Raw genomic sequence first — 144,179 nt, forward strand, 5'->3', positions numbered from 1 at the left:
GGGGGGGGGGCGGGGAGGATGGGCGTCCCGATTTAGAGCAAGCAGCTGTTGTGCACTTCGCCTGGCTACACATCTGCCAAGTCACTGTGGGCAGGGCGCCGAGGTGACTTCCCGAACTCCACCAGTCGGCCTCTGCCTCTTCCTCACATGAACTCCTGAGTCACTCTGTTGATATATCAGGGTTTTCCTGCCCAGACGAACAACAAACATACTTGTAGAGTTTACATAGAATGTTTTTGATTCACAGGTCTGGAGGGCAGCAGTGGAAATCTACAGAATCCTCCGTCCACATTCAGCTTTGCAGGAAACTGCTGACTCTGTGGCTGCTTGGTGCCATGAGGTGACTTTACTCTGTGTAGGTGAGTGTTACATTACACAAGATCAGGCAGTTGTCAGGGTCGAACTGTGTTTAACCTTTGGTCTGTTTTAAGCCTTGTTTTGCTGATTGTGTTATTTTCATCAAGGATAAATCTGTATTTTATTGTAATATTGTTATTATTATTATTGTAGTATTATTATTAGTTATTTATTTTTACTCAGAATTGTTTCTAGAAAGCAATTTATTAGAAAATAGTCAAAAAAAATTGTTTTAAAAAGCAACAGTCCAGAAGCAGATGTTACTCATTTCAAAGTTTAGATGAGAAGATGCTTTAATGCAATAATTTCTAGGTCATTAAATAAATAAATAAAGTCCCTCCGTCCATCCATTCATCATGTATCAATAGAGTTTACCCACCCTACTCATGTGGAATGTACATGTTGATATTTGACTTGAACCTTTGACCTCGTCCTTCGCTCTCAGCCTACACCACACCCAACGCATAAAAAGATGGAGGACAAATGACACATGAACAAACTATTATAACTCAAAAGCAAAGAATAAAAACATCAGGATCATAGTGCCAAAAAGTCATTAAGGAAAAAAACACAGCCAGCTTAAGAAAATCCGAATGAGTAAAACACAAATAACATGACATCACCATGTAAGAGAAACAGAAGACATCCCAACATCAACCACAGCAAGTGACACCACCTCCATAACATCCACCCATGAGATGTGGGTCTGCACAACTGAAACCAAGCAGTGAAGCGGCTCCAGCTGCACTGAGCAAAGACAAACTTCAACATCTGGACCTGGACGACACGTGGAAAGACCAAAAGGACCAAAAGGTCGACACGTAGATTCACGGAACATAATGACATCAGATTTCAGAACCACGCCCAACGGCCGTTCCCTCCACGGAGCCGCCCTGGAGCTCGGTGGAAGTTTCTGCAGGTGAACTTACTCGAGACGTGTTTTATGAGCGGCACAGTAAAAGCGTTGGAACTGGCGATTCAGCTGAGTTAGCAAACGAGTGGAGCCGAGCGAGAGAGTGGGCAGAGGGCTGACAGTTTAAACACCTTATTACAAAAGGTGCACTGGATTTAAGAGCGTGTCATGTGGGAGGTCTGTGGAGTCCCCCCCCCCCCGGACTGGCTCCCAGGCTTCACCTCAAGTTACAGCAGTTAATTAAGGCGGGCACCACACCACACCACACGCAGCTCCTTCTTCTTCTTGAGATCATTTCATTTCAAAAGTAATTATCGGATGTCCGAGGTGTCCCAGTCTGGAAGGGACTCCAGTTACAGTGGAGATCTACTGTACATGTGCTTGTTGGAGGGGAAAGTGATTGCAGGGCTGACATTTTTATTTGACCAGTACAAGGCTACGTGGACGTGCGAGTAATTACTTGCTTAATGTTCTGTGATTAATATATCGCTCCTTGGAATACCTGGCTATTAAAAAAGGGGTTGGCCTCCTTTTGTCCATGCATCAGTGCAGAGAAGCAAAACATTATTCCACAGCACTCTCACATTTTGGTTAATAAATCGTTTTTTTTCTGTGGCTCACAAGGTCGAGCGGGTCGCCCACGAACCAGAGAGTAAACGGTTGGTTCTATGGCTCTAAGCATTTCACGTGCCGAAGTGTCCTTGGGCAAGATACAGAACCTCTGTGTATGAGTGAGGGATGATAGAGAGATGCACTGTATAGATGTGAGTGTGAATGGCAAAGAGCTTTGAGTCAAGACTAGAATATCTTTCATATAAATACAGATATAAGGACATTTACCATTTTATAGTTTCCAAGAACATACAAGCCACACTGAGGTAGAGCTGTTTCGTTTACGGTATTAAAAAGTTATGCAGTGGAATCAGTTTGTAAATGACTCCAGTCCAGACACATCACTCTGAATCCTAATTCCCAGAACACCTTGAGGGCAAAGGAAATATCCGGCTGCAGTAATTCAACTTTGACTTTGAGATAAAATCCGGTCTTGAATAATAGGAGTACTCTGGAAATCCCTGCAGAGATTTGTACGCGATAATGAGAAATATAGGTGCAGGCCCGACTCATTCGGGCTCCTCTCCGCTGGGTGCAGCTTGTAATTACTCCTGTGGAGCTTTGGGGAGGCTGGCAGATTAAAAAAAGGAGCTGCCCCCAGGCGGGTTGTCCAGTTAGTTATTCAGGCCGCCGCTGAGCCTCTGCTGATGTGACACCGACTCCCCGGCTGACAGGAATGTCAATGGACCTCTCAAGGTGAAGCCTCACTGGACAGTTTCTACAGTCTGCACTGCTAAGATCACTCAAGGAATATGGTATCATCACATAGTGGCCAGCTCGTTTGGAAGAAACTAAGCTTTTAGTATTAGCTCACAACCTACAGCAAGTTGCATTTTCACACGATCAGTGTCAGAAACCTATGAAACACATCATTTACCCAAAAGTCACAGCGGCTATATTAGCCTTAAAAATACAACTTAACTTATCCTTAAAACATAAACACATAACAAGAATATAAGTAAGTACACTAAAACATTACTAGAATGATGACAAAAACAGTTATATTTAAATAGGACACCTGACAATCCCATGAGCCTATGTGCTCATACTGTCCAATCAGATCGACCGGCTCACAGATCGCCACAATATTATTTGTCACCCACTCTAGTGTTGATGTTAATGATGCATGTGAAAAACAATATCGTTAGGTGAGTCTAAATTAAAAGTTTTTTCATTTTTCTTTAATTAGACACAATTTATTTAGGACTTAACGTTGGTGGTCACTTTGCAAACCAAGATTTTTAAATAGAAAACTGATAAATACAGGTATAAACGATTATTTATAAAATATTTAACTACCTACAGCATATAAAGCAAATTATAGACAAAACTACAGTCAGTCAATCAGTAGTAGTAATTAATTCAATATATGTCTATTATTAGAGAGACCATGAATAATACTTATTTTCTAAGAACATATTTTACTGAAAACACTTGTGTACTTTGAATTGAGCAACATTTTTTATGTGGGGGTTTTAAATATGAAGAAGTACTGAGATAAATTTCAGTTCCTCAAAGTTATATTTACCTCGACATTCATGTTGTGATAATTTGTTTGTTCTCTACTGGATCATTATGTTTATCTTTGTTGTCGGTCCTTATTATTTAAAGTAATAACACAATTTACGCAACACCCAGGATATTGTACAGGACAAGCTCTGATTTACTCTTTGCCGAATTGATACATTCTCAAACGTATTGAACGTTTACCTCCAGACTCGATATGTTGTTCTCCGTCTGCAGGTTGGGAACGTGTTCGATGCTCCCTCTGTGCCACTGTAACTCAGGTCCCTGTCAAAACGTTCACTGCACCAATTACTGGGATTGATCCACTCTCAATCCGCCCTTAAGTCACGCCTTCAACCTGCAATCAATGTAAACATTACAACAAAAATTATTGATAACTGGTTGTGCTGATCAATGCACCACTGGGCAGTAAAGCAGAGCGCTGATAGGTGTTTACACAAAGCTAGTGCTCCCTCCAGTGGTTTTGCTGAATCCAAATTGGAAGGATTCCTTGTACACATTGAACGTGAAAAACAAATACACAAATAATCACTTAGTAATGGACAGACTTGGAGCCACTGTTCTGCCGGAGCAGGGACGGAGAGGTGGGGGGGGGGGGGGTGGGGGGGGGGAGCTGAGCGATTAGAGGCGGGTTTCAGAAGCGAGGGGTAATTCTCAGGAGCTGGCAGTGTGAGTGATGGCAGCGGAGTCCTGCACAGAGGCTTTTATGAGGTGCTTACCTCTCGCTCTGCAGCTCCAAATGCTATAGATCACATATATATATCAGCACTGCTTCACGCTTACTACCATTCTGCTTGCCAGATTGGTCCACATCATTAACCGGGAGAATAAAATACAATTAAGAGGTGGCAAGGGGAGGAGAGGATAACCCAGATGTTTGGATAAGGTTCATTTCTGGTCATTTGACTCAGATACAGTACATGCACCAGCTCCTCCCTCCTTCCACTGGGACTGGTGCCAACGCTCGATGTCTTTTATGGAACTGAGTTCACAAAAATGTAATATCTGTTATCTGTTATTGGTTTTATGTTCCCAATTGTCTCCGTTTATGGTCTTGTTGTTTACTGGGTATTGTTTATGTGCTGTTATGTTTAACAAAATGTGAATAAGCCTATCGTAATCATGGATATAAATATGAATTCATGGTGGGTATAAATATGAAATAAAACTGTCTTGTCTGCATGTAAAACAAATCTGGCTTGGTACTCCTCCAAAGCCAGTTTCTCCTTAGAAGGAAACTGGTTTTGAGCACAAAGGCCAGTTTACTCGTCACGGTGGGAACGGCTCAGTCTGTACAAACACTTTCCTACCGTCCTCCGTGGCTGGAGATGAGCTGTGTGAAGTCTGAGAAGCCTCGAAACAACAACAGGGTTATCACAGCTTGGGTTTGAAAAGTATAAATATTTAATGGAAGCCTCCAGTGCATTTGAAAGATGTGGGTCTTTACCATGTACCATGACAAAAAAAAGATAAAAAAGATACTGCAGTGTGGATTTGGATTAAGGGAATTGGAGAACCCAGCAGTTTGGGGGCTGTATAATATGACCTATATGGCAAAGTAATAGTTCAATCACTTTTGCTACACCATCAATATTGTAAAATCTAATTATAAAGGATCTTTCACAGACTAACAGCTCAAAGATGTATTGGAGAAAGGTGTTAAATGTAAAATGACAGCATTGTAGATATTATGTTTATTCCTTTTCATAATAAAACCTTTTTGACTACATAGGATTTATAATACTATGAAGCTACAAGGTATTATTGACAATTAACAATCAGAAATCAGAGTTTTGTGGTCAAAACCCCCATTGTCACCTCTTAATAGACTATTTATGTAACATTTTATATAATTAGTTATTGTGTAGTCATATTTTATTCCAAATTGACATTACCACAAGCTCCAATAATGTGTCATGTCTTGTGCAGGGTCGTCTGTTTTTGAATCACACCACATGAGGGCAGTATGTACCTGAACTACGAGAGCGAGAGAGTCTACGAAAGAGAGAGATATGGAAAGAGAGGAAGGGAGAGAGATGAAGAGAGAGAGATTTGTGTTTCCATGACTTCTGAGGACATTGCATTGACTTACTCATCTCATTCATTAACCTACTCTAACCTCTGGCACCCTTAACCTTTACCTACGCCTATAAGCTTATATCTTAATCTTAAAACATATCTTTACATTCCAGACAAGGCACAGGTAATTTTAATGATGTAAAGTTAATAAGTAAACAGCGAATCAATTGCATAAAAGTAGTAATTTTAAATGCAAATATTTGTCCCTCAACTTCATACTGTTGCTTTGCATCTCTTTCCTCTGTAGTAAGAACACAGTTATACAGTATTTTAATGTTACCAAAACCTTTAGTTGACCACAGAGACAAAGAAAATGTGACATGGTTTTTATCATCACATTTTTCAAAGGGAACTGATGTAGAAATACAGAAATACGACAATAACACATTACCCAATAAACACACTTCTGATTCCATTGTTTGATGGAAGTGCTAAAGATGGTTTTAATTTAAAAAAAAAGGTCACTGCATATTAAATTCATTTTTATGTCTTTTTTTATTAAAACAATAAACATCCAAAGTGTTAGAGAGAGGAATAAAAGCACACAAAGAGTTAGGCAACTGGAACGTTTCATTATGAACTCAACAGTGCTCTGCAAGATAAAGGTTGTCTGTGTATAGTAACATCATGAATTATAAAATTCAAATTATATAAAAAAAGAATCAAATACATTGTTGAGGGTGATATCTTGCCAGTGAGGAAGCCGAAGGTACAGGCAAGTGTGACGCCGGCACAGAAAAATAAACTATTAAACACTGCTGCTGCTGCTGCTGCTATTTGGGACAGTTAGTCCTTTATCTATCAGTACAAACATCATTATTATGAATATTATTCAATCCAAATTATACAGAAAGCACAAGAGATGACTAACAGATGTTTAAAGTGGAAATACAGCCAGGAGTAATTTCAAAACGCCCCATGTTTATGGGACGTCTTAGCTCTACGGACACTGAGATAATAGTACGAGAAGAATCACATGTTTTAGCTTTTTATAACGCAGAAGCTGGTTTACTGAAATCCCCTCACTTAACTTAAATTATCATAATGTAAAAAGCTTAATCAGAAAATTAGTTCTTCAAGTACACTTCCAAAAATGTTGGCGATCGGTATTCCATGTTGTTTTGGTTGTTTTTTTTGTGAACAGAGACCCACACATTTCAATCCTGTTCTATATTATGTCATCAGAAACACCTCATTCAGCGTCGTGTGCAGTTTGTGAAAAGCTTGAAAACATTTGGACGAATACTGTTGTAATAGAATTTGAAATCATTGACATTAAAAAAACGACCAGAAGAGTGAAAATTAAACACTTTTGGATTTGGTGAAACAGACGGACGTGTTTCTCTTATGAATGTTTTAAACAATAATTATCTGGGTGCAAAGTAAACATCAGATCAGAAAATGTCGGCCATTGTCTGGTATGTGTTGTGTCAGCACACACTCCTGAATCACAAAGCTACTGCTCAAACACGGCAGGGCTCATAAATAACTGTTAACATTGGATAATCTGCAAAGACAAAGCTATTGTTCGTTGGATAATGACTTGGCACGTGAACACACATCAGTGTCTGAGCACATGAAAACTGGTGTGTGTGTGGGGGGGGGGGGTTGGACGACAGTAGTTATCAAATAAAGTTTGAACCAAAGCATTAAGCGTTCTGTTGACAGACTGAAGGAGCATTGTACACGTCTCGTCCCGCCCTCCGATCGATGCATGGTCCCCAGAGGACACACCGGAGCACAATAACCCCCCAAAACATTCAAATGTTAACATTGTTAACAAATACTAATAATATTAAAGATTTTTAAAAAGAATAAAATTTGGAATCCTTCTTCTGTACAGCGACTGGCGATAGGTGAAACCCCACCCAGCCCAGTTGGATTTGGCAGTGGTCTAACACTTGTGCTTCATGGCAAGCTGTAGAAAGATTGGGATGGGATGGGATGGGGGGGGGGGGGGGGGGGGGGTTACAGGATAATACCGTGAGTAATACAAGAAGACAGTTTTCAAGTGGAGTAAAAAGCTTGAGATGATGAGCAGATACAACAAGAATATGAACGAATAAAATGAGGTAATGTGTTTTCAATTCAGATTAGATTACTTTATAACTCATCCACAGAATAATTCAAAGCTGTTAGCAGAGGTTTAATACACAGGTGCTGGGAGGCAGGCAGGGGTCCTGGTGTTTTTGTATTCAGGCAATGACGAGGCAGGCTCATTTATCTCATTAACAAGGGTTCTAATGGGTCCTGGCTGAAGGGTCTTTAGAGAGAGGACCGGGGACACCAAACTCATACAGAGCTACAGAAGACATTAAGGATGGAACACACACACACGGCCGTGTCTCTAACTTAAACCTTAAAACGCTTTCCCTTAAAATGTACATTATGAGTAATAGCAGGGCCACACACATGCACACACACATACACACACATAGTATGGGGTATGCTTTAGTAGAATGAGGAGAATTGAATTCTACATACTGAACAAGTGGGGGCAGCAGAGCAGCGTGCAGAAATGTTGATTAAACCTGAGCAGCTAAATCGCCTGCTGTCATGCAGTGAGGCGCAGTGAGGGAATTACAGGAGTGAACAAAGATAGAAGAAGCAAGGTGACCCCCTGTCACAGCACTTCAGATGCACTTGGCATTGATTTAAAGTTACGGTATGTGCAGAGGTCCACTTTAAACACATGCAGATGACGCGAGTAGCAGAGAAACTCAAATCCTTCGTAAAACATCCTGTCAAGCCAATGTCGTTCTCAAACAGAATCATGAGGAAGTGCAGGAGTTAGTTTGATGATTCCCGCAGGATTGACCTCTTTCCCCATTTATATTGCCTTAAACAGAAGGCGTCAGACAAGCAGCAGTATGAGTTTGATATTAATATGCAGGATAAATGATAAGCTATTAAAGAAATGATAAAAAAAAAAGAATCTAATGGCAGCGAGTGAAATGAGACACGCAGACAATCGAGTGATTCTCCGTGGGGGGTCCTGCTGTCGTCTTCTCCAGAAACCTCCGCAGCCGAGACATATTTCTCTGCTTATCACAGCTTTTGTAATTCATCACAGTGGGGAAGCTCATCTGTGAACAGTAAGAGCCGCGCAAGGCTCCTCAAATGTCTTTCAATTATCCCTCCATTACTGGTGCGGCGTTATGCATCATTCAAAACAGTCATTTCAGTGGGTAGTGAATGGGTTTACTATTGAAGACAGTGACACCATTTCAGTGGGCTCATGTCAGGCAGCAAAACTAGGTGTGGGTGTTATACTGTGTGCTATTAGAGTAGAGCTGGTCATAATCATTACAAAGCAATAGACGTTTTGAAGTAAAATAATCATATTATCCTTATAACCTCATTAAACAGCTTGCTGGTGCTTTTCCTGACAAACAGGAGATCCGGGACAGATGGAGCATGAGGCGAGACGAGACGAGAAAAGAGAGTAAACGAGAGGAGAGGATGAAACGTATCTTCCCTCAGCAGAGAGCTACACTGCTGAAAGGTCGGAGTTTCAAAGAAGCAACTTTTTGTTTAACCCATAAAGACCAGATGTGTGTGTTTATGTCTTTAAGACCGGGTGCGATGTCTCTGTGCTTCTAAGCCGCATGAGACGTCTGCGTCTTATCCACGATGTCATTGTTTTTTCAGACTGATGAAACACGTCGTGATTCGCTGAAATACTCAAGGAAAAGGTGAAATGTATGATGGGAGTTTGTTTCAGAGGATGGACGAGGATCTTAGCGACAGGGGAGATACTGAAGCAGAGCACACCAGTGATTCATCGAAGAAAACAACAACGAAAACAACAATGAAGAAGATTCAGATGTTCAGACGATTCAGATGCTCGCTGATCGAGTCGGGAAAACAATGTTTGAGGGGGAAGGAGGGGGGGGATCTCTCTCTCTCTTTCTTTCTTATTTTGAAGTTCTTGAAGTTTAGGGAAACATCAGTGATTTAAAACGCAAACTAAATGTTTAAGCTCTCTTATCTTTATCTGCTTCAGAGGCTGAGATGTAAACATTTGGTATTCTGTCAGCTCTCCAAAGAACCTTCAGGTTTGAGGGGGTCGTTTTCAAACAACGCTCAGGCTGTAGAGGGCAATTTAATGTGCACCTTAGGTCTTAGTGGATTAAATTAAATGTTAAATAGAATAAGTCTGGACTCGAAGTCAACATTTCAAAGCTTTGTGTTAAAACACCCTGAGGCCATGCATTGGAATGCATCTATTCTTACACAGGCACTCACCTTGTGTGCAGTGACAGAAAACTGTTCGGCACTGTTCATCATGTCCGCGGTCCTCTCCTCGGTCCGGCCCAATCGCTCACCGCGCTCATTCAGGGCCTGGCTGGCTTTCTGCACAGCACTCGTCACGGTGTCCGCGGCTGAGTGGAGTATACTGTTACCTGCAGATAACAGGGGGGGGGAGCAGGGAGAAGAGCACATGGGCAAAGAGAATCAGGAAAGTGAAAGAGAAAAGACAGAAAGGAAGGAGATCATCAGTCCTTTGGTCAGTAAAGGGGAGCGCCTGTGAAAAATGAGTGTGTGACATTAGACTGGTGTCGTCCAATCGGTGACCCGGGGTATTACTGGTAATGGTGGAGGACTGAAACATGAAAAAGTAAATGGCTTTCCATCAGGGCCAATGAGGGAAGGTGGCTAATGACTTTTCTTCAAAGCCGATTTACTTCAAGGAAAGAGCAAGTGAAATTAACCTTTTCAATCTTAAAGGAAGATAACGGCCACACATGCAACGCCGGATTTAGAGTCTCTTTAAATGGGAGGAAGTGCTTTCTGTTGACGTTCAACCAGCTCTGTGATTGTTCTTCTCTGTTCCAACCTGAAGTGCAACACAGAGAGGACGTGTGGGCTCTGCCTCCCTGGCAGCCCTGGAGAGGAATCAGCAGTGGCTGTAAGACGGAACACATCTTCAGAGAGCTGTGGCAGCCCCGCGGATGTGTCTCCTGACAAGCCATTAATCCACCGCGTGTCGGGGGGGGGGCTGCTGTTATGCACTACGCTAACAACTCAGCTAGGAACAGCAATCTTCCTGCTGCTTTCTCTTTGTTGACGATACAGTAGCATTCTTCCAGTGGGGTTTAATCTGTCAATAACATAAATATATATATATATATATATATATAAATGTACCCGAGGAAAGGATGCCAGTGTGAGAAAATATCTGCATTGTTTTTAAAGTTCTCACCTACTACTGATGGGATCTGCTATTTAGTTTGACGGAAAGAGACATCTTGAAATGTCATTTTTAAATTACAGCATAGTTCTCAATGATTAAAAATGAGAGCAACACATAATAAATTCAAGACTTCTTTATTTGACAATGGCTGTCGCTGGATGGAAGATACTAATAGGGTAAATTTACAAAAGTGAATAAAAAACTTGATTGTGAGACTAAATTACTTTCAGCACGTCTTAAAACATGTGTTTCTGGTAATGGCTATTTATCCGCTGCTGGAAAAACACCAAATGGCATTTGTTATTAAGAGTGTGGATACCGCGCCCGGTCCAGCTGAGTTCTAAGGCCTTTCTACTTGATTTTCTACAGTGCACATGTCTCTAATCATGGAAAACATCCGACTAAGGTCTCGTTGCTTTAGCCCAAACTGAATTGTTAGCAAGAGTTAGCTGAAATGCCAAATATATAACTATGTTGTCTGAAAAGTTTTCAAAATAATAAAGAAACTCACAAACACCGGTTGATGCAATAAGCCGGAGGAAACGTTATTCCCAGATAAACAGTAAATGAGTTTGAGGAGAAGAACTAGACAGAGCAACAGCTTGAAGGTACTGACTGTATTAAGACCCGACAATCTTTTCCCACAGGAAACTACAATATAGTGAGTCTTTGTCCCGTAGCATCGATGCAGGTAGTGTGTGACAGGTAATTGGGACAGTTCCACTGCAGTGGGTTATAACACAGCCCCAAAAGCAGACGGCGAGGCCAGCTGCTTTTCTTTCACAGGAAAGTTAACTTGATAAAGTCAAAGCAATTTGGTGTAGACACTGAAATGTGCCGCAGACACACACAGATGGACACACTGCTCTTCATACCCACGCACCAGAGGAAATGGAAACTCTTACATCAGCTCGTTTTCCAGAGATTACAACAAATGAGCCACAGGTGCGAGAACACATCTGGACTAATGGTGAACTAAGCCTCATCTGATTAATAAATTTAAAACTAAACACCATAGTTAACTGTAAAAGGACACCGTTACAACGTGGATGTAGTGTTTAATCTATCAATCCAATTTTATCTGCATAGCCCATATTTACAAATCACAATGTGTCTCATAGGACTCATCACGGCCTGTGCTTTCTTAGCTTTTGAACTATGACACCAAAGTTATGTAACCACAATACCTTGAAAACGAGGACTCCAGATCACACACAACACATTCCTGCTCCGCTTCTGTCTGAGGGGGGGGGGGGGGGGGGGAGAAGAAATATTTTCTCACAGTGGCTTTAGGTCTTCACTAGAAAGGAGACCTTTCCACCTTCGGACAGATTCCTCTTAATCCTCTCCTCCTGGAGAGTAACCCTGGGAGTAATACTCCCATCATCCCTCAATATCACACACCCCACCCTCGCAGCCTCTCCACACCCTTCACCCACATGTCTGCGCACCACTTTCCTTCTCTCTTTAGATCAGTGGTGGGCGGCAGCGTGGGCTCCCCCAGTGGAGAATGTAATTACAGAAGAAAAAAAAAGTGTGTGGGAGTGGTTTATGCTACGCGGTGCCACCGCTGTGATCGACTTTAGTGTGTCTCAACTTAAAATGGTAAAAGATCAGCAAGCACTGTTATTAGTGGGGAGAACAGCAGGTCTTTTGTTTCACTTTGGGGATTCGCTGGTATTAATTCAGTCTTAGCTTTAATGAGGCAGCGGCTCACAGTTTGTCCCAGTATGACCCTTCTGCTGCACTGGTGAATCTAAAAGAGGAGCCCTTTCATCCACATACATTGTTGATCCGTGACACACCTCTCTCAGAAATGCACAAGGAATTTTGTTGCCATACCCCATGATGTCCTCATAATAAACCAGGGTTTCTTCAACAATGGAGAATCAAGAAAAAAGGGGGAAGTTGTTTCTCCATCGACAAAATAATGTAGAAAATAGGAGCCGGGGCCAAAGAAACATAACAAGGAAGAGGGAAAATCATTCAACGTCAACTTCTCTCCTTTCCCAGTTCAGCTGTAGGCACGAGATTACAGAATACACTGCTGATGGAAATCAACAGGAACGTGTTGGAAAATAAACACAATCCATATTCACTCCAGAGGCAAACAGGATTGTTAATTTCACGAAGAAACACCTACACAAAACAGATTCATGCAGATGATACAAGATGATGAAGTGCCTTTCATACTTTCACTCTGCCAGCATACATGCTCATATCAACCCCAGTGCAGGGATACTGCTGTGGGGTGCAACGTGTGGGTGTTTGAAGAGATAGAGTGTGTGTCTGTGTGTGTGTCTTACAATCATTTCCTTACATACTTATCTGCACTCCGACAAGTTCCATCAAAACGTCTCCTTATTACCCAGAGATCACCAGAGGGCTTTGAGGCTGCTGTTATTCACTCACAAGAAACACTGAGCGCTCCGTCAAGGATTTCTTTAAGTGATCGCAACCGCACTCAATCGCATCCAGGGTCCTTTGACTTTATAGTGTAGGTGTAAATGCTATTATTTTAAATCAGGGCGTTCTCTTCCCCAGGTTTCTGCTCTTATGAGATCACTTGTTTTACTGCAGGTTTGTGTAATATCAGTTCACAGAGAGGACATAGAGCATGATTACATTAATCCTCATGTTAAGTTGATGATCTGACTAATAAAGTTGAGTGCACCCGCAACAATCTAATTCTAACCAAGTTGATGGTGACCTTTTAAACTCATATTTACATTCAGCTCAACTGTGTGTGATCCATTAAAATGATCTCTGTCTGATGTTCATCTCATCGGCTTCACACTTGAAACATGTGTATTGTTAAAGGAAGTGCAGTGACGGATTTGGTGCAATTGTGACATTTGATGCGTTCAATATTAACAAACTTTTAATAAACAGGCGAGCGGCGCTCTGTAGCAGCAGCGGCTGGGACGCATCAACTTAATTGTGATGCTGTTGATAACGACGACAACGCGTTCACATCAACAACAACGACAACTGATTCCCCAGGGTTCTGCAAGCAGGGGAGTCTCGCTGATCTTTGAATAAACAGGTGAACGGCAGCGATGCAGTGGGGTTCAGGGCCCTGCAGCAGGTCTTTACTGGCCGGCTCAATTACTGCAGGTCAGGTTCAGCCTCACCACGGGCTAAGCAAACCACAGACCCATTCCAAACAGACACGCTTACAACGGGCAGCAGTGCACTGGTTTAAAAATCAATGAAAGAATCACAAGGTACAGGACAAGTACTGAAACTGAAAAAATACCGTAACAATATCAAACTTATTTTGGCGGATGAGTGCATGAGGATCCAAACCGCAGCCTTAGTTGGATTTTGAGTGTTATTGTGATAAAAGAAAATCTTTCAATATATTTTGGATGAAGCTGACAGTAAATGAAATGATCATGGATGCATCAAGGTTATTTTAATGCTTTTTTAGACTGATATTTAACACCATTTCTTATATGACGACATTAAAAATCGTATAAAACATAATTTCAATCTGATTTACGTACAGTTAATTTATCATGCGTAAACTGTTTCCTATGTCTTTAAATACAATAAAGTCAAGTTCAAGTATCATATTTTCAGATGGACTATGTATAAAAGAAGAAAAAAACAGAACAGGCTATTTAATGCTGCTGCAAGAAAACCCCCCGGCTGCACTTGAGTTCATGCAAATCCTGACATTACATTACCTCCATCAGCATATGATAAAACTATAGCAGAGGTTCCAGGGAGGTCACCTCCCTCTGGCAATCCTGATACACACCTAGTATTTCTCCCTAGTCTCTTATCCAATCACTTTCCTTCACATTGTTCCTGCAGTTATTCCCCATACAGTTAATTCACTCTTTCAATGGTCACCCCCTAAACACCTTTCAAAGAGTGCAGTTCTCTCTATATTTCCAATAACACCTTTCTTCCACCATGAAGTATATTATATCCGTAAGTACAGCTTACTGTATATGTCTCATATACATTCAATCAGAGTCTACTAGGCAGCACAATGCTGCACTTTTCATTCCCACCTCCGCAGGCGTAGGACCTCGACTAGTTGAACATTCGTCATCGGCATATAAACCCGGTTGTTAATATAAAATGTGTGAATCAATGCTGAGCTTCAGACAAATGATCCTATAATAACCGGTAAGAAAGCCGTTAGCGTGGAGGCCCCATTACCTTTCTGGCCCCTCTGGCATGATCCACATCTGATTCACTTCTAGTATACTTGTTATTGCATTGTTATTTTGGACGTGTAGCAACTGAATGAAACCTTCAATCTCGTCAAACTGGGAGAAAAGCAAAGAGATCAATCCCCTGAAACTTCTCTGTTAGACGGAAGGTTCAGGCTTTCTTCCTCTAGACCTTTTGTTTAGTCAGGCTTGTTAAAAGGCATCAGCCAGGCACTGATGGAACAAACATGGAACACTCTGTCTTTAATGCACCTCAGCACTGACAGAACAGCAGCTACTAGGTATTAATGAAGAGAAAACTCGGTTCACAGAGCAGATAACATCTGCATCATACAATACACTGCTATCCATCATTAGAGTCTTAACTGAAATTCAATGTTATATATTTTTAATTATATCAGGAAGTATAGAGAAGTAAGAAATCACTCAATCAACCTTCTATCAAAGTGTGAATTACCTCTGCACATTCAGTGAGGAAGGAGGACAGTGATCACAACTCACAATCCCTTCCAGCGTGAACTGAACCACCACAGTGCTCACACACACACTCTCACACACACAGGGGAAATGCTGACCCTTTGCTCACTGGGAGCACACAGAGAGAATCTGTTTGTGTGTGTGTGTGTGTGTAAATTGTAACTACAGCACAACTCTGTAGAATTACCGACACGGGTCGGTTAAGTCCCTAAGAGCCAGGAGCCAAGCCTAAGTTCAGACGTTTGGAAAACTGGAGTCATTTAAAACTTTTAGAAATCAAACTTTGAAGAATGACCCAATTTATTTATAATAAGACTTTCAAATGTTTCTTATAGTACTACTTAACAAATTGCTGCTGCTAATCTCAGTTGGAAATCTGGTGCCCCTTGTACATATCTCCCATTTCCTCAACTTGCTCTCCATAGATCACAATAGTTAAAATTATGTATTTCTAAAAGGTGGCACGGTCTCTTCTCAAACTTAGGAATCATCACTTGATATAAGGACATTTTATTGGTTTAATTTGAATAATTCATCATGTTTTAGTAAGGAATCATTGAGTCCAAGTTGTTTTGCAAACCCTTGTCTTACCTTGTCTTAGCAGGTGCCCGTTGCGGGAAACAAATTCTTTCCTCTTTCTGTTCAAATAGACCTTGCAACGGAAAATGACTGAATCTACAGCTCGGTCTTCTGCGGTGAGAAAATATTAACAGTCATGGTCAGATTGGATGTTTACAACAGGATATGGTTTTTGAAATTAGTGCAGACGGGTTATTGTTTTGGGATATAAAACCACAAGTTAAAGGGTTCAGTTCTTTGTAATTGTCATGCAATTATCAAACTGGTTACTGTTATATAATTCATCTGTTGGGTTAAATGTTTATTTTACAGTGAAACGTATATAAATGGTTATTTTATGTTCAGGAACTATAACTAGTGATTCAATCCTAGTTATATCAATCAATTTTGTTCACAACACACTGAAGTAGTCTTAAACCAAACACTCTCCAAGAATGTCATTGACAAGTTTGCCTCAATTGTAGATTTGAAAGGATCCACTTATCTTAGTGAATTAAATTTCAACCTTGAATCTAACATGTTTTATTGAAATTGCTTTGCCTATCCAAATCAAATGCTTTATTGTTCTAATATATATGTTCACATTTTGATATTTCAATGATTTTTTTTACATGATATGCTAATAGAATATTCTGTTCGTATTACCAATCTACATATTACAGCACAAACCCTGATTATGACATCAATGTGTCATTAAATCCTCTAATGTCCATTTTTGCAAAAGCTGCAACTTTATTTTTCCCTCTTGTTTACATCAAGATCATGTGTCACAAAGCAGCTGACCATGTCAATGTCGCAAACTGTTTGAAAACTATAGGATGCTATACTCCGAATCAGACATACATCTACATCATACCGGTCAGGTCGGAATACTCCAAAGATCGTAATCTGATCATTACTTATTCAGAGTATGACCTTATCTGGGTTAAGTTTCGGAATATTGGTGTCAAACTGTAAAAAATCAGTGATGAATCACATTGACTACATGGCCGTTGCTTGCAGTCAACTTTCATTTTCAACTGAAGATGGACAGGATCTTGTGGAGGCAGCCTGGGAAAACAGATCGAGATGAGGCGTGTGAAGAGCCGAGCTGCTGGCACTGAGGACATCGTCAAGTTTTAACATCCCCAGTTCAGACATGTATGAGCCGTGTCCCGTCCTGAGAGATCTGTCACTTGGCAGTAACATCCGCTACATTAATCATGTGCTTGTAAACTTGAATGACAACACATGTTTGTCTTCCAGGGACTTTGCACTGATTTGCACATCTTAATTTCTCTCTCCTGAATTAACCATGTATGTTGTTATCTTTTCATGCGACGGCCATCCTGGGATGTTTTCTCTGCAGGTAGAGTCTCCCACAGTTATGGTCCCACACCTGAGCAGCGGCATGAGTTTTGTTTTGCACTGGTGTGAGACTTAAACTGGAGTAGACACAGATGGCTTCGGGCCAGAATCCTCACTGTTCCTCTTGTCACAAAGTGCGGGGGGGGGGGACTGTCAACTTTTTCATCCGTCTCACGCACAGCTTCCTCCACACACACACTGGGAGCCAGGAGATTATTATCAGATCATCACCCTGAAGGATTTCCAGCATGGTGTCAATAGCTAGATCAGTAGATGATGCTACAAACCCTGTTTCATGGACCTTAAACGTGTATTTTAAAAAGGACATTTTCGTGCGTAAATTCATCGATATATTACGGGGCTGTGCTATGTGCCTGATAATCATCTATGACCTGTGAAGTTGAAATAACAGTGTAAGTGTAATTTTCAGATCTACCGGAGGCGTTTGGATGATGTGGAACATTTACACTGAATAATCCCTCCCACTCCAAAGACCCCTGGGTTCCGTGCTCTCCCCGACTCCACTTCCTTCCCACCTACACACTAACAGGCCACATTGTGCACCAGGGGTACGTAGTCCCACATGGTCGGGGTCTGTGGAGTAGGAGGGAGGTCAAGGCAACGTAACAGGATAAGAAGGAGAGGCAACATCTCTATCATGAATGGTCAGATAGTGGGATCCCACACACAGGCTAAGGAAAAGAGCGAAAGCCGATTTGACGGTAATTATAGTACCACACACACTCTACTACTTTATAGACCATACAGTGTATTTTCCAGATTTACTCTATATTACAGGTTACTTTTTCCTCATTACTTTTTAGACATATATCTTAGCTGTCGTAAATACTGTATTAGATGTATTTTAAATACTTTAGTTTACATTTATTTCGAAATATATTGTAGTATAATGCACATTTTTACATCTTATTTTTCACATCGCTATGTATATTTCTTTTGTTTTTGTATCATAATTCTCTAGATCTGTACATATTTCCAGTCTATTATAACAAACAAAACACAATTATCCTGGAGATAAATTAAATATTTCTCATTCGAATGATAAAAAATACTTTCCAAAGCTGAGGCATCACCAAGAAATCCCTAAAAATATTTATTTTGCCTAAAGAGTGACAGCTTTATCAAAAGCGCACATTTTCAATATCAATTATTATTAATTCTACGCATTTCTCACAGTGAAATGTAATTTTTTAGTGATACAGTCCAAAGTTTTTTTAATCTTGTAAAGCAAACATTTTCTTTTCTATTTCCACTAATTGATTCCTGTCTGTCGGGCAGATGGACAACCTGCAGGCGGTTATGGGTTTTCCATAAATAATTCCATGAACAATACAACAGGTTGACTGGTGCTCATAGATGAGGGCTGTGGGGGGGTAAACAGATCAATATCTGATCAAGCCACGCAGCAGGCTGCCGTCTCTACTGGGTTGCACTGCAGCAAAAAACAAGACAACTCTTCACCTACCAGGTAAACAAATCCTTTGCAGCCAGGATATCACCAATTATGTGGTTTTACATTTCACTCGTCCGACCAGTTTGGGAATCGGTTTTGTTTGGACATGTTTGCTCAGCGTGTCTCCACTTACTCGTCGAGGTTAGCTTTGGACTGGCTGCTTCTCCTCAGTCTCACAGATTTAATATCAGTGTCAAACAATGATTAAAGGACAGCACTCCAATGTTAATCAAAAGGGTGGAAACCAATCAAAACAAATGAGTCTCACACTTCAGACACACACGGCAAAATATTAAAGTCACATATATTAGAGGATAATTATTGCTTAGTGTTGTAATTTCTCTGTGCTGTAAAACCAGTCGATCTGGGTCAACCTGGGTTTTGAGTCACCGCTGATGCATTTTGTTGGGCATCCTCGTCGACCTCACTTCGACAGAGCGCTCAACAGATGCTGTGTACGAGCGAGTCAGCATTTTAATATGCATTTTCATACGCAGCAGCAGGTGCCGGTTGTCATCGTGCATAATCAGATTCGGGCTGGCTTACAGCACAGTGTGACAGCAGCGAGTCACTGCAGAGCCACCGTGTTATCAACAGGGATATCAACCCAGAGCAGTGGAGTGGAGGGGAGGGGAGGGGGGGGGGGGGGGGGGGGGGGCTGTTTAAACGGTCTTACCCCCCAGCAGTTTGGACTGACAGTTGATGAACTCTGGTTTCCCTGCCGAGCAGTAGCGCTGGCAGGTGTGGTGGAGGATCTGGATGAAGGTGCACTTCTCTCCCGCTGAGCCGGCCACCCACTGGTCGAAGGCATTTTCAAACATCATGTCAAACTCAGGACAGTCCTAGGAGAGAAACACAGTGAGAGGGTGGGGAAAGTTATTTAGTCTCCATGGATCATCGAGGCAACTAATCAGCAAAATAAATACCAGTGGCTGAGAGGAAGTCAAAGGGACGTACTTTGTTGGGGTCGATGCCGTTGACCTGCCGTAGCTGGTCAATCGTCCACTGTGACCTTTTTATGAACGCAGAGGATCCTTGAAACTGCTTCACCTTGGTGATGGATAAGTGGGAAGGTTTCTTATTCGTCACTGTGGAAACAAAAGCAAGAAAACACACACCATGAGAATGCTGCAGCAAGAAAACACACCTACATTGAATTCCAGAGAACGAGGTCTTTGTGTAACTGCTTCAGATAACATGCAGACGTGTAAATTAGGATGAATGTGATAGTTTGAGTCACGAGATGAGGAATATTAAGAGACACGCAAAAAGGAATAAGCTTCTTTCTGTGGGCGGCAGAAACAAAGGGATCCATTAACAAAGGACAATTCAGTTTTGGTGCCAATATCAACAAAGACCCTGACACCATTCCTCATGAGAAGACAAAACCCTTACACATGGATTTGGCTTTTGCTGTCAAACTGCTATAATCGTATATATGTTGTGTGATGAATATCTGTTGTATTTCAGCTAAGTAAAGTAAATATTTCTACACAACAGGTTTGAAGAACACAAACACTTGTATTGCTCCTGTCTAAGTACAAACAGCAGAGTGGTTTTATACAGTGCTGAGCACAACTCATTAATCTCCACAGAAGTGATGTATTTCCTCCGCTGCACTGCTGACTGGATCTTAAGTGGCAAACAAATTACACATTCAAGCATCGAGGAACTGGCTTTAAACAGCTCACTAATAATGACAACAACAAACTGGGGTGAAACATTGTGTTTCCATTGAAAGGATTAGGTATTGCATAGGTTATCAGTTGGTGCGTTCACAGGTTGTACAAACATAATGGTGAGTATTTTGTGCGTTTCAGGAAAAAAAGTGCAGCAAAAAAGTTAATATTCTTACTATGAATGGAATGCTTTGCAGACAGATAAGAAAATATGTACGTTTATATCTACTAAATCAGAGAAAGTAAATTGTTGTTCCTTGTTCCTTGAGAAACCATCTAATGGAAATTGCTGTTTTTGTTACATGTCATACAAGTGTTTTTTGATATGACATTGGTTTTTACTTCTTATTCTTAAATATCAGAAGACAAAAACGGGTTTAGAGAGGTCCCTGTGACCTTGACCTTTGACCATCAATCACCAAAATGTAATCAGTTCATCTCAGAGTCCAAGTGAACATTTGTACCGAATATGAAGAAATACCATCACGGTGTTCCTGGGATGTCGCGTTCACAAAGCCAAAAATAAATAGGCGCATAAAGTCAAATATTCATGAATAACTAACAAGGCTCTTTTTCAGCTGCCAATAACTTTCCTTGGATTTTTCACCTTCTGTCCACTGAACTCATCACTTTGTCCTCAACTTGACCACTTGTTTCCTGGAACTGAATATCCATTCTCGACTCTTCCTATATAGATATGACCCCCGACCACGTATTTACAGATCATCGCGGCTCGCAGCTGGATGTGTGTGCATCTGGACACTGAACCCTTTTGTCTTGCTCAGGGGCAACGTGCTCCTGTGTTGCTTTTTTAACCCCGGCAGCGAACCTCTGCTTCCGCTCTCTCAACTCTCTCTCTCTCCTATATTTGCCGTTGAGTCATCTCAGACAGAAAAGGGAAGTGTCCGGGTCACTTTCACTGCTGCTGCCCCACACTCGGCCTCTCATCTCTCCGAAAAACACGGCCATCCTGCCAGCTGTCATGTTTTATTAGGGCCTTTTGTTCAGGGTCGCTTTGTGAAGGCTCCACCACACCCGTGATTGGATTTAAAAAAAATATAGATAGGGGGCTGAGTGTTACATCAGGTGATGCTTTCAGTAAGTGAACTCCCCTGAGAGGAGGAATGTTTGGATTTCTTTTGTGTATCCATTTAGACAGCTGCAGTTAATGCTCGAGGTGCTGCGCCCAGGTTGCAGGGTGGAACAGACAAAGGCAGACAGATACAGTACAGGCAGACTGGCAGATATACTTCCTTTTCTTTTTTGATTCCCTTCTTTGAGGATTTATTTTTATTCAAGCCGACAGCCACAGCCATGACAAACAGATGAAGTGAGTGATCAGAGCTGTCTCGGGTCACACAGTAGGCTAATAGAAGAAAGACCATGACAGCTGCATCTAATGAACCGGTGTGTTGAAGGAAAGACGTCCCGAAACTGAGGTCAAGGAATTCACAGCAAGAATAACTTGTCTTTAAGCCACATTCACGGCAGATGATTGACTAATGCACAGATCTACACTCTCTGAAATGATCTGGTAGAAAGTGGTTGGTAGCTGAGAGGTAAAAGACACGAGAGAGTAGGAATTCATCAAGTAACCATCTCTCTCTTAGATGTGAGCCTCACCACCAACTTATCCTTCCAGAATCATCCCAGTACCAAACTGTACAGCGCCGAGAATCTGGGGAAAATCGTACACAATTAATTTACGTTTGTTTCAAACAAAAACTGCTGCAGCCAAAATTACAAATAGTGAATGTTCTGTATTTTTGTATAATTAATCTACCAATTGTTTCAGCCCAGCACGATGTCAGCTATGTGATAATGATGTGATCTCCCATCCAAGCCAAATATGCCAGGCTGCATACTGAACCTAGAATTACTGCTACCAACAAGTTAAATCTGCATATACTTCCTTTCTGGACTGATATCAGGTTAACGTTACCTTTGAACACTTACACTAATCAATACATTTTTGATTCTGAAGAGGCTCCCAAAGGCCAGTTTTGAATTATCATGTTCAAGACAAAAAAAAGTTTATACAAAATCTGAAAGGAAACCGAACTGAAATTATGTAACAAATTTGAAGATTCTTTCGGGAAAACGTTAAACACCCCAGCACGGAGGCATGAATACAGAAACAGTGATTTTACGATAAGCTGTACTCATGGTTTATTGGTTGTAATTTTTACTTTCAACCTGGAGCATATTGTAGAACATAATAGATGAAAAAATAAATTCAGGATAATAAATGAGTGCAAGTGAGAGAGGCTTAGAGAGAGACGTCGCTGCATTAGCATATTCATCACAGGCTCCGTGGTGAGCCTGCCTTTTGAAACAATCACAGCAACTCCAGGATTAGAACAGTGGAGAACTGGCATGAAACACGAGAAACTCATCACTGCTCACATGGGGAGAAACATTCACTGCACCAAACTTTAACATTTCTCTACTATATATGTGACTATATCTCTGTGGAAGTGACATGGCGGCTCAAGGACAGAGCTTAATTGTCAACACATCATCGCTGAGGTCTTAATCAAAGTGCCAGACGCCCTCCAGAGCCTCGGAAATCTATTTCATATTCAGAAGTTAACTCCCACCTTGTCTGAGTAGCTTCCCCCGACATGTTGATCAATTACTGAAAGTTAGGAGAGCTCGCCTTATTGAAACAGCAATCAGAGATGTGCCCTGAAATTAAACCTCATGCTGCTTTCACAATTAATAGAATCACCGAGTGACAGTGAGTGCAGAGGAAGAACCCGTACTATTTAGGCACACATCTAATCTAGATATAGTGGTCCTGGTTTTTTGTTATATTTTTTTCTTTTCAAGGGAATGATGCTTCGATTTAAAAAAAAAAAAAAAACGTATTCATCCGCAATGGGGATTATAATTTGATGATTTGCATTGTTTTATTATGAGCGGTCACAATCCTTATAAAAAAAAGTCACATTGAGAGTCGGATTCACCGAACAAAGTTTGAACTCTTCTAAAAAATAAAGAAGTATTTTCTCTTTTTGTTCGTTAACTGAAATGGATATAATATGATTACTTCTACACTGAGGATACAACTCAAACAATTTGACTTCACAATCCGAAAACGTAATAAACTCGAGAATGATCACACACGAGTTATCACTACATCATGTATGAAACAAGCCAAAGACCAGGACCACTGAGAGGCTGCCAGGGGCCATTGTTTCCACGAGGGCCGGCTGTCAGAGGAAGGCCACGCTGGGGTTCCTGTCCTGCTCCTTTCTCATGCTCCGATGGTGACATGCTCTCACTTCCTCCAGTGGATCGGTCGCTTGTTGTGCTTGGCGGTGAGAGAGCTCTGCTCCCTGAAGGAAAAACGCAAACTGTACCATTCACATACTGGGGCCGCCACACATGAAAAAACATTCTCAGGGTCAGCTTTGCCCCGAGGGAAGTTTCTAATACTTGTGGAAGTTACGAGAGAAATGTGAGCACCGGGGGGATTTCTGGCAAAAACAGTACTGACACAAATGATCATGTGAGAAGCGTGCAGGGTGTCGATTTTTAATGCATACAAGAATTTGTGGAAATGTTGAATTAAACACTGTGAAAACATGGATCATCTGGAACAACTGTGGAATGTATGGAGAAGTATCTGAGCTTGCCAGAGACACCGTGAATGGCTAATAAAATCTGAAGAGGGACCACCCACGAGGGCAAAACATTAATAACTTCCTTTCCCTCGTATGATACAACTTAATCCTCATAGTCAACACTGTCGCTTATCAAAAAATCTACTTACGCGAGCTATAAATATGATATGCATCAACATTGTCGGGCCATCCGAGCAGAGATATGAAAATCCCCTACCAGGGAATAACAATAGATCACATCAGATATGGAAGATGACGTGTCACTGCGCTGGTGGGGAAGTACACTGGTGCTCTTGGAATCACTGGTTGTTTCAAGTTTTTATCAATTTAAAAAACCTAGCAGATCTTCTATTTGTATCACATGTTCTGATCAAGCTTAAAATATAAAAGTATGTTTACCCATCTGCCCTACTTCATTTTACAGCCTCTATCTCAACCATGTGGGTTAATGATCTCTCGACAAATCAGACCTCTTCAGTCACTGGGCCCCTTTGCTCTGACATCAAGTAGACACCTGAGAAGCAGAGGCTGAAACCGAGTCACTCTCATACAGGAAGAGAGAGAGAGAGAGAGAGAGAGGACGGTTCACATGCGGCTCCGGGTCGCCGCCTGTTCACCATTAACAGGCTTTTGAAGCCATTTGGATATTGTTAAGATAGTAGGAAATGTTAACGGACAAAGCGCTTGGCCACCAGATCTGTTGTACTGTAGTCTGTTTGGCTTGGCCGACGCTCTCCCTCCATTGTAAAATGGGAATGCTCTCGAGGGATAGATCATACGTGGTTGCACAAACTGAACAGATGAGGCCACATCAGTGAGTTTAGTGCAGAGTTCACGTGAGGAAAAGAGTTCGCACAAGACTTTCATCTCAGGCAAAGAATGTGTTTCGCACTTTGTGGAATCACTGGAGTGGTTATCAGTGGAGATGAGGCTCTTAGGAAGATGTATTCTGCACATTTCATGTCCCCATCTCTTGAGGCAACAGCCTGAAAAGATCACCTGCATGTGGGCAACAGAATTTAAAACCCCTATCTTGCAAGGTAAACATCCAAACAGTTTCCCTTCCAGGTTGAGTTCTGCAGCTTGTTATTAGCGCTGTCGTGTGAGAGCATGTCTAACCCTTTTCTCCGTCTGGGCCTATGATTACAGGTCTATTTTAAAGCTGCCCCCACTCTGATGGAGCAGGAACACACTGTTATCTCCAGAAAGAAGCTGTCACTGGGATGAACCACAGCACTGGCTAGACTGGCAACAAGAACAAAGGCCTCCACAGTCTATTCACTGGTTGGAGAACACAGTGGCTGCTGTGTACACGGCCTCGCGAGGCAGGATGGTGCAGAGGCAAGGCACCACAAGTCAAAAGGGAGTGTATATAGCCTGGTGGATAATAGCTACAGACACCATTAGCTGAACACAACAGCAGAGTTACAATGGAGCAATGCACAGCTGCACAATACAACAATAAATTCTGTTCCAAGATAATAACACAATGCAATAAATCTGAGTTAGACAAGCACTATTGTGTGGTATATATATATATATATTTATTGATTTATCTTTATTAACTTTTAGTTGGACCGTCATAAAGTTCAAATGAATCCCAGATGCCTAAATATATTTTATCCATGAAATAGATTTTAGTCAGCGAGAAGCAGACGGTAAATATCTGACTTTCACTTTAATCAAGATCAAACTGCTTTTAGATTTGAAATGACATGTTTGATAAACTCTTAACAGAAACCAAAAAAAAAATATTCTTTAAGAACTGAGCAAGACATTAAAAAGAAAAGTTCATGTTTTTGGGGTTATGCCACCAATGAGTGTATTTGAACTTTTGAAGTAAAAACAACAATCATGCACCACTGAGGTTACTGCTAATGGTTATTAAAATGACTATAAGACCAGGAGACTAGATATTATGGTTGAAATCTTAATCTACCAATAAAACAAAACTTATCTTGTGCATTTATATTTGAATTAACTTGTGGATGAAGCAGCATTGATAATCTCATGTTTAAGCTTTACACTCAGAATGAAAACTAGTTTAGACTCATTGAGGATCTAGTGAAAGTCAGTTCCTTTATCCGACCGCATTCAAACAGTCAGAATTCAAAACCCCAAAATGATTTTGAGAGCATAGCTGCCTTTTTGCCTCGGGTCACATCTGTTATCCATCCAATTATAACACTCACCCAAGGACAACACATTAAAAGGATTCTGGAGGCTTGACAAATCGTGGGGGCGTCAGACATCCAAAAACGAAAACTCTCATTTGACACAACAGAGCTTTTTTAAGTGGAGTTCAAACCAAAGGAAGTCAGATATGGTTAAATTAAAAACTGTGTCTGCAGTGAAATATTCATCAGAGTTCATGTTTTGGGTTTTAAACATGTACTTTACAGAGTCTATACTGTGGGACATGAACCAAATGTAAGCGATCATGTTAAATATGTGGTAATTCTTTAAGTCAATTCCTACTATAGGCACAGTATCGTATATCATTTGTGGTGATGTATTAAAAACGTTTTTTTACCATTTAATTATTAAACCTTTTTTTGGCTTTAATTGAATCATAAACTTTCTTCTCAGCTACTAAACTGTATCACTGTGAGACTATCTCAGCTACAATTCGGTTATGGGGACGATAAGATGCTCTGTTGACAGTTTATGCTCAAATACAAACACGCGACGGATCACTCTGACATTTTGACATCCATGTCTGTCCACACTCATAATATACTGTATGTAGGGGCTATAGGAAGGAATTTAATAAAAAGGTATTAAGCCTGCAGCAACGGATGTTTCCTGTGGTTGTGTAATAATCAGAACGGTAGTTTGTGAGAAGAAGAAAAAAGAGGAGGAGAAGGTTAAGAGGGAGAGGAGCCTTTTAAACAGCTGTGGCACAGAGGTAAGATGGAGAGAATCTGTTGAGCAAGTTTGCTAGTTGAAATCTTCGACATCCCCAGGAGTTGTGAATGATAACCCCCCACACCCCCCCACCCCTCTAAAAGATAGAGCAATGTTGTGAAATAGAGAAAAAAAATCAAAAATTCAACCAAATACAAAAATAAAGGGTAGATTTAGTCTTATAGCAAGTGATAAACAAGTTCAGACCCACAAGCACAGAGAACATGTAATCACTATGAAAGAGGAGCAATCAATCTTCCACGAAGAGAAGCAGAAGAAAAAACTTCATCACCAGACGCGGAGGGAGAAAAACAATCCCACTGTTCACGGAGTGAAGTTTCTCTGTCTCATCTTGCCTCCTGCTCCTGTGCACAACCGAGGAGGAAACACAGGCTCTATTGTGACGCCTGTATTCCACATGATGACCCGCTGGGCTCGTCCATCAGCCGGTGCCTGGTGAACTATTCAGGCTGGGCCCGAGTGCACATAGTAGACATTCCTCTGGAGCCGGAGTCCTTGGATACGGGGAAATATTTAATTTCACTGGGGCACTGACCTGAGGCTTCTCCCCTACTGGGAAACTATGGGATGGAGTTAATACCTTACTGCCTGTCTAGGCTCCCAAAGGGCCAAGTACACTCTGAACCGATTGTGTTTTTTCACGACTTCCTCATTTACATAACGTCTTTATTGCTCATTGATCGGCATCACTAAACTTCTATATTCCACTTTGCAGGGCAAAAGTGAGCAATAAAAAAAAAGGAAAGGTAAATATATGTATGTAAACTATCATCAGGTCATTCAATTCCATAGTACTAACTCAAGTTGGTGCGGAAAAAGATAAACAGCATACAAAGCGTGTTGTATGTACGTGTGAATACAAGAGAACCTGATAACATCCCAATCTGGATATCATCACGCAACAGCTTAGGCCTGTATTTCAAACAGTCCAAACAAGGTGCATTCCTCAACACTTACTTCTTCAGCATGATCTAAACTGATGAGCCCGGACCAGAAATCCTCCAACCGCAAACAACCTCCGTGTCAAAGCCGGGTCACATGGAGTTTGACAGAACTTGTTAGTAATGTGCAGGTTTGGGTGGAGAGATGGATTTTGCATTCAGAAACACGCCCTCCCTGTTTTACCGTAATCCAGAGACATCTCTTTAGAAAGTACCTCAAAAACAACTCGTTCATTATGTCATTCTTCCGCTAGCCTCGAACCCAACTGGGTGTAATACATCCCAACGCTCCATTATACACGGTCAGTTTAGAAACACAAGAGTACTCATCTATCGACTGGGTGGTCCTTGATGTTTGCAATCGAGGAAATGCAACCGACTCATCGACCGTGGCCCTAATTTAATCCATTACCCCCTCTACTTTAAACTGTTCATTGCAATTGCCGAAACGTCTGGCGGGGTTGGAATGAATACCGGTGAGTCATCCGAGTTAATTCTACCTTAAGCTTTCAAAAGTGAAATCAAATGATGAATCAAAGCGTTGCATCTCAGGCGTGTTTCCAGATCGCATTTCCTGAGCCCATCTGTTCTGTTTTACACAAGGTTTAGTGAAGCGCTGTCTGTTTGCAATATCGAAGGCGAGAGACACGGATTAATATTGCACGGCCCTCTGCTAACGCTCAAGAATACATATCGCTCTTCGGTTTGAAACAAGCCTTAAGAAAGGAAGACAAGTTTTCAACGTAATGGTCGTGAGAGGTAAAGTCAGAGAACGATATCATATTTTCAGGGACGAAGGTGGCAGAAGACAGTTTCTGAATAGCAAAGAAAAGGATTCCATGTAGAACTCTGTTATATGGGGGTTTGTTCTTCCAGCTTTCTATGCACTGTTTACTTTTTACAGGATTAGGCCAAAACAAAAACATTGCTATTGCTATTTTTTATTTATTGCTGCCATTTCAAGGGACTTGCAGCAGTCAAGAGGAAAACTCCTATAAAAAAGCACAATAACATCTAATAGTTGCTTTTGTGTGTGTGTAGATATTTGTGTGTGTGTGTGTGTCAGGGATTGAGCGAGGGTCACATTCACAATTCTCATCACGTACTGTATAAACACACTTTCTCTGTATTGCAAGGAGATGTCAATATTTCATGTGGCGTATATAGAAGTTTCGCTCAGTAAAAAGGAATTAAGTCAAACTCCTGCAGTCTACAGCTCTAATCCGCCTGAGAACTAACCTTTAAGTCATACTTACAAGCACCATGCACTCAGAAAACATGAGAAATAATCTTCAAGGTTGATTAAAGATTGAACCTTCACTGCTACAGCTGCCATGAAAACTTTCTTTGAGCAACATTCGTGAAACAGCAGAAACTGCTTGGGGATTACGACGTATGCATAATGTCAGGGTGCGTGGTAGATGTGGCATGTGACCCATGAGGGACGGTAAGGTGAGTGAGGACTCCTCAGCAAGGCCCTCCTCCAGAAATTAGACGCCAGCTCTGATCAGGCTTTCTGCTTTAGCGATCGAAGTCTCCTTTCGTGGACTATATCGATTGGAATTACACGTTGTTCCCACAAAATGCTTTTTTCAATTCAGTTAAAGTGCATCAGGGAGGTTTTTCCTTTGCAGGGTGCACAGTGTGATCAAGGTCTTGAAGCTAAATCAACTGAGCCACACATGACATTGAACAAAAGATGCATTTGTGCGCAGGACATTTCAACGAGGGATTGGAGAAGCAAGCGAGTGAATTAGTTTTGCCGTGAACAAATTCGGTGCTACCTCTGGTGATGCCAATATTCTGTCATGGATAAAATGAGCCTGGCCCGACTAAAGACCAGTTTCCTCCAGTTGTGATTAATAAACTGCTGTTTTCACTGTCTGAGCCTCGTAGAGTGAGCGGCCTGGACTTTGATGAGCAGTCGTCACTCGTGGAAAGCACTGGTACAGAACAGAAGGCTCAATTAAGTGTGCTTCTTAGGGGACAACACCAAAGCCCAGGAGTTATTACAATATCATTTTGAATTGGTTCCTCTGCACCAATTGCAATTATATAAATAACAAAACACTAACTATAATAATAGGTACCTAGGGCCTAATTATTTTATGCCTCTGCTGGATATATTTCCCCCCCTTCATAGCAGCCGCTTATGTACAGATGACATAACCTGATCTCAAAGATGACTCAGTGGTGACAGATGTGTGCAATTAGAGGCCTTGTTAAAGCACATGTGCAGTATATTAAACTGGAAGATGATGATTAACTAAGGGATAGGTCCCAAAATGATGTGTATAGTAGTAAAAGGCTAGTGGATAGTGGAAGATTATCCAAGACGTGAGGGTCACACTCATTTCATTTAGACTGTTTAAATCCATTAGAGCTCAGGAACATTTGATGAAAGCAGGAGAAGGAGAGGAGCTGAAATAATTCATTGCATTACAAAGGAGTCACGGGAAAGAACATATATGGGGTAGGCCTGACCACATAGGTGTATACATTTGTATGTAGAAAACATATTCATGCAGTTAAACAAACATTCTGCACAACCTGGATTTCTCTAGTGAAGTTAAGGATTACTCCAAATGTAGTCTAGGCTTTGGGGGGTGTTACACTTTATCTGTACCCTGATGAATGCATGTTGGGTTAGGAAACTTGTGTAATGTAGTGAGAGGGTTTGGAATTAGAAGTAAGCAGTGAGTTGCTGCGCCAAGTGCATTAAGGGGATAAAAGAGTGAAATATCGGAAAGGTTTGCCGATGTCAACATGAACAAACCTGAAATCCAGATCAATACTTTCTTCAAGTATTCAGTAAGGCCTCCAGGCTCACTCACTGGGTGTTTATATTGGTTCTCAGCCACTCTCCACATTGGGGACACCTGAGTGGCTTCTTTACCAAACTTACTCTTCATCTTTAGGAACTTTTGCAGAGGAAGAGAGTTATGCATTCTTGCTGATCGAGGTCCAGGAACAGCAGAAAAGATGACAATGCAAGAGTGAGGTACAGTTCAAACCTTGCTCACTGACAAAACACTACTTATAGGAAACTTTACACAGAGAGAGTTAAGTCTATTTATTTTTCTCCTAATGAAAACGCTAGACAGTTTTGGATATAAACTTTGCTGCCAAGACAAGTTGGCAAAGCTTTGCTCAAGGACTGGAAGAGTAGTGAGCTTAATGCCTTCTGCCAAAAACAAGAAAACCCATGTTACTCTTGGAAGTACTGGTAACTTACTTCATCTCTTATCTTGTTTTTGTAGCTTAAAGTCAAATCATTTACAGTTTTGGAAAGTTTTCCAAAATTTTGAAATGTCAGCTGTTTACTCCTGGTCAGGCTCGTTCAAATAATCTATTGTAAACACAGCCCGGACCAGTCTCTGTAATCTCAGCAGATTTCAAACTTTCGATCTGAGTGAGGGTTTGTGGGTGAGCAAGCAAAACTTCCCCAAAAAGTCGAGTTTCCTGAGCTGAAAGTTCATCTCTGGCGGATCGGAGGGAGTTACAGTGCAACCAAAGTGTGACCAGAGCACAGAGAGGAACGATAACAGCCCCTTGAGATCTGTCACAAAAACAAACACATACGCTGAAGGGGCACAGATTGCTATTCTGCCAGGATGGATCACCAACAGGCAGGAAAGGTTTCATCTGCTCCCTCAGTCAATGAGAGTCCATCTGGTCTTTCCATTAATCATGTAGCAGGAAGCGGGCGGGGGGGGGCTGGGGGTGCGAGAACAATATTAAACCGTGGTATCATTCTTCCTTTCCTTCTTTAGCAGGAAGTGTTCAGCGTCATTCTTTTGTCGTCCATTCATCTTCAAAGTCGGAATTATTTTATCCAAGCTAAAGAGCAAAATATTTAAATAACACCTTATTTGTTCTGATATCATCTCCCACTGATGCAAAAATAGATTTTCATCAATGTGCATGCTTTGTGTGTGTTTGGCATCCCACTAGCACTCAGTGTGTATCGATACAGTGCTGTCAGTGAGCCGGCAGGAGAGCTGAGACGTGCCCTTCATGTGAAATACCAGAGCGGAGCCCACCCAGGGCCTGACAGCGGAGGTCTCAACGGTAGACCACGAGAGCTCCTGCAGTCGGCTGTCACCAGGCCGGCCTCAGCCTCACAGCCGCCTGGAGAGACTGAGATGCCACGGTGCCAGTCCACATCCCGTCTGACCTTTAAATCCTAAATAACGCTAAACATCAAGTTGTGCGACACCTGCTAAGAACAAGTCATGTATGGAAGAGGTGATCTTTATCTATCAACTGCAAAGTTTTATAAAACTTTACAACTCCATCTTATCTATCTTGGCTATATGACTTATTTCAATATTTATCGATACAATGATTATGCACTGTCTGGCTGTTTAAAAGTCGAAAAAAAGTCTTTAAACTTAAAGAAAGAATAATGTGACATTTATCACATTAATTATCAATATCAGCTAATATGAACATTCTTATATTGATATCAGTTTCTACTCTCTTCTGGAGCTGTTGGTCTTGTAGTATACAGAGTACGCCTTTATATTACATTACTATTTAACAGTATTTAATTTGGTTACCTATTGTACTACATGTGCTATTACTCTGAATCTTTAAAACAAAGTTAAGGTGATACATGTGCACTGAATTTGACCTCAAAGCAAACTATGTGCTCAATCCAGGCAGCATTAGGGGATGAGCAGGAGTGAGGAGGTGATGGAGCCAAAAAATATCATTTTATGACAGCTATATTTTGTATTCCCAGCAACAAAGCTGCTGTGATAAAAATTATCATTTAGAAAACATTTCCCCCGGCTGTTATCCTTTGGCCGTGTTCCCACACTCTGCTGCAGAACTCTGCTCCCCAGTAAATCCATGCATCTGAGACTTTCATGATTGTTGCATTTTCAGATAAATAGAGGGATTTAATGTTCTGTCCAAATTCTAAAGCTCACGAAGGTGATTCACATTCCACCAGATGTTTTGCACTGCATTGTCACCTTGCTCAAATAAAGATTCTTCCTTCAACTTTGTGAAAAATTGGCGTTAGGAAGACATGGTTTCAACTTTATATAAACACAAGGGAACTGATGGAGTGATAACAGACGTACAACACGCATGGCTGCAGCCGTGTGGTCTGAGAGGGCAGATTGACATAAAGGTCACATTGAAATGAGAAATAGCGGGATAAGGTGTCGGCCTTCTGGTGATAACTGAGAGATGTACAATTTATAAAAACAGAGATTCTACGAGCAACCAAAAACAAAATGTGTCAAAATATTCACAAATGACAACAAGATGCTTAAAAGAAAAGTCGATGTTTTCGAACACACAGTAGAAACACTTATTCGATTATGAGGATTATGTAATTATGGCAAGAATGCAAAAAGGTCAGAGTCTGTACTGAGTTCAACCAGCTACAATATTATTTTCTCATTTGTGAAAATCTGTCTGTAATTTAATATAACGGCCAAAAAATTGAACCTATTAGCACCAGATGGATGAAAACAACAAGCAAGTTTCTGTAGTGGTGAAAGCATGGTTAATGTTCGCCGTTATTAATTTAGTCATGTAGTCATGTAAATGAAACTACAATAAAATACTTCAGTAATCAGTAGGGTCACCATGTTACCAGTGTTAATAGGCATTAGGCAAACTATAAACTACTAGTTATCGATACTCAGTCTACACTACAGGTATCAACAAGTGACAGGAGCAGAGTTGACCGACAAAGTGGAGGATTTGGTTTCACGGCAAAAGCTTTATTTGGCTTGAATTTCAGATTTAACCGTAGAGCCAATAGGTGACCTCATCACATAAATGAGGCAATCTGCAAACTTAAATGAAGGCGGCAGTATTTAAAAACTGTCACGTTCACCTGGAAGACAACTGGGCATCACAGGTGTTATGTCAAGGTCACATGTCTTCCCTTGTAAAATATCCACTATAATTGATTACACCAGTTTTTTACACTGTAGCGTCTCTAGTATTCAGTAATTGTGACATTCATCAGGAGGCCATGAACTCCACTAGGATGTTTAGGTTGCTGTGTTGGCTTGATTGCAGTTAATCACTATAATTATCCATACCTGCTTAATAATAACCTGATCAACCCAGGGTTCATTTGGCATATTTCTATTTCCTGTTTCCTGTCAATGCAGCTTCTTGAGTTCATTTCAGTCCAGAAAGTTCTGTCTGACTTGCTCAAAGTGTGGATGGCGGACCTCATAGCATCTCACTTCTTGCGAGGCTCTGAGCTCTCTCATTGAATTTCTCAGTGGCAGTCCCTGAGAAAGGTGTGAGGCGGCGGGTGGGCAGCATATGGTGTTTCTTGGTGTCCTGGTGAGGTTCACGCCAGGCAGGAGCTACCCTGCAGGGAGTGTTGTCCATACAGAGAGGGACTCCAGCTGCTCCTCTAGGTGACCTTCATTACCACAATTAACATGCATGCCACTCACAGGCAAACAGAGCTGCACTGTAAGCATGGGCTGAGAGGAGAGGATGGACGAGGGACATGTCACAAATAAGTTGGGGGGAAATTTGATAATATATGCAAATTAAAATAATCACAACAATAAAGAGTTATTCATAAACGATGATTATTTTCATTAACGGTAAATACCAGGTCAATAACCCTGTTTTATTCAATTTAGGTCATGAAGGAATCACAAACATTACAGAATAACAATTTATCATTAGCTACTAGTTTATTCCATCGACCCTTTTTCACACCTAAAAGTTCGGCGCAGGGTTCAAAACAAGGTTAATGTCTTTCATGCCCATTTAGTTTTGGTTTCACATTGTAATTTATGGAGCAGACTTAAGTCTTCTGTTTGATAAACATACGTCCTGTCATCATCACCCACGTGGGCTGTGTCTACTGATACTTGACATTGATTGGTCTGACATCAGCGTGTTGTCAATATGGCTCTTATGTTCATCAGGTTTTATTTGGTTTTCACTATCCAAAAAAGTGTTCTCACATTGCAAATGATCCGAATTCCTGCCAAGTCCACTTCTTTTTGTCGGACTAAGTTTAGGTTGGCAGCTATCACACATATTATTGTAGTTTGGACTGAACAAAAAGTCCAAAAGTCCAGTCAACAGGTCTTAAATGTCAGGTCTTGTGCTGAAAAAATGAAATATGAGGCACAGTGCAATTTACTGGTTAGCACCACTTACTGTCTGCGTCAGTCAATACAATAAACGAATGTACACACTATGTACTTTACAGAAATGAGATGGGCTGTGCTTATGGAGCTGATGAGCCACTGCACAAATCAGTCAACAGGCAATGCCAGATTTAAAGTTGGACGGTTGGTTTAGATTATCTAAAAGATCCACAGTCTTAGTTACAAACACTGTGCTCTGTGTCACCGAGAATAAAAACATCAATAAGGAGAACGGCTTTTTGTACAACAGCTAATGGGCACTTTATTCAGGAACTTCTGTTTGTTATTCTCAAGCTAATCAATCAAAGACCACAGAGGCCAGACGAGGTGAACCCAGAGACTGTTACCTCCTCCCTCCCTCGGCTCCTCAACACAGACCCATTCATTTAGATGCCTGACCGGGTCCCTTGATACTGAGGCAGGCCAAACCAAACCAATGCTTAATTGGTCAGTGAGCAGTTGTGATATGTGAACACAGAGGAGCAGAATGGCCTCCAACAGTTCTTACCGATCGGGCGCCTGATGGTTAAAGATTATCGAGGGAGCTAATAACGGCGAGTTCATCTGTGGATGTGCTCCAGTAATTCAAGCCGACACATCAGGAAAGAATTGCCTATATTTGAGGGTACATAAAAAAAAACTAGAAAACAGCCATAAATTATCATAACTTATAACAGATATCAAATAAAATCTATGTTTGAATAATAACTACTTCATTATTCATAGCAAATGCACATTTGAGGGTCACAGAAAACACATATGCACATTACAATCAATTTTTTAATTGACCACAATATGCAAATCGTGACCCGAGGTCATATGACACACTTTTTAAAGCCTACTGTGTATGTTCTACTGTCCACTGATCTCAATCCACAGACCGTATTGACATGTTAATAGAAGCCGAGCCAATGTGAAACTGCATGGGTGTTATTCGCTGACGAGAGCTTTGGCTTCCTGTCAACGAGACGCCTCAAAGTCTTACGCCATGCGGTTCCTCCATGAAGCTGTAAGTGACCACATGAACTAACACCTCAGGTCCAACCATTACAAAGGCAACCTTCACCCAATGATCAATAGAGCTAAACAAAATCTGTTTAAGACTTTTCTGTTAAATTAAATATAAATATGTAGATTTCGTCAAAGGGAATTCAAAGTAACAAACCAGCAGAGAACATGCACAGACGTTTACGTTAGGTTAGTATTTGTCTTCCTTCGGTTAGGATCTTGAGAAAGCTCGTCATTATGATAGATGAGAACCAATCTGAGGGAGTCCGGTTTAAAGGAGTAAGGAGATAGAGACCAGACAGATGTTGAATATAAGGTAAAAGTTCAAAGACGTTAAAGTGAAGAACTCAAGACAGGGAAAGATGAACAGATAATAGTTATGGGTGGGATTTATTTTTATCTGTTTAGCCCCCACGTGTTTGATCAGAATCATAGATTGCCTGGAAGGAAATACAGTAAACTTCATATGAACTTTTTATCAATTTAGAAAACGTATTGTAACAACAGCTGGGTCCAGGGTGAAGCTGAAGTCAACTCCATCTCAAGATCCCTTCAGGAAAAAGTTCCTCAAATTCATATGTCATATAAAACCAGAAAATCAGCATGATGTCATCAGCTTGTTGATTAAAGACATTTGCGCGGCAGTATTGTTTTTGTGAGTAGATGCATATCTGATACAGAACTGTGTTTTTGTCAGTTCTTCTAGGTTTATAATCAAATAGCCACATTTTTCTTTATCTGTAAATTCTTATCAGAAAATGCCAAATTCAATTTGGTGTGCTTTTCTATTTTTGGCACCACTTTCAGCCTGTTTGTTCATTTTATGTCCATCGTGAAATTCCACGATTGAAAAACATGTTGAAAAAATGTTTCGCATTCCAAATAATTGTGCAAGATGATGACTCACACTTCAAATGTGATTAAAGAAACTTTTCAAAGGGGGTATTCCGCTTTCAAGCTTTCAAAATGTATTAAACTACACCAATGAAAAACCGGGATCATGTTCCAAACTCCCCCCCCCCCCCTTAGCAACTTACATTATTTGGTTAGAAGAAACAATAAGAGGCCAGGACTAGGATTCAGAGTCAATAGAAATGTCTCATCTGTGACAAATGGGTAAACAAATGGGTCAGGAACAGGGATTTTCATCATTAACGTTTAATCGTTAACCGACATTAAGAAAATTGACCAATTTTGAACTCTTGGTTAATCTGTTAAAAAATCATTGGACATTAGAACCACCTGAGGATGGATTCTCCGCCGTGGGTCTCACATTTGACCTCACACGACTAAGTGGGCCTGGCCTGTGAATGCCCACTGAACTTGTATACATTCTACTTATATCCTCGAAGCTGTATGTACTTAAGGTTCTCTTGCTCGGATTCAAAAACAATAACTCAAACAAAAAACAATAAGTCCGTCCTGTGAGAGACCAAGTTTACCTCGGGGCTCCAAAAGACTTACAGATGTCCTATTTTGAGCTATAAGTCAGTTTAGAGATTTTGTAACATCTGACATGTCCCTGTGAAATGTTTCACTGGGGTGAAAGTCAGCAGTTGCACACTCTCACCCAAGCCAGATGTTGTTTCCCCTTACTGTGAAAGTAAAGCACTCCCTAGTTGGACTGTGACTTATCCAATCAATCTCTTTCTGACTACCTGACTTGACCCTGACGCCGCTCAAGATTTTTTACTGGCAAAGACTAAAATCTTTAGCCAGAAAGCCATTTGTTCTAATCTCACAATGGGCCGGCGTTCATCTGATAACTATCAAAGGGCGGTATTATGGGAAGCTGCGTGAGGAAGAGTGTGTGTTTGAGGGCAAGTGTTATCACGAGTGTGTGCATTTACCAGAAGTGGGTCTGTCGTTCCCCACAAGGTCCAATTACTCAAGCTCAGTAGATTCAGGGCTGTCTCCTTGTATCAAAGCTGATCCACATCTAATGGCCTGATGGACTGAACACGCATTCATCAACAGGCAAACAAACACATTCATACCAGCCAAATAAAACGCTGACCAGTAATGGACCAGTACAGTCTGCACCAGTGGGTGAACTAAGGTGGTCAACCTGACAAACGAGAAAACAAAAGTACACCGGATCAGTATCCTACACTTCAAATGAGTGTTTTGTGGAGCAAGACAAAAATTGGCTGATATGAGCCTTTCCTCAGACGTATCGGTATCTGTGTTTATGTTTGCAACCTACGGGGAGAACAAGCAAACTCCACACGGAAAGACCATGCATGATCTGGGATTCTGACTGGGAACCTCCAGGCTTTTAGAGAATAAACAATGCAGCAAACATGAGCATGTTTATTCTCAAAATTTTACATAAAAAAGTTCATTGTAATTCTACACATCTTAGAATTTAGTGCCACCTTTTTTCTAATGTCTTTAATTGGCTGCTATATCCTTATTGGAATATTTTACAAACGTCCATATCATTCAGGCCTCAAACATCGAATACAAAAACACAACCATAGAAAGATCAATATACATACACATATACATATATCGACTGGTATATTAGAAACAAAACTTTATAATATTGGTATCGGCCCCCAGAAATTCTTATGTATGGTGCTGCCTCACACAGCGCTTTGTGATGCCTCAGGCAGCTCTTTGCTGTCACCACTGTCTATTAATTTCACATTCAGTCACTAGTTTGTTAGTGGCCTCTGAGGGAAAAGGATTAGAAACAGACTAAGTCGGGGATGTGGGGGACTGTTTTGGAACCTGTCCCAATCACTAGCATAAGCACCTCGAACTGTTAAGCACTAAAGCTCCCTCATGTAGACTAAGCCTTGAGTGCGTGTTTCTCAGGGAGCACCAATCATTCACTGTGTTAACTTCCCCACTAAGGTAAGTGTAAAACTGAAGTTGTTATGGATCTGTTGATTGAAGCAGTTGTTTCCTACTTCTCATTCCGAGAACTGCAGCAGCACCTTGTCTTTAACAGCAGACAAATACCATGCTAAAAAGATAAAGTGTAAAATCTGACTCGTCTTGTGAGACTGCGGCTTGACTCAGATCTGCTTGGAAGGCAGAATTCCTTCCTTGGTTTCGGAGCAGTAGATAAATCCACCCTCCCTTTAAAGCGACTGGTGGAGTTAACTCCAGATGTACTGGCTCAGCAAATCCATGGGCCTCACTTCAAAATCAATACCACCGGCTTTAAAGTGATATAAGAATCATCAGGCTCAGTGAACATATGACCGAGGACTACGGCTCCGAATTCATTACATCTGATGGTATCAACCTGCTCTACCATATTAGAAGCCTGCCTAGAGAAGCTTTTCTTACTTTACTTTTAAATCTTCCTTTCTCCCCCTCTTTGACAGCTGTAGTCTGACAGCAACCTGAACAAAGATAAAGAGCATTTCTGCAGAGTAAAAAAAAAAAAAAAAAAAACTTCCAGAACAATGAAAGCAGTTTCCCCTGCTTAGGAAAATCTAATCTATTAAATAATTTCTTTATGCCTTCAACTTCGCTTTCAATGCCGGCAAGAACAGAACAGACTAAATATATTCTTTTATAACCCATGACCTCATAAAAAGAAGGCTTGTGACATTGTCTAGTCTACAGCTGTGTTATTTCAATGTGTCAGATAAACTCAATATGTATGTACTGTAAATTAAGTGTGGGATCCAATTCTGAATCAGCTGATACCCGATATTAAAGACCTGGATTGGGACCCCTTGATCCCGATTCAATCCAAAATGTAATAGCTTCTTTCTTGGTCCGTCTCACATCCTTCCACCAAGCTTCCTTGTAATCCATACCATAGTTTAATCCTTTTAACTAACAAACAGACGCTATCAATGAAAACATGAACTCCTTGGTGGAGGTAATACGTTTTATTGGGTCCAACACTAAGGTCACATGACTACATGTAACCCCTAAAATAATAAATGACTGATAAATAAATGCATAGATGCAAATGAATGAGCACTTTGACTGAGTCTCTTTATCTATGAGTACATGGGCGGAGCACTTTAAGTTACACGTTTGCTTTTTGCAAAGTATAATTCCTCATGCGCTGTGTGCATTTCTGTCAGACAACTCACGTTTGATCATGTAATATATTTATTACAACAGATTTAGTGTTTGGCGTCTAGGCTCCAACTTAAATCACTCCCCCATATGATTACACAGGAATGACGGGAGTGATGAGCAAATACTTGTAACCCCCCGTTGGAGCCTACAGGTGGATGCTGGGCCTACAGGTGGATGCTGGGGTGGTGGAGGGACTGTAGCAACAGGTAGCCATACTGCAGCAGCAGTGCGAGCAAGAGGGGTTGATGGGAAATGTCTCTCTGGTTAAATAGACCACCTGATAAGGTGGGTGTGTATTATAGATGGTTGTGGAGATTGAGGTATATCACATGATGTATGTCACATGATGTATGTCACGTGATTGGCGCAGCGCAGCTCGAGTTGCCTGCCAGAACTAGCTCGCAGGCGTCGCCATATTTGTTCTCGAACCTCCGGGCCAAACAAATATTTACTGTGTGAGCTGCAGGGCTTTTATTCTGCAGTACACTCTTATCGATTCTTCTCAGTCTGTGCCTCGATCACCACGAGGCAGTTCAATTCCAGCTCCACTCCTTGAGCAATGGAAATGTTATAGCACAGGATTAAAGAAATTATATAAAAAAAAGGATAATGTAATTAGTTCTATTTCTTAGCAGCAGGAACATAAACTCACCAGGTTTCCCGACAGGATACTGTGAAGCAGAGGTGGCAACTTACCCAGACTTTGATAGATTCCATCTTGAGATAATTTTAATTATTAGATAAAAGCCTAAACAGACTAAACTGAACTACTAAACAGTATTAGCTGTGGTTTGGGCCTAAAATGTTAAATATCCGCCTTTGCCACATTTTAATAGAGCAGAACCCTGCACTGTATGACGAAAGGGATGTTAGATCAGGCCAGATTTAAAATGTTCACTTGGCAAAACTTAAATGATAATGTGCCGTGGATAAGCCATGTTCATTTATGTTCCGAAATCCTGAACACAGCCAATATCTCAGCCAGAGGGACAGTGACAGGATCATGAAACACACTCTCTCTCACTAACAACCGTACATTAAAGATATACAGACAAAAGATAATTGGACAACGAGAGACAGAAGGGGGGGGAGGCAGCTGGAGCAGAAAACAAAAGCATGTTTCTCCTTAAAGTTCTCCAACCAGGCAGATGAGTCCCCAAGGTTAATGCAAAGAGATTTTAGTTTTCTTTGTGTGTGTTTGGCTGTGGTGCATCCTCAGAGACAGTATGCTTTCAGCTTTATTAGCCCCAGGATACAGGTTAAGGTTGAGCACATGAGAGACATCTCGATGCCAAAAAGAATAAAGAAAGTTGCTTTGAGAAATCATATTAAAGTGCAGTACATCAAACTTTCTTTTAATGCTTTTGATAAAGTTTAAGAAAAGGAAGGAAACGGCACTGAAGAATTTGCATATGTTAAATTTTGTGTGCAGACGCTGACACTTTTTTTAAAGGACATGCATAAATTGATCAGCTCGGGCAGATATTTTATTTAGGAATTATACACCTTTCTGGCCATCAAAGGAATTGTACATCAATGCACGAGCAGACTGTAAAAGAAAATATGTGTCTCTTAAACTTAACAAAGATAAGACTCGAGAGATATGTGGAGACAGAAGATAGAGGACACTTTCATTGTGGTGCACTGCTCATAAATGTTAACCCCATAAAATTTCAATTTCGAGGCAGAGGAATAAAGTGACTAAGACATTAACTCATGCTGGAAGGATTGGGAAATACAGTACATCATCAAACTGGAATGGCACGAGGGGAGCGGATACTCCGGGAACGTAAATTCAATCAAGCCCCACCAAATTGCAGGCGCAGAGAAATTAGTCCCCTCAACATCCCTGATTTATTTAATCAAGATCCAGGAAAAAAATCAATCTGAATCACAACAAATTTCAAAGGGTTCTTCCCCTGACACATGCATTGCATCATTCCACCAACATTCTTGGAAATCCATCCTGTAGTTTTTGCGTAATCTTGCATAAAAACAAACAAAAGGACAGGGGTGAAAACGTAACCTCCTTGATAGAACTAATCCTACTGCATCATAGTTCCTCAGTTCATACAAAGCCCATTGTGGTGTTGTGAGTCATAAACAAAGCCACTTATTTGTGTTTTCATTCTACATCACACCAAAAACAATTTGAGTCATGTTACATTTAAAAGTTACCATGTGTCTGCGATAGTTTCTAATGATCAGATAGGTCTTTAATAACAAGTAGAGTCACAGAGGGACTCATGAAATGATAGATTTCCACATAGATCTTACATTTCTAGGTGTAATAAAGAACAGAAAAGGCTTATGATTATAATAAATAAAACATTCTCATATACTTGCATATAATCCAGTAATAGGTATTTCAATTATAATCGATGTGCATATCACAGTGAAGCAGAATTTAACACCGACTCTTTTTGTATTTTTCAAAATATGTCGAGAAATAAAAAAAAAACCTATATGCAAAGTTGTAAAATATGACATCTGGCAACCATTTGTCCATATGATTTCATAAAGCTAAATACTTTTTACAGATGGACCAAACTTTTGTCAGCCAAGACGATGATAAATTGTACCGGAGGCATCAGGCCAGGATGATTATGTCGTGTCAATACTCCAGCCAACAGACACTTTGGTAAGTCCCTGTTTGCTGAGGCTTATCCAACAAAGAGCAGGTTGAGCGACAGTCAAAACAACGTGAACTTACATTTAACAACAAAAACACACAAATTCGTAGTGAGCCTGATAGGGTGATAGCCTGATAGCTTTTACTGTCTATCCATACACTGCAGGACTTCACCACTTGTCTGGTTCTTCCACCTCTAACCCATTTCCTCTTTCTCCAGAAGAAACCTTGGACATGTTTAATAGAGTGACGTGGAGAAGCCCGAGACTCCAATGAAGTTCATCCCATCAATCTACTTACTCTATACATGCAAACAAACAATATGTATATTAATGACTTCAACACCCAGAGCATTTCCCAACACCAAGTTCCCTTTTTTAAGTGTTTTCATCGAGGAGGGTTGTAGCTTGTGAGATTAAATGTTCCCTCTGAACCTTGTTCAATAAATGTTTGGCAAATGCAGTCGATTAAGCCTGAAATTGAACCAGCTCACAGATTGTAAGTAAACTAGATATCTCAGAGGTCCTACTCCAACACTAGACTTTTCCGATTTAAGTAAGTAACAAAATAAATGTGGCTAAGCTGAAGATTTTTCAATTGGTTAAACTCTCAAACTCTATTTCATCCGTTCTCTGACGGTTCCCCAAGTTGGCAGAATGCATATGAGAGAAAAACAAGTCCTGTTTGTTAAATTACTGCTTGAAGAAAAACACCACTGCCCAGAGATTACCCAGAAAAACAAACTGTAGAAAGGAGATTAGGTGATCGAGACATATTTATCGGCAGGGAGGCGGCGTCTTGCAAGCGGACTGCAGAGAGCTGTTAGAGAGCAGGCAGTCCACAGCGTTGACTCGGACCTCCTTGTTGTGAGAGCAACATAAAAAAGTTTTCCTCTCCAAGTCAAATGCACTTGTTGGCAGAGGGCCAGGTGCAGTAAAAAAGGATCCAGACAACATCGAGGGCTTGAATTAATGGAGTTGAGTAAAAGTCTCAACCGTGTCCGGGACAAACACAGGAGAACGACATTACATTAAAAAAAAAGAACAAATCGGTCAGTCACGCCCTGATCCCCAAAGGATAAACAAGTGATTTATCTCTGCTTGACCTCGACAGGCTACATCCTACTAATATGTTTTAGTTTAAACACTGTCCCATGGTTTTTTAATACCTTAAAACAGAAACTTTTGATTTCGCACCTAATTGGATCTTATCAGTCATGATCCAAGCAACACTTTTCTGGGGCCTACTGTCAGTAACAGCTCCATATTGTTGTCAGATCAAGTAAATAAATACCGGGGCGGACTTCTCAGCCGATCTGCTTCATGTTGACTACAGGACATTCATGACCAGTGTGTGTGACTGGTCCTGAATGTGTGACATTTTCAGCTGCACTTTCAACCAACAGTAGGAGGCAACTTTTTCCACTTCTCTGTCAACACCTCGATCTAAGGGACAGCTGTTATTACGCTGAAATTCCTGTGCTGGGACTCGATGGGAGAGACTAAGATAGCGTCTTTATAAAATGCCTGATTAAAATGCACTGGCAGAACATTTTGTAATAATCATCAATGAGAGAGAACATCTGCTGATATAAAGTTGATTCCAGACAGGTCATAAAAGCATTTGTCTTCAAATGAACCACTTGGATATTTTTTAACACAGACAAATGAAATGTGTTGGAAGATGAGCTGGATTGAGTAATTACAGTTGATTATTAAATGCTCAGTCGTGAAGGCTTTGTTTGACAAAAACGGAGCATCAGCTAATTTTATGGATCACTGACTTTGAGAAGCCGGGGTCTTTGCTCTGTCATTTTTAGCTCCATCTTGTCTTCTCTCCTCTCCTTCTCTTTTTCTCTTCATTTCACACAGATGAGAGGAAGGATCCGGGTTACGAACTTTGTTTACACAGAAGAAACGCTGAGAACACATGAAGATGACTTTTTTCTCCAGGTACACAGGGGATTGTTTAAGTGAGCTCTATCAGTGAGCTAATGCATATGGTCAGAGTACACAGGATCAAAACCATGTGTGGTGTGGTCCTCTTCTTTGAATAATTATGTCCTCAGTGATTCTTATGTGGCCACATCACCTCGCGGCCCGGCGCCACTCCCTGCTGTTCTGTGCCATCAGCGCGTCCATGACAGTCGGCGTAAACAGGGTTGACCCCAGCAAGGAGGCCAGGGACAGAACCTCTCCACACAAACAACTGGGAGCAGCCATGAAGTCTTCTAAGATTGAGAACCGTACCTTATTCTGTTGTGGTAACGACCGGCTGAGACTGTGTGTGGATGCCGAAGTGAGAATCCACTCTTTATGCATCAACTGTGACGAAGACAGTGAGAAGTCTTTCTTCACATTCTTTATGAATTTAACTGTCTCTTAACATTTCTTTCGAAAGTAATGATTGGTACGTACTAGAGTGTGGATACCCGACCTTTCTCTTCAGGTCCCAACAGGTCGGGGCGGGTTTGGACAAAAAACTGTATATTCAGATTCAGGTCAGTCACATTCACTTGATTTTCTACTTTGCACATGTCTGTAATCAGGGGAAACCATAACTGTGTGTCAGGGACAGGTTAACAAACTCAGTGCAGCTTACGTTATCGGCATCAGGACACAAATGACAGAATGCCTGTCGGGCACTGAGAGTTTTCCCTCAGGCTTGGACAGTCTCGGAAAAAATGTGGTCTGAGCTGCACTTGAGTACAATTAACAACCAGACCACTGGATTTCCCTATAAACATCCTAACTGTAGGGATGTATACGCTTGAGAAATCCTTCTCTACACCACAACAACTATAAACTACTGTAAACAAACTGAAACGATCGGCTCCAAATCACAGCCAACCACAAGTTATTCCCTGATGTCAAATACATTCTCTAGGCAGGCCAGGCACAGGAAAAGACAAGCCCCAGTCCCATCATTTCCATCTCTTCTAACTCTACAGCGTTTCCAGTGTAAGCATGAACCCTGCTGAGTCCTAAAGAAGGTGTGGGACCAACGGCAGCCGAGGAGTGAATGAAAAGTTACAGGGAGCTGAGCAGAGTGTTCCAGACTAACAACTGTGCACTGCCTCCACAACCCCAATTAACATATCTCTGCTGCAGAAAAGCCCCCCACAGATACTGCTGGGGAAAAAGAGACACAAACACATATACACACACAGGACAAAAGCGGTTGCAGCTAAACAGCACACATGGCTGATTTGTGGAGGGAGTCATGAAGAGAAGAGGTGTTCTGTGAACCAAAGGGCTGTTTGTTTTGACAGAGGGCGAGCAGACTGAGCTGGACAGTCAAGTACAGAGGAGGAGCTGATGATAGACAGTTTGGCTTGGGGAGAGGAATGCGCTGCGATGGGATCTGTCAGAACCACTGGGGCATGCACTGATTTCCCACCATACACTGTGGACTGGATGAAACACACTGGCCGACTCCGAAGAGGTTTCTACCTCAGTCCACCTGCAGAGCACTTCAGCCTTTCTTCTCTCCGACTCCACCTGCTGTGAGCGTGTGAGCGTGTGTGTGTGGATGTGTGTGCGTGCGTGTGTGTGAGTGTGTGTGTGTGATGGCGCTGGGTGAGTGAGCGTGTGAAAGACACATCTGAGACCGTGGATCCTTATTATGCAACTGCCAGCCGCCGCTTCTTTTATTCCATTGGTCCATTTCCACAAACGTTTTTTATTTTAAATTAAAAAAATGATTGGATCAACTGAATCAGTGACGAATAAAACATCTGACTAAAGAAGTAGGCCGATGGCTAACGTGTTACTAACCGTGTTCAAAAGTTTATGAATCACATACGACCCCACGAATATAAACCAATAATAAAAAGGTCTGTCTGCTATCAGGACTCGTGTAACAGCCACAGGACGAGACAAACAAACTACCATAAAAGGATGAGTGCACTGATTCCATAATTGTAGATTTGAGTGCTACCCAACAATGACAGGAACCAGACATCTGCAGCCATTCAGGCGTCAAGGTCAGGCCTGCTGGACTAATCCCAAAATGTCAAATGTTTTTTGTGAACTATGTTTCTCAAGAATGTTATTTAATGCCATCCTCTATCGAACATCAAAAAGATAACTTGGTGTGATTCAAGGGCTCTGTTTTCTTTTTCATCTACATTTGAATTTCAGCTATTAGTTTACTTTATATTGCAAATTTAAACATTGAGAAAACGTTGTCCAAAATCACCTTTTTCTTCAGTTTTGCATCAGCCACATGTTAGAACCCAGACACTAACCTGCTCTATTCTCACATGGGTTCACGTGGAGATTCTCGGGGGTCTTTACTAGGGGGCTTGTAGAAAAAACTCAACATTTGCATTCTCATACACAGGTTCTCCTCTAATTTCGGGAAATGTTCCAGAGTTCAATGTGTTTCTGCTTTAGAGCGTGGTCTGAACTCGTCCTAGACCGTGATAAAACTAAACAAGCCCGAATCCAACCTGACAAGCACTGAGTTTGTTGTGTCTATTCCTGACCCGGGCCCGATGTTTTCCCCAATTACAGGCACGTGCCCAGCAAAAGTATATATCTCAGCGAAAGTGACCAAACCTGACCTGAACCCGAATATAATTTCACATTTTCTGTTCGAACCCCGGCCTGAGTCAAGTATCACTCTCTAGTATACCCAAGAGGCCTTTTGGCTTGCTATATACCCAAACTTTCAAAAGATTGTCATTTCACCACTTTTATCTTTTCACTTTGCTATTTTCCATCACTTCTCTACCCTTTATCTTCCATCTCAGCCAACTCTCTGAGGCTCAAAATCTGAATCCATTCCCAAGGCTCTCAAGAACTCCCATCGTGACCAAGAGCGAGTTTGAGGCCGAGGGGAGGTAGACATGATAAGCGGGGGCAAGAGTGAAGACAGTTCATGTGTTGGAGGAGAGTAGTCTGAGCGGCCGCAAGAACCCAATTAGTGGAGATAAAGGCTTCCCTAGCACACCGACACAAAGAGATTTGGTATGGATGGTATGCACATACGCACGCACCTCACCAGGAGATGTGGTATTAGTGTTGTGCAGATGTATCTCCTGTGTGAGTGGGCTTCATGTCTTTGCTCTCAGTAAATACTGGGAGGCCGGCGTCAGTCACTGCAGCTACACTGGCCCTGTGAGAAACCCACAGAAGGCAACATTCTTCTCAGCAGAACGCCGACCACCCACACACCCCCGCTTGGCTAAACCTCGTTAACAAACATTTGTCCAGACTCCCTGATATGGTTCTTAAAAAGTTCCATCTCGGTTCGATGCAGCAAACCAGTTAAACCAATTTAAAAAAATCTGTAAAATCCACCAACCCAACACAGAGCTGAACTTCTTTATAATGGAGAAACGGTGCGTGGGTAGAAAGGATAGAGTAGAGAAGCCAAAGCCATTTTTCCACATTTGGGGGGAAAAGATGTTTCAACTAATAAACAAAAGCAACAGATGTAAAACATTTCATATAAATAGCTGGGTTATATTTTTGTAATAGATTTTAATCGAAAAACCTCTCTACATTAAACTACCTGAGCTGTCTGTGTTTACAGGTCCCAGATCGTAATAAATCTGAATGCATGGTCCATTATTTGTGTTCTTATCTGGACTTGTTAGATTGAACAAACTTTGGGAAACACAACTACAAGCTGAGATGTATGTATGCGAATGCATCAAGTTAGACTGGGACTGAGTAAACACGCCCTGACTTTACAATCGGTCTAAGCAGCTTAATATACCAGTGAGCTGCACGGCGTGCTCACCCATCCATCTCACCAGTGAATCAATAGCTGCGAGGACACCGATGACAAATGGAGAGAAGTGGAAACCGGGGCCCTAAGTGTGGAATTCCTGTTGTTAAAGCCTTGGAGAAAAGCAATGATGCTGGGCTGTGTTACTGAGTGTAACGTATACAACTGCTATATTTTAAAGATATTCAAATCAAATAATCCTTGTGTATCATGTGATTAAGTGCATCTATTCTTGCTTGAGGGATTCATCAACCAATTTCATATATAAATCAGTATCTGCTTTTACATTTGCCAATGTGTTACCAAAAAAATCCATATGGGTCGGACTGTAGTTTAAATATCAACAAACAACAAAACACAATATAAATGCCAACGAAGATACCAACCTCTGCATAGCACATGTGCAACACACAGCCTACACATTAAATCAAACATGTAAACCCACCCACAAAATAACATGCCTGCATAAACACACGGTGCATGAATACACCCATGACCGTGCTTCCCACAGGGAAATTCACGTATTAACATATTGCACTGGTGTAGCCGAACACACAGAGAATGTGTTGGTGACAGAAACTGGGAGTAGGATGGTGATTCATGCGGCTTGTGCAAGGTTACATTGTGTAAAAGGATGGCATGTTTTAGAAATCAGCAGTTCGCTCCTCATTTCCTTCCTTAAACCCGCGAAAGCTGCCAACCTGTACAAGTAAGTCACGCAGATGTAAACAACAAGGACAAAAGAAGAATCCTGTGATGAGCAATGGAAGGAAGGAAATATGTTTTCCTCTCAAATCAGTAAAAATGAAATGAACACCGTGTGGGCTACTGGGCTCTTCGAGTGAACCTTCAGTGTCTTATCGTGCTCAACGGGCCTCACATCTCTCCTGCCAAACATTCTGTGGGCGGTCCAGTGTTTCAAATCCGAGGTCCAGCCACGCAGGCACCGCGTGAAGCCCGGCGATCAAAGAGAGAGCTCACCACCCAACGCGGCCCGTGTTGATCTTCCAGCCCACTTCGCTGTCATCAGGACCCCTGGTGTTGTTGTGAGAGCGTTAACATACGGTTCTCCTGGGGGTCACGCAGAGCTCAGATCTCACTGTTTGATAATGAATATTATATTTGATATGCAGAATTCATTTGCATTTAATGGGAGGCTAGAAAAAGAGGAAGGATATACAGCAACAGCGATGATCAGCAGAGGAATGGGGAGAAACAGTTTAGCCTGGCTCTAAATGTTTGTCACATGCATTGAATAAAGCTGTGAATGGTCTGTGTTCAAACCACAGCAGATTTCATTAGGAGGCAGAAGAAGATCCAGCAAACTGTGGGAGCTAACTGCAGAGCCAAGCAGACAAAATGTTCCAGGTTGTTTAAACCACACCACACAGTTTATAAACAATAACTTACACATGCAACCAAAACATCCAAAAGCCTTTTTAAAAGAGTAAAATAAAGCTCATGTTCAGGTTCATAAGTTTAATTTGAGTTATTACTTGAAAAGCCTCTGTCTGAAACAACGTGACATCCCTATTACCCGGACATATCAGATGGACTACTTCGAGAGTGAAGCTCACTTTACTGAGGACTTTGGATTTTTCAACCTGGCAGATCTTTTACAATACACAAAAACCAACACTGATCAAGCAGAATATGTCTCCTTTAATATCACCTCATTGATTTAGGCCCCATGAACAGGAAACCTAGTTTAAAGAAAATCAGTTTCTTGCTCCAGGTTGTGTTGCCTCTCAAGAACAGCACTGTTCTGCTGTGGTGACCCACAACCGTTTTCCAAGATTTCACCCTGAAGCCAAACAAGCCTTTGCTCAATGAGCTGAACCGGTCTGGTTTGCCTGGAGCCACGTATAATTCATAATTCTGGAAAAGGAATCCCTGCTCTCCAAGTGGCAGCCGTCCCGGCCTTTCTGTCCCACTAGCAGATGTGGCAACCAGTAAAAATAGATCATTCAAACACTCACACACTCACTCACCCGCATGGAAAAGAAAGCTCAAACTGGGTATTGTGGTTACAAGGTCAATTGCATTAAATTCATATTAAATGCCTGTAAGAGCTGTGATTAATTCCAAACAAAGAAGAAGCTTCACAGCAGTTGTAACTTTAAAACTTCAAGTTAGAGTGTTTGTGCAGTACAAGATATTTTCCATTTGCATGGAAAATATCTTGTTTGTCTTCTGACAGTGTTAGGCCATATGCTGCTGGTCTGAGAGCAGCAGTGACGGCCTGGTGTTTCATCTTAGCCGAGCATCTTGAGCGTTGAGGAGCCCGTGGGCTGACGCTGCAGCTCTGCTCCTCCGATTGAAACCAAGAAATGCCACAGATTACATAACCCTGCCACTGTACGGCCCTCAGGCCTCTACTATCTGCTACTGTAGCCATGAGAGTGCCAGTGACCCCCCCCCCCCCTTCCCCCACCACTCGAGCATACACAGAGCTTTCACATATTTACACAAGTACACGTGTATACACACACACACACACACACACACACACACACACACACACACACACACACACACAACCATTAAAGGCACACACACCATCCTTGTTTTCTCCAGTTTGTAGGGAGGCGGGCACAGGCTGGTTACACACTGACGGTTTTGACTATAAAGTACACACAAACACACCCACACACACAAATAAATGCCACATGACCAAGTGAATTACATGACAGTGCTTGCCTTCACTACTGTTCTTCCACGTGATACAAAAAACGCAGCTTAGTCAGGAGACTGTTAATGAACAGCAGACGGCAGGAACCTTTTTAACAGGCCAACGAAAGCAAGAGACTAACTGGGAGGAATGGGGGTGATGGTAGTAGACTCTACAAATCTTTATCCTTCTCTGGAAAAAGATGAAAGATGATGTCTTGCTCATAAGAACAGAAGATGCCTATTTCTTTGGTTTATCTAAAAAGTAAGAGACAACAAAACTCAGAATGCGACAGCTCACAGTCACACAGTTCAACGTTAGATCTCGTCATCCATAAAGCCGGTTTGGATTCACTGACTGAATCCGACTTATCCTGCTCCAGTCAGTTGATGCAATGATCCAGGATATAAATCCTCCACTGATAGTAACTTTGAAGCAGTTTAAATTGCCTCCACCTCAACGCGTCACCTGGGATTTAAGGCTGACCCTGCCTCAGTCTGTCAGACTCTAACACACAAACGCAGACACACACACACATAAACACACACAAGAAGAAACTGCCTGGTAGCGTTGCAGCCTTGTTGTGTAAGAGAATGAAGAGCCCCAAAGAAACGATCAGAGGTGAAATATGCAAATTACTTAACACAGAGGGATTTGTTCTAGAAAAATAAATGATCTTCCTAAATTATTTCTATTTTTGCTTAATAACGTATTTCCCTCTGTGTTGGATATGTCTTGTAACAGTGTCATAAACACGGGTCCTCTATGCTCACACACTGATGCTATACAATGGAACTGCGGTAGAGAGGTCTGTTGATTCGCCTGCTCGACCAATCACAAGTTAGTCTCGGCTGTCAATCGTGACTTTTCACCTTGTTCAAGTGATTGGAAAAACCACAACTCCTGGGAAAAACTGCACTTGAACATACATCCGTGTGATAAGAACACCTAAAATGTACTTTGACAGAAACCAATCGTTTGAGGTACTTTTGCTGAGCAGTCATGTCGTACATCTTTATACACTATGGATGTATATATACACATCTATAGGTGGGACCCTGAGAAAAGAAAAGGTTGGTTCCCATGTTTTCACACCTGCATTGGGATTCAAACCAGCAGTTTTCCACTCAAGTCTCATCTGTGATCGAGTTACATCATTTCGGGTATTCTGTTGTAATCAGATAATGTATGTGTATGTAAACAGGGCACAGAGGTGAAGGCTGCTGCAACATGGAATAATCAAATAATACTCATGTTCACCTCAGAGAAGAGATGACTCATCATAAACCATTCAGCGTCCGCTCCAATAAACATGAGGTTAATCTGTGACTTGCGCTTGTTTTTCATGTGCTCTCACCTGAGAGAGCAAACATAGCAGATCTGGGTTCAGCAGCTACTGGAGGGTAACCTTCAATTTGAATCCTAAGCAGAGAAAGCTCAACTGGGCTTCGTGTTAAACTGATTTAAATTTTGCCGATTCACCACAACTTTGAATGTTTGTTATGTGATCAGATAACGCAGAAGCAGATCTTAAAATGGCGAGATAAAGAGGTGTCATCGATCTTTTGTAAACAGTTCTGCTGGCACTGAAATTAATAGCCTCTTGTTATTCTCATGAATAACATGCGTGGCTGATTTAATTAACAAGCAATATCTCAGCTAATGCTCAAACAGGAGGTGAAAACAAATCATTTAAAGCTCAATTTCTGCTGAAACCATTATTCAATTTCAGCGTAAATCGAATCTGTTTGAGAGCGATTGACGTGAAGGTCGGCAGGAAATCGATTTAGAGCGTTGTTCTATTGGCATTGGAAACGTAAACATGCTCATCAGTGTGAACGTTAGCAGCAGAATCAAGGGAGACGTGTGTAAATGTAGCTTTGGGTTACAACAGAACGACAAACACGGAGGAAAACAATTTAAAGGAGAGTAGAAGAGAGGAAGAGGAGGAGGAGATTCATTTGTTCTCTGACCTGAGAGGCAGATGAAGGTCATGTAGTCTCCCTGACCGCCGGTGGCCAGGAAGGGGATCTTCTTCTTGGTCCTGCGCTTCACCTGCACAGCAACGAGCATCTTCTCGTCGTGAGGTAGGAACACCTCCTTGTTGATGGCCGACTTGGCGCTCATCTCTCGAGTGGGCGTGAGGAGTGGACCAGGTGGCGAGAAGGTCAAGCTGGGGGGGAACGAGAGCCGATCTTCACTGAGGAGAAGACGAGAGGAGAGAAAAACAGCAAATTAAACCAGGCAGAAACAGCTTTTTTCTCCCTTTCCCACAATCAAGAGAACATGCCGTCTCACTTGACTCTATGTTATCTGCTCAACCAGCTATTTGGCCTTGTTCTAAGATATACAAGCTTCATCCAAAGAAATAGTCCCTGTTAAAACTGTCGACGGGTTGTTCGGCGGATTATCTAAAACCACAAGGACACACCGATACTGAAGAGAGACAGTGTGAGCTGCACGGAGGAAATCTTCACCTACACTGAACTGGGATGTAACCACACCTATCTGCATGGCCAGAAAGCCTTAGATCAGTGGTTACCACAGAGCACAGGACAAAACCACATTCAAAGAACATCACAAAAGACATCACACATCCCGAACACCATCTACTTAAGCCTCTCAGATCTATCCTCATACACACAAACAGCTTCTTTCCCAAAGCTGCGGGAGACTTAATTTTACATTTTTAATTTACATTTTCATAATTTAATATTTTTACATGTTTCTTTAGTAAATATTTGTTAGAGACACTGAGGATGACACTGTTCATGATTTTGTTTGGCTTGCAAAGTGACAATAACTTTCTTTGAATCTTCTGCCTGGGACCTATAAAGCCATGGAACACTTACGACCCCCCCCGTCACAGGCCTAAAGATAAGACTATAGTGTATTTTTCAAATAACTTCTGGTTTCTCACTTCCGTTATCATTTCATTTCATTTTTGAACCACAGTGCAAGAGGGAAGTGTGTGTGTTTTTATTTAATACGCGTCAATTCTCAAGGTAAGATAATAAAGACATTGGATATACAATGACATTGAATGATCAGGAGAATTCCTTGCGTTGGTGCACTCTCTATTGCTCGCAGTGTATTGCACATTAAAGTAATGACAGAGGGAGTGAAGGGTCCCAAATGGAGAAATGGCTGCATCTCTCTGTGTTACAGCCAGTCTCCATGCTCCATCTCTCTGAATGCTTTGCCAATGTTCTTCTTGGAAGCACTGCCACTCGGAGAAATGAAACGACTTCAGCAGAAACTGTTGAAGAGTACTGGTAAGTCTTACGGATACGGAGCATCAATCACGTGCTCTACCCTTACAGCCGAAGCCTACTGGTGAATTTATATTTCTCGGTGACCGCGAACGTGCTTCGAGAGACGCAGCAGAACATCTGTCTGCGTCACGGAGAACTGGGATTGTGCTAAAGTGCAGGATTCAGTCGTAAAAGAAATTGGGTAATTAGATTCCAAACTCTCTCACGAGGACGGGGGAGCTTAATCATCTCCGCAGCCAAACATATTCGCTCGGGACGCACAAGCACTCGCAACCACACACCACAAAGGGCCGCCCAGATGATCCCGTCGGTCTGTCAGTCTCAGACACGGGGCCAGACTGCAAAACAAGGCCTTCGTCAGACGGGGCTTCATAATAAAAAACACAAAAACACACAAATCAAGTGCTCAGCCAGTACACAGGGTCAAAGTTTCAGTTGTTATTGTCAAAACGAGCAAAACCTGCAACTTCTCCACACCCAAACTAAATGGCTGAGAGGCTGCCATTGTTGACTGGTGCTCCTTGTTAGAGGCTGATTACGTGGAGGCCGAGAGAACGCTTCCACAGCAGGGAACATGAAACCTCTGAAGACACTCGCACTGCTACAATAGAAGGCAATCTATTAAACAGCCCTGCAGTCAGACATACTTCCATGAGGCAATTATTGTTCACTTCTGGTGAGTGTATGAGCTCTATGGTAATTTTTAAAGACAGCATTTAGTGGTGGTTTCACACTGAATCGCATTACAGGAACAACGTGAGCTGAATCGTTAATGCTCCGACACAGTCACCTGCAGAAATTGAACATTAAGAAAGAAACCGTATTGCCTGTAAAAGCTGAAAATTACAACCTACAGTTGCATTTTATAGGAACATTTATTAACCTAATAATAAGTGCTAATTTTAACCCAGGTTTATTTTTTTTCCCCTCACTGAACAATGCATAGCAAACCTGAAAGGGCCTTAAAAAAGGTCTAGTGTGTAGAAGTTAGATTTTCATTTGGATTAGTGTATAATGGTCTGCACATAAAACATAAAATGAGTGAATCTTTCATATTCAAACACAATCCACCACTTTGCACGGCCATGTTGCTGAAGTAGATCAGAACAAACTGGCTGCAGAGATGGACGTCTATGGTTTTATGTTATTTGAAGGACACCACAGGTCTTTCTACATACTTGTTTATTATTGTGTTACCATGACAAACTCCGGGGAAACGCACAACAAACTAAAGAGCCACAACAAAACTATGTGGCTCGTTGGACTTGTTGGACTTAAATTTGAATTATAATAATGTAAAAATATGTAGGTACTCACAATGAGCTCATATGACAAGGATTATCAGTAATTATAAAACGTCCACATCTACAATGTTTGTTTTTCTGCACTTGTTTCTGTATAAGACCGACGTTTACCTCCTTCTTGAATCTGCTCCTTTTCTAACACTCTCCCTTCCTCTCTGCTCTTTCAGCAATGCAATGCTCCACAGTAAACAAGACTCCGGGCCAAAAGCTGGTGGATTGGAGAGTAATTAGAAGGGCTAATAAATATGTCTGTTTGGAATTCAAGTGATGTCCAACATCTCAACACGGAGCTAGAAAAATAGACCCTAATTTTCCTGACATTATTGATTTCAAACAGAAAAAAAAATGTTTTGCACTCAAAAGGGATGACAGCTCATTCATGCGCATTTTAAAGGAGTCTCACGCAAAGTAATAACTGTGCAAACCTCAGCTTTTTGATTGCATGTCATACTGTGCCGGATCAACAAGCACAAACAGAACAGCACTAAAAAGAACTTGCATCGTGTCCTCTGAATATATAACAAGCTTTTTCAATATTCAGAGGTTGGTTCAGAATGTATTCAGCATTTACATGTTCACCGAGGGAAGGTAGTTTAAAAGAAGTTCTGTGTATCTGCGCTTTCAGACCTTCAACCCATTTTAAAACCAACAGGAGCAACAAGGATTTTCCCTGTTCAAGAGTAAGAGAAGGCTTTCACCATCATATTATGCAATAACCAACCTACACATACATACATAATAATCATCTGTATTCATACTCATTTACATGAGCACAGTAACAGTGAACTACAACTCCTCCCCTGGCAATCCATCCTTTAATATCTCTTTTCCCTTCTCCCTCATCCGGGATCGCGACACTGAAGAAAACGGAACGAGAAAATCTAGATTAAATGCAGAGAAGTCACAGGTCTTGTTTCTCTCGGCGGAGTTCCTCTCTTTGGAAGCCCCTGATCCATCTCCCCCTCTTCTCCACCATTCGCCAGCTGAGACGGAAGGCCGCCCACATCTCCCTGGAAGCTGTCACCAGGCATATCCCCCCCTCAAGTGGCCCACCGAAGCATGATGGGAAAGAGGGTTAAGGAGAATGGGGGGGATGCGAGGAGAAAACAAGGAGGAGGAGGAAGAGGAGGAGGAAACACAGGAGCCTGCAGGCACTGAAATGCAGCCAGCTTCAATGCATAGCTTAGGGTTTGACTTTGAGCAGTCTTATGCAATGCTCACCATGAGCAGTCGTATTGTTGGGAGCCAATGGAGTGGATAGTTTACGGCTGCTTATCAGCCCATTTCCAAGCAGAGCCCCTCTCAAAAAACACTTCATTAACTGTGGCTGTGCGTTGCCAAGCAGTCAAAAGCACCGGTCGTGCTCACTCGCTTGCGTCCTCCCTCTCGCCCGAGTGTGTTTGCGTGAGATCTGTTCGCTGTGCGCTCACGGCTCTCGGGAGACCTCATTGCAGGGGGGGGGGGGGTCTTTAAGTTAGCTCCACAGCCACTACTTTGAGCGCCAGCACAGTCCTGACTCTCCAGCAGGGACTCGCGGGCTCAAGGGAACCTGGCACGGGAGCTGAAGCAGCGGAGGAGGAGGAGGAGGAAAGGGGTTTAAAAGACAGGAGGAAGAGATGGGCCTTATCACATTGAACTGAGAGAGCTTCTTTGATTTCCTTTGGAGTGAGGTACAAACTCAAAGCCAGACTGACACAAGCTAAAACATTCACCTAGGAGGGAATAATCAGATATTAGAGATGCTCCGATACCAGGTTTCTCGTCCATATCCCGATGCAGGTGACGAACTGATTCCAGTGCATTTTAAAAAAAAGAACAACTCATATAACGCGTCTTACTGGCTAATTTTCTAAAAACCCTGTGTGGAGGTATAGACTGCTGTCATTGTTATTTTGGTCTGGCTCAGATTAAACCCATTTGAAAAACAACCACATAAGACAATGACTCCGATAGAATGTCTTTTGTTCTGTGGTTGAAAAAACACACAAATAACTAAATACGAAACCGAAGTCTTGCATCCGGTGCACGTCAGAGTTTCACTTGGGGCTTTCCAGCCTGAAATATCGCCACAGATCGCTGACATTTTCGTTAACTATGGCTAACGGTGCACAAGAGGAAATCAATTCTTCTTTCTATAAATCAATTTGCACTTCTATCAAGGAGAAACTGATGTACCGACCGCGGTATTGGATCGTTACATAGATTTACGTACTCGCCTATTGCCTGACTCAGCATATTCAGCAGTATAGGAGGCATTCCCGATGCAGGTATCAGAATCAGAATATCTCTAATATGTATTCGGCTGCTCATGTAGTTGAAATACTGGGAACGAAGTCACCTAAATATGAATCTGTCAGCACGTGTGAGGATCAATGCTTCTGAACAATTTAGCTGTTTTCAGACATGACCATGACAACAACAAATCCTCCGCATTATTCAGACGAGAGGTGGAGCAGCCAGGTGCAGCAGACAGAGGCCGGAACTAATGTATTAACTCCACTCAGGAGATCACATGATTTCAGTTACATCATCAAGAATAAGTCAAATTATCCTTAACTTAGAATACCTGAGACATTTCCTTTTAGGAGCTGCCAGCTTCAGCCTAACCTCTGCATGTTTCCAGCTCTTTGTTAAACTGTAAATGGGAAAGTCGACTCTGTTTACACAGAATTGCAAAACCCAGCACAAGAAGGAAAAGTAGTGTCTTGGACTAATGCTAAGAAACAGTCAAAAACAGTTGTTGGGTTGCTTTCAGGAATTTACAATTTTTTTAGTTAGCCAGCTGAGAACAATTTATCACTTGTATTTTTAAAGAAACGCTCCGATCATTAACACTACACTTTATTTCCACAGGCCAATGTGCAGTACTTTGAGAGACAGATACCTAACATTGAGTAAACATGCACTCCTCTGGTGTGTCAACAAGTATTATTGCTCAGGGGTAAGACGGTAATATGACAAGGAATTAGAGTCCGTCTTCCAACAGCAGAGAACAAGAGTAAGAGCAAGGACAGAGCTTTCACTTCAATTTTAAGGGTGTAGACAAAATCTCAAATACATGAATATGATTTACAAAAATATGGAACACCATGATTTCTGGCAAGATAACAAACTCAAACCGATAATAAAATCCTCCTCTTGAAGCAATTCCTCCTCCGCGTCTATTCCTCCCACTCGCTTTTGAACGACTTTCATTGCAAACTTCACTCTCACAGATCTATGAAAGAAGTCAACAGTACAGCTGCCTTGAACGCATCGCTTTTATGATGTTGACTCCTCGCCCTGCACAAGGTCCTGATTTCACAGAAGAGCCTCCCACCGTGAACACATCTCCATAGATTACATCTCCACAGAGTGATGTCATACAACAGTTTCACTTCTACAGATGGTAGATGTTACCTCTCTTGAAATAATTTAAAGATTACACCGTCTACCCTGCTGCGTCTGTGGTGTCGATGTCAGTCTGTGGCCTATTAAAATCGAATCCTAACGTTAGTGCTGCTTTGAGACAAACTGTCTTGAGATGTGCAGTCAAAGTGTTTAGTGCCAGTAACACCAAGAAATATATCACACAACCGCAGTTCATGCTGTGGAGAAACTCAAGGAAAGCCAATGAAAAAGTGCCAATAATCACAATAGTATTTCTACAATGTACCACTCCAAAACTCCATTCTCTCCCTGGTAGCTCTTCTTTCAAACTGGATTGTGAAATACATTAAGACAAAGGGTGTTTTCTCTGACACTACCTTGTGGAAATTGCGCAACCCAACAATTTTCTACGACAATTTTTAAGTCAAACAAAACAAGCAGGACCGTAGGAAAGCTTGTTAGGGCTGAGTAAGACTTCAGACCAGATTTGGCTGTCCACATTTTGAGATGTAAGACCAAATCCCTCCATTGGAACCAACTCAATGTGCATGGCAGGCGGAAAAGCTCATTAGCACCGTTTTCTGCCGTCTCAGACATCCAGGAATCTTTAAATATGCTGGACTTCAAATCTGCTCGGCTGTCGCGGTACAATATGTAGGTTTTAAAAATGTAATAGAGTCTTTCTTGGTCCATATTCCGTCCTTCCACCAAGTTTTGTTGAAACCATTCGGTAGTTTTTGGGGAATCCTGCTGGGAAAAAAAACGACGGCAGTGATGGTAAAAAAACAACCTCCTTGGTAGGTCACCACAATACTAAACAATATCACCAGGTTTCTGAACTCATCGAAAAAATGTCAGCAGGTTCACAGCTGCTGTCAATTTTGTGATCAAGACAGGAGGGCATCTGGACTATGGAAGCACTCCTTACTTGTTGAGGGTGAAAACAGGGGATGTTGCACCTGGTTAAGCCCTGTGAGGCAAACTTTGATTTGTGAATATGACTTTATGAATATGGCAATAAAAAAGTAAAATTCAATTGATCCTCACATCCAATTCAAAATAAAAAATATTTTCATGTGCGACTCGAAGCCTGCATCACACTGAAATTACAAGAAAGAAGGATGTTTAATAGAAGAGTATGATCATCATGACCATGATCAGGGTAGCCCATGTTAGTATCATAACTGGCTATTTTGCTTATTAAAGCAGTTGGTCTGATTCATGGACTGTTTGTCTGGAAAGTGATGCCAATGCAGAAGTTCCTGAAACTTGTTTTCTCTCCAAGGACCAGCAGACTTACATACCAGCCTGATGTCTACTTTATGATCCAATTTAGATTAAAACAGTCTAGTACCCTCCAATGGGTCTAGGTCAGTCAGCCCCCCCCCCCTTCACAATATGAAAGGCAACTAATGTATATTACATAGTGCAGGGGGGGGAAACAACGATGCCCATGAGAACAAATACTGTCTCACTGAAGTCTATTTTATGTTGCAATCACAAAAGAGAAAAACGCACCATCACAGCACCAGGATAAATAGGACCTTGGTCTTTTCACCTCAAAAAATAAAGTATACGGAACAACCCATCCATTTTCCTGGGTGACTCAGCTGCTACTGAGGATTATATAGTGCCAGGGAGGCCCGGTCCATCCATGAATCAATGAATGACCCCAAATGAGCTCATTGTTTATGCCCACCTTATGGCAATAAAACATTTGGGAGGGGCCCGAGTAGCAGTTGGTAAACAGAATGAAAGCAAACGTAGAGCACTTCCCGGTGGAGGCGTCCAGCACAAGTGCAGAGATCATTAACAGAGGCTAAATAATAGAGCGAGGCCACGGCTCAAGGCATTAACGACACAAAAGTGAAAGTACAGTTCGTCTGGGTGAGGACAAAGCTCAAAGTAACTGCAGTGCATCAGTGTACCTAGACCACGCAATAGATTTAGATTAATGTACCCAGAGCAGAAACATAACCGGCCATGTGTCGGACTTTACAACACAGAGAACACTAAATGTCTGTGAGGCTGATTCCCTGCAGACTGCAAAGCTACGTGTCAGAAACAATGACAGGCAGGTTTTAGTTCCTCTTTTAATTATATGATTCACTGAAGAAACAAGGCTCTTTATGTCTTTATCTCTGCCGTTGAGAGTATCTGTCTGCTTTGGCGACAGAAAGGAGCGGAGGTGGCAGTGGTGGTGCGGGGGGGCACACAGCGAGGGGGGGCCATGCTTGACAGTTTACATTATGCCCCTTGTAGTTGGGACACTGAAATATATAGGGAAAGGTATAAACTTATCTTTTAATGGTGTGCCGGAGCAAATGAAACCCTGAACTCCTGCATAGGAAGAAGCAATATATTAAAATGTAAGTAAGAGAGTCAGGAGGCACACGGGCTTAGATTAGGAGACTCCCCAGCTAATCTGAACCAAACGTGCTTCCAGATCCCAGCTTGTCACAGAGATACACCACAGACCCGGGGTAACTGCTACTCAGAAACACTCGCACTCCCTCTTCTTTGGAATAATGATGTCAAAAAACCAAATGGATGTCTCTCAAAATATTTCAGTTATGCAAGTTTTGGGATTGAAAACATCCATTTGGCCCCACAGGTGGCTTCTGAGTTACAAAACGTTTTTATGGCTGTAAAATGTTTTTACTCTGAAGCGAAAAGCAACTACAATGAAAGTCCAACATTTGTAATTCACATTTTTAAGATTTAATGTTAATATTCAGTCACGTTTTGAGCAAACAGTAAACAGTGATGATACAGGAGAGCTCAACTATTCAAGACAACACCCGTAGATCATAGATCGAGATCGTGCTGGCAGCTGAACACAGATCGTGACGGTGGATCGTGATCGTGGATCAGGGTGGCAGTTGATCGAGGATTATAATTCTAACTAGATTGCCTAGATATATACATTTTGACCTCCTCAAATATTCTGTAACACCTCTGTCATTACAACTGTCGTCGCTGCTCCCTTCCCCTCTGTCGGACATTGTCTCATGTATAAATACTTTAATCATTGATACACATCTCTGTTTATGTCAGACACTCTATTATCTTATTTTGCCACTGCATCTATTGCGCTTCTGTCCGTCCTGGGAGAGGAATCCCTCACGTGTGGCTCTCTCTATGATTTCTACCTTTCGGGGTATAGTTTTTCCTGACTCTTGCTGAGAGTCGAGGAGGTAAGATTTTGCACCTTGTTAAGCCTTATCAGACAAACTATGATTTGTGAATATGGGCTATACAAATAAAAGCATTCCCTGGAATATTTGGACTTCCAAGTTATAAAGCTGCAAGGAGAGGGGGTAGAGTGGTCGTACTCTAACCAGAAGGTGAGCGGTTCAATCCCAGTCTTCCCCATCTTCATGCCGAAGTTCCCTTGAGCAAGATACTGAACCCTTCTCATAGATGCACTGTATGATTGTGTGTAAATGGGTGAAAAACAGTAAAGCTCTGAGTGGTCATCAAGACTAGAAAGGCTCCATATGAATACTGACCTTTTAGACCATTTACACTTGTTCTGATGAAATATTGAAGGTTGAGGGTTTATTTTCGGTTTCATTGCTACACACACGATAAGCTCTGTTTAAACAGGGAGACCCGTTTCACCTGAGGGAACACTACAAAACAAAACAGGTTTCCTACAGTAAATGAATATCAATATGGTACTTTATTTAAAGAAAAGGTCAAAAGACTTCTTCATCATAATAGAAACATTTATAGAAAATGACAATAAGTTCATAAATATTAAATATATCAGGTTTAATGAAATATTTGCATCAGATAATCAGACGCCAAAGTTGCCAAAGTGGCTGAAACGCAATTTGCGTACAAAGTGAAACACGCGAAAACAAGCGTCACAATAATAATGAACTTTTCCCTTCAGGATTAAAAACCTCCGCATGTCATGTTCTCCACAGCGGGAGAGGAACCGGAGCCCACTCACCGAGGTGTCTCCGCGGCGGTGTCCACGTGTGGAGCTCGGATCCCGGGGTTAATCTCTCCAGCCGCGGCCGCTGTCACAGTTGTTCCGTGTTGTTGTCTCCGTCAGCGGGAACATGTCTCCCTCAACATCGCGTCCACTGCACTTTGTTTCCGCGACAGGAGCTGGTGTGTGTGAGCCGCGGGAGGAGAGCTGGTTTCCCCTGTCTCTGCCGAGGGAGACCGTGTGTGTGTGTGTGTCTGGGAACCTGCTACTGGTTTCTCACACACACACACTAACACTCACACACTCAGCCGCCAATCACGAGCAGCGTGACACCAGCACGTAGCTGCTGCTCACATCTGCAGCCTCTGTATGAGTCTCAGTGAGAGGAGACAGGAGAGAAGAGAGAAGAGACAAGAGACAAGAGACAGGAGAGAGGAGACCAAATGTGTTCATGGGTCAAAGTGACGAGAGAGAAGTGAAACTGCTTCTAGCTGCGTTTTCTATGGTTGAGAGAGGAATGGTGGCTGTGAAGTACACAAAACACTGCGACATGTTACACAACTCAGTGGTCAATAAGAGAACACGATGACAAGTACAAAACACATGACAAGTAAGAAAGCACAAAGACAAGAAAACACGGCACATAATAAAACACAAAGACACGTAATAACACACAAAGACAAGTAAGAAAACACAAAGATACGTAATAAAACAAAATGACAAGTAAGAAAACACAACAAAAAGTAAGAAAACACAAAGGACACGTAAGAAAACACTAAGACAAGTATACAAATATATATACAATTTACAAAACACAACAGCAAATCACCAAAAATGTTTTTTGATTTGCCATTGTTTTCTTTTCTTTTTCATTGTGATTTGCACTTCAGAGCCACCGTACAAAACTTGAAAGTACTACTTGATTACTGACTATAACGAATTAAAATGATGACACAGTTTGATGATTTGGTCCCTTTAACTGGATATCTCTTTAATATCAACTCAATGAACCTGGTTATCAGAGCTTATCATTTAAAGAAGCCTTAAAAATAGATCATTAGATTAAAAAGCCCTGAATAAAAAAGCTGTTAATCTTACATGTCTCTAATTAGATAATAACATAACTTAATCTCAAGTAAATATGATATTTCTTAAGGTCAAGAGAGAAAGAAAAGGAAGCTTCATGTTTTTAACACTTGTTTAGACAATCCGTCTTTATGCTAACATGCTGAAAAGTTACTTTAAGTACTCAATGATGTGTTACAGGCCGTAATGCTGCCTGTCCCTGTCACTCAAACGTTGCATAACATTGACTACAGTAGGCTAATCTCACAATTCAGCATGAACTGTACAATAACAGACAGACTTGTTGAAACTTGCTCCGGGACTTGTAACAGTGAACTTCTAGTCCTGGTGGTGAGATCAAAGGATTATCATGACGGGAAAAATCTGCATCGTGTGGTTTGTATTTTTAGTTTCTTTGGCTAAAGCGTAAAAATACCTGATCGCAGTTGGTGCCCCGCTCGACAATTCAATCAACAGTAACATCAAAAAGAAAATGTAAAGTAGCTTAACGTCTTTGAATGATCTGTTCGGGCAGGTCTTCACTTAAAGAGGTCAACGCAGCGTCTCTAAATCCTCACGATGACTCAAGACTCAAACATCTCTGATTATAGGAGGCTTCCCACGATATGACTCCATGAGCAGTCACTGGCTCTTTCCCCAGGGCCGCTCCAGAGGAAAGTTAGCATCTCTGCGTTCCGATGGGCCTGCTCTACCTGAGCTTCGTTTCTCTACAGCTCAGCACAGGGAGCCGAATCACCAGCAGCTGTCGACCACCATCTTTCCTTTCTACAGCCATGCCAACAGAATTCTGTTCCCCTGGGAATTCACAAACGGAGGCAGTGGAACTCTCTCTCTATCTCCGCGTGTTTGTGTGAGTGCGATTGTGTCAGCCGAATGTTTTCCTTGGCGGATTGTGAGTCATCCAAATTCCCTGCAGAGATCTCATTCCTGATAGATTTGGCTTCTTTTACGAGCTCTCTCTTCATTTCGATACAGACTTGGACGAAGGCGCCGCCGACGCCTCACTCGAGATAGTTCAAGATAAATGGGCTTCCGTTTTTCTTTCCACCTCGGGAACGTTGCAGCTGATCACTTGCACGTTGCACAGGGACTCGATGAGGGATTGATTCGTCATTATTTGTCATGATAACGGCCAGTTACAGTTTACAGCAGATGTCCTGTGGGTCAGTCGAGAACAACAGATCCACTTGTGGCTAACAAGCAGCAGCTTTGTAATCAAATGTAAAATGTTTCTTATTTCAAGATTTAACTGAAAACACTTTGAGGTCGTCTGGCTCGACGTCTCTGCTACGAACATCCTTCCTTGTAAGGTGTCGGCTATGGCTCAGGAGGTAGAGCGAGTGGTCCACTGACCAGAGGGTTCGTGGTTTGATCGCCGGACATCCTCTAGTCTGCATGTGGAAATCGCCTTGGGCAACATAGTGAAGCCCAAATTGCCCCTGACAACAACAGTGTGAATGATGTTGAACCCATTTTCTACTGGTCAAAAACCCATTTATACCCTCTGACAACTGGCTTCTGTCTGCAGTGGGAATAGACCCCCGTGATGGAAACGAGAAACCCGGGTGAATGCTTTAACTTGCCCAGACGTATAAGGGAGAGAGAGCCTCAGTTTTTCTTCAGCACTAGGGAATAAAACAGAAAGACAAACCCCTTTACTGGCAATGGGAAGGGAGTCGACCCTCCGTTTGTTTAGAGGGTTAACTCGCGTTGATAAAAACTGGCATATACCTGCTAATTTTGGGTTCAAACAGGTAGAAGCCTTTTTTCCATCCATCTATTATCCTTTGAGGGACGCAGGGGGAGCTAGAGCCGACCTTACCAGCGTATCGTAGGACCAACGTACAGAGACAAACAACCCTTTACCCTCAGATTGAGAGTCCAATTAACCTATAATCCCAATCTGCAGGGTAGTACCTGTGGAAACCGCACACACAGACATGGGGAGAACACACAAACAACACACGGAAAGACCCAAGCCGAACCGGGATTTGAACCGGGAACCTTCTACAAGGTTTTATAAATACAGTTAATTTATCATGTAAGCAGGACCAGCTGACCATTTCACCAACTAGCGTCATTACACTGACAACAGCTGTAATCCACAAAAAAAAAAAAACATCAGACTTGGACATTGGCACAACAATAATCAAATGTGGATGTTCCTTATTTTTCTCCGGTCCTTGAAGCTTCATCTGGATCACATTACAGCTCGTCTGGCCCAGTGAGTCCACGAGCTGCTCAACCATCTGCTGCAGCATGTGGAAATAGTTCAATTGAAGAATTTAGATTTGAAAAATGTTTGCAGAGTCTTCTGAGACGTTCACCTCCAGACAATCCGCTTTGATTTCCACATGCAGGCTCTTCTGCTGTGTTTGTGTGTGTGTGTGTGTGTGTGTAGAGATTTGGATGTGAAGGGGGATGTGTTTTGCAGCTTTGGCTCGGGGGGGCCACAGGGACCGAGCTGCACTCTCCAGGCCGTGGCACTGTAGAAGAAGTGAACTGTATCTCTGTTGCTCCCCTGCACGAGCAAACACTTTCACAGTAATGAGTCACTTTTTCCAGGTGGAGGGGAAAAAGAGCAGAATGCCGAAGGGGGAAAAATGATGCATTACACACACACACACACACACACACACATACACACACACACATGTGCAAACACAGAGTGATGCACACCAGCAGAGAGGGTTAAAAGGGCATTAGCTGTTTCCTGCCGGCGCGGTTGGGATTTCAGGCAGTTGAGTCTCTCCAGGGAAACGCTGGCTGATGACCTGTTCCGATGAAAGAGGCGAAACACTGAACCACGTCCGGGTCTTGTGTTTGTATGGCACCACCGGTCTCGGTCTGCCGAATGAGCGGCCAGCAAACACGTTGAAAGCTCGCAAACAGCTTATTGCTCAATCCAGTCCTGAGGTTGGGCTCTGGATCCATGACACACCACAGAGACGGAAACATCCTCCAGGTTTTTGCTCGTGTGGCCTGAAGTTTCCGAGATGTGTTATAGGATTGGAATCTTTGGAAACGGCGGGGGGAAAGTAACCAATCGCGGCTCTCCTTGTGGATTGGCCTGAATAGCAGTGGTCATATGGTCTGGATGGGCTAGTTTCTTTTTTTACACCACGCCAAATTTACACAATAGTTGAGCTACTCTGGATTCTCTGGAGCACCTTTGTTTCCCATGATCCTGAGCACACGTCGTTATGAAAAGTGTATCTTCCAATTGTTCCCTTTTGAGTTTCTATTAGCTTTTCGAAAAACGTAATAATAAAACACTTTGATATCATGCTACACGCTTGTGGTAGTGTCACCCATACACTGTATAGAACAATGGACGACATGACAGCTCCACAAAAGTGAAGCCAAAACATATCGAGCAACATCTGCTGGCCGCCTGCCTCCTCCATGTTAATGGTTGGGCGCTGGACCACACTTAAATATCTGAGAACAGATCAATAGATTTTTCCGATAGATGGTTTCTCGCGTTTGCATACATATGTATATTTATAAGTCCATTGGCATCGAATGATTCCATGTTTTTTAATCTGTTACTTTAGTCTTTAAAGACTTTTTTTTTTTTAAAGATTTTTTTTGGCATTTTTATGCTTTATTGATAGTGTAGAGACAGAGTTGAAATGGGGCAGAGAGGGGAGTGACATGCAGAGAACGACCGCGGGCTGGAATCGAACCCGGGTCCGCTGCTGGCCGAGGCCCATGGGGGGGACGCCCTACCAACTGAGCTAAGGGCGCCCCCCTTTAAAGACTTTTTGTCTTGCTTTGTTTTTGATTCTATAGTTCCTGTTGTTGTTGTTCTTTTCCTGATTGACTCAACTCATCATACATCCCTTTCCCTTTATACACGTTTCAATTCTGTCTTAGGTATTTGGCATTATTTAAAACCTTTGAATCATGTCGGGAATCTAAAAACATCTGTGGGGTTGAGGGGTTAACCAGTGACTTCTCTCTGAGTCCATCACTGAAACACTCCCACAGAAAGCAGGAGCTCTACCTGGTGTTTCCCCCCCTCTATCCCTCATCCTAAAATCCTGGAAAGCATAAACATCCTTCCTGCCTCTGACATCACTCACGGAGCAGTGCGAACTGGCCGGATTAGGGAGAAGGAGTTGCCTCAGTCCCCGTGGCGAGCAGGGTAAACATGGAGATCTGACGATGGAGGAATGGAACGGTGCGAGGGAACCTTTGCTCCGAAACCACCAGCTGCCTCTCTTCTCCCCCAAATGGCCAGATGGCCGCCATACACTCACACACCCCATACACTTCATCGCCACTTTTTTCTCCCTCCGTCTCTCTGCTGCACTTATCAAACATTGCATTCGTGCGGTTTGATATTTACTCTTCACAGTGTGAGGCATGAAACACACACACATCACACACTGATCATACCGAGCTGCACTGGGGAGAAAAACATGTCTTTTTGTGGTTGAGCTGACATGCATACATTACTTCAAAAAGGGTGTGTGTGTGTGTGTGTGTGTGTGTGTGTGTGTGTGTGTGTGTGTGTGTGTGTGTGTGTGTGTGTGTGTGTGTGTGTTGTTGCATGTTTTTATTTGAGATTTCATTGCAAGTCTGTCTGTGTTCCAGGTGGGGAAAATCAAACAGTGCGTGTTTGATTTTCTCTCATTTGTGTTTGTATTAGTTTGTGGTTTCTCTGTAACTTCGTGGAACTCTGCACATTCAGGGAGGTAGGACTGTGTTTATATGAGGAGGGGGCAGTGGCGGATCTATATTTTTTCTAAATAAGGGGCCATACAGGGCCCCTCTGTGTAAATCCACAATTTACATATGTCCAACATCGATACACGATTCCTTGTTTACTGTTAGATCTATAGCAAAGCCTCACATCATTGAATATTATTCATGAAAAAAGCGTATTATATTTATTGTTTGTTAGTAAGTGACTAGTTTATTATAATAATAAAAAAGACTGCTGGGAGGAGAGGTGCACTATAGGGGTCATCAGATTTTAACTGGGGCCAGTGCCCCCTGGCCCCACCCCTGGTCTGGCCCCTGGGAGGAAGTCATTTGAAACCAATCTTTTCAGGTTAACTTGTCAAGTAAGAGGATCAGAGTGTGTGTGTGTGTGTGCGTGTGTGTGTGTGTGTGCGCACATTTCACATTATCGAACCAGGTCAAGTGTAGCAATCCACTTTCATAATATTTGAGAGGCATAAAAACAGAAATTACAAATACCTCAGATCTGGTATTGATTTCACTTGCAGTTGTCGTGATAAACGAAATTTTCCTGCAATATTGAATCTCACCTATTCCTCATTAGCTTTCCTCCCCTAAGTACGTTTTGGTTTTAATCCTCTGCTAATCAGCCTCAGTTGGAATGCACTAGCAGAAATCATGTTTTTTTCTTTTTTTTCAAGCAGAATTGGGTTCAGTGTAGCACGGAAATACAAATAAGATCTCTCTCTTCAGCAGAAACAGCTTCTACAGCCATTTTCTGAAGCCATGTCTTCATTTCTTTTTTACACTGAGTGATTCTGGGTCAATAGTCGTAACAAGGATTCATCTGATTAGACAAGAGGATGTCACATGATGGGAATCATGCACATGACCTATATGAGACACTGCTGGAGCAGAGGCGCCTGTCGTTTCTTTCAAAAAGATCTTTTCCTAACTTCTTGCATGGACATGGCTTTTGAAATCTTTTCAAGTGTGGATTTAGGGATCCGTCATTGGAACCATTCTGTGCCAGCAGCAGCCACTTTAATTGTCTTTTGAAGCAAATATTAACCATCCATCATGTGAACGCCAGCCAGCCTCAAGTAACCGCTTTCATACTCTGATCAATCATAGCTGCTTTGACACTTCAGAATATATGGCAAAGAAAGTTCTTCTGAGTCAGTTTTTGAGTTGTGCATTAGTAATAAAAGAGATTGTTGTTCAGCCGGTGACGTATTTAGTTTTAATATGTATATAGAAATCAATATTTAATCACATTCAGACGGCTGGTTTCTGAGGGAAAGAGGGAGGTTTCGCTAACGCAACAGTATTATTCTGTTTTCCTGATCTGGTTGTGCAAGTAAGTAAGCAAGTAAACTATCTAAAAAATTTAACTTATTTCTCTCCCACTCCAACCTGGTGGAAGTTTTTCCTATTAATTGTGATCTTAGGACTCAACTACTGTGACTAATATTTTTTCTCTGGCATAAATCAAGTCACGCTCTCGCCTCCAACGCAGCAGCTCGGCTTCTTACTGGTTTTAATCGACAAAGTCACATCACACCAATCCTGGCTTCTCTCAATCGTTGGCTCCCTGCTCGGTTTGGAATTGATTTGAAGATTTTACTGATCACTTTCTAAGCCCACCTGGTCTGTCCCAAAACTACACAGCAGAGAGGCCCCGGATCAGAGCCTTCTAAGGTGGGACCCTTCTGGTCGTCCCACACTCCCACACAGACTTCAGTCTAAAGGTGAGCGTCCATCAGGGTCCCTCGGTATTGGAACGACCCACCTGAGCAGGTAAGACTTACAGATTCACTGACTTCTTTTAAATCACATATTAAAACCCTTTTTTACAGACTTGCCTAAATGTGATGTCATCTTTTAAACTTTTTATTGTTTTATTGCGTTTATTCTTTTCATTTGTACTTAATTACTTTTATATAATGTCAACTTTTTATTGTTTTTGCGTGATACTGACTTCTAATTGCTTATGTTTCCTAACGGTTTTCATTAGTGTGACTTTGAATTCCCTCTGTCATCTTTGTCTATCAAAGCACTTTTTCTGATTTCACATATCAGATTGTCACAGTATGAAATCGGTGCCAATGCAGTTAACACAACGTTGATACAACTGACTGTAAGAGCTCATTCTCTACATCTGGGGTGTTAGGAAAAGGACTTTTTTTAAGTGAAAACGGTAAATACATAAACCCTCATCGTGTAAGCCCTACATCTGTTTCACTACAGAGTACAAAGGGAAATACCAAGTGGACTAAAAAGAAGGGAGATGTGTCTCTCAGTCTGACGTCTCTGTTTCCTCCTCGCCTGCTGTTACGCATCATGCCAACACTGGAGAAACATTTAATCTCACTGCTCCCACAGGCGGCAGCGTATACGGTTTCAGGAGTGAAAACAGGATTTTCAGAGGGAGAAACCCGTCCTGAACCAGAGTGAATCCTCTGAGGTGAGCTGAAATCAGATTTCTGAGCAGCTCGCCGGGTAGGAGACTCTCTAATGGAGCCACACACCATTAAACACCACAAACTATATCCATCCCCATCGTGGCAGTCAGACAGCTGAGTGATAGATGTGTGGGGGAGTGTGTGGTTGTGTGTGGCGCAGTTCTCAATGCACCAAGTCACCTCTGTTACTATAGTGGGCTCAGACCCCATGTCTCAGTCATATTGAAGAATATGACTCCTTCACTTTCTTGAGCTTCGTTGGTCTATGAATGATTGAAAATGTCGGGACCTTGTTGTGAAACAGGTGCTATTTCCATGCATCAGTCAGTGTTGGTTATAACCTTTGAGCATACATCCATCCATCCATCTATCCATCCATCCATCCATCCATCCAGCCATCCATCCATCCATCCATCCATCCATCCATCCATCTTTCCATCCAACCATCCATCCATCCATCGCCTTGCCTATAACACTTATCCACAGGGTCACAGGGGCAGCTGGGCATTGACAAACAGAGAGAGTATCACTTATCATTTACATTCACACCTACGGTCAGTTTAGAGTCTCCAGTTTACCTAAACCCCAATCTACATCGCTGGACTGTGGTAGGAACCCGGAGTTCCTGGTGAAAACCTGCATTCAGACACAGAAAGTCTGCGGCAAGTCTTGTCTCAACCGTCCTCTCTCTCCTGTCCCTGCTGCTCTGCCAGTAAACCCACTCCCTCTCCCCCCTTTGGATCCTTTGGTTGGCAGATAACAGTCAAAAGCAGCTAAATTGGCCGATCAATGAACGGGGCCCCTCTGGGTACACAAAAAGCCAAGAATCCAATTTTATTTGCGAGTTCAATTTGGTCTTTTTACTGTCGCTGGACCAGCGGTGTCACTGGGAGACAATGTCACACTCGTAACGCCGCAGAGAAGCACACGGGGGGGCTCGGAGAGTTCGAGATTAACACAGACCTGTTTCCTATTAAGTCTTGGAACAATTTGAGGCAAACGTAATAAAAGCAAATGGATGAAGCTGAAGATGAGGGCGCCAATGAGGTCCTGATATGTGGTGTAGCTTGTGGATCCACGGGGATCAATTTATAAACAGCTGAATTATCTGAGTATCTGCCACGGAGCCATCTTAATTGAAAGTTGCCCCTGGCGTCCCATTCAGCCTCTGTTTGCTCTTTATTTCCTCTTTTTAAAGCTGGATTCCATATTGACTTTTGTCATTTTATGATTTGGATGAAATATCTCCCCTGGATTTGTTTCCTTCTTGTAGGAAAACTCAGCAGCTTCATGCTCCCATCATGCACCAGGCAATGACGGGTTCTTTAAACACCATGTAAAGCAAACAACACAGTAACGTGACACTCGGTCTGTTTGTATTCCATAACAACGTCAGGCCTCTAAATTGCATTAACTGAATTTTGCCAAACGCAAAAGGTTTTAGTGTGATGCAAATTACCCAATTTTGTTCAACAGTGCTTAAAGCCAGAGATCCCCCCCCGCGGGAGAAGTGCATTACTTTAGAAGACTCCACAGCAAATAGCCGGAGAGAAGATTCAACTTGAATTTGTTATGTGAACTGGAACACACAACATCTGTAGCTGTAACTTCACACACACACACACACTCACAAACGCCTGTGTGCTTATACTAGCGTATGTATGCAGGGCCTTGTAATTCTTGCGTGCCGCACAAAGTGATGATCTTAGCATCTTGGCTCACAACAGTCCCGTCTCATCTCTTTAAACGCCATGTGACGTGACCTCATCAGCTGAGAGGACACCCTGCGGATCGGCTCGGAGACTTTAATGACATGCTTCGGATTTCTGCAGCGGCACGCGTGATGTCCCAGACGGTAAGGAAAGACTTACAGAGCGGATGACCTCAGGCCTCCACGTATACTCCAGGTGCAGCGGCTCAGAAGGTTGTTTACAGATTCCACTGTTTCAGGTTTCATAGGAAGAGAAGAACACACGTGAGGGATTGTCTCTGTAGAAGATGGAGATGGAGTCAGGGAGAAGAACGTCATGACGATAACTTGTTTGTAAACTTTTCTTCCTGAAATAGAAACTAAAAGCTCTTGACCTGTTACATCTGTTAACAAATGTCACTGACATGACTTAATTAATGGTTAAATTGGACATGATTTTCTGGGCGTATAAAGCTGTTGTTTCTAGGCTTTGAACCAAAGAGAACTTTTTATTTTTTTTGACCAGATCCATGTTTTCCTGGAGCCTTCAGGCTCAGTTTAGCAGCTCCAGAGTAGAACTGATGACATCAAGATAAGAGTCCTGGCTCTCGTGCCTGCTCAGCCCAGACTGAGCCTTTTCCACTGAAACATATTTAAACTGAACCGTCCGAGATGATGAGAAGAACATATGTGAGGTTTTTTAAAGCAGAATTTGATGGGAAAACAAAGAGGTCTTCCTCTTCAGGGAAGAGACTGGAGATCATCAAAACAATTTATTTTTGCTGCTTATGGCAAATAAACACAACTTTTAATATCTGAGTAAGAATCCAAAACGGTTTGACTTGCAAACCGCTTGTAGCCCACATTAGAAAACCCAGTGACAATATATTGAGAGAAAGGAGGAATGTAAACTTTGACATGCTGTTACGTATTCTAGCCAGTAGGGGGAGGTACCAGCCATCTACCAAACTTACTCTATGTGGAGCTGTTTTTACCTGTCTACATCCTGTTCGCCATTTTGCCGCTCAAGCTAGAAGCATAGTCTCTGCTTTGCTCGGATGAAATTACCATGTAGATGTGTGACGTAACCATGCTGACCTGTTGAAAGGTGCAGGGATTCTTACGATTCAACGGTGAGTAGTAGGACATCCGTAGCTGCTGATTAAGTTGAGAACTATAGTAGATCACGGAGAAAAAAAAGTCCGCTAGCCGCTAAGCTAACGGCTAAAATGTAAAATGCCACTGTCATTCGCTAATAGCGTTAGCATATAAGATCTGGGAAATAGTTGTGCGCTAACCGCAATTCTGTCGCTTCAGATCTTTTTATGTTAATTGTGTATTGTTAAATGTAAATATCAAAAGCTACCTTGCTAGTTATGTTACTATAGAGGTTATTAGGGCAGATTTGAGGCACTGTTTCAAGTTCATTTACGCTTGTCCAATAGCTGTGGAGTTTCTACTCATTGAGCGTCAGTATTAGCATGTAGCCATGACATAAAATAGCAATGCTACAATAGCATATAGCCTTACATAAAAAAACCAAAGGACTGATAATATGTGTATGAATATATGTCTTAAGTCAATGTGATTCTGTTTTCATATTAGTACTTGAACTTTATAGTATTCTAATGTAATTTAGCATTGAGTTTGATCTAAAAGTATTGTAGTTGTATTTATACATTCGATATACATGTGTGACCTGTTTACAGGTCAGGTTTTTGATTCTGCTGAAAAAAAGAATTCTCCGGAGTCAGAGAGGACATCGAGGAACCAAGTTTCCAGTTAACTGGATGGCGAGCCAACCTTTGATCTTTCAGAAGAAATTGGACTTCCACGTTCTTCACTCCAGCGTGCGGTAGGACAGACACTGTACAAAGACGGATTGGGCCCAACAACAATCTACAAACCTGACATTTAAGACTGAACTTACAAACTTTAAATTGATTTTTATGTGCACACTTTTCTTATTTTATTTATTTCTTTTTATTATTTTGGGGGAATTTTATGCTGTATTCTATTCCTGGTTACTTGATCTGGTAACCAGGAGTCATCATATGGGGGCTAACCTTACTGAAGGCTGCACCCATCGGATGGTACCAGCTGTCAATCATACGATATCCACACCTCAATGCAAATGGAGCTTGCTTTTCCATTTGAGTCTTAACAGGACCATTGTTTACTAAATGAACATCCTGCTGTGTCGAAGAAGACTTGATACAAGTGATTGAGACAATAGACACTTCATGACAATGTTTACCAATGTTATAAATCAAGTGAGGAGTACTTTTACATTGACATAGACTTCTATAGAAACTGACATTATTGTCAATGGAGAGAATACAGGTTTCAGGCAATTTTGCATTGGCTTCACATTTTCAACTAAGCGTCTAAGACATATATATATATATATATATAGCTACAAGTAAGGCTGAGGCATCACCTGAAAGGGCAAGAGGTGGTCGTGGTGAGAAAATCACTTGCACTGATAAACGAACCAATGGTGATGCTGAAATTAGTACCCAAAAGAGGTATCTGAAGAACTTTCTCAAGGTATCTGAAGAACGTTCTCAAAGGGCTGTTCCCTTGCTGCAATGTGGATGTTGCTGATTAAACTCAGGTCTGACCTTGAGGATGTGACGAATAAAAAATATAAAATAAACACACAGCCCACAGTGCATCAAAATGTGTTACTGTCAACAGATACTTGTAATTCTGGATAAATTGATTTTCAATGTTCACAATAATCAATGACAACATTTTCATATCTCGTTTAAAATAAAATCTGGTGGGGATCCATCGAGCAGTTGTTATATTTCAGCCTGGAGCAAAGCGGTGGATGGACGGACGGACTGACATGGCCGTCCCCAGAGAAACCTGCAGGATCTCATCTCTTTCTGTCATCGTGACAGCAGCAGCTTTCACCTGCAGCCGCCACGAAGTGAACTGCGAAAATTACCTCCTGACAATTGGTGACAGTGGAGAGAGAGAACGTCTTTTAAAAAGCAGTTGTTCCTCGACAAGGTCATTAAGTCTACAGGGAGTAAGAGTGAGACTCTTCAAGGATTCTTCAATCTGCACTTCAGCTGCCGTGTCTGACATCGTCTCATAAACTCTGCTCACTGCAGGAGACAGAATGTGAGAGAGACAATACCAGTAACCGTACTGGTGGTGAACGTCAGGAACAAGGAGACCAACAATTCCCTGAATCTGAATGATATTTAACCAGGAAGCTGCAGTTGAATGGTTCCCGGCACTTTGCTCCTTATCCTGTGCAACTTCTTTTATGTTTTCACTTCCTCCATTTTAATTGTTTGTGTGCAGCACAGTCTACATCAGGTCTCCTCCCACATCAAAGCCTCCGTCCACCTGCGTCCTATAGAGGTCTCTGAGGAATTCCTCGTCACCAGGTGGAGCTAGAGTCCCTCAGAAATATGTGCTGTATAGGGAGCGTTAAAAGAGGTTTTAAAGGGACAGTACAGCAGCTTTTCAAAATCATATTGATGGTTCACTGACCTGGAATCAGGAGAACGGTGACTCTTTCATTCCAGCTCCTCCCACTGAACACCTGCTCTCCCTCTATGTAACAGTTTAGATTCCAGGAATCAGGCTCAAGTTAAAGAGTGACATCGAACAGTAGATCAATCAAAAATTCTTAAGTCATTAAAAAACAGCGTTTATGTCCTTCTTTGAAATATGAGGAACTCCTACCAGACTTTGGTAGATTGTTGGAGTGGCAGCTCCTCTGGTTCATGGGTGATGTCCACTGGTCAGTTGTGTTTCAGTTGAGTGAGTGTTACTGGGCAGTCAGAGCTCCAGTCAAAGGTTGATAGGCTTTGTCTTTTCTCCACATGAAATCCACTATTTCGTACTGTTTGATTTTTAATCAGATTTTCTACACATTTTAGAACTCGCTGTCAAAGGAGCCGAGTCTGTGTTTATTTTTCGACGACAGAAATATGTAAACTCTTCAAGATGCTCGCCGACACATTTCCTCTTCCAACTGATTTCCAGAGTCTAAATATCTAAACAAATTGGCCAATCAGAGTAGACCGGACATACCAGTAGAGGGTTTCTCCTGATTAGAGAACTTGTCGATTGTGAGCCCGTTTTGTAAATCAGCTATGTGGCGTAAACTCACAACAACCGCTAGAACATGAGATAACAAGTTGTTAAGTTATTCGCTCGGACACAGAGCATTAATCACCATATGGGGCTGCAGAGGGCGCTGTTGCTCTGTGAATGTGTTGCTTTAATATTGTGGCTGCCAGGTGAACAGGGGACCTCATTCGAAAGCTTCCTTGATGGTTACTCCCGTCAAACACAACAATGTAAGTGTTGTACTGAGACTCGTCTTCAGGAAGAGGAGGATGTGGCTGCAGAGCTCAGTTTCATCGCTCCCACTGCGACACTCAGACGTGACTGGGAGCTGCAGAAATCTGTGTCAGCTGTAACTGAGACAATACTTAGAAACTGATAAATCTAAATATTCGATACACAAGAGAAGAGAGGACGTTCCAGAAAAGACTGTTGAGTTCTTACTTCACCAACAAGAGAGAAGAGATATTGTTTCTTTAATGCAGAGACACTAATGTCTTTTTCTAAATGACAATGCAGTGGACATCAGGGGGCGGAAGCAGCCACAGCCATATACCAGCTGCTCAACAGGGGCCAGCACTAATATGTGCCACGTCAACTGTATGTGTGCGTGCGTGCGTGCGTTTGTGTGTGTGTGTGTGGGGGGGGGGAAGTCTGCGAATAGACAGCCTGTCTGCATGCGGCTCTGATCTAATCTCCTCAATCTGCCGCTCGGTCGGTGCTGGGACGACAGGTAAACATGTCAGATCTGGAGAAGTTTGGACAGCAGTGAGGATGAGGCCTCAGAGGGAGAGAGCAAAGGGGAGGAAGATGGTTGCACACTGCCCTCTGATGGACAAACACAACCAGTGCACACGCTATAGTTGTATACATGTTCATAAAATAAATATTTTTATTTTTTGCCATTTTTAAACTTGAATATTTCAGACTGATCTCTACACCAGCCAACCAGGTCAAGCCCATCTCTGATTTCTGTAACTGTTTGGTGTAATATGTCTAAACCACCATAGTTTAATTTTCTTCATAAAACTTTGATGCATTTTACTAATGGAGCAAGCCTCTTGTCACCAGCTGCACTTGCTCAGTTTTTTTATCTCCTGGGGCTCCTATGTGGATTTAAAAAGTGGATTATACCTCATCTGACAGCTGGTAGTGGTGCGTAGACATAACAGGAACCGAGCTGCAGCCGATTGTAAATCTCAACCCAATATAAGGCTAATTTAGATATTTAAGCGTATTTAACAGGGACTGTCAGATATCACCCACTGGAGGTAACTGAACGTGACTCATAATCAAGGCCAGATAACACCCAGTTTAAATAAAAATTACTTTATTATTTTTAAAATAAATGCATTTTTACAGTCAGAAAACAGAGCAGCAGGACATGCACTGCTGCTCCCGACACTGGAGGCGAACAAACACATCAGAGAACAAAGACGAGGCTTGATGTTCCTCTCAACTTCATTTTTGCTGATTCGTCTCAAACTCCTTCATATGGACAATTATTAAATGGCACACTTCGGTTGTGACACAATATCAGACGAATAGGTGAAGTACTTCAACAACAACAAAAAATGGCACAGCGCAAATTAAATTTGCAGCAAAAAATGCACGTAAGGTTTTACCGTCAGTCGAAAGAATGAGCGTAAAATGCGACTCTGCGCCACAGGTGGTAGGAGAGAGAGCAGAAAATCAATAAAATTAAGCAGTAATACAAGAAAAAAAAGAACACATTAAAAGGCATACGCATCTGTATTTTTAGAACAAAAAAAAAATATATGTACTCGACAAACATCTTCATCAAATCTGGAGTCTGAGACTCGTGTTATCTTCATATATAATCATATATATCTTCATCTGGAAACCCGGTAAGACCACAACATGAGCAGGCACGGTTGAGTACTACACGTTGACAGATGACACCCCACTCTCTTTTTTTTTTTTTTCCTGAAAGGAAAAACTTCCACCCCCCCAAAAAAGCAGAAAAAAAAACTGTACAATTTCTATAAAATGTTTGTGTTTTTACATTAGTTACAAAAAAATAATACTTTAACGACTGATCCTTCATAACTGAGAACAGGAGAAAAGAAAAAACATTTTGCATATTCATTCTTCAAACTCAGTGACCTTTTGCTGGTGTGTAATGATAAAAATAAGAATAACAACAACAATATTAATACTATACGGCGTGAGAGACAGAAAGGCGAGAAGGAGGAAAAAGGTGGCAGAAGGGAGCGATGCCCCCTTGTGTTTTGTAGTGTCAATGCACAGAGAATTGAGATGTCAGGGCTATTAAATGTGGATGTAATCAAACGGATGATAATCCTTAATTTTCAAATGCAGCCAAAAACACACACGTCTGGATAAATGTTAATGCACATTATTTCTAAATCTGCACTTGTGGGTCAGGAGAGGACAGAACGTGGCCTAAGAGACGAGCTTAAGGTTGGACAAAGGGAGTGGACGCTTTGAAAAATCACTGCCAATAGGATGAGACGTTTTAAAAAACACATTAATCTACCCCCACCAGCACACGTGTGGCCACAGACACTCGCTATGAAGAGAAGACGTACATCTCAACTCGATTTACAGAAAACGCAGATATTACATATTTAACAGGGACTCAGAGAGTTCCTGAATTGAAAGAACATCTAGTTCGACATTTCAAGTGAGATCTACAGTCAGTAAACCTGACGATCTCTGCTCGAACACCCTGTGGACAAAAGACTGAATGACCACAAGGAGCCGACTGATGGTTTCTGAACATGCAGTTTCCAGGTCACATGACGAGGAAAGAACATTCTAAACGTAGTGGGCATGTTGACAAATCATTTCGATTCTTGAGTGTTTAAATATTAAAAAAACAAGGATAAAAACCTGTGGATAGGATAAGACACCATAAACGCACACTGACAACTTTAGTGATTAGTGTTTATAAAACGTGTTTTGAGAAAACACTAAATGTCGAGAACATGAGAATACATGGCTTTTTAGACTGAGCTATTTTTGCTGTTAGGTCGACTTGTAACAGGTAAGTTTGAAACGTAGACTTTATATAAAGATGGACTACATGACTGCTCAAAAGGGTCTTGATCGCCCCCTGGTGGTTGGCTGCAGTATAAGGTCTCCGCCTCCTCTGTGTTAGTGGATGGAACATGGATTAAAATAGGTTGTTTTAGGTAGCTCTTATCACACATGCTTGTTGAACTGTTTTATTTGATGCTATAAAAATAAGGTGAAACGTCATGATTGCGATTGGTTGAGCGAGTGCATCGGTAGGACCTCGACGCCTCGGCTCCAGTACAACCAGTACTGCCCAGACTCCGGCTCCAAATCAAGTCAAAAGTGCAAGACGGCCGCATTTTTTTATATCTGAGCTTCAGCTTTGTTCAACGGGAGGAAGCGGAGAGGCCACGTCCATCTTTATTTTCCAGTCCATGGTTTGAACCCAGATTTCTGAACAAACGGGATGCTCGTTACAGTGCACTGAGCTATAGTGTGTTTCCAGACATGCTCACCATCAGCAGTCCGTTAAATACAAAAAACTAAACTGAGGCTCTCGGTGTCGCACCGGTCAGAGTTTATGATGACAGTTCATAGGAGGGACTAGACTCTCTCCGGTTGTGGAGACACAGACATCGAAAGAAAAAAAGGACATTTAAGATAAAAAAACAGCTTATTCAAATCAGGACTGTGTAGTGTAGAAGTGCTTTCACGTGACGTCATAGAGATTAAACCCTTCATAGAGCGGATAGGATGTACGCTGCTGTTTACAGATCCCCCCCCCCCTTCATCAGACTCTGAGGAAGTCCGTGTTCTAGGATAAATAATTAGATATGACTGTGGGCATCTGTGGCACTAAATCACAACATGTTTCAACGACAGTTTGACGTCAGCTCTTTAGTCCGGTTCTAGAAGAGAAAGAGGCAAAGACAAAAAGAGTGAAGAGGAAAAAAGGAAATCAAAGGATCTTTGGGATTAATTTTGGTGTTTAAAGGGAAGTCATGGACGCTAAGTTGATGGCCGTTGGTCCAGGAGGAGCAGGAGGAGGAGGTGGAGGATGTGGCGGATGGTCATAGTTAAACAGGCTTCTGCTCAACCACAGGAGTTTAAGTTCAAAGTTCGTCTGAACTGATTCAACCACAATTTAGTGTTAGAACATGTGACCTCGTCGGCAAAACACCAGAGAACACGGTTGTCGGCACGGCTCTGGACTCTTCAGCACAGCTCCAAAAAAAAAACTTTAAAAGACTGAGAAAAGTAGAATAAAATAAACCCCATACAACGTGGTTCCACTCCCACCGCTCCCCTCCCGGCCCCCCCTGGCCCACAATCGTTGACCCCTGGCTTGTTCAGGGCGGGAGGGGGGGGTGGAGGGGGGGTGCAGCTCAGACCCAGCCGCTGGTCAGCTTATAGAACATCTCCTCGTCTAGAGACTCGTTCTGGTCCTTGGCGCGCGTGGACAGGAAGATGTAGCCGCCGATGAACTCGTGGACGACCTTGCAGTCCACCTCGGCGCAGATGAACGACAGGCTCGGCTCGTCGGCGAATTCCACCGTCACCTGCGAGCACAGAGCGGAGCGGGTCACATCAGACATGCTGTGTCAATTCCTCACAGATATCACTGATACGTGTCGTGCTGATTTGGAAAGCTAATCAACCACACGGTCACTTTTGATATGTTCCTACCATCTTGATCTCCCAGTTGACGTTCCACTGCTTCATGTTGCTAAAGCGCCAGGTCTTGATGGCATCTCCGGTGCCGCCGTCCATCCGGATCAAACGGTTGTAGGTGATGCCGATCATCTCCTCCCTCTTTCCTCCCTGGAACCTGCAGAGAAGAAGTTGGAACAGAAATTGGCGAATTAAAATGTGAATTGACCCAATCAGTCGGTGTCAGGACGTAAAATGTAATGTGTGCTTCTTAATGGAGATTAAATTATAAAGTAAGTTTAGCAATTTATTGAACTTCAGTCGGGCTCTGACAAAACTTACTTTGCGAGGAAATGAGTCATTCCGAACTCGGGGAGCGACTGCCACGCCTGGATGAAACGCATCTTGGCCTCGATGAGACTCATCTGGGCCACGTTCTGGTGGGCTTCCAGGATCCGGCCTGAAATCTAACAAAACACACAATCGTACACATTACACCCACAATATCTCAGTGTGTTCCCCCCATCTGAGTCACTGCAAACACTGACCCGTTCCCCAAAGTAAACAAATGTTTCCCCATCAAAAGAACATCGGCACATTTGAAACCACCCAATACACCATCATCCTCACACCCGCTATATAAACAAGCTGAGGCCAACTGCACAGAGCCATCAGCACACACAGTGTCAACAGATAAACCAGAGAGGTGTCACAAGTCTACACACAGCTAGTAAACACACAAACGCACACTTATGAATTCATGAGAACCTGGGGAGCCAGACTACGGTTAAAAAGCAAAGAGAAGTGTTTAGTCTGTGTGAGTGTGCATGCATGTGTGTATTCATGTCCTTAAATCCTTTTCTTTAGACCTCAACTAATTCAAGTTATAATTCACCCAACATGAGGATTCTGACTTCTCTGTCTACAGACAAACTGCTGAATACTTTCTGAATCAAATTAAAGAGTTACGCACGAGAACGCAGCTTTTCCCTTCTCGAGTTGAGCTCAGCGTTTCAGTTTAACAACATTCCAATTAAATAATTAAAGTAATTATTGAGCTTCACTGTGACGGATCACTTACCTTCAGCAAGTGTCTAGTCTTTGCTTTTTATATTAAATAGCATGAATTAAAATCCGTTTCAGCCTTCAGGGTAAGAAACTTTCCAAAACACATTAAAACGATGTAATAACTTGTGATGTGGTTTGATAAATGGTCGGTGGAAATTAATTTCTTATGAACCAACACTACTTGTCCCTTCCATGTAATGTAACAAGACATAAAAACACAACAGTGAAGTCCTCGATGTCTAATCAATAGAGTTAAATGTAATTTTTCTGTCTTATGTCACCATGAAAACTTGAGAGAAGATACAGTAAACTATCTAGAAGGTTGTTTATTATTCTACTGTATCGGCCACTATGATGACTACGTCCAATGTTTCCCACACAGACTTTACTTGGGCTGAATGCACAGGTGGATCAATGGCTGTCAAATGTATTTGTTGACACATCTTGGAAGTTTTCTTTCATTTCTAACCAACTGAAGAATGTGACCAATTAATTCATGGTAAAACTCCCCTCGCTCTAATCCTCCTGTTCAAGCATATTTTTTAAGGACAGATGAGGTAAAGCAAAGTTTTTTCAGCTTATTGTGTAATTATGTTCTCAGACATTAGTAATAACAAGTCTCTGCATTGCTGGATCCAAGACTCAAGAGTCTATTTAGTGCACAAATCTTTACCTCAGCTTCAAATCTGCAGCAGCGCCGCTTAATCTATGTCTCCTTTGTCAGCCTGGTGATGGATTTTTATCTTTCTTTCAGCGCCAAATATTTTGCATCTCATTTTGTTAATTTACATACGCACAAACACTGGAGCTCTTGTTTTGAAAAATCCAGAATGACAGAGCTTTATACTCGGAGGGGAGGGTTTGGTTATTTTGGATCTGTGAAATAAATTATTCAAATAAAAAAATATATTCAGTGCATTTTTAAATGTGTAAGGTCACACTTATTCCCAGTTTATAGCCATGTTGAATACCGTTTTCTCATATTCACCAGCTACCAACACAAGTATAGTTCTGACCTGTGGGAAACACTGATATCCTACAACTACTTCTCTGGTAAAGTGACGAGCTGAGACAATCATGCACATATCTAAGGTTTGCTCGGCACCCAGTGGACACACAGCTCAACTTACCAGGTCCCTGATAAAGCCTGGCTGAGGAGGGAGAGGTGGGGATGGAAGGAAGATGCAGAGGAATGAAGGACAGGCATATAGAGAAAGAGACAGAGTGGATAAAGAGAACAACCAGATAAGATAAATGTTGAGGGAGCGAAAAGACAAAATAACAAGTAGACAATAACTGTAATAAAAAAAGAAAATAAGAAGTTGGAAGATAAGGGTTTGGCATGTCATGCAGTGTTTGACCACAAGAGGGATGTGTAGCAGCAATAAGAGTGTATATTTTAATAACAGTGTAATTTTTGGATTCATATATTTCAGGTCTAGATAGTGTCTGTTTATACTTTACAGACTTTCACAGTGGGTCATTATAGGAATCAGAGTTTTTCTCTGCAATCCCTCTTATATCCACAAGATGGTGATATATACCAAGCAACATACTTTGGAAGCACAAATGTGAAGGAGTGCCATGTCTCCAGGCTCCAGATGATAATTATTGTGCCGTTATCTTTCTTTTTCTCTCACGTTAATGTACAGATCTGATCATCATGGTGAAGTGTACACTGTGTGTGTGTGTGAGTGAGTGTACGTGTGTATCCGCTGGGAGTTGCAGCCCGGAAGTCCCCTCGGACAAATCTTACCACAGGAAGTCCAGTTTGAGGGAGGTGGGGAGGGGTCACAGCTGACTGGGAGCTAACGGGCTTTTCCCAGACACTTTTCCCGCGCAGCATTCCCAGGAAGGGCTCATTTCCTGCTGCCTCACAGCAACTGCACGAGTTTGTGTGTACATGCACAGACTGTACATAATGCCCCCATACTTTCATGTTGTGCCTGGGGACACCCGCTATCAGACTGGTGTTAGAAGAATAGATTGGACCTGAGCCAGTAAGAACCACAGACACACACCCTGCTGGGGTGATTCCGTAGTCCACGTCCTGCCTCCTATTCAATCTGGCCTCGGGTTCCAGGCAATGAATTAAGCCAAAGAGGTTTATTTTCCTTATTTGTATTAGTAAAAAACACTGAAATATGACACTGGAGTCTTCCTTTTTTCAAAACTGGGTCAGTAAACAATGAACTGTGATATATGAGCTGCTTATCGTTGTAGGGAATTTGTTAGTTTTCAACAATAACAACCCCCATTAGGGTTTGATAGCATAGAGCTTTAACTCTTAAATGCTCCCAAATGTAGTATTCCTTCATCTCACTGAAGTGATGAGCCCCGGAACAATTTGATAAGGTTTCGGTTTTTCAAGAAAAACAACATCTATTATTTATGGAACACATTGGCTCCAACTATATTTAAGGGGTTGTCTAAATGGAGACTTACAGAAAGAGGGAGAACTGTAGCCACATTTGGTATTTGGATAAGTCAAACTTTTAACATTAACACGTTTCCTGTATGACAAAGCATCAAAGAAATGAGAAACAACACTGGTGCTATACTCGTCTACTATCGAAGGAGTCTGCTGTAATCGTCTTTCTCCTGTTTTATCAGTCACTGATTTTGTATATAAAACACACATCTAGATCTTTGTGGTGCATCATTTCTCAATCTTTTTCCAATCCCCTTCTAATCTTTCCTCATCTTCTGGACAATCATTATAATTCTGACCATTTCTGAGTCATTACCTAATGAACCAACATCTCTCCTACCCCCTTGCAACGTTCTACTTTTCTACGATGACTTAAATAAAACCAGGCTGAGTGAGTAAGCTAATGCGAGCAGACCCCTCCCTCTCTTCCTCATCTCACACTGCCATGGCGTGCGTGTGCTCAGCTGTTCCAGTGCACACACACCAGTCTATTGCTTTCATGCAAATCTGCTGCGCACATTGTAGAATTTACCTAACGCCTACAAAGATTCATTCTCAGTGTTTGAATGTTTCACCTGGTTATTAGGATGTTTGCTACTGACAGCTGCTTTTAGTCGCTCCTTCCTTAAAAAAGACAAATAAATTAAATTGTCTCGTCTTGGGATCTCTTCGCTATAAGCCCTTTTGTCTACAAGCACAAAGACTGTGAGCTGAGGTTGGGTATCTGTTTCTGTCGGACATGAGGAGCTCCACTGTGTGCTGTCCAGAGTGGTTTGGACGCCTGCTGTCCTGGTTTCCCCTCGGACAGAGAGGCGTGGGGAGGAGGAGCAGAAGGAAGAGGAGGAGGAAATGTAAAGGAGGGGGAGTAGAGGAGAGGTTGCATTCCATCGCAAGACAACCCTGATGCCAGGAGGCGCCCATCTGGGAAGCATCAAACGCTGCTCGGTCTAACTCCACAAGCAACTCATCAAACAAGTAAACAGCCTCCCAGAAAACACACATGACGACAGCCAAGATGTTGTCGTCTTTCGGTCTCTTTCCCGACAACACACATAACTTTGCTCAGAGTTGTAATATGGAAATTGCGTGACAGCTCCCGACAGAGACGCCTACCTGCTTGTTCTTGTACTTCTTCAGGTAGCGCGGCGACACCAGGCATTCCGGGTTGATGTCGGTTGTGATCGGCTCAATGAACTGAGGGTCGGGGTTCATGTGCTGCATCTTCAGGAAGGACAGAATGTTCTGGACCTCCAGGTTGTAAGAGCTGTCAGCCATGGTCTTCCCTTTGGAGGCCAAACGGCACGCAGCCATCCAGTGGGCGTACTGCTTCTCCTGAAGATGAAAAATCAAACCTCGCTTATAATCAAAAACCCCGACAAACCACGAGGAACTATCGTGAACGGTGGCTCGATGTCAAGTCTTACCGTGTCACACCGAAGCCAGATCTCGTTCATGCCATCAGCCACAGGGATTAGCAGCTTGATGTTGAATTTCTGACCAGAGATGTTAACATCTGGAGTTACCTCACAACCTACACATGTGAAGCCGTAGCGAGGAGAGGAAAAAAGGGTCAAAGGTCACGGCCATTCAGAAAGGAAGCATACTTGCAGTGGAAATATAAAGCACTAAATTATTGTATCGGTGTGAAGTGATTTAAGCTGCTTTCAGACATGCACTGAATTCAAGATAATCTCCTGATATTCTCCTGAGGGATGTATGTGAGAACGTAAAAGTCTTTCGGACTTTCTCCGGCGTTTCTCCTGCCAGGCCTCAAGTAAAAACTCTGAGTAATGTCCAAATCTCAGAATGAAAAAGGATGTCAAGAGAACATTTTTGAGATAAGGGCGAGTGCTGGTGAGGACTAAACCTAGTGATCTAGTTGCACCATCCCTCGTCTAAATACTCCAGAGATTTATCGGAGAATCTCCTGCTCCTTCTTATATATATGGAAGGCAAACTCTGGAGAAAGTCTGGAACCCATCGTACCGCCATTCCCTGGAGTGTCTGAAAACAGCTTTTATTTTGGTGTTTCTATGTAAATTGTATGAGCGTCTGCACCTCTTAGATTCATTTGTAGAGTAGGTGTCCCGTGCGCCTCCTCTTTACTCTTGTAACAGGAAATTGTGATATCCTTGAATGTGCACCAGTACTGCTTATAGCCCTTCAGCGTCAGTTTCTTGGGTCTGGAAAATATGTAAGAGACAGAGGAAACATGTCACACTTCAGATGGAAAAAAACAATAACTTGTTCTTATTGTTAATGGGGGACAGGAGAGCATAAGTGAGGACAAAGAGGGAGGAGGAGTGGGAGGAAGGGGCTGTTCTCCAGTGCAAAGTCAGCGAGGCGAACAGGAAAGGAGCCAGCGTTGGAGATGAACATTAATGGAAAACCATTAAAGCGGAAATGCCTCTCGATATCGCCCCCCCCCCCCACCCCTTGATGGTTTAGACATTTAATGAGACAACCACCCCAGGGGCCACCTGCCTGTCAGCAAAGACCTACAGCCAAAAATGATTGTGGCTCAAAATATGCTCGGTCCAACTGTAATCACTTAGAAAAAGAAAGAACGAAACTGCAAGCTCAGCCTGCAAATTTCCCCTGGCAAACAACCTGGTCTATTACACTGATGCAAAACAGGCAAGGGTGCTCGTATTTAGCCAGAAGATGCTATTTCCTCTAATAGATTCAACATCTTTTCGACAAACGAAATCATCTCATACAAAGTTGTTACACACAGGGAGTTTTTTGATAACGCTGAAAGTGAATGTGGACTTACTTGAAAACTTTGACGTAGTCAGCTAGCTCAGGAATAGATGTGATATCACCCTGGAAGGAAAGGAGACATTTCACTAAAAACACAGAACATTTTAATTTACAAGAATAAGAGAGTGGTTCAAATCAAAACAATGACTCGAGGATCAACGTTGTTCATTTTCATCTCATTACTCAGTGGAATATTCTAAAAAAAACACTTGTTGCGTAATATCTCAGGCCTCAGTTTCCTCTGATAAGCTGTATAAACTTAATTCTCACAGTGAAGGACATTGTTAATTCCCCCTCCACTGGGTCAGTGTGCAGTGTTTACACAGGTTTATGCTCCTGTTTAATACGACGAATGAAAGGAGACTTCATCAGAGTGAAGTAGAGAAACAAAGTGAAATAAAAGCCCAGTGCAAGTGATCCATAGAGGCCATTTCCTCCAGTGCATGTGATGATGTGGCAGTGTCTTCGTACCAGTGTGTTGGACGTCTTCCCTCCTTCCAACGTGATCTCTAGGTCTGACAGGGCTGCATCCACCTCGTCCACCTCCTTCTCACTGTTGTTCATGTGGTTGTCTGAAGCCATGATTGACAGTTTGTTGATGTGGTACTGACGGAAAAAGAGAAATGCGCCAGTTACACCAATTTTCTGCATTAAACCAGGGTTTGTACAAGTCTTTGGACAGTCCATGATATTTTCAGAAATTCCACATGTGAAAAAATGTCACAGTAAAATGAACTGACAAACAAACATGAAATATTTTCAATACAAGTGATATTCGACAATTCTACACTCACTTGCACAGAGAAATATAAGAATATTTATTACAGTCTTCCTTTCAGACACACATGTGCAATATGTACTTTACTGGAGGCGAGTTGTAGCAAAAGTCTGAAGTACTATGGAAAATGGTTTCACATTTATTATCCTCCCAGCACAACTAAAACCTAAACTCTTCCAGTTACAAAATGTTTCTATCCAGCAGATAAATGGAAGCCTTCCAGAAGAAAAAGAAAACAGCCTCAGTCAGACACAGACTGAGGCTGTTGCAGAAATACTAGCAAATGTTAGCTACAGTTTTGATTTCATGCAATGTGTGTGACTGGTGCACAAACACTACGAATTTGCATTATAAAAGGGAACTGGTCTCGGCTAATTACCATTTCAATAGTGAAAGGCTTTGTTGCCATTTATGTTAGCAAATAATGCCTCTGTGCAGCTTTGAGTTCAGCAGCGATGGGACAATGTCCTTAAAGATGAGAAGACGAGTTTCAGGAAGAGGGGAGAATAAAGTGCTTGGTGGTGATGATTCACTGACAGAAATAGTTTAGACGATTTAGACAATGTGTTCTCAGCAACTATAACAGCCTCGTGAATCGTTTTTTACTGGGAACACATGTGCAACTGGGCCAATAGCATGTGATAAGAGACAGCGTGCTCTTGTAACAATGGAGACAGCAATTCATCAAGATGGGACTCATTACTGAAAAACCCGCGTGTGGCTTCCTCTTACCGTGAGTCACATATACTAAATACAACTTGTTGACAAATGGTATTTATAATGTCAACCCATCACCAACCCCCCACCAATATATGAATGAACAGCTGTCGAGCAGATGAGAGAAACAGAGACAAGAGTTTGACAGAGATATGTGAGGCTTTAGTCAGCTAAGGTTACAGCATGTGGGACAAAGGGCCGATGACCCTCCATGCTTTCACAGTGTGGGGCTTGCTTCCTGTTTGTGTGTATAAATGGCTGAACTCGACTGTTTATCTACTGTGATACAAAGTACAACCCGTGCCCTATGTTTCTCCTGTGGGCAGGGTGACTCTGAGGTCGATTACTGTTCTCGGCTAATGATCCAGTAACGTCTATGTTCGGCCAAAGATACACTTCCAGGTGATGGCACAGTAGCACAGGCCAGCAACATGCTGGAAGTGGACAATCATTGCTCTTTATTTAGACCCTGTGTATCCACTCTCAACGGTGAAACATTAGCCCACGCCACCAAACTGAAACATAGTAGTAGCTCCCTAACAGACAGGTAGCAACAGTGTAGTAGATCAGCATCTCTCTCAGGAAATGAAACAAGAAACTAGTTAAGTGTAGTTATAACCAGCCTGATGAGACACGTCTAACACCTCAGAGCGTAAAAGGGCTTTTAGAGGCATGTGAGCAGGTCTGTCTGGGAGAGAGTGTCATGATGGGGTGGGTGGTCTGGGCTGCAGCGCTGAGTCCCGAGACCAGGATGCTCTATAATTACCCCGGGGGTGAGGACAGGATGGCGTCCACTGGTCTTGGCACCCACAGTTTATGAGGGTCAGAAATAGCAGGGGCACCAACCCCAGATTGAAGGGGGCAACCCGGGGGGGGCAAAGGTGCTCACATCTGCATATCACTTCCACTGATCCCCTTAAAGCCACTTGTTGTCATTTCACTTTCCTCTGAACGTCCTTTAATCTTGTCTCATAAGAGAAAGTTTGTCTGATGCCATGATTGTCCAGGGCAGAGCAACTCAGTGCTACTGGCTACAGCAAGGGGCCCTGAGGTTGGCAGAAATGACTTGGTCACATGAAGCTAAAAACCTCAGCAGAGAATACAGTGAAGAATACAGCTCTGTTGTGATTTACTAGATACCAACAAAGACCTTTTCTGAAAATAAGAATATAATATTAAAACATCTAATTTCTTCTTCATTACACTGTTTCTAGGAATCAAAGTGACTTCACTCTGTTGGGCTAAGTAAGGAACGTCCATTAAAGTTCCTTGTAATTAATTATTCATTAAGGATTTTTGGTTTAAAAGCCTAATGACTCATTTTTCCATTGACTAAGTCAGATATAAATGGAATTGATTGATATCAAAGCATAGTGATGAGTCCATTGGGAATCTGTGCGATAATACCCCTATTGACTCCTTCTGCAAGACTGTGAAATGGCCAAGTTTTAGAATGCATGCTGCAGCTGAGCTGGCAGCCATATGGCTCAGCTCTGGGCTGGAAGCCCATTCCATTTATTAGCTTGTGGTTGGGAAGGAAATGTGCCCATTGGCCGATGAAGAGAAGTGTACAGATCTTCAAATTTCAGACCCTGACTAAACATTGCTGAAACAGGAAAAAAATAGGATCAGGGAAGGACACAAACATGCTGAGTCGTCTTACCTGCAAAGCAGCAAACATCATCATTTCCTCCTCCGTGCACTCGATTTCCTCCAACAGGATGGCCCACTTGGACTGTTCATAGAGCTGGTTCACTCGGATGGCATCATACTGTGGACACGCACAAACCAACAGTAAACATACCAACGCTGTCTCACAGTCCGATACACACAGGACGTCAGAAAATCTGGTGATGCAATATTTAAAAGGTTGAGTGTGTTATATTCGACCCTGATTTTGTTGTCATAAAAATATTAGGTCAGTTGAACTTCAAATGTCTTAGATGGTCAGTGTCAGTATGATGTAATATTTTATATAATATACTGAAAACTACACAGGTTAAAAGTCTGTCAGTATGGAATGTTTTCAACAGACTGTTAGGTTAAGTTGTTGTGCTTTGCCTGTGGGACGTACCTTAGGGTTGAGGTCAAAGAAACTGTGGTATTTGAACCTCAGCAGCAGCACCTCATTCTCCTTTACATCCTGCTCCATCAGAGACCTGGATGAGTCCAACCACCTGTGCAGACAGTGAATGAGCTGCTTAGAATTTGTCTTTTGAAACAATCTCTTTCTGGAAGAGATGTGGCCTCTTGAAACTGTTTTGATCAATAGAAAAACTTAAAACCAGTTTAACCAAAGGGCCAAACCACTGAGCAGAGTTCATCTCACCCCTGGTTGATTTTTGCTTTGTCCAGCAGAGACTGGGGCTTGTACATTTTCGCCAGGATGTCTGGTGAGGAGATTGGCTGGCTGACGGCGAGGATGCTGGGATTGCCCTCGGACAAGGGGCTGTCACCGAACCAGGCAGAGGTGGGCGACAGCGGACTTCCGTCCCTGGAGTCGTAGGTGGGGGTCATTGTCTTACTGTACAAGCCCGGACTGGAGTAGATGCTCCCTGGAAACACAGAGCAATCAATCAGTTCTTGTAGTGCAAAGAATACACACAAAGTATTAATTTAATAAACATAATTTTAACGTTTCCTTTAGACAATCCAATTAGGTGCACAATCACAAATAGATCATTAAAAACAGCTATGGGATAAAATGGTGAACACCTTCGAAAAAGCACACACACACAATTGCAGCCTATAGCCAGGCCAGCTAGTGGTCAACAACAACCATGTGACTACTTTGCAGATGAGTGACTTCAACCATCCATGTCTTCCTGCTGATGGTGGGATTGATGTGGATCAGCATGCAGATGATGCACTACATGATCGGGGGCACCCGCTTACTCGCAGTCAAAAAACCTGAAGGAATGCAACGCACACAGCAAACTACTGCACAACGTGCTGCAGAGAGGAGGAACGCAAAGATGTGGGAGGAGGATTCCAGGATTACAATAAGATGCAACTGTAAAGTCAAATCTTCAGGAAATTGTCTAAATATTTTTAAATGTTCATTTTCCAATACATTTGAAGTTTAGTTTATCCATTTGTTTATTAAACTTGGCTTTTGGCTCCAAAAAAAAGCAGCACACCAATGTGAAGTTTTCTGCATTTCCTGTTGGCTGCGCCTTGTGGAGTATTTTTGGCCCCACACCCCTTCGTTCCCCCTCTCCCTCTGTAGGGCTCGGGTCAAGAAGCAACACTGGCTAAACCACTAAATCCCTTCTGAAATCAGGAAGTGGGCTTGGCTTGTGTCTGTGAGTGTGTACATGTGTGTTTGTGATTGCAAGCTGAGGTCATGAGAACAGGGTGCAGGCTATGGCCACCCATCCCTTGCGGGGGAAGGCTTTATTCAGTGACTCTTTAAAGGGTTTTCCCCCTGATGCTGAGTTCATTGGGTCAGGGAGAGTACTCCCATCTCCCATAGGGGTTCCTCAGGAATCTCAAATATTCAGAGACACCATGTATAAGGTGAAAGCTGGCAGCCCACTGAACAACACAACTGGTCCTCCTCCATCCTGTTTACTGACTCTCCAATACAAACGAAACTACAAAAAGAATGTCAACATGACTTGACTTCCTAATGCTCCCACACTAGGGATTTGTAGAGGGCTTAAATGGAAGGAGCTGGACCACCATGGGCTGTTAAGTCGAGAAATAAACTAGGAGAGGGTGGAAAAATAATGAGATGTATCTCTCATCATTTTGATTTTTATCAGAAAGTTTTTGTGTGCTGCACTTACGAATGAACAGTAGTGGACCAATAAGAATCTTGGACTAAATGTATAGCAAAAACCCTATTGTATATAAAGATGGACAACGGGTCTCAGCTTCTTCTGCTGTACAAGAATGTAACTAATATGTCCTAAATGAGGGGGCGGTCACGTTGCTTTTTTGACGTCATTTGGAGCCAGAAGCTGCGCAGTAGTGATCATAGCATAGAGCACTTTTAAAAAGGTCCCACCAAAACACGAGCTTAACCAATCGTGAGTAGAGATTGGTACCAAAATCTGGTGCAGCACGTAAAGTTAGCCTACAGTCAGCTAGCAGTTACCACAACAAGAATATGGCTAAAGCTAACTGGTATAAAGTGTTGCTGTGAGCAGACCTGGAGTAGCTGTAATGAAAAAAGTGAGCTTTGAGCCAATTTCTAAGGAGAGACAAAGCGTTTACATCATGTGACCTTTCAAACCAGCTGACCTCCTCTAGAGGAGCGGTCAGGTGACTAGGCCGCTAGTCCCAAAGGTTACAGATGTCATGTGACCTCAACACTGTGGCTGTGGGAGGGGGGTGGAAGGTAGATAGGAAGGCGGGAGGCAAGGGTGAGGAAGCAGTGTTGAAGAGTAAAAGGACAGGGGGAGAGGAAAGCTTACCTTTGACAGGTCCGATGTACACTATCTCAGAGGCTAGGATGAAAAGAGAAAGGGTAAGAGAAAGGAGGACAGGAAAGGAAGCAGAGGGAAAAAGGAACGGGAAAAAAACATCAAGTGGACAGATTTGAGACAAACTTGACAAGGGCGGTGAGGACACAGAGGAGAAAAGACAAAAAATAGAGAAATAGGAGAATGCCAACTGCTAGCCTCAGAGCGGATGACTCAATTTACCCTCTTTGCAGAGGGAGAACACCCTGGCATGACTAGCGAGGTTCTGTCGTTTTCCATCCACGTGTTCTTTGCCATCCAGCGCAGCGCAACTGATTGAAAGCCCAAGCAAGACGCCGGTCAGTGTGACCCAACCCTGCATTTATTAACTGCAGCACAAACATAAAGTGCTGGGAGACATAGTGGATCTCAGGCTGAGTCAAAACAGCAGCTGAGGATTAGTAACATGGCTTTTTCTACCAAAATGACCAGTTCTGTGGGAACTTGACACGAGCGTGCAGACAGAAAAGGGACACCCAGTTTCCAAAATGGTACTTTTAAAGACAGAGATTGAGGTTATGGAAAAGGATTGTCTTAAAGTGGGAATAATTAGTCACCATCTATATAAAGTAATGTGAGGTCAGTGTCACCTCACTGTACAGTTGCACATCCTCTTTACTGTATGTGTCCGAGCTGTGAAATGGTTATTTTTTGTTTTTAACAACAATACCAGTTCCACACATCAGTTTTGGGTTGTGGGAGAAAATTAAGTAGAAAATATGATTACCTCCACCAAGGAGGGAACAAATCAGACACATTTGGGGACAGATATTCAAGTGTGTTCAGTACAGTATTTACTTTAAGCCACGGCGAGCTCTCTCCTCTCTTTGTCCCCAAAGTGGTGTGGACTATACATGAGCCTTTAGCTGCCCAGGAGAGCACCGGGATTCTGATTGCATCGCTGCCTCTGCGAAAAACCTTGTGATTCCTATCAAGAGACCCGAGCTGAGAGGTCAGCCCTTCCCCACAAGGGACACAACAACGCATTTCAACTTGGCCAGGAAATACAATATTCTGACTGCAGCATGTGACTGATCTGATGGATAGGATGACAGGAAGTGTGTTGGTGAAGTGACAGTGAACAAATTCTGCACATTCCTGATGGAACTGTTATTTTTGCACCACCTAGTATTGTGACCACAGTTGCCCAATGGGAAAAAAAATGTATCCACAATAGAGGCATCAACACAGCACACCCATTCAATGTAATGGTGCAACTTTGGGTGTGACTTTCTTGAGCTGTGTCCATAAAAATGAACTGTGAAATAAAAAAAGAGTGAATAAGAGTGCTGCTTTTAAGCCTTTTCTATCACTCATATTTCTATACAGGGTAATTTACAGTGAATTCAAATTTGCACATCAGCAGTATTTGCCTTTCTTTACTGCAGGGAATTATGAAGGTTCAACAAGTTCACAGTGACAATTCAGGCCTTTTTCCACTCACGAGTGTCTATATGCATATTGAGCTGGGTCTGAGGAGAAAGAAGACAGACTCGAGGCCCGAGCAGAGCGTACAAAGAGTCCCATTCACCCTGTCTCATAGAGTTTGCAGTTTTGCTTAATGCTAACTCTGTGACAGCGGTGTACCCTGTTTTGTTCTGCCCCTCTCGGCTCACGTGGTCGTAACCCTCCCATCAGCGGCAGAAGGAGGGAGGAGTGGCCGGTGTAGATGCAGTCGTGCAGCCTGGTTTGGGTTTAAAATGGCAGCGTGACCAACTATGCGTGGAATCTCAACCATTCTTCGCCCTGCCTGCCAAGGAGCAGGAAGCCCAGACTGCAGATCCCATGCAGGCCTCAAACTTACACATTCATATTTGGTCATTAGAGGCAGGCTGCAAAAGTCTGGAGTTTTCTTAGCGGGTTGTTTTGAACCACAAGTGCAACCAAACAAAAATAAGAATGGAAGATGCTCTGTAGCAGCCAGTGGAACCTGTTATTCAACCCTGCTGTTTGAGGGAAATTAGATTATTGTTTTTCAAAATATACAAAAATGAAACCTATAATTACTTCACAGCAGATCTGAACCTAAAGACCGGATTCCTCTGACTTACATTTCTATAAATTCACCATTTTCATCTCAGCAGAACTTGCACTTGTCTCATATTTTTCTTTTCTGCTAAATAATCTGTAAATTATATTCTTCCTTCCGCATAAACATGAAAAATTCAGATGGAAAATACTGCAGCAAGTGGTTTGAAGCCATACGTGCTTCATCTCCACATTAGTGGCGGAGTTACTGTCCATCAACACACCTGATCCGGGGGTTAACAGTGGTCCCTCCAGCTCAAGATCCTCCTCCTCTGCCTCCTCCAGCTTTTTCTTCTTCTTCTTAGGATCACGGGGCTTACGCAGTAGAGAAAGCTCCTCTGGGTGGCGAATATCTGGAGAGGGAGAGAGAAAGAAAGTTCATAAAAATAACCTTGGATAACAATGAGGCAAAATAAATCTGGACACCAAGATGAGCAGGTTTCAATGTTAGAATCCTACTAAAAGCATACACCTATTTATATGTTGTTCAACTACAGGCCTCATATAAACCACACAACCTCTTGCATGGGCTATAAATGCATAGAAATAGTATTCTGAGTGAATACAAAGAAGCTAAAGAAACTTGAACTGAAATGAGTTGAGAGGCAAAAAGGGAGAAGGAGTAAGAGAAAGCAAAGGGATGAAGGAGATGAACAAGAAAGGTGCTGAGCACAAGAGGGGTGGAAAATTGCAAATCCCTTCTCTCTGGGCCACCGCAAATCTTTCTTTGACTGTATCCAATCTCCAACCGAGACACATGCCAGACACAACCTGGATCATTCTTCTCACACACATGAAACCAGAACCAGGGGGAAGAGAGCGCAGCTTTCATAAAGACAGAACTAAACTGATGGTCCTCAGATAGTATAAATTAAATAAACACCCACGACTTAACTCTGCGTGCGTAAAGAGTTGTGTGCAAGATCCCGATCAGAAAATGAGATACCGCACTGAAGATAATGACTAAAACAGAGTAGCCTCTCTCCCTTCTCTTCCCTCCTACCCTGGAGCTCGGAGGCCAGGGAGCCATCACTCAGCAGCGGCAATGACGTTTTATGATGAGTTTTGGACGATTCTGATATAGTGGGTCAGAAAGTGTCAGAACCAGGAGACATGCGGCTATAGTCTAGATGCTTTAGGAACATCTGGATCCTCAGCTGGATCTGGTTTTGTCAAAGATTCCATGTGAATTATGGAGTGAGCTGATATCCGAGAATCTTATTTCATTATTTTCACTTTGTTTTACAGAAGAATGTTAAAAAAAATTAAAGGTTTTTCTCTCAGATCAGTTGAAATAAACCTCTCTTCATTTTCTAAAGATTAAGCATTGACAAGGTGTTGCACACTAATTTAAAAAATGGTTGCTGAGGGCCGGTGGGGGAAAGCAGAAACGTGTGAGGGGAGAGAGCGAACGTCTTGGCTTGGTGAGAGATCTTGTTTGGTTTGTGTAACTAAAGCAAAAGCATTCCAGGAGTTTTAAGAACTACCAGATGGGAGCTCACCCTCTCTCTGCGTCTCTCGCTGACTCCCTCTTCCCTCCTCCCTCATTCTTGCTCTGCTGCTGTGGTGGAGTGCAATCCCTGTGCCCTTATACAGCCATGTGAGTTGCAGGCGTGCTGCCGAGCTTCAGCCCCGCGGAGCTGTGCAAGCGGCCTAATACACACAGTGGAGTGTGTATCAAATTGTGTATGTACACAGGGCTCCTGTCTTTTGTTGAGGCATTACAGAGGCATGTGGTATTCTACTACAAAGTTGCTTTAATTGTTCATACATATGACCTCATTGTCCACACTGGAAGTACAGTATGAGCCATCTACAGAACAAGCTGACCAGTGTAATAAGTGATAATAACAGGGTTTCTGCCGCTTTCAACAAGTTAAATTTAAGGGTGTTTAATACCATAATGAACTCAACTTAAGGCTATGTCAAGTACGACAGATACGAAGGAATATCAAAATCACAGAATTACTTAGACTTCCACATAATTGAGGTTAAGGTGAAGTAGCTGAGTTTAGAATAACACTCGAAATGCCACGTTAACTTGGACACTACAGACAAAGACAGTAGGTATTCAAAATCTTTCCCACAACTAAGACAACAGTTCCAAGACATATGTCTTGGTTGTAGTTTAATTATGGCGTGCTGATACCGGTATCTAAAATGTAAGCCTAAAATTCAGATTACTGAATTTTTTTATGTTTTTAAACCCTGTGTAAATAAATGTTATACATAGAAATAGAAAGTATTTCAATGATAGTGTAGCTTCCTTACATTGATGAATATTATAAACATCTATAGATCAAACGTGTGGCTCAAAAGCAGTGATTTTGGTCACAGACTTTTCAACCAATTACCGTATTCAGTTTGATGAAAAAACTGCCCATTATCAGAGGAGAAAATTAAAACACTAATGTTCCTGTAAAATCTATATTTTAGACCCATTTACTAGATTGCTGTGCCCCAGTGTATGGGAAAGAGGGAAGATGCGGTAGATAAATTGACAAATGTACTTATCACTCCTATGAAAGGAGTGGAGGTGTAACGGTCCAAAATATAAAGAAGACTATAAAAACTATATAAAAACACTGCACTAGACAGGAAACAGTCAGTTTCTGCTGACATACCCAGTCGAGTTCTGAATTGTATGTTTATAGAGACAATTTAGGGAATCGTGAACTGGTGAGAAAGACTGCTCCTGTACCAACTGCATACTTGTGGCCAGTGTCCGGACGAGGAGGAAGAGTGAGTGATGGTTTGAGTGTTTACAAAAGCTTGGTCGACTTCCATTAGCAGAAATGACACCTTTGACAATAAGGACCCCCCCAATCCTCCATCCTGCAGACTCCAGGCCGGGAGCCAGAGGAGAGGGGGGGTGAACTGGAGCCAGCTGGGCTCGCAGGACCTACTCCTCGGAACACATGATTCACTGCAGTGAGTAAGGCCAGCCGCAGAAGAATCACAAACACCGTCACAGTCTAATTTTACAGCACTGAGGTTTACAGTACAAACAGATGGAGACCCTACATGGACAAAGAAATTATAGAGGAGAGATTTCATCAACTATTTTTCCCCTTTGCACATTTCTTGCTGATTCGAAGAGGCACTCGCTGGAATGATCAATACTGTGGAACAATAAATTTGTCATTTGATCCAGGGAAGACGCAATAAAACCAGGGCTGAGAAATGACTGGCACATTCTGGGTCTAAACGGAAACAGACAACACGATGTGGATTTTTTTTTAACGTTGAAGGAATTCAGCTTGTGATGAAGTGCAGTGAGGTCAGATGTTTGGCATCTGAGCTGAGTCAAGTGATGCTTTGATTTAATACAATTACATGAGACAGACGTCACAAAGCTGTTTTTGTGTTTTTCAGTCCAACTTTAAGGACAAACCATGAAAGCAATTGGCATCTGAGGAGTCTTTCATTTATCAGACAGGAGGCTGAAAAGGTGCTAAAAGGTCTTTCAGAAAGAACAATAATGCGCTTTCATTTAGGAACCGGAGCCGAGGCCACACCGCGCTCCTCTTGTGTTATGACAACAGAGGCTTGGGCTAGTCAAGCAGACCACAGGCTGATGTGCCATAAATCTGTTGGACCAAGACGATGGAGCAGCAGTGCCACACATTGAGAAAGGTTTCTGGAGGACAGCGCAGTGAGCAGACACTTCTCGACTGTCAAACTCATCCTCCTGTGCCCTCTGTGTTCATCCCTGCTACCTCCACTAGCAGAGAAGTCACAGTAGCGTTGCTGCCCCTTCTATTTTCCACTGAACACGTTGGTGCCTCAGGTCTCCAACAAATGGTAGCAAAGCAGTTCTTACCAAAAAACACACAGTGCTTAAGTGGAACAGCCTGATTCCTATTACCCTGAAGTGGTGCTTCGCAGAGAGCAGCAGCCTCATTTTGTCTCGCCTCGAGTCCCAGGTCCACAGTCATGTGTTAGTCAGTTTGGGAAAGAGTACATTTTGTGTGCTGTCCCACAGGAAGAGTAAAAAAACAGCCTCCTGTTAGAGGGAGGACGTGTGTGCGAGTGTGGAAGTGAGTCCAGGTTGTCTAGACAGGAGAAGCTTATGTCTGACTATGAGTCTTCACTTGGCAAATCATTCTTTAGAAAAGCCAGAAGATCCAATTCATTGCAGACATGACTTTATGTAACTCATTTAGCATTTTATAGCTGAAATTATTAGTTGATTATTAGATTTTTTTTGACAACAATCACTCTTTTTATAGAATAATATAATGAATCAAGCAAAAGATCATTATATTTGTACATTCTGACTTTGTATGCGAGTATCCATGGCTGTTCTGTATTTTAGAAAATTGTCAAATAAAAATTAGGGGTTTACAGCCATTGAGACAAAACAAGCCCTGTTAATATCTGATTTCTGACATGAACTGAACTCCGGATATTTTCTTGAAATCTTCCGGGAAGGGCTGTTTATGAGAATGCGAATGTCCAAGTCAGTTACTCCAGACATTTTCCCGACGGTTCCTACCAGTCAGCTGGAAAGATGTCAGGTAAATGAGCCCATGTGAGAATACAGCAGGCGTGCCATACACGTAGAAGATGCAGTCGAAGATGTCAAGCATTTCTACAGGGTTTCAAGTGGCACCATTGCACAACAAATTCAGAAACATCTGAAAGCACAAAAACATGCAGAGAATTCTGTGAATTGTCAGAGTTCATTCGTTATCATAATGTTATCTTGCAACTAAAAATGGAAAAGCCAAATTCCTTAACCGTAACTATCTTGTAAGCAGAGCAGCACGGGACGTAGGTGCTGCCAAATGGAAACAGAGGTCAGAACAGGAGTGAAACTGAGTGATTTTCATCTGTTACACTACATCGACCTTTCGCACAGTCCTCCTCATTCCCAGCCGGGCCAGATGGACTGTGTCTGTGTCAGGACCCAGCTGCTATGGACATGGGAGAAGTACAGCAGTGATAATTGGTTTTATGCTTTTAACTTGGGAGTGTTATGTTGATTTTATATGCTTTGGTCCTGTATGGGAAGCACACTGACATTATCTAAGTTGTGCTAAAGAGAAAATAGAAAGTTTGAGGTAGAAACATATAGGATTGTTATATGTTAAAATAGTAGAGCGTTGATGGCACATTAATAATCCTTAATTGTAGAGCATAATAAGATAAATCCACCATGAAAAGGATGGGGATAAAAAACAGCCAATTACATCACTGGAAGACTGAAATCTGGACTTATTTTGGAAGAGGAAATAGCTTCTGTGTCACTAACTGAGTGGACTTGCCAGAGTAAAAGAAATTAAAAACAATTTAAAAACAATCTCCACTGTCTTTCCAGGATCTCCGCCACTCCCTTTCTGCTGTCTGGAGCGAGGGCCAGCTGGAAAAGGCTTGGTCTCTTCCTGTCCCCTCCGATTCTCTGTGCTGTGCAGTTCAGCAGAAAATATGTCCAGGAAATTGTAAATCTCAAAAGTTGCCCAGATAACAAAATTAACCAATTCCAAGCCAGACCAGCTGTAAGTCAGCTAAGTCAGTTGTCATAATCTCGGTAACAGTTTCTAGCTTCCCCGCCGTCCACTTCCTTAAATTCTGCTTTTTACAAGCTATAATACACAGTGATTCAAATGCAACAGCAGAAGCACATCTCACTCTGGGGCCCTTTAAAGCCACCATACTTCTTGCAACGTTCTGGCACACAACAAAGTCAGCCAAAAGCAATTTGTCCTGATATAGACTTATTAGAGAAGCAACAGACATATTCCTCATGTTGGCCTGGCTGAGAACAAGACTGCAGGCCTGCTTCTCCCCCGTGCCCCAGCAAAACAACCTCTTTGCATTTACACAAAGAGGAGTAATGTGTTATTTGTTCTTGATCAATCATTTAAATATTCCACTCGTACCAAAATCAAAACAAGGTTAAACGCTAGAAGCCAATAAAAACAGGAGAGCAACACTGCAGCTCCTGATCCTGACTGCTCCACCGAGTCCAGTCACAGATTCTCAACAGGGGTGAGATGACCCTGCCTGATAGAAGGATTTTGATGTGTGGGTGTTCTCCAAATCTGCAAATCCCCAGAGCAGACACAGACTATGAGTCAGGGGCAAGTGGCGAGAGCTGAACCAAGGAAAAGCGGGTGTTAGCAGGTCAGGGGGTCCACAGGGTCCAGTGTGTGACCTCTGACTGGGGGCCCATGATAGAAGCTATATACATGTGAGCCCCTCGGTATTACTTACGCCATGTGGGACAGTTAAATTTGGAATTGTTATTAGTGCAAGAGATGGTAGGTAGGTAAGTCAGACAGTGAGAAGGAGTTATTTACATGTGCATGAATAAGTCTGTTGATGTGCGTCTGTGTTATGATCCAGAGACGGATTCATAATCTCCGTTTACTAAACATTAGTGTAAAGCAGATGGAGCCCAGGTTCCAAGGACAAGACACCCCAGTTGAACAGTGGACTGCCAATCAGGAGAAGTCACTCCGGTGCACAGAGCTCAGAGCGTGTTTAATAAACACAACAAATTGGCGGAGATGAAAACAGTTAGAGGAAGAACATGATTAGCTCTGTTTGCTTTAGATAATCTCCAGAAACGTTCCAAAAATAGTATAACTGGGGGAAGTTGAGGTTGAGCCCGGTGGACACCTTCAGTAAGACTGAACTCCAAATCACCACCGAATATATGAAAACTGCCTCCCCTTCTGTTCTCTAAATGATTCCGTCCATCGCTCCACTTACTGAAGGTTTTGCAGATGTCGGACACATTCTTGAAGACGCGGTCCGAGAAGTTGACCTTGACCTTCATGTGCTTCATGTTGGGCAGCTGGAGGCGCAGAAGTTTGTGCTGCGGCGTGAAGAGCAGCCTGGCGTCGGCTTGGATGCCGTACTTGTCCAATGTCCAGTGGGTTTTCAACAGCCATGTCTTCTTCTTCTCCCACCACAGAGCATGGTCTGACCAGTCCTTCTTCACATCTGGGGAGAGGAATAAAAAAATTGAGTGGATTAGTTTTAATAAGAACTGCAGGGATGGAAATAACAACAGAAACCTATCATATCTCATAACAAAGCAATGGCCACATCCATACCACTACATGTTAGTTTGGAAACTCATGTTCCTATCGATAACATGACCCCCTTCCAGAGGAAAATAACCAGTGTAGGACGCAACATGGATGATCAATTACAAGTGTTGCTAACAGCCGCTGCTACAAATGCTTACATGCATAGAAGACAAGCAATTCTCGTGTACAACAGCATGTGCCTGCCCAGTGTACTTGAGAGTTCACGTAATATGCGTTTTCAAGGGTGTTAGTATGGACGGGGATTAATACTTCTATGGAGCCAAAATGCTTGTGTGGACAGTTTTATTTTGAAAAAGCTGCTTTCAAAATACATGTAGTAGTATGGATGTAGACGATATTGGTGGTGACCACTTGTATCAGCAAGGTGAAGATATTGTAGGCAGAGGGAAGGTGTAACCAGAGCGCTCAGGCTGTATACCTCTCACTGTACTGACCTAAGCTCACCAAATGTGTCCCTTCAGGGCAGGGGTCACATTCAGGATGAGGGAGGGAGGGGGGTGGCAAGACAAGGTTTGCACGGGGGCGGTGAAGTCAAAGTGAAAGGGAGGAGACAACTGAGTGCGTGAAAGACGTGGCTGTTTGTACGACACTGTGGGGATATCAGTTTCATACCTCCCTTTTTGTTCTATAGTCACCCTATGATCCCTCTAAAGCAGAGAGGCAAGCCACCCAAAACCCCACATAGCTCCCAGGCTTTCGCTCTGCAGGGGCTCAGAACAATGGGGACGGACCTGTGCTCTCATGATGGGTGTCTGACTTGTGAAAACAGCAGGGATTTAAGGGAACTCAAAGCAGCTGGTTTTCAGGATCACCTTGTTCTTGTTTCTGTACAGGCTGAGGTTGGGTTTGAGCTGCAGTTCACTTCAAAGCTAAAAAAGTTAACAAAAAACAGTAGTCCCAAACTCAAGGAGAGCATTTGTTCCTCTGCTTCCATGTCATATTTATTTAACCCTCTAATAGCAGGTGGTGTCTGTGGTTAAGGAGGTAGAGCGGGTCGACTAACCAGAAGGTTGGTGGTTCTGGGCCACTCCACATGTGGAAGTGTCCTAGATACTGAGCCCTAAATTGCCCCTGACAGCTGGATGTGAATGGTGATGGTTAAAGATCAGCATATAGTAGCGCTGTATGAAATAAGAGCACGAGTGGGTGAATGTGGCTTGCACTGTAAAGCCCTTGAATGGTTGATAAGACTAGAAAAGCACTATTTACCTTCAGTGAAGTATGCTAGGCTGCAGGTCAAAATGAATTGCAGGTTAGCTGGCACAAGAACAGAAGTCTTGGGTGGTTACATGTTCCCCACGTCATGCATGTGTCCTTGTGCAGATTATGACAGATAAGAATGAGGCCGATACTTTTTAAGCTAATTGTTCTTCCAGAAATCCCCCTGAACAGTGAGGTCATTACTCTAGCATTAGTCCAGGAAGGCACTTCCCAGAGCAGTGTCTCATTTCCTCCACCCACACACCCCTTCATCGCTTCTCCAGCCTTTCTCCATCTTAATCTGAGTTTCTCTTTCTCTCTCTCTCTCTCTCCTCTCAATGAGTCAGTGTCCAAACACAGACGTTGGTTTCCTTAGTCATCGCTTAATCAAAAGAACATTCAATCTGAACCGTTTTAGGTTTTTAAAATAAGCTGTGTCAGTAGTTCTGATAAGTGGAAAAAACCTGATTGAGGAGAAAATGTTGTCAGGTATTGTCGTAGCTAATGTTTAATATCACAAGAAACATTCATCCACAAAATGTGTCTTAGAAAGACATCAGTAGAAAGTGAACCTGTCCTTTAAATGAATAATGTATCACTGCATAATATAATAGTTCGATAGCATACATTTTTCATGTCAGGTAGCCTTGCACAGTACTATCGGGCCACAATCAGCCCCATCACAAGCTTTGAGAACTCAAGGTCAGATTATAAAACATTCCACAATCTGAAAATATTCCCTTTACATTTATATAGAAAACAGAGCAGCAGCGAAGTCTCACATTTAGGATTTATAAACCAGCACATATTTGGCATTTTTCCTTGATAAATAATAATATTATTCAGACTTGTTGGAGTTTCTTTCAATCGACAAACATATAGACAAGCGATAGGACTTCAAATCACTATCACGATTATTTCAAACTGTTACCACGATAACTTTATGCCACCCCACCACATCACTGGCATCGTGATCTGCCGTAGTAATGAATACATAACAGTGAGTCAGAAATAAGAATACTTTTGGTCAAGGAATCCTAGCTCCATTTTGATCCCCATGAGGAAACGCATCTATTTGTGTTCAAGCCTGGTGGCCCATTAGCTAAATGTGGTATATATACACACACTACAAGAGGAAGACCAAAGCTACAAATGGACAAACTGAAACCATAATGCACTACTAGTACATAGCGTAGTGAGCAAACAGCAGTTATAGCAGGGCCTGAGTGGAGTCTTTCGATTTAAGCATTGGCTGTTGCAATGGTCATTCAAGAAATAGTAATGCAACATTATTTGTAAGAGTTTGACAAATTACCTGCAAGATGTAAGAAACAACTGATCTGTAACTCATAAAACATCCAAGTTTTTCTACGAGTAGCTGAAAAGGCGTCATAAATTCAATGCTGACGTTTCTCTTTGGTGATCTCCTCTGTCTGTCAATCAGGCTGCTTGGTGCCTAAACCTCGAGTGGCCTTCCGTTTTCCGCCAGTTGCTATTGTTTTCTTTGACCTTAACTTTACATAGGGGCATTCGTACGTATTGTTGACACTCTCCTGCTGATCCAGTTTATAAACAGAGTGAATGGGATTAGCGGTTGAATTGGTGAAACAACAGATTGGCCGCTGCGACGAGGGGGAGATTACACTGGTGATTGAGAAGGGGAGGAAAGTTTGAGAAGAAGAGTGGCCGACAGCATCTCAATGCACATGTCACTGTGACGGCCTTGCGTTAACTGCAATGGGTTGTTTGTCAAGCTGTTGGGTCTTTATACGGTTTACTCCGATAGGCTAACACTTGGGTGTTTCCCTCAAGTGAAAACATTCCAAGCTTTCTTTGACCCTCTGTGAGTTGCTCTAGCAGCATGGGGTCTAGCTGTCATCGCTCCATCCTCATGCCTCAGCTGTGCAGGACACGGCTTCATTGCCACCGTCGGGAAAAACTGTTCCCTTAAGTATACAGCCGCTATTAAAGGCTGAAATAATAAGAGGGGAAAAGGAAGGGGGAAATTGAAAATAGAGCATGTATTTTTATAACTCTTCTCACTGTTTTTCCTCTCACAAACTTATAATTTCTGGTGTCTGGGAGAAATGCTAAACAGCTAGCATTAACATTTGGCACTCCAGCATTCACCACAGACGTTCTATAGCAGCGTCTTCATACTCAGCATGTATGACCACCATACAGTCTGTGGCGAGGCATGAATGCACATCTTGGCGGGTCTCAGTTACCCTCAACACACTCCCACTGGCCCCTGCTCCACTGTTTCTCTGCCGCTGCTCACCACCAAAACCTCACTGGACATATTCTCTCCTTCTGCTTCCTACACGGTGGTTCGAGGGGATGTGATTGGACAAGGGCAGCTGGGAGAGGCGTCCATTGGGTTCTTTCAGCAACAAGGTGGAAACTCAATCCACAGAGAAGGAGGGAGAGAGGGCCAATGGCATCTCCCAGCTAAAAATACAGCCTGCCAAGCCTGACGTAATGCAGCAGCCAGAAGAGCGGGAGTGGGGGGGGGTGGCTTAAGTAATTGGTTGCATTAAATGTGGACCCACAGACCCCGAGTGGACTGATGCATGCGTGTATGTGGGTGTGTGCGCGAGGAGGGCCTGAGAGACAAGGGGAGGGGAAACAGAATGACAGAGACATGTTTTATGACCTCTGCAGGACGTGAAAGATGATACGGAGTGTGTGTGTGTGTGTGTGTGTGTGTTTGTGTGAGTTATGCGTGCAGAAGTGTGTGCAGGTTTGTCGGAGGGAGGGTGTTCTTATCCATCCATTAACGACATTAGCTCTATGTGTTTGTACGTGTGTGTGCTTTAACAAGCTAAATTAATCCATAAATTCTGTCAAGCTGAGCTCTTTTCATTCAGCGCCATCAACGCTGCAGATTTCAACCCAGACGTCTTCCTCAGGTTGGTGCACCCGATAACACAAATAGAGATGCCGCTTCCAAAACACATGGATTAATACTGCAATATTCTAAGAAGCAATTAATCAAGATAAAGCAAAAAAGAAACATTTAAGCTTAAAATACAAAACAGTTTGCAGGGCCTTCATTTTAATAATACAGGAAACTAAACTGTCGCTCTCCTTCCAGCCACTTCCAGACACTTCCCTCCCCTCCTACTCCAAGTGGCAGCTATGTTTGTAGAAGCCCGTCTGTGAGGGGGAGGGGACAGGACAAAATTGGAGAGGATGAGACAGAAGGAATGAGAGAAAGGGCATGGAAAGGAGAGAAGAGGAGGATGAGCAGCGGACAGGGAGGAGCTAAAACTGGGGACCAAAGAATGTCAGAGGGAGTCAGAGCAAGGTGAAGAGAAAAAACTGCTGTATTTAATTCAATGCCAGAATTTTTTGTTTGTGTACATTTCATACACAAAAACGAATACCTCTACCAAAGCCAAACAAAGTCATACAATCCCTAGTATGTCGAATTTGGTTCGGCAATGAAACAATATCCATAATTATCGCAGTATAATTTTCATCAATAGCTACAAAGAAATAATGTGACATTTATCCAAATTGACTGATGTGAACATGTTTTATCGTGATATCCATTTCGTCCGGCCCAAATTTCCGAACATTACTTCCTGAGGGATTGATGACAAAGCCAAAAAGAAGTGACAGTGGTCAGAAAGTGATCCTGGATCTGCTTCTTTAACTGCATATGCAACAAGCATTTGAATTGCCTCTTTCCTGACTGATGCCTCATCCCTCCACCAAGTTTGGTGCAAATCTTTTCAGACCAACATTTAGTTTTTCTCCTTACAAGGTTGTATCTAGAAAAGCTGTGACAGTCAGCTGATGCCTAAGCAACACGCAGGCTCATTTCTAGTATCACTGATAGAGGCGATTTGAGAGGAGACACAATTTGTCCCAGGACCTTTCACTGTGTTTGCATAACGAGCGCTTTTTTCATAATGTTTTTTACAAGGGGTCAGAGCAAAGCTGTTGTTGTCAGTGATAACCAGTGGAAAGCTTTGTCATTTTCCACCATCAGCTGATAAAAACATTACAAGGGGGTGAGGCTGGTCTGACTGTTTCCTTGGTGACGCCACAGGTGCAATGGTGCGTGGCGACAATGTGTTTTTATATATAACAAAGCACACACAGCAGCAGGTTTGTGACACATGCACACGCACACGCACACACGCTAAGATACAGGAAGCAAGTGTTCTGTCCCTTCCTCAAATTAGATCTGGAACTGTAAATGGCCCTGAGGCAGCAGCCGCTCGCTCGTGCAGTAACGCCAGATTATATCGCCATCAGATACACAACATGTATACAACTGGTTCGATAGAGACAGGCGATGATGTTATCTGTCTTGCAGACATGAGATAGTGTCACATTTACAATTGGAGATTGAAGTGAAACAGGGAATTCAACAATGCTTGGACTCGAAACAACCTGCATTTGTCGACTCCGCTTCATCTGAGGAGCAGACAAACGTGTTTCTGGACTTGTGACAGGAGATGGAAAGATAATCTCACTTGTCTTTTTCAGTGCATCTGTATCATCCATTGACACAGCTGGCTACATGTCTTGTTGCCAGACTCCAGACACCAGCAAAGGTGAAATCATTGACTAAAGTGTTGATGTATTTCAGTCAAGTCCCTCATGTATTCACTAACCAATACCACTTAAACCCAAGTGCTTTCCGTTTACAGGCCAAGTTGACTGAGGTTAGCTGAGCATATTTCAGTCAGTTATTATACAACAGCTCAGCTTTCTGCCAACAGTCAATAAAATTCAAAACAGGCCATTTATCACAGGCATTACTATGCAAGACAGATTGTTTTAAGTAGGGACAGGAATCTGCAGGGACCTCCCGATACGATACAATCACGATACTTAGGTGGCGATACGACATGTATTGCGTTTCTGTGGGTATTGTGATTCTGTAAGTATTACGATTCGATATTACCAATTTTTGCGATTTCTTTGGGTTATTTTTTTTTTTTTTTAAATACTGGACCATGGAAAACAGTTGAATCATACCTTCAAATACAACACAGTCAAATTCACAGAGCTTTACAATTTTTATTTCAAATATTAACATTAACTTAATGACTGCCGGGCAGCCAATAGAGAAAATAAACAAAAATGTGCACCATTATTATAGAGTCAACCCAATGTTAAATAATCAGCACAAAATATTTTATATTATGTTTTACCTAATTGAAAGACATTCAACTTCAAGGAAAAGTTCAACACCGAGCTCCATGAGGAAGAGAAGAGGAAGAAGAACGTTCTCCAAGAAGAGCTGGAGAAGCTCAAAACTTCTCATCACGAGGTCTGTCAAAGTCATACAACCATCCAGGAGAAGTTCAACACCGATCTCCAGGAGGAAAAGAAGAAGTACAACGTTCTCCAAGATGAGCTGAAAAAGCTCAAAGCTTCATACCACGTTGTCTGCCAAGGACAAACAACCACCCAGGAGGAGTTCAACAGCGATCTTCAGGAGGAGAAGATGAACATTTAGATTCATATATAGATTCATTGCTGTTAAGTTCTTGCAGCAGCTCAATGGTGGCCTGTGCTCTGTTCTGCAACATGAAAGCTAAAATCAGGACCCTTACAAAATAGGAAATTGTGTGTAAAACAAAAAAGTACAAGATTAAAAGCCATACATTTATATATTTTGGCAAAGAATACCTTCCCAATGCTGTTGTTGCTCAGGAAAAAGCTGCAGGACAAGATGACAAGGTTCATGAGCGCACAAGTAAAACCAACACATAGCATTCTCACTTTCACTAACCCTAACCCTCACTTGTTGAAGTTGAATGTCTTTCAATTAGGTAAAACATAATATAAAATATTTTGTGCTGATTATTTAACATTGGGATGACTCTACAATAATGGTGCACATTTGTTTATTTTCTCTATTGGCTGCCCGGCAGTCATTAAGTTAACGTTAATATTTGAAATAAAAATTGTAAAGCTCTACGTGAATTTGACTGTGTTGTATTTGAAAGTATGATTCAACTGTTTTCCATGGTCCAGTATTTAAAAAAAAAAAAAGAACCCAAAGAAATCGCAAGAATTGGTAATATCTAATCGCAATACTTACAGAATCACAATACCCTGCAGATTCCCGTCCCTAGTATTCAGACGGATATTTAGCAAACAGGCTTTTCAAGCAGGTAAACCCTTACATGACAAAGCATTTGGACAAACAGAAAGACGCTGGTGTTAAAGCTTCTTCAGATGCAGAAATGGGAAACAAAAGTTCATCATGGTTGATCTCTGTGTCAGTGATACACACAGCTAATATCATCTTGAAGATTTCACTGCTGGTTGATTTTGCGACAGCTCTATTTAGTGGTGGTAACAGCAAATTATGTTGAATATTAGAGGTTAGGTTTGGAGGCCACAAAGCAGACGATTGTCTTAAGAAAGAAGTCTGTCATTCTCTGAGCAACTGTGGATCTGATTTCTCTTTACACACGGCTTGAGTTTGGAAACAGCAGGACACAGTGAAAGGAGTTGGTTACCTCACAGGAATGTCAGGTGTGTGCAGGCCCTCATCTCCTCCCTGATCCCTTACTTTCTTTTGATCCACTGTCAAATACAGCAGAAAATGACTGTTGTCTTGTTTTGTAGATGAAGTTTTAATGAAGCACAGCAGTAAGTGCTTAGCTCTCTGACAAACACACTGCAATTCCTGTGGTTTCTTCATGATGAAATTAAATGAGTATTTCACCTGTTAAATGCTTTTATTGTGAAGCTGTGGAGACAGGAAATTTTCTTTTTGGATTGGAAGCAATTAAACTAAGTTGTTTTCTGGGAATGTCACCATAGACACAGTTTATAACACAATTCTAAATACTATACAACACTAAAGTATTGCGATACTTGCTTTGGTGGGCCATATACCTCATTCAGATGTACAGTCTTTTCCACACAGAGACACAATCCAGGCTAAAACTACATAACTTATTGTGTATATTTTCAGAATGCAACATTCTGCCGGATTACACAATACACACATGTACTCACACACACGCACACACCTACAGCCTGCAGAATGTAAGATGAGCCTGGGCTATGCTTCAGGATAAACCTTGTAAACAAGCTGTTAAATCCTGGGCTTCAGGCCAGATCTCTGGTTCACCAAGGTTCACATCTTAGCTCATCTGAGATCTCCAGAGGATGAGATGAAATGATTTTGCCAGAACTCAGATCGACAGAAGAGATGGGACAGAACACAGAGGCCTTCAGGTGAAGATGTGGAGGCTAACTGATTGATAGAAAACAGATATTTTCCTGTGCGAGTGTGGTGAGGCAGAAATCTTATAAGGAAACTTATGAGCATCCATTGAGTGCAACAGAGCAGTGCTGGCTCTGATGCATTAGCAGAGGCCTGGACGACCATTAGAAGAAACCTCCTTGGAGACATATAGTTTGTATCCATTTGTGTCATAATCCAAACACATCCAAACACAGGGAGTACTCCCCTCCGCCCTCACACAGCTTTACACAATTAAGTGTTCAGGGACCCGCTGGAATAATGACATTACAAACTCTGGTCCTGAGATCAATGGTGCAGTTAGACAATATTCATCTCTCCTTGTACCCATGTTCGCATCCTGCCAGACAACCCCTAAGGACTGCGATAAGCCATCCCAGTGATGCATCTACAAGGTCAACAGGAAGCTCAGTCGCTCGACAGAATCTCGCTGCACTTTTCTAGAAAAACTCATCAAAGTTTGCACGTTAATGCAACACTTTTATATATTCGAGCCCACTAAGTATGATTTGTTTCAGGTTTAATATTTGGAAAATCTGTGGCAATGCAGAAATATAAAAATGATGGATATAGAATAATAAAGTATCAAGTAGTAAATGAGAAAGACTTGATAAATCAAATGTTGACTACTTACAGCTTTTTAACTGGGAACATTTGCTGCTTTTCTATAATTCGTGACAGGACAAACCTGTGCAATGTCGAGCAAAGACAATTGCTGCTTCTCAGGCTTTGAAGGTGCAGAAATTAAGGATGGCCGCTGCTTATAGAGGTTAATCATTACTTTAAATATTCAAACATAGTTTTAAGATAAGAAAGACTTATAAGGGTAAAAGCACAAACTAGTAAAAGGTATAAAAAGAAGTGTAAAAAGAGAAAATGTCATGTATTAACTTAAGAGTGACAGAACTGTAGAGCAAATACTCAACTAAAGTAGGATTTGAACACAAACACCTCCTGCTTCTTTGCTCTGTGAAGAGTACAGAGAGAGACTGCGGGCGGGAACAGGTTTAATGAATGAAATGTGGGCTTATAGCTTCAACAAAAACTCCAGCTCAGTTTACTCCATTGACACACAGGTGTGGTGTTACGACAACAATGTGCTCCTCTAGCATTTCCTTCCACTGGAGCCACTGGGCTACCGGCTGCTACAGGAGCTAAAAAGCAACCGACTTCAGATTCCCCAGAGGAGCCATGAAAGTTTGTGCCACTGCATTTTAGCAAGCACAGTGACCTTCCAAGAAAACTTGACAAACAGTGGAAAGCTACAGATATTTAATCATGCTGTCCCTTTCGTTGACAAATTAGTAAAATGGCAAAATAGTCCAGAGTTGACTGCCTTGTTCAGATGAATGCATCTTGTGATATTTGGAGCACGAAGCAGCTGATTCTGTTCCCACATGACCCTTCATCAAGGGAGTGAAAACCACCAGCTGTCAAAGTCAAGTTTGGTTTAGTTTAAAGTCATGTGAAAGTAGTACTTACTTACAAACTGAGTAGCACGGCGCAAATTACAGCTGGTTCTCTTACTTGACATGATCTCTTTAACATGCCCGTTTAGAGCGATTTGTTCAGGAAAAAACATAAAGGCCGTTTTCCACTGGTCAAAAAACCCACTAACCCTCACCAACATCTGGCTGGTGTGTGCAATGAGAATGGAAACAATCTGCATTTACTTCATGGTCAAATAATTTTGCTGTGGACAGTTTTTTTTTTTATCGGCTTCAGCTCAAGTTAGTCAATCCAAAGTGTTAGCTGCATTGTGGATCAGAATATTGAAAGTAAACAAAAATAGATCTACTTTGCTCGGATGCCAAAATGAACACACTCTATGCAGGGAAATGTATAGGACAAGGAGTCTTAGTACGATTACATATGTGGACGTCTGATTACAGAACAGCACAATCACTGCAGCATCTTGGAGTGAAACAGGAAAGCTCTGGCCTGGGCAGGACTGCTACTTAGGCTAACTACTTCCTGTCAGAGAGATTAGAGAGCAGGACGATCGCAGTGGCTGCCAGGAGATTTCACACTTCATAATGCCAAGCCTTAAGGATGTCTCCACAGTAACGGTTTATTATGGCAAGATTATGAGCAGAGGGAAAGTGGACTTGGCCAAACAGTACTCCTCTGCCCGGATTTGTGATATTGAAGGAGAAGATTCATTATACTCTCTGCAAAATCATGTCCCTTGAAAAAACCTCCGACATGAACACACTGAGGGGCCGGAAGGCCGGAATGTAGGGACGGCAGAAGGGAGAACACGTACAAAAAAAGCCAAGAGGAAGTTCAGCATCCTGTGTTGAATCGGGTCTGTTTCCTAGAGAAATCTGTGCTCCATTGTCAAAAGCGACAAATGGCCACCGCAACTTCAGCAGTCGGCCTCTTAGCAGGTCAAAAAGAACACGGAATTCAAATAGTTGGCAAAAAAAAAAAAGAGTAATATCATGAAAACAGGAAACATTAAAGTCATTCTTAGTTGAACATTAAAACAATAACTGGATTTTAGTTTCCAGATGTTTTGTCAGGGGCTGTGAACAGAGGTGTAGAAATGAACTAATAGTACAGTTCCTGCATAATTCAATTCAACAATTGAAATAAATGTGGGATGAGGAAATTCAATATGTGGGTCATCTGAAATGAAATACAAAAAACCATTTTCTCTGACATGCAGGGAAAGTTCTGTGGCTAACTGGTGCTCCCTCAGCCAAAAAACTAGAGGCCCCTCACTGGAAACAAGCAGATAGACCATCAGAGTCAGACCAGCGCAATTAGTTTGCTCATGTTCTATTTAAGGAACAATGAACAGTCACTGTAGATGAATCTGGTTCTGAAATCATGACAAAGTGAACAATGTGAACTTTCCTATTGATAGAAAGGCCTCGCTACGTGGCTGGAGCAGTATATGGGTCTAGAAAAAGTGAAACTAAATCATAAAAATAGTTTCCACAACATATATTTAGAAGAAGAAGGACTAATAAAAGAGAGGACGCGGGAGAAAGGAAAAGAGGGAGGGCTGACAGGGAGTGGGGGGCGTGTGTGAAGTAGTCAGCACAGAATCCAGCGATGACGACAGTGACCAGAGAACAACATGCCAAACCCTGGAAGTCATTTCCTGCTCCAGCTAAGACTTTTATGGAATTCTAGCAGCATGGCTAACGTCACAACGCAAGAGAGGGACGGAGGAGAAGAGAGCAGGGCAGTCCTCCCTCCACACGCCTCACTCCTCCTCCTCCTCTCGCTGTTTCCCTCCCTTTTTCTTCTCCATCCTGTCCCTCTCCCCTCAGCTGTCTTGGTGAGGATAAGCAGAGCCACTGAAATATCAGTCTCTCCCCATTTCCCAACACGCTACTCATTCCAAGATTGCCTCTGCTGCAGGTTTCACAATTAGCTAAAATGCATTATTCTCGTCCATAGGCTAAACAGCATCCTTGACATTTAGCCCAGGCTGCACTTAAAAAGCTCTTGTCCACCTGAAGCATTTGCAAAGTGGCGATGTATTTGTGTGAAACAGATACTCCAAACACTTACTGCAAGCCGAGGTCCTAAAAGCTATGTAACTTGGGAGAAACCCCTTTTAAATCCAATAAAATTTCCGCTAGCTAATGTTGTTTGTGATTTATTTGCTTTCCCTCTGTAATGGAGCAATGTTTGCGATCAGAGAGAGCGGCAGAGCTTTTAGAAAACATCAACTAAGGCAGAAAAAGAAACGATGATGGAAACCAGCAGAGGGATGAAATGATTACTGGAGCTGGGGACCAGAGGGTGGTCAATCAGTTTGCTCTAAATACTCCCCTTCAAGGGTTTGCAGGGGAAATGGAGGCAACGTTCACTGCCGTGATCAATAGCTAAGTGCCTTCCTGGCATTTGTCTATTTAATCCATTATCGAAGGCCATCTGAGCCTGCGATGTGGACGGGAGACCTGCGGCCGACAGGAAGAGCCGAGCGAGGGAAGCAGGATACATGTGGAGGATACACACCCACCGACCCACACAACCATGTTCACATGTGGAAACACGTGCACTAATACTACTAATGTGAACACTGGTAGATGTGGAGACGACAGATGACGTCAACACACGTCCGCACAATTGTGAAAGCTACAGACAGAAATTTTCACTGGACAATGAAAAGTATCAAGGAAAAAATGTTGACCACAGAACAAAAATGGAAGGGTCAGCCAATTTCTGAACACAAGAGGTCCTTCATTTTGAAGTGTAAGAGACTGAGAGAGGTGGCTGGGAAGGACAGAGACAGATTTGTCATTGCACAAGGATGTCCTTTTCGTGCGAGAGTGACGCACTGCCTTCCAAAACTCAGCGGCATCTACGTGACCCTTCTCACAGCACTGGGGAGTTGTATACAAGTGCAAAGGCACAAATACAAGGTGTTCAGTGAGGACTGAGCCGTCGAGAACGAGACAAACTGTGCAGCGTACTTCTTTTCAACTAATACATTTGAACTTGCACAAATTGCTTTGTCTCAACTTAAAGTTTGTACATGAAAGAAAAATCACATTCAGGATGTCGCCTTATTTCTTTAGGACTATAAAAAAAACATATCTGCACTGCCTGTTTCAAGCACGGATGATCACGTCCCACACCAACAGTGTATAGTTACGAGCTGCGTGTGGCCATGTGGCAAACCCATGTGGTGGGTCGGTTAATGATTACAATGCAATAACAACCTGTTGGCCCAGGGTAGCAGGGACATGGCAGGCAAATTAAATGTAACTTTTTTACGACCAGCGAATGGATTCAAATACACACGCGGATATTCACAGAGCTGTTAATACCGCTTCAAGAGTTTTGTTTCTCAGTTAGATGCTCTATTACATGGTGGATGCAGACTAAAATATGTTTAAGAATACTGACCCATGCAGGCTGGAGTTATAGTATTGTTTTGATAGGACGGCAGCAGAAACAACTGTGCACACCCATGTCCTATTATTTCACTTAGGCAAGTCAACAACAGATCATGGTAAACAAATCAAAACTGTATTCAGTGTGAATGTGAGGAAATCAAACCGCAAGAATCCTGAAGAGATAAAAAAGGGCGTCATCAGCAAAATAGCTGCATCCTTAAGAAAAGGAGAACTAGACAGTGACAACAAAAGAACCCAATAGAACTTGATATTACTGTAATACGATGAATACAACTTCAAACACATGTGGGCAATTTTCTTTTAGTCATTATAGAACTCACTGCACTGTTCTCCCTTTTGTATCCGTCTTGTTATGACAAACCAACCAATGTCACCAGACTTTCCTCTCTCACTACACCACAGTACAGGTTTCACGTTCTGGGAAGTCATACCCTTCAAAAAAGACCTTAACACACAACGCGAACACACCACAAACAACGGATAAGGCCCGGGCCTTGAGTGGAGTCGGGGAGGACCAATGAAATCATGACGTCCCACTTCCGGCAGTCAACAGTGCACCCGCCTTGCATATATGCATGCTCGGCACAGACGACCACAGAGAACAAAGACCTCAATTATGTGGAGGCTCTAACAGGAGAGCTAAAAATGGGACCATGGGCAGGGAATAAAACCTTGGGAGCGCTGCAGGAATGCCAAGCATTCGAGCGCCAACGACACACACAACACACTGTCACTCCCCGGATTGCGCTGCCGCCACCAGCACTGACCTTTCTCCAGCCTGCATGAAACAGGACAGTGTTCAAGTGACTGGAACAGAGGACTCTTATGCTTACTTGTACCCAAACCTGTCAAGTGCATGGCTGCAGAACAGTGCACGATAGGGTGGGGGGAGGGCAGTGTCTATGGCCTCTTTATACCTTGGGTAACTGACCCATATTCACCGCAGGGTAACAAAGAGGAACATTTACCTCAGTTGGACCTGGTTCCAAGCAACACATATCAAGACAACTAACCTGAACGCTCGTATGTTCTTGTGAATATCCTGCACTGCTGTAAAAGTAGGAAACCAACAGGTTCCTGTTCTTCTCCTTAAACAACATGTCTTAATCCTCAGCCTGTGATTTTGTACTTTTTCCCTCAGTGTCCCAGACATAATTCTTACTTTGGAGTTCAGAGCCACGAGAAGGCAGGTCTGTCTTTCACTTTGCCAGTGTTCCGAAACAGCTTTGTACTTAGTGGAATCTCACATCTTGGAAATGGTAACTATTTGCAAATAGAAAGGTATTTATTGCCCAAGAAATATGAAGAGATAACACAAGTCAGCCACTGACACACACACACACACACACACACAAAACTAGCTATAGAAGCATGGTGCAGGGTAGGAGGTCAAAGGCAAGAGCTGCCAACCTGATCCCATTCCCACTTTACTGCAAATAACATGGATGTTCAAACTGCAGAACTCATGCTCATCCATGTTCAAGCATATTCATCTTCAGATAAGAAGCTTTGAAAGCGTTACCTAGTTTCTCCACAAGTTTGAGCATGACTCCTCCGATGTGGATTTCCCCAGTGACCCTCAGCGACACGTCCCGGTGGAGGTCGGTGACATGCATCTTCAGCTCCCACGTCCCGTCGGCATAGCAGCCATCGGGCATCCGGATCCCGTCCAGCGCCATCCTGCCGAACAAACCGGAGAGATAAGGTCCAGTTAAACTTCTGTCTCACTGGGGAGTAAAGAAACATTTGGACTCGCTGGAGAAGCCAGGCACGATTCTTGGAAAGGACTTTCCGTAGATATTTCAAACAGGCACTCGGCTGATATCTCTAAATTGTTATTTGCAGGGGTGGAACTCGTCATTTCATTTCTGAATGAGTAAAGTACTAATCGTGAATATTTTCATTTCAAAAGCTTTCTCAACAGGACATTGGTGGGATTTTGTACATTTACCTCACTAGCCTGATAACTGTGCTTGCTAGTTACTTTCCAAATTAAGAATTTACATTATCACCCTTGCAAGTCCACCAGCTTTATGGAAGTACAACACAAAACCTCTGCAGTGTAGTAGGAAGGTCACTGTAGTAAAGCTGCTAGTCCTAGTATTGAGAATTTACTATGATTTCTTTACTTGTCAGACATGTAACACAATGGAAAGACAAAAAAAAAAACTACTAAGATTTCAATTTGGTTATTGAATCATTAGAACACATTCAACTGATTCAATGTATATGTTTTTGTATACCAAAATATATTTTTTACTTATATTCTCCACTTGTGAAAAGTTTCATCCTTCACTTGAAGACATTTCACTCTTGATTCAGGACAATTTGTCCCATTCTGTTTATGACATTGAAGACATTTCTTGAAGTCAATATCACTGTCAATGTCAAAACCCAGACATTTTATTTTAGTGACTGAATCCTTCCACCATAGTTAATAGGTGGAGGTTGTAATTTCTCTTTTACCTATGATCTTTAGACCTGACATGATTCATAATTCATTGGGGGGGCATTGTGTTGAAGGTGTCAAAGTGGGACACTGCTGTGGCCCCAGGCTGCAGAAGGTAACTTAGCTCGATCAGGAGCATCTGACCCTGGGAAGTGATTTAGCAAAAGATGGAGGAGAACAAATCCTGATAGAAAAGAAACATTTACACTGAATAAGACGAATATGTGGTGAAGTCGCCGGGAAAGAAAAGAAAAGTTGCATTGTAGCCTGATAGCTGTCACCCTGTGATATGAATGGAGGCTAACGCAAATCATCCGGGCGAATAAAACAGCTCATAATCGATCGACGGAGGCGAACAAAGGCTGCAGCCCCGAGACGACAAGTTCACCCCGGGTGTTTGTCCGCGTTTCTCTCCGCTCAAGTCCCGGTTCACCTGTTAGAAGTAACGGTAAAGGCCTCTGAGACAAATAGACCCGCGGGGGAGCACCTTATGTAAGCTCAGCCCGGGACGTGGACCACACTCCCCGGCTGCATGCACACGCTCGCCTCGGTGTCGCCTTGTGTGTAGTAAAAACCCATAAGACGAGCGAACCAGCCGCTAAAGTGTCGGGAAAGTTGTGCGTGGAAACGAGTTGAAGGCGAAAAGCGACGGAGAAAGAGGGAATCGACGTTTTCCATATTTCCCAGCGGTGGAGGAACACTGAAGAGTGTGTGTGTGTGTCTGTGTGTGTGTGTGTGCGTGTTACTCACCTTCACGAAGAGAAAAACACTCTGAACCCGTCGACTGCAACTTCCACCTTCTTTAAACCATGTATGAGTCCGAGTCCCGCGAGGAAAACACAGAGAAATCCCCGAAGAAGAAGAGGACGAGAGAGGCGAAGAGTCCCGAACACTTTCCCTCACACTAATGGAGTCCAGCCTCTCTCTCTCTCTACCCCCTCTCTCTCTCTCGCTGACTCACTCACTCTCTCTCTCTCTCTTTCTCTCTCTGACTCTCTACCTCTCTCTCTCTCTCTGACTCTCTCTCCCTCTCTTTCTGACTCTCTGACTCTCTCTCTCTCTCCAGCATATAACGTCACTCCACCAATCCTACTTTTCCTTTCCTTTCATTTTATTCTATAGCACTTATTTCAACATTTATATTGTAAAGTTCACATGTGTTTCAAATGTTAATACTTTAACTTCAAATATTTTACTCACTCATGGTCTTAAACAGTTCAAATACAACTTATTGTACTTTTCACTATTTTATTTTGCAAGTTCATTATTTATTGTTCATTCAATTTTTTTATGATTTATTGTAATTTATCCTGTGGGGACTAAGATTTGGTGCATTATTATACACACACGAGCGTTCACACACTACAACCACCACACATTCTTGTCTTTCCATAGTTGGGAGGACCCTTATGAACAATATGTCCCGGCCCATCAGAACTACATCCCACTGCCCAACAAACTCCTTCTTGCCCCCTATGGTCTTTTAAACCTTCCCTTTATAACTTTTTTATTGACTTATTTCTTTATTAGTGTTATGGCCGGAATCATGAGGATTCACATCTTAAAAAATCCCAATTTAACCCTCACCTACACCAAGATCTCCAAAATTCTGTGTTGCCTCATTAGGACTGGGCTTTGGTCCCCATGAGGTCTACTGGTCCTGACAAGATCAGTGTTTATGCTGGAAAAGGTCCCTAGAGAGGTCACAAACACAAGTACACACACACACATATTGATAATTCTGCAGCAGAACAAGTGAAAAGCAGGTAAATTACAAACTACATTAACCTCTGACATAATTTCAGCTTAATATCTGGCCACTTATCCACTTCTGTAATTTATCAAGATAAAAAGAACATCCACACATTTGAAGTTCTGTCAAATTCCCTGTGGGCTCAGTTAAATACCAATAAATATAAAAAGTGACTCTCAGATGTATGTAAATGATAACACATTAAGTGACACTTGTATTTGTTGATGTGTTTTATCGTAGATTTTGGCAAAGTGCAACAGGCCACAGTCCAAAAGTCAACAGTTAGTGACAGGGGTAATGGACGTGCAGTTCAAATCTCAAGCTGCCTTTTATGGCAATAACGGTGCAGAGGCTTGCAGCAGCTCCCAGGGACCTCTGGGTCTTTGGTCCCGGGAATAACAGCAGAAAACAAGAAGAATTTATTGTTTTGTCACTTTAGATTTATAAGTAAAGAAAAAGTGTTGCCCTGTAAATGCTCCAGTGGAAAACTGGTGCATGTACTTCCTGACTCATCCAAGATAATCACGCAGAGTTTTACTGAATACCAGACAACTGTACATGATAAACCGTTTTTACAGTAGAATAATAATAAAAAATTTAGGAGTTTATCGGATTATGGAGTATGACAAGTCGCCACTAAAATATAAAAAATTATACATCCTGTACTTTTTGTATAGTTGCATCAGTTTTGTGGAAACTTATCAAAATATGGAACTCACACGTTAAATTGTCTCCAACATGTACAAACTATCTGACTCTCTCTCAAGCTCAGTCATTGTGCCTCATCGGACAGTCGATAAATTACAGAAACTCAATAACAGTTTTTACTTTGATTTACTAATAAAATTGAACACATGGAAAAACCATCTGCAGAAGTGTCTCATGCTGACAATCAGCCATAATGTCTGCGTGCTGTTGTTCACATCTTCACTGCTTCAGATGACAAATAGCATTTTATACGAGCATTCAATCAAAAGATCACACAAGTGACTCGTTTGAGGGGTTAGATGCTGTTTCCATTCTCCCCACAGCAGCAGCAGCAGCACAATGCACACTCCAGCCCACACTCTCCAAGTGGTCTGCAGTGGAAGACACATGAATCATCTGCGTTTCTGGCTCGGTCCCCTGGTGATCTCGCTCCAGCTCCAGCTCCAGTCCTCCAGCTCAGGAATCTGGGCCTTCAGACGACAGGTCTGCATCAAAGCGATTTATAACCTCCCTCTCCCTCCTGCAGCTCGGACCCCCTCGTCAGTGTCTGGCGGCCGACCCATTGCCTTTTATAGGCCGTGTTTTAATTGCAGGGTAAACATTTGAGTCAGGCAGATGCGGAGCTGGCTTGGCTGCGGATGTTGATGATGTGGATCAGGAGGGAGGAGGTGAAGGAGACTGAGAGGTGGAGGGTGTGAGGGGAGACCAGGAGGTTTACACTGCTCCACAGCTTAAAAAGATGACCTGGGGATTCAGCTTTTGGGTTGTATTTTATGCAAAATTCCCTTTTTATGTATTTTACGCATTTTTAACATCGTATCTTATCAACTTAAATTAGAAATCAGAGCATAAGCATCTGTCCAAATAGCTAAAATACATAAAGGCAATAAACAGAAAAAGGTTAAGAGAGCGCACAAAACCGCAAATGGTCAGTCGGGCCTTTGTTCATGTTTTAACTGAGAGATGGCTGACCTCTTCTGGCTAAACACAGAACAGCAGGGCCTAATCCATTATTTATGAGAATAACCCAATAACCCCAGAGCTAACTGGTCCCATCTGTGAGTCTCGCTCTGCAGATGTTACTAAACTGCATTAAAAAACCCTCAGTAATTCATCTGGAAGCCGTGAGGATCACAATGAAGCCCATTTATGATCTATAATTCAGCTTTGATGTTCTCGTGAGGGGGTCCCTCGGAAGGAATCTGACCCGGTTCAGAAGAACAAACAGTTCTATTGTCCACAAAAACATGGACAATAGAACTATCTGATGATTTGCAACCTCCTCCTACGCAGCAGCTACAGTCAACATTTCCCTGGTGATTGTCTCGGACATATGGCAGACAAAGGAAGTAGTCATTGTATCCAAAAAGGAAAAGAAATACTTTAATAAAAGGAAATAAATACAATGCTTTGGATGGCAGTTAGAATCAATTACAGGCATGGGTTATTGCACAGCTCTAGGGACAGACACAAAAAAATATCCTCTCCAGACATCCATTCAAAGTTAACAGTGGTAACTGACACAAATTTTCATTCAAAAACACAATAACTTTCAATGTGCAGTTTTCTCTTTCTCACCCAGTGTGTGATGACATATGGCTGCAGGCCCTTCTTTGATTAGATTTTGAATATTTTAAAGACTGACAACACACCCGTGACAGCTCTTGATCATTTAAAGGAATTATGGCTTCGAACTGGAATCAACACTTAAATCTACAAAAATTGATAGAAGCCTTTTCCCTGATGCTTGTACCTTTGACCAAAAAAATATAGCATACTGTTATCATTCAAAATGTTGTGCATAAAATGCTCATGAAGTCAAAAGTACAATTTACATTGACAAAACTGTCTACTCTCCAGTTTAGTTATTTATTTATTTATTTCTCATGCAGAGTGAGCACAGTTAAAATCTGTGCGGGAATCAAGAATTGCTCTGATGGAAAATTTGCAAATTTCACATAAATCGTGGAAACTTGGAGCAGAATCACAAACCTTGTCGTGATTGTTCTGAGGGCCAGTACACATTCCTACAATATGGATTTGCAAGTGTGATTTTTCAGGTGCAGAGGCAACAATGGAAGTGTTCTACGTATTCTGCATTGCACGCCTAAGGTCTCCAAGGTAAATAGCATTCCTGCTTTCCAAGAAACACCTTCAAATTTCTATTGCTGCAATGGAACACGTGCAAACAAGAATATATAAAGTCATTAATTATCAGGCGGTTTTTCTACATCCTTTCTGTGCAACTCGTAGCTGATGAATGTGCAAGATCCACCAGGTCAAATGTAGAAATCCTTCCATATCCTACTCCCTTCTATTTTGTCCATTCTATACCATCTGGTCGACTACAAGGCAGCCTGGTTTCAGTCATTAGGCCTTTGCGGACATAACAGACACACAACACCGATAAATTGATCCCAAACAGCCTGTGACGGTGTTGCCGTAAAAGCAGCAGCTCCCACAGTCTCTAATTAAAATAAGCTCTTTGATATTCTAACAGGGAAAATTTGACACAGAGGGCAACACGCTCAGTCACATGTGTATCTGAGGGTCGGTCCATTTCTTCATCCACTGCGGTTGTGTTACAAATCATCTAATTAGACATCCAATAACATTCATAGGAGTTTTTTCTACTTAATAAAGACACCAACACAGTTCATTAGATGTGTGTTGGCACTCTCTGCAATGTCTTCCTTCTTGAAGCATCCATTTACTCTACATATACGACACCACGTAAAGTGAGTGAGCTTTTCTCCTTTCTGCATAACTGCTACTGGCTGTGATGTCAAAGGACCATATCAAGAAAAGACCTCTACATAAATCACGATTAGCAGAAACTTTTTATAAAAAACATGGTCATGATTTCCTTTCGCTAATTGTCCATATTGTTTTCTCTTTTTAGAAAACTCAGGTTTTTAAGTGTGAAGGAGCCCATCTTTTAAACAAAAAAAAAGACAGGCTGCATCATATTCATTTGTGAACCAGTCACCAACTCACAAAAAAGGCCTAAGATACAATTAATGTTTGTGTGCACTGGCCACAAAATGACAATAGAAGCTACATTTACCTTAGGCCAATTATGTTTTTTCATGAAGTATGAATTAGCCATTAAACCACTAAATCCGAACGTAACAAGCTAGACACGTTATTTGGCCACAGGTTTGAGTCCCACTTTCCCGAGATGAGAACCATGTTCATGCCCAAAAGAGACTGAAAATCGCTAGGAAAAATATATGAATATATTTCTCTTTTTCAGAACAAAATGCATCTAGTCCCACGGATTTCATCTGGATATCGTTATAAAGACATGAACATGGTATCACATCAGTTAAATAGAATCATGCAAGTTTGATTGAATAAGATTGCTTTGAGCAAAAGACTTTGTGAGCGTTTTAGACTACGATCAGTATTCATAAACTGTGTGTAAGAAAATAAATACACATGCTCAATGCGTTGTCGATAAAGTATAAGTATCGTGATACAAGCCTTATGTGGCTGTAAACATTTATGGAAAACAATGTCCTGATAAACTGTAACTGTTGTAATAAGACGCATTTTATCCCCAAAACTGTTTAGTTAACGGAAACTCAACATTGAATGATTGACTGTGTGTGTGGTACAAAAGTGGTGGTTTGCTCATGTTTGATTTAGTGCACATGGTGTCTGATTTAGGAATGAATGTTAAAAAAAGAGGTGATCATGGCATAGAATAAGAAAAACAAACTAATACGTTTGTTATGTTTCTCTTCATGCTTCCCAAACATTGTTAAAGGGATAATGCCCTCAGGTTCTGTAAAAAAATAAAAAATAAAAGAATATAACAGATACCTATTCATACGTTTAACAGACAACACATTCTGTTTGTTATGTGTAACATTGTTTGGCTATTTTTGAAAGGCATACAATTTGCTTGTTAACATCAGAGATAAAGTAGAGATGAAGATGTTACAGGTTAGAAATGCTTTAAGGATGAAACTGTTTTTGACAGCTCTAATTCTTTTATCCTCGATGTCAAAGAAAACTTTAATCTGAAAGCCTCAGTGACCGAGGGTCAGGCATGTGTGTCACAAGGCTCCAGACAGAGTCACTGGAAGGGAGGCTGGGCAGAAGCATTAATCAACCGTAAACTTATGGACACTTCACCAACAGGTGGCTTTCCACTTGGTGCATCAAATTCATTCAGCTCTTATTTCATGTTTATAAGCAACTTCTGCTCATACTAGTAAAAGGGGCACCTCCTTAGGGGTTCCTGGTCCAACACTGTCACCCGTAGGGTGCACAATTGTGTACGAGATAAACAAAAAGAGACATTAAATGCACATCTTGGAGTTACGTCAGTTCGTCTGTGTTGATTTCCAAGATTCCAAAGAGCTGGATCACAGGGTGATAAAGGAAAGAGATAAGTGTATTTAATCAGTTTGTGCGCATAAAAATAAATGGATGAAGTCTATTTCCGTGTCTCGCCAACCCTTTTAGAGTTTTCAGACACTATTCAAGAGTGTGTTGCGTAATGTGCAGACTCAGTCTGGCTCTGGAGCGTCTTCTGTTAAGTCAGAGGTCGTCTTCTGCTTGTATATGAAAGTCAACAGGAAGAGTGCGATGTCATGGGAGCACCAGTAGCCTGTGTGGGAGGTAACTGCTGACCAGTAGCGACTCTCCACCATACCTTCTCTGAGCTCAAAGTCGATGCGCCGCTCCAGCTCCACTGTGAGAAACAGAGTTGTACAAACATTTGTGAGTTAATAACTAATACCTTCCCAAAACACTTTAAAGGTTAACATTTTGTATTAACTCTGGTAAGGAGACTTCCTCTATGGTTGTTTGGTGTGGACCATAAACTGTAAATAAAGATGAAAAACATGACGGCTCATCATAAAAGAAGCCCAGGCATCTTTATCGCCTCCTCCATGTTCGCAGAAGGGACACACAACCGACCACAAGTTCAAAGTATACATCAAATACATTTTAATCAAAAGATGGTTTCTGTCATTTTAGATAGTTGACGGCTGAGACTGACTGGTGATTGGTCGAAAGCATGTCTCAGTGGGACCTCCCTACCTACTATAGCGTGGACTCCGGCTCAAAATGAGGTCATCAGAACAAGATGGCAGCGAATATTTGGTTTCATTTCTGGATATTTAACGTCTTTAGTGTGGACAGGTAAGTAAACTTACATGATGTGTCAACGATGGGTGAGGTGGGCCGGATCAAGGTGGACAGGCCGTACGCTGAATGGCTCTCTGCACGCTTCTGCTCCTCCTCCTCGGTGTTTGTCACTCCCTCCAGTCCTAAAGACACTGAAGGCTGGCTGTTGGAGCGCGAGAAACGAGAGAAGAAGATGCCTCCGATCCCTTTACCTATGCTCGCCGCTCCTGCATTGAGTCAGTCAAAAAGAGAAAGAGCTGGTGAGATGTGGTCAAGAGCAAATAAGAGAAATGGTGGAAATGTATTTTCCTTTTGACATTTCTTTAATTAACTCTATTTAAAACTGCAGGGGGAGCTAAATGTATGAGCCCACTCTCTTTCTCTCCACATGATGGCACTGTTGATATGGTACTGGAGTCAGACTGAGCATCTCACATTACTTCAAACTGCACAGCAGAGAATTGATTTCACCTATAGAGTATGGACTATCTCCAGAGTAATCTCTAATTTGCTCTGCTCTTTCTCTGGGGCTAGTGTTACTGTCCGAGTTCGTATTAGTCACCTCCGCCAGTTTCAAAACAAGACTAACAAGAATATTTTACATATGCAAACCAGACACAAACATCATACGACTACAAAAAGTTAAATATAGATTATTTCATTTTCAGCAGATATATAAATCTGCTGTATTTATACATATACAATAACATTAAACGACATATAAATCATTCACAGAAAAGTGTTTTACGGTCCTGAATACTGTTTGACAATGTATTCTCTCCCATGAGGCTGATATAGTATGTTTAAAAGAATGTTAACAACTCTTCCAGTCATGCATCCTATTACAGATATACAGGATAAGAAAAGTTATGGTTCGTGTCGTACCCAGTATACTGGCCTTGCCCAGGTTAGTGATGGATTCTCCATAGTGCCTGCGGGGGAGGACAGGGGAGGTGCTCGGGCTGGGAATGCTCTCAGTGTCAGATGTTGGGTCTTTGACTGGGTTGAGGAAAGTTGGCCGGACCTCTTCGTAGGATGTGGGGTTTGTGGCACTACACCTGATCCAGAAAGATAGAAAAAAATAATCACAGCTACACATGGCAGTTATACTGTAAAAACAATATTTGTGTGTACAAAGAATATCAAGTGTTATAAGATGTCAGAGTCAAGGTCTTACCAGTGTATCTGAACTGGTGCGATATTGCTATAATGTTTAAGGATGAGGGGCTCCAGTCTGTAGGCCTGTAGAGAGCAACACACTTCAGTTACGTTATGTCAGAACACTTCTTAAAAAACAGCAACTTTTTGTAACAAATACCCAAATTATGTGCTGACTAAGCAATAAAGAAATAAGAAAAGCTGAAGAGACGATAATGAGAAAAGAAAGTCTCCACATGCCGTCATTACCCCGAGTGAGAAAGAATTTTTACAGAGTGGGGTAAAAGTAAGACTGACCACAGGGTCTGTGGGATGGAAGACGTTGAAGAGCCTGCTGCAGATGGGAGTGGGCAGGATGTGGTCCTGATGGCAGCTGGTACCAGGGCGGATTCCTCTCAGGGCCAAGAACACCGCCAGAGGAGAACCCACACAGAAGAAGTTATCCACCTGTGAAAAAGAAAAGCAATAGGTCCTAAATGTGTGCACTTCTGTGTTGTTTCCCTTAAATAATAGACACACAAAAACAATATACACAAACATTATTACATTACTAATATAAATATTCACAGGAGGAAGCCAACAGTTACAGAAAGTAAAGCCTTGGCATTTGTATTTTTTTGTCTATCTAGCATATCTTTACAACACAAACAACCAAAATCAATATTTATTTAAATAGAGTAATTTAATACTGCAAGGGTAAACGTGCAGTACATTTAGGCATCTTACCTTAAATTTGAGGGCTGGAGGTGCGGAGGGTTTACAGGCCTCCAGTGTGACGAGCTGAGTTTCCAGCTCTCGCAACCTGTTAGAAAGCAAAAAGCACAGTGACTATGATTTATAAAATAGAAAATAAACTTAAATATTAAATGGTATAATAATTCCACTTATACATTCATGTATACATTACTATAACCTCAAGGTACCTACCCAACCATCCGCCCACACATTCATCATCTGCAGACCTTCTATTTTTAAGTCAGGTTTCTATCTCAGATCAACCTTTGCTCCAGATGTTTCTTGTTACACGAAGGTAATGGTGCACACATTAAATTATATTGCACAAACAGAATGATGAGATATAATAAAAAACCTCTTCTCTTCCAATTCACTGCCCCAGGCGGGAAGCACATCTTGGTGCCTGACTGTTATAGAATGAAGTATACGAAAAGCAGATGCTGTATTGTGCATTAAAAAACAAAACTATTTTTTTGGTTTAATGTTGAATTTAAATGAGAGAAGAGTGGATAAGGTATTAGAAGTTATCCAATTAGTTCATTGTTTTGTATTCTGCTGAGCCTATAGAAAACATATCAAAAGTTGTACTACAGGCTTCTCATAAAAGATCTCTCACTGATCCTACACATGCACTTAACACACTTACAACCCCTGAGATCTACATCAGTAAACCCTACCTAATCCTCGTGAGCCGTAGCTGCTCTAAAATGTGCCTCTCTTGGTACGACATCCAGCGCAGGTCCAGCTCCTCTTCCACAGCGCGATCCTCTTGTAGGCAGAAGCGCACGGGATCCCAGCCCGTCATGATGTCGTAGGTGATGACGCAGCCGAGGGAGTGGGACACTATGGACACTTTTCCTCCCCTCTCCTCGAACTCCGGATTCCGGGAGCAGAAGAGTGTGTAAAGCCTGTTAAGCTCCTGCGTTAGGCCTTTGGTAATCTGGGGACGGACAGGAAGTGGAGGAGTTTAATGGACGAACAGTGTTTGACAAAGTCAGAGAGTTTCTCAAAGTGGGTGACGCTCACCTCGTCCCTGTACAGGGGGCTGTTGTAGTACATGATGTCCATCGCACTGCTGTTGAGGAGATCTCTCAGTCCTCTCACTTTGTCTGGTGTGATTGAGTCTACTGTGTCTACAGAGACATACAAACAATATCACAGAGTTATCTATCAACCAATAGTTTTGGCAGGAGGTTAGATACATGAACAGCAGATCAACAGATGCCGACAGCTCTGCTTCATTCGCTTTCCTTGTTGGGAGAGGATCCAGTGACACATGGCAACAACAGAACTCTCTTCAACTGCTCACACGCAAAACACATACTAAACAATAAAGTCACATACATGATCACTTTCACAGAACACACACTAACCTCCATCCAGTGAGAGTTTGGAGCGCCACTCGACCGGCAGGAAGTCCACACGCTCGTCACTGACTTCTGAAAAGTGCTTCTCCTCCATCTTCCTCACACCCTCCCTCAGCCTGAATGACCACGTGACAATGAAGAACAAACAACAGATCAGGACAACAGTAAAGTGTGATGAGTGTATCTGGGTTTCACAGTGTTTGGGCAGCAGTATAGCCATGACAGGTTCTGAGTGGATGTCTGGCCCTGATACAACAGAGTCTGTTGTGATGAGAATAACAACGTCCATTTTCCTGCTCACTGATGCAGCCGCTTCCCTCATGCACACACGTGCACGCAGACACACAATGGCTGCACCGCTGCTAGTCATATATGGGGCATTATTAGCTCGCAGGAGAGAGAGAGGGTGAGGTGCGGTGTTGAGTGAGTAAATAGAGGCTGAGAGTGGCTTTTAGACGACTGGGCTCTAAATGGGGCATCTTATAATGCAGGTTTTGACCGGACCATCTAGTGTGTCTACAGGGGAACTCACATTTTAAAAATGACCACCACTGTTTACCTCCATCATCACTGATGATGATATAATGTAACAATGAAAGGCACAAGGCTGAACTCAATTCAGGTTCAACATAAATAAAGCATAAACAATGAAAAGGCCAGACAGGCTGATCTTTCCTCTTGGCTGGGGAAAGTGTTTATGTTATAATCCACGAGGAGCTGGCAGTGAGGCTTATGGAGCTCTGCAGCTTGACTCGGTCTACTTTACCTGCTTAACTGACCTAAGCCACTGCCGCTGGCCCGACACCAACTCTGTGACACACAGACACACATGGCTCTGTTCCTCTGTTCTACTGCTTGCAGTAGTACTGCGAGGGCACCACGGTCAATACAATGGTGCAATTCTAACTTCCTGCAAACATCTACTATTAATAGAGTTCCAACATGAAGCCTGTTAAAGACAAAAAGATCTCAGCAGGCTGATTAAACTGTTTGCTAACAGTCTCACAGTATTGGGATGTATTTTTTTCTGAAGGTTGAGCCACCACCCAAACAAAATGGAAGTAATTTAGATTTTGTTTGTGTATCTCAAATCGTCCAAGAATTACATTTGAGCCGTCTGGATTCACAGGCTTGAATATTATTGTCATAACCTTCAATGAGATTATGTTTTCACCCCTCTGGGTTTGTTGTTTGTCTGTAAAAAAGATTAAACAAAAACAACAAAACTCATTACATCTTGGTTCGGATTTGAATAAGGGGGTGGATCCAGGATTTTGTTTCACTCTCTTTAACAATGCAAGAGAAGTTTTTCAAATTTTCAAAGATTTCCCAGGGAACAATTAATTGATCTTGATGATATAGAACAGGCATCTTTAGGGGAGTGATATCTATGAGTGTGTAAGACTTGGTGCAGCTCGATTGAATTTAAGGGGACTGTGGGGCCTCGGCCTCGAAGGTATGTGCTCTGCTGAGTTCTAATTTATATGAGTTTTAACACTGGGTAGTATATCTCTGATCTGAGTTCATCAAGGACTTTTCATCATTTAATATGGATTTTTATCCAGTATTATAATTTGTAATGTCTTTAGTGTTTCCTGCAGCGGTTTCATTAGGTTGCCGCAGATGCATTGCAAGCATTTTACACAGTTTCGGTTTTGGCTAGTGTTGCAGTGCATTTCCTTATTCTGTTGTGTTTCCTCAGTTCTCAGTGTGTAGCGCTTTCTTGGCACAATAACGATAGAAGGACAAACTTTAGAGAACAGCCGGGGTGACAAAGAGAGTGAGAAAGATGGAGGGAGGAGGGGAAGAGAACAAAAAACAAAGGCTGCAGGTGCAGTGGTATCAAGAGAAATGCTGGAAATAACTTCCTCTACCATGACTATGAGAGGCTTTGGATGAATGAAGCAGAGGGTAAAAACAGATCCAGTTAATGCAGTACTACCCCACTGTGTTTACAATTGTATAATCATGTTTAAAAACAGCTGTTAACATGTACAGTGATGAGCAGTCCCTTAATTTTTCTGCAACCACTTTAGCTGTGAGATCAATAAATGGACTAGTTACCGAAATGACCATATGTGGAATCCCAAGAACCTGTCAGACAGGTTGATATCTGAAACCCCTGATCAAAAACACAATGTGCAATAGGAGCTTAGTGAGGAGGCCAGGGCACTGAACACACAGAATCTGCTCTAATACACTTCGTAATCATTCCAAAGAACCAGATATTATCAGGCTTTTGTGCCTGTGTCGTGACAGACAGAGCGACAGAGAAAAGAGGGAAGAAGAGGACAGTCGTCATAAAAGTCACAGGAAAAACAGAACGAGAAGTGTGAGGGACACATTGTGACTGAAAAGAGAAGAGAAGAGGAACAGAGAGCAAACAAACTTCAGGGTTTTACAAACATCACATCATCCCGGGGAGATTTTCTCTCTCACCACCTACATGACTTAACTTACATTGGACATAGGAAGTGTGTAAATTCCTAAGACAGATAGGTGGAAGATGTCCCTTTTAAATCCAAAGGGATAAAACAGAAAATATTGTGCAACTGCTAAAACAAGCAAATACTCAATTGAATCATCGTGTTTAATACTCACATTCCAGTGTTTTTAATAATGCGTCCCTGGTCCATCTTCTGTCCAATCCCATGGACCACAAAGACGATGTGTGTAGTCTGAGGGGGTCTGTCCTCGGGTGAGGCCTCCTCAACGAAGCCCCGGTGGAGCCCTGTACCACTGCTTGAGGCTGGAAGAGGAAAGATGACAGGCTGGGGTCATTATTAAATCATTATTTACAGCATTTTTATCCAGCACTGCTAAATAAACACATTTTCAGTCTGTTCACCAGAAGGCTATTAATATATCTTGTTGACGGTTAAGTAATGTGTTGTTCTGACTCCAAAGGAGGCCAGCAGGTGAGACACAAAGTTCTGCTGGCACCGTGTCCCAATGCTCCGTGACCACACTGGTGGTGTGTCTGGAGGATCGAGTGTGGGTCCTTATTTAGAATCTATAGTCTCGTCCAGTCATGTGCTCTGCGGCAAGGTGACAGGAGCCAATGGCATTGGTTGCTGTCTGGATAGCACTAAGGAGATTTCCCCACACGAAGCATGTGTGTGTCAGGGGAGATGGAGATAAATAGGGCCCGCTGCTCCTCCTATAGAGATGGAAATGTACTGTGGAGCTGGGAGTCTCTCGGATTCTTTACAGATCAAACATCACACAGTGAGTTAAAGTGCAGGCGCCATCTTTACAGTTACGCTTAAGCCATTTCATCTAAACTAACCCCTCATAACAGCAGATGGACACAGTGATTATCTGGGCTAATCCATTTAAGAGACTGAAGTATACCCAGACATGTTTAAGCAAGTTGCAAAAGGTCAATGATAAAAGAAAATTATTGTGCAATGAAATTACAGTCATAAGAATTTAAATTATAACCAGAGCTTTAGCAAAAGCGATCAACTGTTTATATTTGAGGTTATAAGCCAGGCTAGCGCTTCTGTACTGCACTGCACAATGGCGCTTGGAGCTAAATGCTAATGTCAACCACAAGGTGATGCTAGACGAAAAATAAGGGGGGAATTAAATATCTGGAAAAAGACGATGACAGTTGGTGGTTACAAACCTTTGGAGAAACCCAGTTTCTGAGTCACGGTGCGAGCAATTTTGGAGGTGGTGGCGTCGCTGTAGAGGTAGACCTCATCCACGCCGTGCCAATCCACGTGGGTCCGACTCAGCTTCAGACTGTGGATGGCTGCGGGAGGGTGGCAGAGAGAGAGAGTGATTGATTGAATGAATGGAAAGAGAGGAAGGCATTGTCAAACAGAGTGGGAAATTAGGCAAAGAGAAGGGAAAAACCAGGGAAACGGACGAAGGAAAAAGGTTCACCGATACAAAGTGTTTTGAGTGCAAAGAGTGAGAGACTGAATCCAGCACCAGAATAACACAGAGTTACAAAAAAGGGAATTTTCTAGAATCATCTGAACAGCCCAATCAAATGCAGTCTGGAGCATTGATCTGCATGTAGAAAGAAAATACATCAAACTACCACACACCATGATTGCATATTTCAGCTCTTGCTTGTCCGTCCTGCATATGCATCCTTAACATTTAGGTATCTACATATTTATTGTTTTCAATATATTTCATGACTAGTCGCGCTTACGTTTTACTTTTCTCCAGTTTGTCGAAGTATAATGCAGCGACTGGTGCAAGTGAGAGCCGAGGTATGGCTCAAACGGCGACACCATCTACTACAGAAGCTAGGAGCGATAAATGAAACTGGTAGACTGGAGAGAGATCTATTTATGTCCTTGCAGCAGCATGTCCCTTAGATGTCCTGTGCAGTCAAGTTCAACTCGAGATTGGTGGAAGGCTTTGGCGTAGGTCCAGTGCTCAGTCATGGCTCTTTGTACTGCTATGAACCAATCTAGGGATTAAAACCCTTAAGAGCTGGAGAAACGCAATGCCTTTGTTTGAGCTCAAAACAGTATTGACTCACAAACAAGGACACAAGTGTAGAAGACAAACAGCGTTATTATTGTATTGTTTTTTAATATCTTTTGTATATGCTCATTGTACAAGAGTAGAGTAAGGAATAATGTATGTCTTCCTTGATAATTCACCAGCCAGGTGGACATGGCCAAAATAAGTAAATAACAATTTGTCTGGAAATTTCGAAAAAATTAGTTTGTCTCTCTTTCCAATTCCCACGCGAATCAATAAAACAATCTATACTTCATATCAACTATCTGTGTGTGTGTTTCACATGGTGGGGTTAAGCTGGGCCTCTGTTGACTGGCAGGCTAATGTCTTCATTGGACAAGCATGACTTGTGGGTCATGTAACACCGAGCAATTATCGTACCTTGACTGAGACCTGTTCACAGTGAGTGAAGCCAGTGTGAAAATGAATGACTGCCTCTACAGGAGCAAACAAGCAGGGACCCGACGAAGAAGACGACAAGAAACACTTATTGGACAGAAGAAGCGCCTTAATCGAACTTTGAATTAAAAAGAAATCTAACCCCCACCATAAAATAATAAAGCTGAAGTCCTGAGAAACGAAAGGTGAGCGATTGAGTTTCTTCTCTCACGCGGCTCCATTTATCTCTGCAGGTCCTGAGATGAAACTGCTCAGCAACAAAAGGAAGCAGATGCTTAACCTCTACCACCGCACAGTTTAAAGTGGCCCCCTGTTCTTATCTCTACCTCATGCTCTCACAGGTGAAGACTTGGAGGAGTAAGCTGATCTGAGAGATGAGACCTACAACTGTTACACAAGGAGGGCCACTTTAGACTGTTGAGCCTTATTGTTCGCCAAGTCCACTGTAGGACAGGAAGTCTTTGAGGTCAGCTACAACATGCATATCTCTGCAGTTTTTTTATTTAATATTTTATTAATATCAAATGTGAAAGTTGAAGAGACTTAAGAAAGGGAAATGTTGCCAGTAACGGTGAGAGATGTTTATGGGCTGTACAAAAAGACTTCCTGTTTTACAATGAAGGCCAATGCATCAGAAAGGAATGGGAAAGGAGGAGGGGGGGGGGGGGTCGAGGTGGACTGAAGAACTGGCAGTCAACCGACACAAGGTTAAAGAGTTTACTGAGCTTGCTCTCTGATGGCTGTGGAGATCTACTGAGGGTGAGGGAGGATTTCACAATACGGAGTGAGGGGCAAAGTACAGGACTGTGGGAACAGGCTGGATAAGCTGATAAGTAAACAGGGGAATTTGTGTGAGACAATTTGAGAGAGATGCAAGAAGCAATGAGCAGAGAACAGGGGGGTTGAAAGAGATGAAAAGGAGGGGCTCCTTGAATGAATCATAAATATGATGTAGTCTGGGGCTGTGAGGGTTGTTTCCTAAGGATCCATTTTTTCTTGGCTATGGTTTTATACAATATATGAGGCCTACTTTCAAAACTATAATACTCTTCTTCAAGGTCTCTGTTGATTTCTACTTAGGACACTAGATTTTAGGTCAACGGCCGCTTGGATTTACTATATGGTGTGGGGACATAGACCCGGAGAGGGTCAATGCACCTAGAACTAGGACGGTGATGGACCTCTAAGAGGCCGACTCCACACAGCATGTTTGGGGGCTATAGTAAACGGCCACAATGGCTCCTCTGTGAAGCTCATCACTTGTGCAAGGGCTCTTAACAGAGCGCTTTGTTCATTGCCCCGAGCGCGGGAGCAAGTGATAGCAGTTCATTAATGATGCTCAAACTGCCGGGGGGGGATGAGAAAAAGAAAGCAATGAGAGAGAGAGTGTGAGACAGGGTTGGGGAGATAAACATGGGTAAAGGAGGTTTTGTGAGGACAACCTTATTCATTCTAGATCCACTGGTTTAAGGGGTGTTGCCCTAGTAGATTACTGAACCATGTTACTATCCCAGCAAGGAGATGAGGGATAGATCAATAGGTTCCCTCATCAAGCAGCATCAGCTACAGCAGAAGTACCAAACTCTGGGTCACAGCACAGAAGGAGACGCTCTAGCAACTAGGCCCAGTTATGGCTGCAATAGAGGGAGAGCAGTCTAATTCAATTGAATACAACCAATTCTAACTGAGCCTAGGTCTAGCTCCATCTATTAGATTTAAACAGCAAAAGGTCTGAACCATGAACAAAAGGGAAATCTGGCTCCAAGGAGACCTACAGGTTCTACGAGGAGAGAGGATTCAAGCTAGCAGATCTAATACAGCAGAAGGTAAAATAAAACAAAACAAAGAACTTGGTATTTTACAGTACCTTGACAGCGTTTGCGCTTGTGACATGTAGTTTTAGCACTCGTCGGATATCCACTCCATTTGAACAGAAAAGGGAGGTAGAAAGGGGGCAGGTGGGAGAAAACTAACAACCGACAGAGTGAGTAACGGCCACAACCCTGGCATCAGTCACACATGCTACCACTGTCATCGCTCTTGAACAGGCCGATCTATCAAGTAACGCTGCTATCAGGTTACCCACACACAGAGCCTGTACCGGTTACCGACAGGGCCTGGTGGCTGCAGGAAGATATCACGAAAATAAGTTGGAGAAAAGCCCAAAGTGCAGCGCTTCTTGACATACTGAGGTAGATGACTGAGGTAGATTCAGGAATACACTTAATACAGAAATCAACAGTCCTCCCTGTGAATCATAAAGATAACATTCTATTAAGCATAATTTCTCTAAAATTTTCAACTTCTGTGTTTTTGTATTACAAAGGGAAGTTTATGAAAAAGTACTTTGGGGGAGAATAGTTAACAACACAGATCATGGCAAAATTTAAAGAAAGTATATAAAATGGCATAAAGTTATCAAACAGTTTTGTTGAATGCGAGACACAAATAAAAGCACACTTTCTAAACACTAAGCATTTATGTTTCAATTTTTGTTAATGAAAACTCATAACTTATTAAAAACAGAATCCCAGTCAGGGCCAGAGACATACCAGCTATAACCATACAAAGAGAAAGAGGTTTGAACATATGTGATAGAATTCTGTAATATGAAAATCAGGGAAGTTTCTGCAGGGAAAATGGTGCAAATAAGTAGTTATGATGCTGCAAATGTTTTACATGAGCCAAATTCAGATGTGCCTGAAACTGTAGTATTTTGTTATTTCTAATTGTGTTAATGCTCTGTAAGTGGAGTCATTAATGTGAGCATTGGTCTTTCACGTGAAACAATGCCTGATAAATATTTTTCCCACAAAAACACACATCACTGTATACATAAAACTGAAATAATAATTTTGCAATTGAGTGAATAATTCCATTTAAGACCCTTCACTGACAAGAGTGGTTAAAGGTTTTAAGATTAAGATTTGAAAAAAAAAAAAAAATCTCATTTCAGTTTCATCATGAGAAAAAAAAAATTGCTGGATTTAGATTGTAAATTGATTTCATGTGTTTGTATGCTAATCTTGAACAGTTACACACAGAGCTGAAGCTCAATCAAACCATGTTCTATTAACTTTAAATCTCTGCGTCAGGGTGTGATGTAAAAAAAAAAAAAAAAAAAGAAGAATTTCTCAGCATCTGTTAGTCAAATCAGCTAAGTCTACAAATCCCAGGGCTTCACTCACTCAGTGAATCAGACTTGCAAATGTCAGCAGTGTGTGTCTCAGCTGAGGTGAAAGTCTGAGGCGGAAGACCTGCTGAGTACACAGGATGTGTGTTTGCTAAGCTATCAGTGAAGTCCATTTGGCGATCGCAGCACTGATGGGTCCATCCATAAATAGTTGTTTGCCTGATGACTGGGGTATTCACAAAGCCCACAGTCTTCCTCATACGGATCAAATAACCTTCACTTGTGCCATAGATTATAGTGTGCGACAGGAAACACGTGACTTTTACGTCACCCGAGGGGGAAACTGGACGGCCAACAATCATCTCTCAATCACACCAAACAAGACTATACGTTGATGTTACAACCAGCAGAGAGGTCTGACCCTCTCAGAGCCTCGTAATGTTTTAATCTCACAACTATCCAGATTAAGGCAAATGAAACATTAAGGATTAAAAGGTTATTAGGTGAAAAATGTATGTCCAGTTCTTTTAAACCTGTGTCATCAGTCACAGAGTGTATTCTCGGCCTCATGGGCATAAATGGATTTCTCGTTGACATCCGAGAAGCCTGACCGACTGGGAAACACCCTCTAGTTTCCATCATAGGATTACTCTTCAATACATACACACACGCCCTGGAAAATCCTAAAACAAATGGAGGAAATATTTAGTTACTTTTTTTCTGTTGCGTATTCACCTCAACTTGGAAACTGACAGTGGCAGCATCTACACTAAGAATTCTACCCGGATCAAAAATAGGCAAATGTAAAATTAAACATTGACACCCAATTAATAAAACCCATGAACTGCAGGCAATCCCCTCGTGGCCATTTTTGGCTTCAATAACTGAATTAAGACCCGTGGCTTCCTCTCTGATGCCACAAGCTCACCATCTGTCACCACTGCCAACTTTCCTGCGTCAACAGTCATTCTTCCCAGAAAACCGGCCGTAACTGGCTGACTACACGATTCATGGAGAGAGTATATGCAGAGAAGTACATTTGGATCGTGAGAGGCCAGGAGGATTTGCAGGAGTGCTTCCCAGATTGTCATTTTAGGCCTGCATGGCACGCTGGTATGCAGATCATACGTCTTCTGCTTCACTAACCTTTAGTCTCAGCTACTCACTGAGGCACAAGGGGAGGGGCAGAAAAGGGAGAGAGGCGATAAGGAGAGGGAGAGAGCGAGCGATAGTACGGGAAATTTACCCACTGCGGTAATGTCAGAACCCAGCCGACTTGCTTTATGATCCTTAATAAATAGAAGTGTTGGTGTGAAAATAAGTCAATTGCCTAAGATAAGAATCCAATTCTAAGTCTAGTCTAGTGACAGACATACTATACTACATTTACCCTTGCTTGTCAAACTATGATCTTAAGATATGAGCTGTGTGTTTTGCATTAGTCATAGGACTCCACGTGTTGGAAAACCAATCTGTGTGTGCCCTTGTGCAATATGTCACACACCTTACAGATAATTCTGTCTGTGATCCCTCTGTCCTCTGTCTGTGACCGTTTGTGTCCCTACGTGCACGCACAGATATTTTAGTGTCCGTGTGTACATGTACACTTCTGCTCGTGGAACAGGAGTGACCTTCCAGTTTTTCTCTTTGAGCTTATGTGACGTAATATGAAGGAAGACCCAAAGGGTGACGATGAAAGTGACTTTGCTCTGCTCTGTTGATGGTTTTATTTACAGCGCTTCACTTATTCTAAGCAGGGAGCAGCGATAGTTCCGTGCACCAAAGCAGTCAAATGAGGACACAAAAGACATGAGGCAGGCCAAACAAAACATAAGCTTTGTTTGATTCACAGAAATTTAACAGTGACTCATTATGCAGTTATTTTTATTCAGATCAAATTTAAAACGCTGCTTTCAGATATGCTCTGGAACTTTTGATATTTTTTTTTTAATCTACTGGAGGGGCTGTTTGTCGGAGCACAAATGTCAGAGTCAGTTGCTTCGGACATTTAACAGAACTCCAGAAATGTCCGGTAAATGTCAGAGTGAGCCCATCTGAGAATACATCAGGAGTAGAGGTGTGGGCAGATAGATGAAATATCTAATATATGACGTACGTCAAACTGGTTTTTAAAAAAGCAATTACAAACACTTCCGGATGACAAACAGGTGCCCACACGTAGAAGACGCCGACGCAGAGGTCCACTTGGAAAGGCAATGACATGCAAGGGCTTTTGGGACTAAGGGACGACACTGTTGTCGATGGGCTTCAAACAAACATTTGATTTCCACAGCAGTGATATTGCGTCATGTCCTGCCTCCTGTATGCTTCACTCAGGCACCACCCTCGACTGAACCTTCCAAATAATTCTCCTGTTGTTGGGAACGCGTACTAAACAGTTCCTCACTCCCCCCCCCCCCCCCCGACAGTTGCTGCTTCTCCTCTCTGCTTTGCTCTGTTTATCTGCCACATTCACAAACACCCACACATTCATCACCACAGAAGGTCCCGCAGATCTGGCTGCCTTAAGGAGACTGCTGAATCAAAGAGCCTCTTTCTTATTGCTCTTCACAGCTAAAGCCCACAACGTGTCCGCCTGAGCCAGCCCTGCGAGACGGACGTGCCAGAATGAAGAATGCCACAACGATCTGCACCTGCTGTACACCAAGAGGATGACATGACAAAAATCTACACAGGCACCCAAGAATGCACCTGCTCCGTTCATTTCTCTCGACTGTGCTTCGATTCTTCAACAAGCAGGGCTGCCACATAATTCACAGTTTATGACTATGACAATGCGTTTCTTCGGGCTTTATTGTGAAGAAGATGACTTTACTTTTAAATGGAATTCGTAACTAAAATGCCAGTGGGGGTGTTTCGTCACATCACTGCCATAACAAAGCAAAGAGGAGGTGTTGTTTTACAAGTTGCTGCCTGACTGGTTTTAAAAACAGTGAATCCACCAGAAAATGAGTGTAGGAATTTCAAGTTGCTGGTTTACAATAAGGTGTTTTTTGTTTCGACTATGACTCCATGACAACTGCTTTGATTTATTCAAACCTCAGTTAAAAGAATGATGCTGTTTAAAATTCAGATTTCCAGATTCAGAACATTCGGCTGCCCTTAATATATAAAACATTTCATCCTTATTCTTCCGCCTGTGCTCTCCCCGTTCTCTCACCATCTTTGCTGTCGACGGTCTTCACCACCAGGTCGGACTCGAACGTGTCCTGCATCTGTTGCCCGCGGAAATGGCTTAGGTGCTCCTGCTCGATGAGGTCACTCTCCTCCTCCTCCAATGGGAGCCAGGTACCGTCAATAAACCACTGGCCTCTCATCACCGGAATGTGATCTTGTTCTGCAAGACAGTAAAACAAAGAAGAGATTTAGTCTAGGATGACAAAGTATAATTTAGATGTTAGGATGCACATTTGAGAGCCGGTTCTCTGTATCCAGGAGGCTTGAGTTTTTTGGCTTGGGTCAAATTATAAATAAGGTACAGTTCCATTTTGCTCTCTGTATTTTAAGCAGAAATTCTCCAGAGTAACAGTGTTGTCACAGTCACTCTCCAGGAGCTGACTCATTTTAAATGTGTGATTTGGACAATGTAAACTAATTTTCATCTAACTCAACAAGTCTGCTAATTCCAGAGAGACCAAGTCTCAGCGGCCTCTGAAGCGAGGCCCAGCTTTGGTTACAGTACCGAGCGACATTATTAACTGATTCTCCGGTGGTGAAGGTGTAGAGTGTAGAAGCTGAATTAGATGTAGGCACACTTTGAAAAGTACAGGAACCTTTGCTATGCACAATGACACAGCACATCTGGACATATCTGCAGGTTCCTATGTAAGTGTTTGAAAGACACACTGAGGCTCAGAGTATAGTGCAGTTACTCATTATTAGGGTGGTTCATATCTGGTCCCAGAAGATAAGCTTCATAGATGTGAGGTTTCAAGTTCCTGTGAAATGATTATGTAACTTCTTTTCACCTTATTTGCAACATTGTGATATTAGGACGTAAATATATATCTATAAATTTGAATCAGAGTATCTGGAGGGCTTCTTGGATTAATTCTCCTCCACATCTCATGGCTGAAATACTTTTAATTACTTTCTATATAACCTTCTTGTGCATAGGGTTACAGGCTGAGCTGAAACCTCACAGTAAGATCATGAACTGTCTGCTAAGGACTCACATCCCACAGCATGAACATTCAGGAAAAAATAACTGGCTTCTCTAAATGTCACAAGGCATTAACCTTCAAAAGAACCAGCAACCCAGGAACCCTTTCATCAGGGGGTCGGCTTTTTGTTCCCTGCCTTTTCCTGGAAATGTCCATGAATTAGTTAGTGCAGATCAGCTGAGACCAATAGGCCGACTTCCTGGGTTGTGTAGATGATCCCAACAGATAATGGTAAGTAATTGCAGAGCCAGTTAAAACAACAATACTGATACAAACCATGTAAGTCAGCAATCGACTGAGATGAATGAGGAATCACCTGCTATGTTTGTGGGTTTTCTTAGAGATCTGTTATGGGAGTAGGGATGGATGTTGCAATGCACAGAGTCTCTGATTGAGCAGCAGAATTGTGAGTGGATGTGGGCCATTAATCTGTATGCTGTCAGCAATTATACTGCAGAATGTACAGAATATACATTATTTATATGTGCAAAGAGGGCATTAGGGCCTCGGACGCTCGATCAGTGATGCTGCAGAGATCTGGAGCAACACAACCTGTGACTGCTGCAGAACAAAGATTAGACTTTATAGTTGTATACTCACGCTTCCAGTAGACGGGGTTGCACTGCCTCTCCTTAATGTCCACCTCGTAGAGCCCTCCCCGGACGCACACAGGCTCCACGTTGATCTCAAAGCAGTCAGGGTTCTCTGAGGACAGGATGGACGTGTCCAGGGACCCCGGGCCTCCGTGCACGCTGCTGGTCCTGGTCTCCACCGGCGCCGCACCGTTCAGCCCTTTGCCCTCCCCACCACAGCCCTCCTCCTGCTCCTTCTCCCCGCTGCCCCGGGACTCCGCCACCCTGAGGAGCAGCTCGGAGTATTTCCGAAACATGAGCTCGATGTTGAGCGAGTCATGCCCGACAAAGGCTTTCCAAGTTTTCTTGTCCTCTTTATAAAACCACCGAACCTCCTCGGGTCCCAGCTCCGTCACCACCTCGTTGAAGCGGCTCCTGGAGCTGTTGGACCTCGACCTCTTCCTCTTCTCGAACAGCGGCCCGACGTTGCTCCCACCGCCGTTGCTGTACCCGAGTGGACCGCTGTCCATGTAGCCTCCGGGGGAAGTGAGGTCCAGGAGCAAGCCGTCCTCTGGGCTGCGGTGCCCGGTGTGAAGAAAGGGCAGGTGCCCGTCATGTCCCGACTGGACCGATGACATCCCCGCCTGCACCGTCTCGTCCATGGGACTCATCTCGTGGCAGCAAGGGAACCCATCGCTCCCCACGACCCACTCCTTGGTGTTGTTGTTGTTGGTTGTGGTGGTGACGCCGAGCGGTGAGCCCTGACTGTCGGTGCCCAAAGAGGAGCTCAGCGTGGAGGTGTCGGTTCTGATGTTGAAACTGCTCATAACTCTCCGAGCAGCCCAGCCTCCTCCTCCTGCTCCTCCTGCCTCCTCGTCTGCCGCCGCTCCTCGTCAAAGCTGCCACCACTTCACCACATCCACCAACAACATGTCATGGTGGTTAATTATTTAGAAGAACATCAATTTCACCCAAATCACGGAGCTCCAGACGAGCTGCCGGCGCATTTCCTCCAGTGCGCCGCGGCTACATCAGCCTGTTAGCATGCTAGGCGGCTAAGCTAATGGTGCTGGACGTAGAACTAGCGTCTCACTAAACGCTACAACCGGAAACCTAATCAAACACTCTCCGGACACGGGTCAAACTAGGTCCTCCCTTCACCGCGTCGCTTCACCTCAGCTCCGCGGGAGTCGTCACCCGGTCTCCGCACTTTGAGTTGTCCGCTGGTCCCGGAGGAATATTACATTCAGTCGGTTTGTCCAAACAAACCTCCGCTCCGAGACAATACTGTAGTATGCGTGCGTGCGGCTTGACAGCTGACGAGCACGGATCACAGGATTCACTCGTGAGCGCGCACGTAGACGTTTACGCGACCGTGACCACCGGACATGCAGTACTCGTGTTGTCCACTAGAAGGAGCCAAATCAATTTTGTCAGTCAAGATGTGAGGTTTCTGCTATTTTTCAACATCTGTTAATCTAACCCCGTTTCTGTACCTTTGTTTACTAACGCACCGGAAATTAAGAAAACACTTGCACATAGACAAAAACACGTGAAAACTAAGAAAACACATGCACATACAAAAATAAGCTTATGGAAACGACACCGGACATGTTTCCAGGGGGACCCAAGAAAGTGATGGACCTGGCTGTAGTTCAATTCTGTAAGAAGTCA

The 144,179-nt window shown here is 42.4% G+C and overlaps 3 protein-coding genes and 1 long non-coding RNA gene across 6 annotated transcripts; all 4 read right to left on the minus strand.

Annotated features, from left to right (window-relative positions):
* Nucleotides 1–5,964: 5,964 nt before the first annotated feature.
* stxbp6 (syntaxin binding protein 6 (amisyn)) lies at nucleotides 5,965–63,769 on the minus strand. 2 transcript variants are annotated; one of them, XM_053434781.1, is made up of 7 exons: nucleotides 63,099–63,769; nucleotides 53,163–53,389; nucleotides 19,710–19,840; nucleotides 19,429–19,594; nucleotides 15,944–16,042; nucleotides 9,737–9,894; nucleotides 5,965–7,406 (listed from the first exon to the last, which is right to left on the minus strand). In XM_053434781.1, exons 2-7 carry the CDS (start codon nucleotides 53,314–53,316, stop codon nucleotides 7,383–7,385), a joined length of 732 nt encoding a protein of 243 aa, XP_053290756.1. In that variant the 5' UTR covers nucleotides 53,317–53,389; nucleotides 63,099–63,769; the 3' UTR covers nucleotides 5,965–7,382. The 2 variants fall into 2 exon arrangements, with proteins under 2 accessions (XP_053290756.1, XP_053290755.1); XM_053434780.1 differs by lacking the exon at nucleotides 15,944–16,042 and having other exon boundaries at nucleotides 63,099–63,759.
* Nucleotides 63,770–75,839: 12,070 nt separating this feature from the next.
* LOC128451436 (uncharacterized) lies at nucleotides 75,840–76,979 on the minus strand. Its single transcript, XR_008340104.1, has 3 exons — nucleotides 76,722–76,979; nucleotides 76,527–76,589; nucleotides 75,840–76,449 (listed from the first exon to the last, which is right to left on the minus strand). It is a non-coding gene; the product is annotated as an uncharacterized LOC128451436 (long non-coding RNA).
* A 1,442-nt stretch (nucleotides 76,980–78,421) lies between these two features.
* fermt2 (FERM domain containing kindlin 2) lies at nucleotides 78,422–119,818 on the minus strand. The gene is made up of 15 exons (XM_053433957.1): nucleotides 119,611–119,818; nucleotides 117,934–118,091; nucleotides 102,736–102,969; nucleotides 96,240–96,368; nucleotides 91,848–92,073; nucleotides 91,593–91,695; nucleotides 91,182–91,289; nucleotides 88,495–88,629; nucleotides 88,037–88,086; nucleotides 87,319–87,443; nucleotides 86,685–86,791; nucleotides 86,374–86,592; nucleotides 82,104–82,228; nucleotides 81,798–81,939; nucleotides 78,422–81,670 (listed from the first exon to the last, which is right to left on the minus strand). Exons 2-15 carry the CDS (start codon nucleotides 118,088–118,090, stop codon nucleotides 81,497–81,499), a joined length of 2,034 nt encoding a protein of 677 aa, XP_053289932.1. The 5' UTR covers nucleotide 118,091; nucleotides 119,611–119,818; the 3' UTR covers nucleotides 78,422–81,496.
* A 2,859-nt stretch (nucleotides 119,819–122,677) lies between these two features.
* On the minus strand, nucleotides 122,678–143,837 carry ddhd1a (DDHD domain containing 1a). Of its 2 annotated transcripts, XM_053433955.1 has the most exons (14): nucleotides 142,534–143,837; nucleotides 140,931–141,107; nucleotides 136,484–136,585; nucleotides 133,358–133,486; nucleotides 132,328–132,475; nucleotides 129,733–129,842; nucleotides 129,386–129,492; nucleotides 129,037–129,299; nucleotides 128,351–128,426; nucleotides 127,922–128,071; nucleotides 127,644–127,708; nucleotides 127,352–127,524; nucleotides 126,496–126,693; nucleotides 122,678–126,026 (listed from the first exon to the last, which is right to left on the minus strand). In XM_053433955.1, the coding sequence occupies exons 1-14, from the start codon at nucleotides 143,330–143,332 to the stop codon at nucleotides 125,842–125,844; spliced, it is 2,682 nt and encodes an 893-aa protein (XP_053289930.1). In that variant the 5' UTR covers nucleotides 143,333–143,837; the 3' UTR covers nucleotides 122,678–125,841. The 2 variants fall into 2 exon arrangements, with proteins under 2 accessions (XP_053289930.1, XP_053289931.1); XM_053433956.1 differs by lacking the exon at nucleotides 136,484–136,585.
* Between the last annotated feature and the right edge of the window lie 342 nt (nucleotides 143,838–144,179).

The sequence above is a fragment of the Pleuronectes platessa genome, chromosome 11 (assembly GCF_947347685.1).
Source record: "Pleuronectes platessa chromosome 11, fPlePla1.1, whole genome shotgun sequence".
Taxonomy (NCBI): Eukaryota; Metazoa; Chordata; class Actinopteri; order Pleuronectiformes; family Pleuronectidae; genus Pleuronectes; species Pleuronectes platessa.

What these genes read in the sequence shown, in the direction of transcription:
- stxbp6 (XM_053434781.1), bottom strand. Translation starts at nt 53,316, where the DNA reads ATGAGCGCCAAGTCGGCCATCAACAAGGAGGTGTTCCTACCTCACGAC. An exon ending in GACCTTCATCTGCCTCTCAG is followed by an intron (nt 19,841 to 53,162) that starts GTCAGAGAACAA and finishes TTGTTTCCACAG; the next exon opens with TGACGAATAAGAAACCTTCC. An exon ending in TCAGTCCAAACTGCTGGGGG is followed by an intron (nt 16,043 to 19,428) that starts GTAAGACCGTTT and finishes TTCTCACCGCAG; the next exon opens with AAGACCGAGCTGTAGATTCA.
- fermt2 (XM_053433957.1), bottom strand. Translation starts at nt 118,090, where the DNA reads ATGGCGCTGGACGGGATCCGGATGCCCGATGGCTGCTATGCCGACGGG. An exon ending in AAAGCAAAAATCAACCAGGG is followed by an intron (nt 91,696 to 91,847) that starts GTGAGATGAACT and finishes CTGTCTGCACAG; the next exon opens with GTGGTTGGACTCATCCAGGT. An exon ending in TCAACTGGGAGATCAAGATG is followed by an intron (nt 81,671 to 81,797) that starts GTAGGAACATAT and finishes CTGTGCTCGCAG; the next exon opens with GTGACGGTGGAATTCGCCGA.
- ddhd1a (XM_053433955.1), bottom strand. Translation starts at nt 143,332, where the DNA reads ATGAGCAGTTTCAACATCAGAACCGACACCTCCACGCTGAGCTCCTCT. An exon ending in GACCGTCGACAGCAAAGATG is followed by an intron (nt 136,586 to 140,930) that starts GTGAGAGAACGG and finishes GTCGGTTGTTAG; the next exon opens with TTTTCTCCCACCTGCCCCCT. An exon ending in CTACGGCTCACGAGGATTAG is followed by an intron (nt 128,427 to 129,036) that starts GTAGGGTTTACT and finishes GCTTTCTAACAG; the next exon opens with GTTGCGAGAGCTGGAAACTC.